The sequence below is a fragment of the Pleurodeles waltl genome, chromosome 8 (genome assembly GCF_031143425.1).
Source record: "Pleurodeles waltl isolate 20211129_DDA chromosome 8, aPleWal1.hap1.20221129, whole genome shotgun sequence".
Classification (NCBI taxonomy): domain Eukaryota; kingdom Metazoa; phylum Chordata; class Amphibia; order Caudata; family Salamandridae; genus Pleurodeles; species Pleurodeles waltl.
Window position 1 is genome coordinate 42,001,405 of NC_090447.1, and position 144,179 is coordinate 42,145,583.

Consider the following 144,179-nt stretch of genomic DNA (forward strand, 5'->3'; position numbering starts at 1 on the left):
ACTGGGACACAGAGAATCAGGGGCTGCTGGGAGGCTGACCTGGGGGTGGCGCTCACGGATGGGGAATGGAATAGGGCCTGTTCGTTGGTACAAGATGCGACTAGCAATGCTCGTTTTAAATTGACACACTTCTATTCTTTACATAGAGCATACCTGACGGCCCAACGCCTGCATAGAATATCCCCCTCAAGGCCTGACAGCTGTGGCTGTTGCGGGATGCCGTCGGCTTCATTTGGTCTTATGGCATGGGTCTGTAGCTCTGTCCAGCCCTTTTGGCGTTGAGTAGTGGTGGGAGGTCACGGCTGTGCGAGTGCAGGTAGCAATGAAACACTGTTTACTGGGCCTGCTCCCTGCCCCTAAGAAAGCTTGTAAGATGGCATACAGATTTGTGCAATTGGGGCTTATCTTGGCGAAAAGACGTATTGCGATGCGATGGGCTAGCCCGCACTCACGCTGCATGCTGATTGGCTCCGTGACTTCGCTGAATGGGCCACCGCAGAGGAGTGTCGCCTGTGAAGGGTGCGAGTGGATGAACATGCTGCCCGCGACATAGAGCTCTGGCACAACATGATTATTGAGTTACCTGGTGTGCGGGAGACTGAGGGGGAGGACCCCTTAATGGACGCTTCCAACTGCTGAGCTCTGGATACAGTTTGTCTATTCGCGGAATGGGGTTAGCGGCTATAGAAGCATGGCTACGAATTTATGAGATATCATGGTGGGTGTGACTCCAGGGTCGGCTGTTGAGGTGGGGGTCGTCACAAGTGGCACTCCTCCACATCCTGGTCCTTGATTTATATATGGACTGTTTTGCAGTTGCCCCCCTTCCCGGGCGTTTCACCCCCCTCCCCTCCCTGGCTGCGTGAGCGTGGTACCTTCGATGTCATATGGGCGTTGTTGCACATTCTGGCGGTCATTCTGACCTTGGCGGACGGCGGAGGCCGTCCGCCAAGGTACCGCCATCAGAACACCGCACCGCGGTCAAAAGACCGCGGTGGTGATTCTGAGATTTGCCCGGGGCTGGCGGGCGGCCGCCAAAAGACCGCCCGCCAGCCCAGGGCAAATCAACCTTCCCACTAGGATGCCGGCTCAGAATTGAGCCGGCGGAGTGGGAAGGTGCGACGGGTGCAGTTGCACCCGTCGCGTATTTCAGTGTCTGCTGAGCAGACACTGAAATACGTTGTGGGGCTCCCAGGGGCCCCGCAGCACCCCCTACCGCCATCCTGTTCCTGGCGGGAGAACCGCCAGGAACAGGATGGCGGTAGGGGGTGTCAGAATCCCCATGGCGGCGGAGCGCGCTCCGCCGCCATGGAGGATTCTGACGGGCAGCGGAAAGTCGGCGGTACACCGCCGGCTTTCCGCTTCTGGCCGCGGCTGTACCGCCGCGGTCAGAATGCCCGGCGGAGCACCGCCGGCTTGTTGGCGGTGCTACCGCCAACCTCCGCCATGGCGGTAATTACCGCCGGGGTCAGAATGACCCCCTCTATCTGTTCTGTCAGTGCTCATCATAATCATAGTGTTCTTTCTGTTTGATTGTTGTGGGACTGAAATGCACTGCACTAGCTGTATGGTGGCTGGTGCCACTGCTTGATGTGCCCATTACGCTTATGATGTTTGGCCCGACCTTATTCTATAAATGTTTATTTCCTTATGATTACTAGGTCAATGCACAATACGTGAACCTAGGTGGGGACCTCGAATGGGTAAGTTGTTCGATGGTCGACTGACTGTATTTTTCCTTCAATGTAATATGCTATAATATAGTGCATAGTTATATGAGTTCCTTTCTATGCATAAATAAACAAGTAAAAAAATAATATTTTCAGATTGCTGACTGTGAGCCATTTTAAAGTCTTCCTCAGCATCTTCAGGGTATAGAAGTGTGAGGCAGTGATTGCATTGACTTGGGTGGTCATGATGAGTTTACTGTTGATGATGATTCCGAGGTTCTTGGTGTGGGTGATCCGGCTGGGTGTAGCTTCGAGCTCTGTTGGCCACCAGGAGGAGTCACACAATAATATGCTCTTCCCAAAGATCACAGTTTCGGTCTTGTTGTTGTTTAGCTTTAGACAGTTGGTCTTCATCCAGTGGTGATTTCAGTCATGCAGGAATTTAATTTGATCTGGACACTGGGTGTTTTGTCTGTGAGGGAGATTCAGATTAAAGGGGCTGAATGAGTGAAATAGAAATGGCAGAAATCCTGGTAACCATAATGAGCAGTATGAAACAGGAGAAAGTTGAAGGACTAAAAAGGGTATCAGACTGCTGTGACAGGCAGGCAGTATAGCAAGGCTACTGGGGTTAAATATAATGAGAGACAGCTTTCTACATATCATGGCCCTTTTACCACACCTGTAGGAGTAGGCAACTAAGAGCATTCTCTGAGCACAGCAAGCATATATGATGGAACAGAGTGCACTACTACATAAAATGTAATAATGTAGGCGTCTGTATATACATCCATGATGAGTCTTTAAGTGTGTGGGTGTGTGTAGGAGGCTGAACTGGCTTGTAGTGAGTACCAAGGGGTACTTACACCTTGCACCAGGCCCAGGTATCCCTTATTAGTGTATAGGGTGTCTAGCAGCTTAGGCTGATAGATAATGGTAGCTTAGCAGAGCAGCTTAGGCTGAACTAGGAGACGAGTGAAGCTCCTACAGTACCACTAGTGTCATATGCACAATATCATAAGAAAACACAATACACAGATATACTAAAAATAAAGGTACTTTATTTTTATGACAATATGCCAAAGTATCTCAATGAGTACCCTCAGTATGAGGATAGCAAATATACACAAGATATATGTACCCAATACCAAAAATATGCAGTATAGTATTAGAAAACAGTGCAAACAATGTATAGTTACAATAGGATGCAATGGGGACACATAGGGATAGGGGAAAAACAAACTATATACTCCAAAAGAGGAATGCGAACCACGAATGGACCCCAAACCTATGTGACCTTGTAGAGGGTCGCTGGGACTGTAAGAAAACAGTGAGGGTTAGAAAAATACCCACCCCAAGACCCTGAAAAGTGAGTGCAAAGTGCACTAAAGTTCCCAAAGAGCACAGAAGTTGTGATAGGGGAATTCTGCAGGAAAGACCAAAACCAGCAATGCAACAACAATGGATTTCCAGACGAGGGTACCTGTGGAACAAGGGGACCAAGTCCAAAAGTCACGATCAAGTCGAGAGTGGGCAGATGCCCAGGAAATGCCAGCTGTGGGTGTAAAGAATCTGCTACTGGACAGTATAAGCTGAGGATTCTGCAAGAACGACAAGGGCTAGAAACTTTTTCTTTGGAGGATGAATGTCTTACGCCGTGGAGAGTCGTGCAGAAGTGTTTTCCTGAAGAAAGACCACAAACAAGCCTTGTTAGCTGCAAGTCGTGTGATTATAGTTTTTGGATGCTGCTGTGGTCCAGGAGGGACCAGGATGTCGCCAATTGCGTCAGGGGACAGAGGGGGCGTCCAGCAAGACAAGGAGCCCTCTCAGAAGCAGGCAGCACCCGCAGAAGTGCTGGAACAGGCACTACAAAGTGGAGTGAAACGGTGCTCACCCGAAGTTGCACAAAGGAGTCCCACGCCGCCGGAGGACAACTCAGGAGGTCGTGCAATGCAGGTTAGAGTGCTGTGGACCCAGGCTTGGCTGTGCACAAAGGATTCCCTCGGAAAGTGCACAGGAGCCGGAGTAGCTGCAAAACATGCGGTTCCCTGCAATGCAGTCTGGCGTGGGGAGGCAAGGACTTACCTCCACCAAACTTGGACTGAAGAGTCACTGGACTGTGGGAGTCACTTGGACAGAGTTGCTGAGTTCAAGGGACCTCGCTCGTCGTGCTGAGAGGAGACCCAGAGGACCGGTGATGCAGTTCTTTGGTCCCTGCGGTTGCAGGGGGAAGATTCCGTCGACCCACAGGAGATTTCTTCGGAGCTTCTAGTGCAGAGAGGAGGCAGACTACCCCCACAGCATGCACCACCAGGAAAACAGTAGAGAAGGCGGCTGGATCAGCATTACAGTGTCGCAGTAGTCGTCGTTGCTACTTTGTTGCAGTTTTGCAGGCTTCCAGCGCGGTCAGCAGTCGATTCCTTGGCAGAAGGAGAAGAGAGAGATGCAGAGGAACTCTGATGAGCTCTTGCATTTGTTATCTAAGGAAATCCCCAAAGCAGAGACCCTAAATAGCCAGAAAAGAGGGTTTGGCTACTTAGGAGAGAAGATAGGCTAGCAACACCTGAAGGAGCCTATCAGAAGGAGTATCTGATGTCACCTGCTGGCCCTGGCCACTCAGAGCAGTCCAGTGTGCCAGCAGCACCTCTGTTTCCAAGATGGCAGAGGTCTGGAGCACACTGGAGGAGCTCTGGGCACCTCCCAGGGGAGGTGCAGGTCAGGGGAGTGGTCACTCCCCTTTCCTTTGTCCAGTTTCACGCCAGAGCAGGGCTGAGGGGTCCCTGAACTGGTGTAGACTGGCTTATGCAGAAATGGGCAACATGTGTGCCCATGAAAGCATTTCCAGAGGCTGGGGGAGGCTACTCCTCCCCTGCCTTAACACCATTTTCCAAAGGGAGAGGGTGTAACACCCTCTCTCTGAGGAGAGGAAGTCCTTTGTTCTGCCTTCCTGGGCCAGGCCTGGCTGGACCCCAGGAGGGCAGAAATCTGTCTGAGGGGTTGGCAGCAGCAGCGGCTGCAGTGAAACCCCGGTAAAGGCAGTTTGGCAGTACCCAGGTCTGTGCTAGAGACCCGTGGGATCATGGGATTGTGCCAACAATGCCAGGATGGCATAGAGGGGGCAATTCCATGATCATAGACATGTTACATGGCCATATTCGGAGTTACCATTGTGTAGCTACACATAGGTAGTGACCTATGTGTAGTGCACGCGTGTAATGGTGTCCCGCACTCACAAAGTCCGGGGATTTGGCCCTGAACCATGTGGGGGCACGTTGGCTAGTGCTAGGGTGCCCACACACTAAGTAACTTAGCACCCAACCTTTAGCAGGTAAAGGTTAGACATATAGGTGACTTATAAGTTACTTAAGTGCAGTGTAAAATGGCTGTGAAATAACATGGACGTTATTTCACTCAGGCTGCTGTGGCAGGCCTGTGTAAGAATTGTCAGAGCTCCCTATGGGTGGCAAAAGAAATGCTGCAGCCCATAGGGATCTCCTGGAACCCCAATACCCTGGGTACCTTAGTACCATATACTAGGGAATTATAAGGGTGTTCCAGTATGCCAATGTAAATTGGTAAAATTGGTCACTAGCCTGTTAGTGACAATTTGAAAGAAATGAGAGAGCATAACCACTGAGGTTCTGAATAGCAGAGCCTCAGTGAGACAGTTAGTCATAACACAGGTAACACATACAGGGGACACTTATGAGCACTGGGGCCCTGGCTGGGAGGGTCCCAGTGACACATACAACTAAAACAACATATATACAGTGAAATATGGGGGTAACATGCCAGGCAAGATGGTACTTTCCTACACAACCCCCCTAAACGAAGGACAATAAGACTAGCCATGACCTGATGAGTCTTCATTGTCTAAGTGGAAATATCTGGAGAGTCCATCTGCATTGGAGTGGGTACTCCCAGCTCTATGTTCCACTGTATAGTCCATTCCCTGTAGGGATATAGACCACCTCAACAATTTAGGATTTTCACCTTTCATTTGTTTTAGCCAAAGTAGAGGTTTGTGGTCTGTCTGAACAATGAAGTGAGTGCCAAACAGGTATGGCCTCAACTTCTTCAGTGCCCAGAGCACAGCAAAGGCCTCCCTCTCTATGGCAGACCAACGCTTTTCTCTAGGGGTCAACCTCCTGCTGATAAAAGCAACAGGTTTTACCTGGCCCTCAGAATTAAGTTGTGAAAGGACTGCCCCTACCCCTAATTCAGATGCATCAGTTTGGACAATTAATTTTTTGGAGTAACAGGGGCTTTTCAGGACAGGTGCAGAGCACATGGCCTGCTTCAGCTCCTCAAAAGCTTTCTGACAGCTAGCTTTCCACAATACCTTTTTAGGCATTTTCTTGGAGGTGAGGTCATTAAGAGGGGATGCAATGGAGCCATAGTTCTTTATGAACCTCCTGTAATACCCAGTGATGCCTAAGAAGGCTCTCACCTGGGTCTGAGTTGTAGGGGGAACCCAATCTATAATAGTTTGGATTTTCCCCTGAAGTGGTGCAATCTGTTCTCCACCTACCAGGTGTCCCAGATAAACCACCTTCCCCTGCCCTATCTGGCACTTTGAAGCCTTGATAGTGAGGCCTGCCTTTTGCAGGGCCTCCAAAACTTTCCATAGGTAGACCAGGTGATCATCCCAGCTGGAGCTAAAGACAGCTATATCATCTAGATATGCTGCACTAAAAGCTTCCAGCCCTTGCAGGACTGTATTCACCAACCTCTGAAAAGTGGCAGGTGCATTTTTCAATCCAAAAGGCATTACTGTGAATTGGTAATGGCCTCCAATGGTTGAAAATGCAGTTTTTGCTTTTGCATCTTCTGATAACTTGATCTGCCAATACCCTGCAGTCAAATCAAAAGTGCTTAGATACTTGGCAGATGCCAGTGAATCTATTAGCTCATCTGCCCTGGGTATAGGGTGAGCATCAGTTTTGCTTACTTGGTTGAGACCTCTATAGTCTGCACAAAACCGCATTTCCTTCTTTCCATCTTTGGAATGAGGTTTTGGTACAAGTACCACAGGAGAGGCCCATGGACTTTGAGAGTGCTCAACCACTCCTAGTTCAAGCATTTTCTGCACTTCTTGTTTTATGCAGTCTCTGACATGGTCAGGCTGCCTATAGATCTTACTTTTGACAGGCAAGCTGTCTCCAGTATCTATAGTGTGCTCACACCAAGAAGTGGTGCCTGGCACAGTAGAGAAGAGTTCAGAAAACTGACCTAGGAGATTTATGCAGTGGTCTTTCTGCTCAGCAGTAAGACAATCTGCCAGTACTACACCTTCCACCAGAGCATCTTGTTCTGTGGAAGAGAAGAGATCAGGGAGAGGGTCACTCTCTTCTTCCTGTCCCTCATCTGTTGCCATGAGCAGGGTGAGATCAGCCCTGTCATAGTAGGGTTTCAGGCGATTGACATGGAGCACCCTAAGGGGACTCCTGGCAGTGCCTAAGTCAACTAAGTAGGTGACTTCACCCTTTTTCTCAACAATTGTGTGGGGTACACTCCATTTATCTTGGAGTGCTCTTGGGGCCACAGGCTCCAAGACCCACACTTTCTGCCCTGGTTGGTACTGAACCAAAACAGCCTTCTGGTCATGCCATTGCTTTTTGAGCTCTTGGCTGGCCTGAAGGTTTTTACTGGCCTTGTTCATGTACTCAGCCATCCTAGATCTGAGGCCAAGTACATAGTTCACTCTGTCTTGCTTTGGAGCTTTTAAAGGTTGTTCCCAACCCTCCTTAACAAGTGTTAGAGGACCTCTCACAGGGTGTCCAAATAGGAGTTCAAAGGGGCTGAAGCCCACTCCTTTTTGGGGTACCTCCCTGTAAGCAAAAAGGAGGCAAGGTAACAGGATATCCCATCTCCTGCAGAGTTTTTCAGGGAGTCCCATAATCATGCTTTTGAGAGTTTTGTTAAATCTCTCCACCAGTCCATTTGTTTGTGGATGATAGGGTGTGGTGAACTTGTATGTAACACCACACTCCTTCCACATGGCCTTTAAGTAAGCAGACATGAAATTGCTTCCCCTGTCTGATGCCATCTCTTTTGGGAAGCCCACCCTGGAAAAGATTCCCAGGAGGGCTTTTGCCACTGCAGGAGCTGTAGTGGTCCTTAGAGGAATTGCTTTAGGATATCTGGTGGCATGGTCCACTACCACCAAGATAAACCTATTGCCTGAAGCAGTAGGAGGGTCAAGGGGGCCAACTATGTCAACCCCTACCCTTTCAAAGGGAACCCCAACCACAGGCAGTGGAATAAGGGGTGCCTTTGGAGTGCCACCTGTCTTGCCACTGGCTTGACAGGTTTCACAGGACTTACAAAATTCCTTTGTGTCCTCTGACATTCTAGGCCAATGAAACAATGGGACAAGCCTGTCCCAAGTTTTCATTTGCCCTAAATGTCCAGCTAAGGGAATGTCGTGGGCTAGAGTTAGGAGGAACTTTCTGTAGTCCTGAGGAATCACCAATCTCCTGGCAGCTCCAGGTTTTGGATCCCTTGCTTCAGTGTACAAGAGGTTGTCCTCCCAGTAAACTCTGTGAGAGTCACTGACATCCCTATTTGCTTGTTTGACAGCTTGCTGCCTTAGACCCTCTTGTGTGGGACAGGTCTGCTGTGCCACACTCAGCTCCTCCCTGGCAGGCCCCCCTTCACCCAAAAGCTCAGCATTGTCTGCTTCCAGCTCCTCTGGTGTAGGTTCTGCACAGGGTGGAAATTCTTCTTCCTCAGAAGAAGAATCCACTGTAGAGGGAGGGATAGTAGGTAGTGCTTTACTTCTACTAGCCCTAGCTTTAGGGAGCACTTGGTCCATTCTTCCAGGATCCAAGTCGCCCTGTCCTTTTTGCTTTTTGGCCTGAGCCCTGGTTAAAGCAAAAATATGCCCTGGAATGCCCAGCATTGCTGCATGGGCCTCCAACTCCACATCTGACCAAGCTGATGTCTCTAAATCATTTCCAAGTAGACAGTCTACAGGTAAATCTGAGGCAACCACAAATTTCTTTGGACCAGTAACCCCCCCCCCCCAGTTGAGATTTACAACAGCCATGGGGTGGCTAAGTGTGTTGTTGTGAGCAACGGTTACTTGGTACTGGTGACCAAGTAGGTGTTGTTCAGGGTGTACCAGTTTCTCTATTACCATTGTAACACTGGCACCTGTGTCCCTGTAGGCCTGAACCTCAACACCATTTATTAGGGGTAGTTGCTTGTACTTATCCATGTTAAGGGGACAAGCAACTAAGGTGGCTAAATCAATAGCCCCCTCAGAGACTAACACAGCCTCTGTGGTCTCCCTAACAAGACCAACCCCAACTAAGTTACCAAAAGTGAGCCCAGCTACTCCCTTGGATTGGCCATTAGTAGGTTTGCTCCCACCACCACTGCTATTACTAGGGGCACTAGGTGTAGCAGCAGGGGTTGTAGTGGTAGGAGGCTTGGTGCTTTTCTTTGGACAACTGGGATCTGTTGTCCAATGGCCTTTTATTTTACATAAATAGCACCATGGTTTCTTTTCTTTGTTTTGATTTGAAGAGGATTTGGACCCACCACCCCCACCAGAGTGTTTTTGTGGGCCTGATGAAGACTCATTTTTAGATTTGTCCCCACCCTTGTCAGAAGACGTACCATCCTTCTTCTTGCCATCTTTGTCACCCCCTGTATGAACTTTTCTGTTCACCCTTGTTCTCACCCATTTGTCTGCCTTCTTTCCCAATTCTTGGGGAGAGGTCAGATCCGAGTCTACCAGGTACTGGTGCAACAAATCAGACACACAATTATTAAGAATATGCTCTCTCAGGATTAAGTTATACAGGCTTTCATAATCAGTAACTTTACTGCCATGTAACCACCCCTCCAAGGCCTTCACTGAATGGTCAACAAAGTCTATCCAGTCTTGTGAAGACTCCTTTTTGGTTTCTCTGAACTTCATCCTGTACTGTACAGTGGTTAAGCCATAACCATCTAGGAGTGCATTCTTAAGAACTGCAAAATTATTGGCATCACTTTCTTTCACAGTAAGGAGCCTATCCCTACCTTTTCCACTAAATGATAGCCATAGGATAGCAGCCCACTGCCTTTGAGGGACATCCTGTAAAACACAGGCCCTCTCAAGTGCAGCAAATCACTTGTTAATGTCACCCCCCTCCTTATAAGGGGGAACTATCTTGTGCAGATTCCTAGAATCATGCTCTTTTGCAGGATGACTATGGGGAATACTGCTGCTGCCACCATGGGTTTCTAAACCCAATTTCTGTCTTTCTCTTTCCACTTCTAAGGACTGCCTATCTAAATCCAGCTGTTGCTTCTTGAGCTTCAGCCTGGTTTGTTCCACTCTCATACTATTGAGCTCCCTTTCTAACACTCTGTCATCAGGGTGGGTGGGTGGGGCATTCCTTGAAACTGAAGTATGGTGAGAATGAACAGAAGGAGACCTGTCCCTAACAGATGGCACCCTAACAGCTTGGCTAACAGAAACAGCACTTCTACTATGATGAGAAGGGATACTCTTACTGTGATGTGAGACAACACTATCAGTGTGATGCGACTCTACATCAGTACCAGCTATGCTAGGTTGTCTGCTAATGGGCAGGCTAGGAAGTTTCCTTTCTAAATCTTTTGCTAGGGGTGCCCCAGGGTCAGATTGGGAACCATCAGCTAATTTTTCACCAGAAGTGCCACCTCTGGCTTTATCTTGTTCAACAAGCATGTTAACCAACAGTTCTCTAGAGGGATTCTTCCTTACACTTAAACCTCTTTCTATGCAGAGACTCCTTGCTCCTTTCCAGCTAAGGTGATCATAAGCAAGTTTGGACAGATCAACAGATTGGCCTTTGCCAGACATTTTAGAAAGTGTTTAAGGGATATAAAAAGTGAAAAAAACGTTTTTCAGAACTTTTGGAAAGACAGAAAAAAACTTTTAAAACTTTTTAAGAACTTTTTAGAAAGTTTAGAGGTACTTTTCAGCACTTAGAAAAGAAGTGAGAAAAGAAAAGCAAAATTTTTTGGTTAGGTGTACATACACTGAACTTGTTTTGTATATTTTTCTCTTATCAAAAGTACAATGACAAAAGTGGTAAGTAGTTGCAAAGTACTTATCCCACCGCTGCACAACCAATGTAGGAGGCTGGACTGGCTTGTAGTGAGTACCAAGGGGTAATTACACCTTGCACCAGGCCCAGGTATCCCTTATTAGTGTATAGGGTGTCTAGCAGCTTAGGCTGATAGATAATGGTAGCTTAGCAGAGCAGCTTAGGCTGAACTAGGAGACGAGTGAAGCTCCTACAGTACCACTAGTGTCATATGCACAATATCATAAGAAAACACAATACACAGATATACTAAAAATAAAGGTACTTTATTTTTATGACAATATGCCAAAGTATCTCAGTGAGTACCCTCAGTATGAGGATAGCAAATATACACAAGATATATGTACACAATACCAAAAATATGCAGTATAGTATTAGAAAACAGTGCAAACAATGTATAGTTACAATAGGATGCAATGGGGACACATAGGGATAGGGGCAACACAAACCATATACTCCAAAAGTGGAATGTGAACCACGAATGGACCCCAAACCTATGTGACCTTGTAGAGGGTCGCTGGGACTGTAAGAAAACAGTGAGGGTTAGAAAAATAGCCCACCCCAAGACCCTGAAAAGTGAGTGCAAAGTGCACTAAAGTTCCCCAAAGAGCACAGAAGTCGTGATAGGGGAATTCTCCAGGAAAGACCAAAACCAGCAATGCAACAACAATGGATTTCCAGACAAGGGTACCTGTGGAACAAGGGGACCAAGTCCAAAAGTCACGATCAAGTCGAGAGTGGGCAGATGCCCAGGAAATGCCAGCTGTGGGTGCAAAGAAGCTGCTACTGGACAGTAGAAGCTGAGGATTCTGCAAGAACGACAAAGGCTAGAAACTTCCCCTTTGGAGGATGGATGTCCCATGCTATGGAGAGTTGTGCAGAAGTGCTTTCCTGAAGAAATACCACAAACAAGCCTTGCTAGCTGCAAGTCATGCGGTTAGGGTTTTTGGATGCTGCTGTGGCCCAGGAGGGATCAGGATGTCGCCAATTGCGTTAGGGGACAGAGGGGGCGTCCAGCAAGACAAGGAGCCCTCTCAGAAGCAGACAGCACCTGCAGAAGTGCCGGAACAGGCACTATAAATTGGAGTGAAACGGTGCTCACCTGAAGTTGCACAAAGGAGTCCCATGCCGCCGGAGGACAACTCAGGAGGTCGTGCAATGCTGGTTAGAGTGCCGTGGACCCAGGCTTGGCTGTACACAAAGGATTCCCTCAGAAAGTGCACAGGAGCCGGAGTAGCTGCAAAACACGCGGTTCCCAGCAATGCAGTCTGGCGTGGGGAGGCAAGGACTTACCTCCACCAAACTTGGACTGAAGAGTCACTGGACTGTGGGAGTCACTTGGACAGAGTTGCTGAGTTCAAGGGACCTCGCTCGTTGTGCTGAGAGGAGACCCAGAGGACCGGTGATGCAGTTCTTTGGTGCCTGCGGTTGCAGGGGGAAGATTCCGTCGACCCACAGGAGATTTCTTCGGAGCTTCTAGTGCAGAGAGGAGGCAGACTACCCCCACAGCATGCACCACCAGGAAAACAGTCAAGAAGGCGGCTGGATCAGCGTTACAGTGTTGCAGTAGTCGTCGTTGCTACTTTGTTGCAGTTTTGCAGGCTTCCAGCGCGGTCAGCAGTCGATTCCTTGGCAGAAGGTGAAGAGAGAGATGCAGAGGAACTCTGATGAGCTCTTGCATTCGTTATCTAAGGAAATCCCCAAAGCAGAGACCCTAAATAGCCAGAAAAGAGGGTTTGGCTACTTAGGAGAGAAGATAGGCTAGCAACACCTGAAGGAGCCTATCAGAAGGAGTCTCTGACGTCACCTGCTGGCCCTGGCCACTCAGAGCAGTCCAGTGTGCCAGCAGCACCTCTGTTTCCAAGATGGCAGAGGTCTGGAGCACACTGGAGGAGCTCTGGGCACCTCCCAGGGGAGGTGCAGGTCAGGGGAGTGGTCACTCCCCTTTCCTTTGTCCAGTTTCGCGCCAGAGCAGGGCTGAGGGGTCCCTGAACCGGTGTAGACTGGCTTATGCAGAAATGAGCACCATGTGTGCCCATGAAAGCATTTCCAGAGGCTGGGGGAGGCTACTCCTCCCCTGCCTTAACACCATTTTCCAAAGGGAGAGGGTGTAACACCCTCTCTCTGAGGAAGTCCTTTGTTCTGCCTTCCTGGGCCAGGCCTGGCTGGACCCCAAGAGGGGAGAAATCTGTCTGAGGGGTTGGCAGCAGCAGCAGCTGCAGTGAAACCCCGGGAAAGGCAGTTTGGCAGTACCCAGGTCTGTGCTAGAGACCCGTGGGATCATGGGATTGTGCCATCAATGCCAGGATGGCATAGAGGGGGCAATTCCATGATCATAGATATGTTACATGGCCATATTCGGAGTTACCATTGTGAAGCTACACATAGGTAGTGACCTATGTGTAGTGCACGCGTGTAATGGTGTCCCCGCACTCACAAAGTCCGGGGATTTGGCCCTGAACCATGTGGGGGCACGTTGGCTAGTGCTAGGGTGCCCACACACTAAGTAACTTAGCACCCAACCTTTACCAGGTAAAGGTTAGACTTATAGGTGACTTATAAGTTACTTAAGTGCAGTGTAAAATGGCTGTGAAATAACGTGGACGTTATTTCACTCAGGCTGCAGTGGCAGGCCTGTGTAAGAATTGTCAGAGCTCCCTATGGGTGGCAAAAGAAATGCTGCAGCCCATAGGGATCTCCTGGAACCCCAATACCCTGGGTACCTTAGTACCATATACTAGGGAATTATAAGGGTGTTCCAGTATGCCAATGTAAATTGGTAAAATTGGTCACTAGCCTGTTAGTGACAATTTGAAAGAAATGAGAGAGCATAACCACTGAGGTTCTGAATAGCAGAGCCTCAGTGAGACAGTTAGTCATAACACAGGTAACACATACAGGGCACACTTATGAGCACTGGGGCCCTGGCTGGCAGGGTCCCAGTGACACATACAACTAAAACAACATATATACAGTGAAATATGGGGGTAACATGCCAGGCAAGATGGTACTTTCCTACAGTGTGCATGTTTGCCATTGCCTTCTAACCACAGTAAAAGTGATTGCATAGGAGTGAGGTGCTATGTTACCATTCTCATGGGCTCCTACTTGTGATGGGAAACTCTTGACACAGATTAAAAAGAGAATGCCACTGAACATGAATGATAGAAAATTAATTAGTGAAATAGGGGCAAAGATTTAATTGGACACAGAAAGCATAAAAAACAAGACTGGATAAGATGCTCATCTGTTACATGGAGAACATTGAGAACTCTGGACTCAGACTGCTGTCTGTACACAGACATTGGAATGCTACTTGTGTACCACCTCACAGTGTTAATATGCAGGCTTCACGATACTATTTGGGCAAAAGCATCACATTGTTAATCAGCAGCCTTTGTTGATGCAAAAGCCTCACTGTGCTGATAAGGTAAAAGTGCACACCATTAGAGGCTGTTAATATCCAGGCCTCTTAGTTATTTTCAAACATATGCTATTCATGGCATTAATAAAGACAAAGGGGGTGATTCTGACCTCGGCGGTAAAATGCCCTTACCGCCGGTCAGAAGACCGCCATAACACCGCCGCGGCCGCGGTCAACCGCCACGGTCATTCTGACCCCAACGGCCAAACCTCCAAAAATCCGTCCTCCACTGCAGCCCGCCACATCGGCGGGCAGCGATAAACTGGAGATGACCAAACCTCCACCGTCACGCCAACAGAAATACGCCCATGCCATTACGACCCACGAATCCACACGGCGGTCATTCAAACGCGGTATTCCATTGGCGCTACACACCGCCGCGGTCAGAATACACACACATCACCAAAACACAGCCACATTGGACAATTTGAAAAACACACACCTGATACACATACACACACCACTCCCACACAATCAACCAACTATAAAACACACACCCACATCACCCACAAACCCCTGCGACCCCAATTACTGAGAGAAGGAGAGAGAGACACAGCAGACAATCCAAAGCAAGACACACTGAGGCACACTACACCATCACACACACCACATAGTAGCACAAAGCACCACTCACCAACACACTCCTCATCACATACACCACCCCACACCTCACCCACACCACCCCATGGCACCCCAAAGGCATCCACGATTTTCGGACCAAGAACTCCGGGTCATGGTGGAGGAAATCCTAAGAGTGGAACCCCAGCTCTTCGGCTCGCAGGTGCAGCACACCAGTATAGCCAGGAAGGTGGAGCTATGGCAGCGGATCGTGGACAGGGTCAACGCGGTGGGACAGCATCCCAGGAATAGGGAGGACATCCGCAAAAGATGGAACGACCTACGGGGGAAGGTCCGGTCGATGGTCTCCAGGCACAACATCGCGGTCCAGAAGACTGGCGGCGGACCCCCACCCACCCCTCCCGAATTTACATCGTGGGAGCAAGAGGTCTTGACCATCCTGCATCCTCAGGGCCTCGCAGGAGTAGCCGGAGGAATGGACTCTGGTAAGTCCCATCTCAACTACTATATCCCCCACACCCCACCAGCATGCCAACCCACACCCCCACCCTCACCCCCAACCCCCCAGCACACATCCTTCCTGACAATGTCTCACCAGCACAACCCACCCATCCCAACACCAACTCCTGCATGCCAACACAAACCATGGGCACCCATCACCTAAGCATGACCACTGCACTAACCCCTCCCCCCCACTAAATACCCTCACAACACCTCCCTCCAGGGAATGCCTGCACTGGGGGACAAGGGCACCCACAACACGCATGCTATTGCACACACAGAAACAATAACCAAACTCTCTTACCCCATGCAGGACCCGAACGACAACACACCAGCCAGGAGGGTCCAGAAGTGTCCATCCCACCACCGGAACAGGCCCACACTGAGGATAGCAGCTCTGTCGACAGTGAACCTGATGACCAGCCCGGACCATCGGGGACCTCTGGGCAGTCGGTTCCCCTCACCCAGACACAGGCCACACCAGACCCGACCCCCTCTGCCGACACCAGCACAGCTCCCACCCAGCGGGCCCATGCCTCTGTCTCTAGGACAGCTCAATCAGCGGTGTGTCTGCCACTACAGGGCACCCAGGCTAACCCGACACCCCAACAACAACAGGGACCTGGGGGCAGTGGGAGCGGGCACACCGGCCAGGGGACAGAGGCCGGGGGAAACCGGGCAGCTCGGAGGGCTGCTGTGCGACAGGGGGGGGAGGAGAGGCCCAGGGAACCCACTCTCCAAGAGGCCCTCACCACCCTCATGGGGGCCTACCACCACTCCCAAGAAACGATGGCGACGGTACTGGCCAGGTTCACTGAGATCCAGGCACAGCAGGAGGAACGCTACATGGGGTTCAGGGAGGAGCTGAGAATCATCGGGACCGCAATGGGGACCATCGTCCTGGCCCTCCACAGGATAGAGGACGCGTTGCGGGACCATGGTGCACCACACAGGGCCCCTGTCACTAGGCCGGACCAGGAACAGCCTACCACCTCCGCCGGCGCTAGTGGACAGGAGGTCCCAACACCTCGACAGCCCCCCAGAACCCCACCTCCTGCTGAAGAACAACCACCCTGTAAGAGGAGCCTGAGACCAAAGAAAAAGACAGAGTAGGATGTCAAGACCCCCGCCAGCAGGACATACCCCCTCAAGTCTTCCCACTGTCCCACATTGCCACCCTGTCCAACCATGAACTGCCTATGCTCCATCCTTCCACAGGCAAAAGAACAATGCACCTGTGAGACTGAGAACTGGACTCTGCCATGGATATTCCTCCACCCCCACCCATCACCCTTAGAATCACATGTACCGGTATCTAGCACTGTAAATAAATCACATTTTGCACACAAACCTGTTTTGAGTCATGCTGTATTATTAACAAAGGGATAACATATTACTGTTCAATTTCTGTTCTGTCAATTAGTCATGACAACATACCAATGTCAATACGCTGTATTTCATGGGCGAACCAAGCAGAAGTCAGGTACTGAGTCAGACAGCACTGAGAAGGGAAGGGAAAGGCATAAATTAATAAAAAACATCTGTGGGGAACTACAGAAAGTACAGATGCAGGAGGCTAGAAGCAATTGTGAAATGGCGTGGGTGATTCTTACCTGGGTGTTACTGGAAATACTGTTGTATCACTCTGTCCCTATTGTCTGTGTCGTCCTCAGAGTCTTCCTCCTCTTCACTCTCCACAGGCTCCACGGCTTCTACAACACCACCATCTGGACCATCCTCCTGCAGGAAAGGCACCTGGCGTCGCAAAGCCAGGTTGTGAAGCATACAGCACGCCACGATGATATGGCACACCTTCTTTGGTGAGTACATTAGGGATCCACCAGTCATATGCAGGCACCTAAACCTGGCCTTCAGGAGGCCAAAGGTTCGCTCAATCACCCTCCTTGTACGCCCATGGGCCTCATTGTAGCGTTCCTCTGCCCTTGTCCGGGGATTCCTTACTGGGGTCAGTAGCCACGGCAGGTTGGGGTAACCAGAGTCACCTATTAGCCACACATGTTGTCTCTGTAGCTGCTCCATCACATAGGAGATGCTGCTATTTCGCATCACATACGCGTCATGCACTGACCCTGGGAACTTGGCATTTACATGGGAGATGTACTGGTCAGCCAAACAGACCACTTGGACATTCATCGAATGATAATTCTTTCTGTTTCGGTACACCTGCTCATCGTCTTTTGGGGGTACCAAAGCCACATGGGTCCCATCAATGGCACCAATGATGTTGGGGATATGTCCAAGGGCATAGAAATCAGCCTTCACTGTGGGCAAGTCACCCTCCTCGGGGAAAATGATGTAGCTCCGCATGAGTTTCATCAGGGCAGACAACACTCTGCTCAAAATCTTTGAAAACATAGGCTGAGACATTCCAGATGACATGGCCACTGTGGTCTGGAATGACCCACTGGCCAAAAAATGGAGGACTGACAAAACCTGCACCAGAGGGGGAATCCCTGTGGGTTGGCGGATGGGGGACATCAGGGCTGGCTCCAGCTGGGCACACAGTTCATGGATAGTGGCACGGTCAAGTCGGTATCGAAGGATTATATGGCGTTCTTCCATTGTCGACAGGTCCACCAGCGGTCGGTACACGCAAGGATTCCTCCTTCTCATCCCAAGTCCCAGCGGACGGTGCCTAGGAAGGACAACATGGAGCACAGAGTCAGCCAAAGCACAGGTACGTACAGACAGCTTGCACAGTTAAAGAATGGCAATGGGTTGAAAGGCGTGTATGTGTGGCAATGCAAGGCCTAGGCCTGTGTGTCGCAGTCAAAATTAAGCCATGTGGGCCCTTGAAATGGCGGCTGCCTGACCTGTGAAGTGTGACAATGGGATGTGAGGTCACTGCGCTGGCGGGGCACACCGTGGCGGTAGGCGGTCGAAGACCGCGGCGCAAAGCCGCATTGGTTAACATTGAAGCCTATGGGTTTCAGGAGCCAATAACGAAGTGCGCCGGCGGTCGCGGTACGCACCGCCGCGGTACGCACCGCCGCGGACGTGACCGCCATTTTCTATCTGCTTAATCACTCGAGACCTGATCATCCACAGGAGAGGACCTATACTGCAAGTGCTGCTGTGACCTCGGTCTGGAAGATACAATGGCTGCTGTGACTGGGGAAAGGGCCCCTGCCTTCACGTCTGAAGAATTGGACAAGCTCGTGGATGGGGTCCTCCCCCAGTATGCGCTACTCTACGGTCCTCCAGACCAAAAAGTGAGTACCCCGGGTGCTAATGGAATGGGCTATGCCTGTGTGGATTGGGGTGGATGTAAGTTGGTGGGGTGGGGGGCGAATGAGGAGTGCAACGCCCGACAGATGAGAGCATGTGCCATATGGCAAAGTGGGTGGGGGGGGGGGCAATTACATCTAACATGCAGGCCATTGATGATTTCCTCCTTTCCACCCTGTACATGTCTAATAGGTCAGCGCCCATCAGAAGATCGAGATTTGGCGTGCCATCGCCAAGGAGGTCCGGACCTTGGGGGTCCACAACAGACGGGGCACCCACTGCCGCAAGAGGTGGGAGGACATCCGCCGCGGAACAAGGAAGACCGCAGAAACACTGCTGGGGATGGCCTCCCAACCTAGGAGGGGTGCCAGTCGCACCATGACCCCCCTGATGTCCCGGATCCTGGCGGTGGCCTACCCTGAATTGGATGGGCGCTTTAAGACATCACAGCAGACACAAGGGGGTGAGTATCAGCACATTCTCCTATCTTTCTGCGCAGTGGAGGCGTCTGGGTGGGGGAGGAGGGCTGTGGGTGACATTAGGCCAGGGCGCTTTCTGTAGTGTAGTCCTCTCCCTTAGGCATGGCCCTGTCCCCCCGGCCCCCACCTCTGTAGGGTGACAAGTACAGCCATTGAAGGTCCAGCATCTCCCATGTGCGCGTTTGACGTCTTTTGGCCTGTTGTCTTAGTCAGTAGTACTGAGTAGTGTACCCCGAATGCGCGGATTAGTGCATTAGGCACCTGTGTCTGTCCTCTCCGCCAACGGTGTTGACATTGCATGCACTCAACCTGGTCTTCTTTTTTCTCCCCCCACCCTTTCTCTTCATCTTCTTGTGCATGTGTGCATTAGCATCATCAGGCGGAGGAGATATGGCATCGGAGCACGAGGGAGCTGCAGGACACAAGGCCCCGGTGGGCCCAGGAACAGACACCGAGGGCACCAGTGATCCGGAGGGCGAGGGGAGCACCACGACGGGGACCGCTGGTGAGAGCAGCGAAAGCGACACGTCCTCGGATGGGAGCTCCCTAGGGGTGGCGGCAACATCCGTGCCCCCCGCCTCTACAGGTACAGCCGCCACCCAGCGCACCAGCCCCGCCCTCCCAGCAGCCCCTCAGTCTTCGCTCCGTGCCGGTTCGCCCAGGAAGGCGCGCGTCTCCTTCGCCCCAGGCACCTCAGCCCCTGCCCCTGTTGCCCCTGCTGCCCTCAGTGCGGAGCTCATTGACCTGGTAAGGAACTTTAATTGTTGGGCAGACAACCCTTCTGAATGCCATCCAGGGTGTGCAAAGGGAGGTGCAACAGAGCAATGCGTACCTGGAGGGCATTCATTCGGGTCAGGCTGCCCATCAACGAGCGTTCACTGCTCTGGCCTCAGCACTGACGGCAGCCATTGTCCCTGTTTCCAGCCTCCCTCTTCTGACTGCCTCCAGCCTGTCTCTGTCTCCTGTTCCTCAGCCTATCCCATCCACACCATAAGACCAGCCTGCACACACCTCAACACCCAAGAGCACCACAGATCCCGCAAAACACTCACCCGAGCAACACCCAGATGCAGACATGCCAACAGCCACTGCCACCCCTGTGTCCCCCTCCTCCTCGTCTCCCTCCTCCCTCCCTGTGACGTCTACACTCACACCTGCATGCACCCCAACATCAGCCAGTGCTTCCATCACCACCTCACCCTCCAGTACAGTCCACACTCGTGCAGTCACCACCCCCACTGCCATGTACACGTCCCCTGTGTCCTCTCCCACTGTGTCTGTCACCCCCTCTTCCAAGACACACAAACGCAGGCAGCCACCCACCCAACAGCCATCCACCTCACGACAGCCTACAGCACCAGCACCTTCACCCAATGACAGCACACCTGACTCTCCTACAACCACCTCCTCTACCTCCACTTCCATCTCCACTTCTCCTACCCTTTACCTTGGCCCTAAAAAACTTTTCCTGGCTAACCTTAACCTCTTTCCCCCCGATGACCTCCCCCATCCATCTTCAAAGAGTCCCAAGAGCACCGCAGCCACCACCAGCCCAGCTTCGGGTGTCACTGTTGTGCCTGGGTTCTGGAGCCCACCCTTTGCCAGCAGTGACACATCGATCAGCAGCAAGGACACGTCCAGCCCCCCCCCCGGCAAGAGGACCCGCAAAACCAAGGACCGCCATGCGAGGACCGACAGGGCTGCCCCCAAGGAGCAATGTGCGGCCACTTCACCACCCACACCATCTGGGGGAGGCAAGGGCCCGAGAGCCCCATCAAAGGAGCGGAAGGGCAGCAGGAGCGCGGAGAAGGTGGACCCCACATGCCACATCCCAGCTGGGAAGGAGGACACTAAGGAGGCCAGGAGTCCGTCCCCGAAGGGTCCAGAAACGTCACGGTCCGAGGGCGACTGAACAGGGAGTCCAGGCCAGGTCTGGCTCCCTTGACCTGCTGGATGGGCACCGCTGAACAGGGCCCGCGGTGCAGAAGGGCACCGCTGAACAGGGCCCCGCCGTGGAGATAGGCACCGCTGAACAGGGCCCGCGGTGCAGAAGAGCACCGCTGAACAGGGCCCCGCCGTGGAGATAGGCACCGCTGAACAGGGCCCGCGGTGCAGAAGAGCACCGCTGAACAGGGCCCCGCCGTGGAGATAGGCACCGCTGAACAGGGCCCGCGGTGCAGAAGAGCACCGCTGAACAGGGCCCCGCCGTGGAGATAGGCACCGCTGAACAGGGCCCGCGGTGCAGAAGAGCACCGCTGAACAGGGCCCCGCCGTGGAGATAGGCACCGCTGAACAGGGCCCGCGGTGCAGAAGAGTACCGCTGAACAGGGCCCCGCCGTCTCAAGCACCGCTCCGCTGGGCCCTTCCTGTCAAGCACCGCTCCGCTGGGCCCTTCCTCTCAAGCACCGCTCCGCTGGGCCCCGCCGTCTCAAGCACCGCTCCGCTGGGCCCTTCCTGTCAAGCACCGCTCCGCTGGGCCCCGCCGTCTCAAGCACCGCTCCGCTGGGCCCTTCCTGTCAAGCACCGCTCCGCTGGGCCCCGCCGTCTCAAGCACCGCTCCGCTGGGCCCTTCATTTCAAGCACCGCTCCGCTGGACCCTTCCTCTCAAGCACCGCTTCGCTGGGCCCTTCCTGTCAAGCACCGCTCCGCTGGGCCCCGCCGTCTCAAGCACTGCTCCGCTGGGCCCTTCATTTCAAGCACCGCTCCGCTGGGCCATTCCTCTCAAGCACTGCTCCGCTGGGCCCTTCATTTCAAGCACCGCTCCGCTGGGCCCTTCCTGTCAAGCACCGCTCCGCTGGGCCCCGCCGTCTCAAGCACCGCTCCGCTGGGCCCTTCATTTCAAGCACCGCTCCGCTGGACCCTTCCTCTCAAGCACCGCTCCGCTGGGCACCGCCGTCTCAAGCACCGCTCCGCTGGGCCCCGCCGTCTCAAGCACCGCTCCGCTGGGCCCTTCCTCTCAAGCACCGCTCCGCTGGGCCCTTCCTCTCAAGCACCGCTCCGCTGGGCCCTTCCTGTCAAGCACCGCTCCGCTGGGCCCTTCCTCTCAAGCACCGCTCCGCTGGGCCCTTCCTGTCAAGCTCCGCTCCGCTGGGCCCTTCCTCTCAAGCACCGCTCCGCTGGGCCCCGCCGTCTCAAGCACCGCTCCGCTGGGCCCTTCCTGTCAAGCACCGCTCCACTGGGCCCCGCCGTCTCAAGCACCGCTCCGCTGGGCCCCGCCGTCTCAAGCACCGCTCCGCTGGGCCCTTCCTGTCAAGCACCGCTCCGCTGGGCCCCGCCGTCTCAAGCACCGCTCCGCTGGGCCCTTCCTGTCAAGCACCGCTCCGCTGGGCCCCGCCGTCTCAAGCACCGCTCCGCTGGGCCCTTCCTGTCAAGCACCGCTCCGCTGGGCCCTTCCTCTCAAGCACCGCTCCGCTGGGCCCCGCCGTCTCAAGCACCGCTGAACAGGGCACCGCCGTCTCAAGCACCGTTGATGGTTCATTGTGCCCACCATGCCTCCTCCTTGACCAGTGGAGACTGTCATCCACCTGATGGACTGTGGCTTTGCACTCCCCAGGATGGTCCAGTGGGCAATCCACCCACTGCAGAGACTTGAGAGACTGTGGCTTTGCACTCCCCAGGATGGCCCAGTGGGCAGCCCACCCACTGTAGAGACATTGAGAGACTGTGGCTTTGCACTCCCCAGGATGGTCCAGTGGGCAATCCACCCACTGCAGAGACTTGAGAGACTGTGGCTTTGCACTCCCCAGGATGGTCCCGTGGGCATGGTGGCTCCTCGTGGATCTGGCGTCGTGGACTCATGTGGCTGTGGTGCCCCCCCCTTCCCTTCCCCCTGAGGTGCCTGTAGTTTTTACATCTGATGCCCCTGCAGTGTTCTCTCCAAAGGACTCAGGTCTCCTGTGTGGGCTTTGCCCTTGTTTCTCAAGACTTTGGCCCACGGACATGCTGAATTCGTAGGATGTGCAGGACTTGGTACTTCAGTTATACACTGATGTGTATGTCATTTGTTTTGTTGTGGATATCGTTCATGGTTGAACGCTAATTTTCTGGAGCTTTTTGGTACATAAATATTTATTCCAAATATGATTATGTCCTAGCATTTTTCAGGGGTGTTTGGGTGGTGTCACTGTGACTTGGTGCTCTGCATTGGTGAGTACATGATTGGGGGTGGGGGGGTCGCATATGTGTGTGCCCGTAACCTTTCGTCCTCCCCTTCCCGTGTGTCGTAGGTGCAGTACTCACCGTTGTCGTCTGCGCCGGACTTCGTACTCGTGGTAGATGAGAAGGTAGACGAGAGCAGGTAGGATGTTTAATTCGGGTTCCATGCTGTCCTCCGTACTCGTGGAGTGTGTTTTGGTGAGCGTTTTCCCGTTCGTAGTCTGTTTCCGCCGTGTTTTTATCGGCGGTGCCCCCCCCCGAAAAGGTGGCGGATTGGTGAGTTATGATAGTGTGGGCGGTACATTGTCTGCCGCCTGCCTGTTGGCGGTGACCGCCGCGCTGTTTGTCTGTACCGCCGCGGCGGTCGGAGTGTTAAGTTGGCGGGCTGTGTTGGCGGTTCCCGCCAGGGTCAGAATTCCATTTTTTGGACCGCCAGCCTGTTGGCGGGTTGGCCGCCACTTTAACACCGACCGCCAGGGTTAGAATCACCCCCAAAGTTTTCAGTGGTTTTTGTTTGTTACCTGGCCTTATATTCCTGTGTATGTGCAGACTGCTGGTGAGGCTTGGCACTATTTTAATATTTGTTTTGTAGAGCACTCTATAGCACTATACGAGCAGTGAAATATTTAATTACCCACTGTAATGATACCCAACTTACTTACCTCTATAGGATGAAAGGCTGACTGGGTCCTGCCTGAATTTGAAGTTGAGGCATGCAAATCACCTCATAGTGAGAGCTTAAGTCACTGAGACATCTTAACTGCTAATTTATATGTAGACTGGCTTCAAAGCGCCGGTTACGTACAAGCCCATCAGTGCTCTTTAAGGGAAACCTCACATTGCTGCTTTCACACAAATCTCAAAATCATGTTTATGGGATAGTTCACAATGGAGTTTATGTACAGCCTTCAGAATGCTCTGAATACAGTCTTGCACTTCATGGCATGTTGGTGTTCACACTTTTGCTTTTAACACTTAATAGAGATAACTACAGCGGTCAGACACAAATAAAAAAATAGGATATAACAGGATGTATATTTCCGCAGAGGGTAAATCCTTCACCATCGTGATGAAGTAATTCATCTGCTAAGATCTAATCAGGCCCATAGCTTTGATAAAGTATTTACTTTTCAGTGGAAAACTATGTTTGGCGCTAGAAAGTGTGCCCTTAAAATAGCATGTAACACTAATTTGCGTTGCTTTGAGTGGAGGGAATGTTCCATGAGTGGTAATTTGCCATTCCAATGCTACATCTATGGAATTTGATGCAAAAGCAGATCCATAATGATTGTCAGATCCTTTTTTGTATTAAAAATAACATCTCTTTGAGCCACACATTGAGTAGCAGAAATGCATTTATTCCTCTAAATATTTCACTCATTGCATGTGTTCTGCACTGTACAACACATATCCAATGACAAATTGATACTGCTTACACAAAACTGGGTGATTCCTTAATGCATCAATTGTATATATTTTATTGGGTGTATTTGTACAACATGGGAATTGAAAAATATTGGGGCATAATAAAAGCAACAAAATATCTTGAAGGTAACTACATATTGGTCAGTAAAGATTTACCATTCTCAAATCCACATGTATGTATATTAAAGATACATATGCTAAATATATTTCTTCTGGTTGTGTATATGTGGATTTAAATATAGTAAAGCTATACTTACCTTCAAGATTTTCTGGTAGTTGAAATTTTTTACATGCCTATAGTTTAAATTTGATATTCTAGTATAAATTCTTCTGGGGCACCCAGGCACTTTTGCTCAGGAATGTGAAGAGGGTGGGAGGTCAAGAGGTGGCAGCGCTGAAGCGCAGATCCATCCCCCAATTACCACATTCCCACACTGTTATCTACAGCCTTGACATTGAGACATTCTAAGTGACCCTAGTTGATAGTACGGTCATCAGAATGACTGAAGCTCTACCTGAACTATAAGGTGAAGCATATTTGTGCACGTGTGAATATACATCTATCACATTTTTTTTTCCAAAACCAAGTCTTCTTTGAGCATATTGATCCGGAATCACAAAGGTAACTTGGCTCCATTTAGACTTTGGAGTAAGATTATTACTTTTGGTATTCACAAACTCTGGGCTGGATTTCAAACTGTACTTTGTAGTAGATATTGTATCACCACAAAACATACTACAAGATCAAATTCACATACTATGTGCACAGTTTTAGAACTCTGCACTCCCTTTTCATATGTGTGTGGAGTTCTCCACCTAGATTGCAGAGTCTAAAGGTGCGGAAAATCTCACACACATAAATGTAGGGAAGTCAGAGTCATAAAACTCTGTACACAGTTAGTGAATACCTACAAGTAGTAAGCTCACACAAAAATGTCAGTTTACCTTTGTGAAACAGGCCCCTCAAGTGTAAACATACTACAAAGTGTAAATTGCATGCCTCTGCTCCCAGAGTAATGAAATTGTCTCACTCTTCTGTGGGTAGGTGATGTTCCTACTTAAACCCCTTCCTGTCCCTCTATTAACCCATCCTACTCCTCCTCAATCCCATCCTCTTTTCTAGTAATTCTGCCCCTTTTCCCACCCACTGTCTCCAGTCCCAACCATATTTTCTACTAAAATATGTAAATACGTGTGCAGAGACTCCACAGTCGGGGTGGAGAAGTCTGTGGAAATAAGTATATGTATCGGGGTGGCAGAGAACTCTACATATACTTTGTGAATTCCAATCTGTAATACGTTTTATGAATTAGGCTCATAGTCACGTGTATTACATTTTCTCACTCCTCTAATTTCTAAAACCATGTATGTTACAGGAACGTGCTAATATGCTGTGTTTTGTGAAGCTCTCAAATGCTAATGTACTTTACACAGAATTCTACATTCACCCTCTGATTTGCTAACTGACCAGGCTAGTGAAACAATTATCAGCTACAATACTATAACTCCACCATTAATTCTCATCCTATGAGATAGTTACCCTTAAAAATCCTCCATTTGTACGTTAAACTTTTTCTGAAGATCAGTTACTCTGTTTTTATATATAACAATATCTGAACTTCATTTATTCCTAGTTCTACATGATTCAGATGATCGTCACTACCCTCCTTTTAGGTGATTTTAAAACGAGCAATTAAATGGAAATATTAAGCATGCAAGAATACCTACTCTATAGGACTGAGGTGATCCCCATTAATGATAGTTTGTTATGGTAGACAATAGTAGAAGACTCAACTATTTATACTGAATATACTCCCCGATTAAAAAAGTGTAAAATTCTACCATCTCTAGCAGTAGTAGAACAGTTTGAGGAAACTGCAGGGTTATGTTAAAAGCGCATTACGAATCCTTGAAATGGTAGTTACTCTTTTGTGGGTCTCGTCAATGTTTAAATTCTTTAGTCATTATCAGAATACTTGATGGAAAGATCCTCAAAGAACAGGCCCAGTTGGAACAATTGAACAATTTTATCGTCAGGTATAAATTTGATCACTTGAACCAGAATCTCATCTTCAGCCATTACAATGGCTAATTTCACTATTTTAGAGAAGCCAAATATCTTAGTAACCTCTGCCCCTAATTTATTATTTGTATACCCTACCTGTTTTAAATAATCTGTAGAAAGTGCTTTCAGAGATGGACAATTGGACAAAACCAGGCGTAACTAGGAATGAGTTCATGATTTTGTTTTTTCTATTTCTTTTTCCATAACAAACAGTGTTAACATAGACCCATAAAGTCTCTTGGTAGAATTTTTTGACAGGGATGTTAGAAGAATTTATAATATTTATCTTCCTACTATTTAGGCCATCATAGCCTACAGGGTCATACCTGATTGACTGCAGTGACCTTGGTTCCCTATCATCTTTTTTTATTTGTGACGGAAACCTTTTCAAGGTACTTAGGTCAGGCCTTGAAACTGATGTATTCTGGGAGTATGCCCAACTAGAAGGCTTATTAAAAATTGTATTTGAATTTTTGGCCTGAACTTGGTTTATTATTGTTCTTGAAGCATTACTATTTACAGTTTATAGTTTTTAGGGCTTTATCTTGATTTATACTCCCCTTAAAATATTTCTGTTGCTTTTTTCCTATTCCCCATCATTGAGAATGTCTTAGTTAATGGAATATGTCTTTCACAAATCAGTGAAATCCTCCCTCTTTTTAATCAACATTGGCCTTATTTAAATATATGCAAAAAGGTACATGTTACCTTGGGGTGATGTTATCTCTACCTCCTCTTGTGATCAACCCTCTTTGTTCTTTTAAATCTGTGTCATTAAGGAAAGCAGTGAAATATGTTATCTGCTTTAACTCTGATGCTATTGTAACTAAGTGAACTGTTGGAGGTTTCAGTACATCATTATTAAGTATTGTTGCTTAAAATATTTGTGCAAGGTTTTCAACATTAATAGCATGACATTCAATATAGAAAAAGAGTGGCATGTTGAGGTCTCCAGATTCATCCTTGATTGAAAATTATCTATTCCTGAAATCTCTTTGTCTGAGGTGTCATCTCGTCATTATTAAGTTACCAGCTTATTGTTGACATCTATATTTCTACTGGTATAACCTGTACTACATAAAGCCACCTCAGATCAGCCTCTGATTAGGGGACCATGTATTGGGGTAAAGATGAAAGTCTAGGTTGTAGAAAATTCTCTATTTTATCCAAAAAAGACTTAGCAATAATGAAATTAGGTGCTGAAGCATTACAATTCTCATAATGTAAGTAATTCATAAGAATTGTGCAGCTTCGGCACCAGTCCAACCTATATTTGAATGATTGATTGAACAGCCAACAACTCCAAACCAGAAACACAGGCTCATCCATCCATCTATGACCTCTCAAAACCTATCTCCCCAGGGACAGCGGGAGCTCAATAGCAAGAGAGGTGAGATCACTGCCCTTCAGGGTAGTCATAATGCATAAAATACCTGCAAAATTGGCAGCCTTCGCCTGTCTTTTGCTGCCTTTATTTCAGGAGTCTGATCAGTTTCTGTAGATTGCTGGAAGTGTGCTGACCACAGTGCACGCGAAAAAGGCACAGGGGCTTATTTATCAAATGGTTATGTCACTTTGGCACCATTAAATGGGTGCGAAAGTGACACAACCCTTGGCTTTAAGTTTGATTTATCAAGCCACACAAGGCCACCTTGCATGGCCATGATTCTCTTGATGAATCGAGAGTAACCCAATGCAGCACAAATCCCTGTGTTGCATTACTCTGCCACAGGGAGGCCTTCGATGGGTAGTGCATGCACTGCCCATGGGTTTTCATGCTCTCCCAGATTTATCTTAAACGGTAGACATGGAAATATGCCAAAACTTCTACGCCGCCCCCTTGTGAGGCATAACAAGAAGAAATATGTTTATTTCTCTTTGTTTCTTCCCCTCTCTATGTAAGCTGCATTCTGGCTAATCTTCCCTTGACAAACCCGGACTGTGACTGATGGATTAATTTTGGACTCAAAGATTCTAGGTGTTTTGCTAGAATAAATTTTCACAAAAATCTTTGCCTCCATGTTCAGGAGGGAAATAGGTCAAGATGGTTAGCACAACTATTGTGGTTTCTGCTGACGTACCCGAAACAGCCCCATAAGTAACAAAATGATTCACTAAGGATTCCAGAGTTGGAAAAATTGTATCAGAGATGGACTCAAAATTAAATTGCCATTTTTTTCCTCTATTTATGTGTGTTGCATTCTGTGTCACATAGAGAATGAATATAAAGCCTCCCAGGGTTGTTTTTGTGGAGGAAAGTGCCCCTTCCTGCACAAAAACAATCCTGCCAACAGTGCAGATACTTTGCACAATGGCACAAAGGGTCGGGCATTAGCGCTAGGCAGCCAAAATGGGTCCAGCGTAGTTTGAATGAACTGGAATGCACAGTATCGCATGGCTAAGGTTCATTCCTGCCCTTCCCTTTCATGCAGGGCAGGACAGCACCATGATTTGCTGTGTGTCTGTGCCAAATTCTCATAAATTTTGTCCAAAGTTATTTCTCCTCATTATGCCTCATCTCAGGAGGGGTAAGGGTTTGGCGCATCCCTAGATTTATATGGTTTTGTAAATCTTGGGAAGCGCCCAAATCTGTGGGTGTTACATGGGAACACCCACTGCAATACCCATTGAATGCCTCCCAAGCGCAGAGTAAGGCAACATAGCTGTTTGCAAGGCCTTGCCTTACTCCATATCTATGAGGTCATTCAAGACCACACAAAATGGCTTTTTATTGCCTCATAGATATAATTTTGTAGTATGCACCCTGCTCTGACTGCACAAAGGGCTCATAAATATGCCTCGTAAATCAAAGTCAATTTCTCCTACAGGATTTTAAGCAATATAGCAAGGATATTTTTTACCATAGTATGAAATTTGTGTATGTAACCTGGGGAAAGGAACAGTTTTAAATTCAGCTCTAAAGGGATTTGACTTTTAACAGTCTTTCTGGAGATACTTTTAAAGATGTGTCAAATACTTTTCTTATTGCAAAAACAAGCCCACTGATTATAAAGGACCCCTTACAACTCACCATCAAGCAAATATAATCCTAGTACCTGTAATTACAATTGGAGTAGGTGATAAACTTGGCTCCGCCAGCGAGGATGGTGGAGTTTTGGCTACTCTACGTTATGCATGTAATGCAGAGTTAATGCCAAATTCCTGTGACTGTGGAGTGACAGTGTTTTTTCTTGTGTGTGGCTCCCCAATGGTAAGTTGGCAAGAATGATTGAGAATTGGCACCCTGTAGCGCAAGGGGAACACCTGTGCGATTATCTCAATGTGGACAGTCACAGGTGGCTGCGATTGTTCACATTGTGGATGCTGCCACTAGAGTAGAAAACCTGCAGCAAAATAAATTCAAGTGACAGTGCCCTCTAGCATTCAATGTGGTGCCATTCGTGCTGATTCCTCAGTGCAGAATAATCACTTGGTGCTAAAAATCAGTGTGAGCACTGCAACATGCTGATTTCCTGCAGATTGCGGAATTCCATGAAGTGAAATCTTAAAAATTACAATATGACAACTCCACCACTGCCCCACTGAAAGCAATATAAGCAATACTTTCAAATCCTTATTGTATACCTACTACAGCAGGGTATTCAGTACTAGTAAGTATTGCTATAGCTTGTGCAAATTAATTTACACATTATGTAAAATACTCATATAATATAAAACATACGTTTTAAAGTATGTATATTATGTAAAGCATGTGGATCTGATTCACAAAGGTAAACGCACACTTTTAAACTGTTTTTTGTATTCATAAAGGCATTTAAGAGTAGTATTTTTATGACTGCAGAGTCTCTACACTTGAGGAAGAGTCTCTGCCCTTGAGGTAGAGGGTCCACACTTTGGATAGAGTGCTACACAAAGAAAAAGGTAGGAAAGACATAGTTGTATGATTCTGCACATAGACCCCGAATCAGTTACCATAACACGTAGAGCATTTTGTAGTGAAAATATGAACGGCACACGTCAAAACCTAGTAAGCAGTGATAATCCGTGTTACATTAAATGCTCAAAAGTCCATAATTAAAACAGGCTCCAAAAATTTACTCATAATCTTCTTTATTCTTCTCGAAAATTCTTTTATCCAAAATTGCTCCCGTTCCAGTCCCAGTCAACACGTGTTTCGTCTGGGGAATTCCCCTTGACTTCTTCAGGACTTTCTACAACAGACAGTTTCCAATATATACATTGATTTGAGAAATATACTCTGTAAACATAATTATGATGTATATATTATAAACTGTTTGTTGTAGAAAGTCCTGAAGAAGTCAAGGGGTATTCCCCAGATGAAAGGCATGTTGACTGGGACTGGAATGGGAGCAATTTTGGATAAAATAATTTTTGAGAAGAATAAAGAAGATTATGAGTCAGTTTTTGGAGCCTGTTTTGATTATGGACTTTTGAGCATTTAATGTAACACGGATTATCACTGCTTACTAGGTTTTGACGTGTGCCGTTCATATTTGCAATATTTTGGTAACATGTGTTGTTATTAATACTGGTTTTGTTGGGGGGTATCCCAGTGAATGGCACCGTTTGAATAACTTTTGATACCACATCGATTGAATTGAGGGAGAGCGCCGATTACCTCTTAAAAAATCACCCCTTGGTAGTTATAGAACATTTTGTAGTACAAAAACGAGTAGTACAAAATGCTAATCATGAATATTTTGCAGAATCTGAAGCCTCCATCTGTCCTCTATATGTATGTGTGCAGTTCATGTAGGAGTGTGGCCATATGTAACTATACATTGGATTACTCAGTGACTGAGGGACAAATATAATATGGGTGACAAAAGACAACTGTGGATTTAATGTGAGTGGAACAGGAATGAGTAAGGAGTTCTATTGGTAGTGTATTGAAGGTGTTTTTAAGATGTCCCACAAGCACCTCAAAACAGAGTTGAAAGATTAAGACAAATAAATTTTAAGTATTGTAATCATGGGATCATACATGTGGCAACACTATCATTAAGTGTGATTTTATACGAACATCACAATGACTTACCTACTCTGTATTTTCTCATACCTTCTATGAAAATGTGATTGTTAATCATAAGTGAAAAAATCATTTCAAAACTCACATATCTAACATATCTAACAGTTTTTCAAATACTCCCCACATACCTAGTGAATACATTGTGTTTACCATCCGCCCCCTTCTTCTCCAGAATGTTAGCTCAAGAGTTGGTCACATCCAGGCTAAATACTAAAAGAAGAGCAAGCAGACAACAAATTCTTCCAGAGCTATTAGCATTTCACTGAAAGCATTTCTGAGTTTGCCCATTATCTTCAGGTTGAATAATCTGAGGATGAGAAGGAGGAGATATTTAGCAAAAGATTAACATCTTTGTAAGTAATTTACAGATTCTTCTTCCCACCTGATGTCATCTTGGAGATGGTTTCTGGGTGGAAGCATGAACTTGATTCCGATATATGCTGCTCCCAGGCTATCCAAGCCTAGGTGAAGATATTGGTAGCTTTACGTTTTTTGCCACTTATCTTTTCATTTGTTATCTATTACATTGTTTGCGTCTCACCCCAATCCAACCCCTATGCTTTTATTGGATCCTAAGGTGCATGAAAGGACGAGTGCATCTCTACATTGGTATTCACAAACTAGACTCCAGAGTTGTGACAGAGAATTCTATGTATATAAAGATGGACCTGTAATACCTTTTGATGTACAGAGGTCTCTGCCTCAACTATAGAAGCCCAGAGTTGTAAACTTTATATTAACTTGTATTTTTTGCTTAACAAAAGAAAACAAAACGTTCCCAAAGTGTAAGTTAAGTTTGTAAATTAGTTCCAAAATGACAAATTATTGATTTTATGAATTAGTGATTTATATTTCACAGCTAATATCCTTTCCTGCACAGTATAGCCATTAGTTAGGTCTAGGTACTGAAATGTCAGCAATTGGTACTCTGTTGTTTACCTTGTGCCTAATTTGCTAAACACATATATTTGTTTAGTTACACTTTTCAGTGGACCAGGAAGACCAAGAAACTTCACATCAGGACCAGGGGCAGAGCAGAAGATCCTCAACTCGTAGGTGGGGCCTGTTCACTAAACACCACCATGAACGAGGAGGAAGGACAATCCACCAGCATGGTTAGTGTTCCTACCCAGATACTCACTAGAATCTCTGCAAAATGACTCCAGGCAGAGGCTGAAGAGGCAAAAAGGGATAAATGGAAAGGGACACCACCAGCCCGAGTGAAGAAGTTGGGTCTTATCCTGGCCCAGAACAAGATCTATCAGAAATTCCCAAGCAGGTCTCACCACCATAGGGCCTGCCCAAAGCCCCTCGCTTATTCCTGCGGTCCTGATTTCATCAGTACCTCCAGCTGTACCCATTGCCACTACTCCTCCTAGCAGTACCTGCCAGGAAGACCATGAGCCAAAGGAGGCATCTACCCTTAACAACCCACACCCCTCTTATGATTCTTAATCCCTCATCTGTGTCTGTTGCTATGGCTGCACTCCATGGGAATATGATGGCAAATGAGGATGTGAGAACAGTGATCACTCTGGAAATTTGGTACTTGAAGGAAGGGATCCAGCTTCACAATACATGCTGTCTGACTAGCTAGAATCCTCAACTGTCGCTATCACCAACGTGACTTGACTGCAGCTATCTTGTCTCTGTTGACTTCCGGCCCCACTGTTGTCCAGTCTTCCACTTTGTCTGCTCTCATTGTTTCCCCTGCTATCACTTGTGTTGTCTCTTACTGTCCGGCCCTGGTCCTGCACCAGTCAGCCAAAGTGCGGCCACGTCCGAGGAAGATTTTCACATCATAGTGGAAGACAAGCATGAGAATGGTCAATTACTTTGTCCTCCAAGCCGGGACCCTAGTTACAAAACTACATGTGCCCTGGAGGAGCACTTTGTTATCTTAGTTGACTCTGGACTCTTTTGGTTTGGACTACTTTTTCACTTTGACTATTTAGTTTGACACTTTGTAAATAGACTAGTTCTCATAATACTTCCTGGTGTCATGCTTATGTTGCCCAACCACCACCAAATTCCCAGCAAGGGAAGGCTTTATTTGAGCTTGTTCCTCCCATTTCATCTGACAATGTTTTTAAACTTATGCTGATATTGACTGTAATTTTTCTAAATTCCAATATTTCTATATATTTTAGTTTCATGAAATCTCTCTGTTATTTATTCTGCATAATGTTTGTTGCATTCAATGTGTTTACATGTACATGTGTTAGTATTTGGCATATGATTTCCTTATGATGTCTTGAGACACAGATATCCCTAATGTCTATGTGTATAATTGTCCTACAACCAGAGAATTTGTATTTTTTTTTAAAAACCCAAGTGAACCTAGATTACAGCTGGTGAATAGTGCACTTATTTTTATTTCTATACAGATGTGAGGATAAAAATAAATTTGCAGTAGTTATGGGGGATGTCTCTTACAACTTCACAATTATGGAGATGAATTTTGTTTTGAGTATGTGTGCTTTCTGGTGGTTGGTTTTATGTGTGTGGATGTTTGACAGCTGCCTGTGCTTCTGGATCAGTTGGCTGTGCTGGTGGGGCCTGTTGCTGTACAAGTTGCAGTACTGGGAGCTGTACAGTTTGAGATGTTAGTGACTGTAGTGGTTGAAGTGATGGTAGCTACACAGGTTGGGTGCCGGTGGCTGTACAGGTTTGGATGTTAGGGATGAACCGGGCGGAGTGCTGTTGACTGTACAGGTTGGGATAAGTGGTAATGTAGATTCTTCTCCATGTTTTGGCTGTGAAGGTAGATTTTGGAACATTTTTGTCATTTCTTCCATCATCTCCATGTCCAAGCGATGGTGTCTTTCACTTTCCTCCATATAAAATTTGATTTGATCATGGAGCATCCTTGTCATGTCTTGGCATTGCACAACACTATCCAAGGCAAGGGTCTGCCTATCAAGCATCTGAGGGAGTCCTTGTAGCGAGTCTAAAATGTCAGCCAGAGTAGCATTTAGTGCATAAATATTCTGAGGCACTACTGCATCAGTCTGCTGTTGAAAAAAATCTTTCTACCAGTGGCCAACATGATTGTCTGCCATCCACCTCTGCATGGGATACTCTCTGAAATCAACCAGCAGGTCAACCAGCACAGAAAGGGATGGCAAGTGGGAGGTTGTTGGGAGGAGATTAATGCATAGGGGATACCCGTCCTAGAGGTGGGTGAATAAGTCTGCTGCTCTGGGGGAGTTTGTGGAGTTTTGCCCACTCCACATTCCATTTGGAGCACGTAGTTCCAGCAAAACTCTGCCAACTCCATTGTGGCAGAGGTTCCTCGCACAGGGCTCGCCAACGTTATGTTGGTAAGAGCAAGCAAGAATTTGCATCCCCTAGTGCAATTTTCAGGCACTAGAATGCATCTCAGCGAGATTTCTCAATGCAGGTGGCGGACAGGTAACAGCCGTTTACTATGAGAAAGCTGCCCCTGAAGTACAAAATATTCTCGAGCAACAAAAAGAGGCAGTGCCTTTTGTCGTGCCACATAGCACTGTTTAAGCTAATTTTACAGTGTGAAACAAGCGCCCCAGTGTGAAAACTCAGCACAAGCAGCCTGCATTTCACCCTCTTGTGGTGTTTTTATGTAACTCAGGTGAATTCCAAGGATTGAAACTCCGTGAGTTCAACCCACCCATACCGTGCACCTCACCAGTGCATTTTCTCCTTTGGATGTTTGTGTTGAAGGACTGCATCTTTCCTGACACAGATAATAACACAAATTCCAAATACCATGGAGGAATATCTATGACAGCACCTTGGCACAGGAAGCCAAATCAAACAATGCAGAGGAAGGGTGACAATATGCCTTGCAAGCCACCCTAGGTAGACTCCGAGCCAACACTGGAAATATTACAAAAAGATTAAAGCAACCAACAACTAAGAATGGAGCAATCTGTACTCTAAATTGCACCTAAATTTAGCAAACAAACCAAAGAAATGCACAACATGCTACAATGTAAATTCAAAATCTCCATAAACACCAAAGGAGTAGATTACTTAGAAATAATAGCCGAAAACATTTTATAAAATAAATAACAACCAACAAAAGTCCCAAAGAACTGTCACAAAATCTAAACCAACATGACAAATCATTTTAAAGTAAATAATGAACACAATATTTTATTACATCAGTCTAAACATTATCTAAAACTCCAATGTTAAATAAGACTGATAGAATAAAATAATATTTGAATTATTTACATAACAAATGTACACTTCACAAACCTAAAAGTTCAAAGTACAAACTCGATCCATCAAATAAAAAAAATACAACACACATACTCCACATTTCCATACAACAATTACATAATATATATAGAAACAATAAAATGTAACATTTTCTACTGTTCAAAAAGAAAATAAATGACTTACTGGTCTGTAGCTACAGATCTTTCTCAGTATCCAACATAGTCAAAATAATAATGCACCACAAAGTTTACAAATGTTTTTCAAAAAACAGTTTTAAAAAAGTCTCCCAAAAATACAAAAATAAAACAAGTCCAGAAGACATCTATTGAAGCAATCCAAAATTTCTAGTGTCCATACAAAACCCAAAAGAGTGTTTAAAAACTAAATGCTCCTAGAAAAAAAACATTGACATATTAGAAACTGAGAGATATTTCTTTAAAAATGGTAACCCAATTCCCATAGGACATGTTCATTGACAAGAACCTGTAAAGCAAGCAAGAAATTGCACCTGCAAAACACATTGCAATCCCAAAAATACATATGCTTTACACGACCTAAAAGAAGTTACGTAACACAATGTAACATCACATATTGTCACATTAGTAAAACAGTGCATGAAAACCCCACATTACACAGTGAAAAACACTACTATTAATACAACTAAATTTTAAAACCCCACAAACAACACTATGACTAACTTCTAGATATCCCCCTAAGCAAGCTTTCCCTCAAAACCCCAGAAAACGTCAAACAGACTTACCTGTGCTGATGAATAGGAGCACCTTACTGTGACCTAGATCCCTTGAAATAGACTGAAATTGATACAAATAGACTACAAAATAGATGGTTGTGATAAAGATAAGGCAACTAAATAAAACAAAACAAAAAATACAGACAGTGCACATTCCAAGAGTGCTGGCATGCAGTCACCTGCACTGCCCACAACATGGTCATGGGCAGTGTAAGGGCCTCCCAGTGGCCCCCAGCACTGGCTTTCCACCAGGCTTTCCATGGCAGTGAAACTGCCATGTAAAGACTGGCGGAAAGTGAAGTTGTGATCAGCATGATGGTGCTGCCATGGGCACTGCTATCACTAACCAAGACTTCGACCACCGCCACTCTGTCAGGATCCGTGATCCCAGCGGTGATGGCAGTCTCCAGGGTCATGATTTGGTGGCTGAACCACCAGGAGTGCAGTGGACTGACCGCCACCATGAGTTTGACGGTCTTAAAACTGCCAAACTCATAATGAGGCCCTAAAATCTTTATATACACAGTCATTACTCCATGCTTACATATGTTTTTTATCTAAAAAAGAAGCTAAAATGTAAATAAGCATGATACTATCAAAACATTACAAACCTATATGCTCAAGTTCAAACATTAACATATTTAAAGTACATTTTAGCACTATTAATAATAAATACACATTTGCAATAGGTACTACCATTCCTAAACTTTGAACCATCATAATCCAAAATTAATGACAGTCAAATAAAAAAAATATGTTAAACTAATTTTTACATTGAAATTTAAAATAGATATGTTTCCAATGACATAATATTCTACATTAAAAATGCTAAATACCTTAATTATGAAAAATTATTATTTCACAAAATGTATACAATTTAAAATGTTCAATCAATCTATCAAAATTTGCAAAGCACTGCAAATCACCTGACCCAAGAAGTCAGGTAAGTTAGGCAATAGTGCAAAAGTTTCACCATCTCAGAGGTATTTTTTAGAATCAAGTCAAGGGACAGTCTTCACACCCCTATTACCTGTCAACTAAAGAGAGGACCTCACCAGAGGAGACAGACAATGTTAAGAGAAGGTAGCAAGAGTGGAGAGAGAATATAGATCGCTTGAACATTCAGGGAGCTTGTGTTAAACTGGAAGGGAAAATGGAGTGGCAAGCAACAACACACAGGAGAACTAGAGAAAGTTATATAGGATCTTAGGGCCAGATGTAGGTAGGTTTCCTTTTGCGAGTTCAAATTGCGAGTCCCAGCGACTCGCAATTTGAAACTCGCAAAAGGAAATGCAGAAAGGTGTCTCAGACACCTTCTGCGACTCGCTATGAGGTCGCAAAGACCCACCTCATGAATATTTATGAGGTGGGTCGCAGTTTGCGACCCCATAGCGAGTCTAGGCACTCACGGGGATGGTGGCCTGCTGGGGACAGCAGACCACCATGTCCGTGACTGCTTTCTTAATAAAGCAGTTTTTTTTTCTTCTTGCAGCCCGTTTTCCTTAAAGGAAAACGAGCTGCAAAGAGAAAAAATACTGAAACCATTTGTTTCGTTTTTTTCAGAGTAGGCAGTGGTCCATAGGACCACTGCCTACTCTGAAAACATATTTGCATTCACAAAGGGGAAAGGGTCCCATGGGGACCCCTTCCCGTTTGCGAATGAGTTACCATCCACTTCAAGTGGATGGTAACTGCTAGTTGATTTGCGACCACTTTCGCGGTCACAAATCAACTCTACATTGCGATGCGGTCGCAAATAGGAAGGGAACACCCCTTCCTATTTTCGAGTCGGAATCACATGTTGCGAGTCGCTACCGACTTGCAAAATGTGATTCTGCATTGCGTAAGGGCTTTTGCGCCTCGCAAACGGCGTTTTTCGACGTTTGCGAGGCGCAAAAGCCTTCCTACATCTGGCCCTTAGCGTGAAAACTAAGGTGACCGCAAAAGAGATTCAAGACTTGAGGCACAGTGGGAAAGATTTAGAAGAGAAACTGGAGAGATGGGTGAATAATGCTAGAAGCAATAATATTAGGATCCTGAATGTCCCTGAAGGAGCTGAAGGGAAGGACCAGAAATCCTTTGTGGTGAAGATGTTTAGAGATGCACTCCTGCAGGCCAATGATGCTGTTGATTTAGATTCTGAAATACAGAGGATTCACAAAGATTTATTCTAGTTAAGTTCTGATACCATATAAATCTTAGTCAACTTTCAATCCTACAGTGTCAAGTAAAGAATTCTAGCAGCTGCAATAAGGGAGAAGTACCTTATGGTCTAATATACTCTATTTTCTATTAGGTCAGCTCCCTCCCGTCCTACATTAAACAGGCAATGGGAACTGGGCAGGCAGATGGAGGAACTTAAGAAAGTTAGTATTCAGCTTAAGTTACTTGAGCTGTTGAGGGTCATGAGTAATATTAAAATGTACAATGTTATCAACCCCAGGATGTTGTTGAATTTTTACAAAACCTAAATTCGGACAAGGGAGGAATGGAATTAATAAGTGTGATATGATGACCGTTGGTGGGAATGGACCTTAAACAGGCTTTTGCCTATGTCTTTTAGAAGGGAGGGTTCCCATGGTTGGGTGAGGTTACACTAGGTGGGGATGTTGGGCTATCGTTATGATCGGCATCCACAAGGAGCAGTTCACAATAGCTAGTTTCTATGGGTCTAGTATAGATGAGAAATCACCCTTGTGGCAATTGTTTGCTTCTCTCCTGGATTTTCAATCTCCCTTAATTCAATGAAGAGACTTCAATATTGTTTTGGAAGATGTATTATATAGGTCACCAGTGAGTTCTCAGATTCACACCCCAAAAACATGTGCCTTTCTCCTCTTTATGATGTAGGACCTGAATCTGTGTGCTGCATGGTGAAGAAAGGAAGCACATGGAGTAAAAAGTACAGCCATTATTTGTGGTTGGATTTTTTTCTTAGTAGAAAGGGGTATTATGAGTAAATTGTGGAAGCTGGAACATCTGCCTCTCTACGCTCTCACCACTCTGCCATAACTATGCATGTTACTTTATCTTGAAAATGGAAGGTTATGATATGGACACTTAACAGGAAGGTTTCACTGCATATGGATTTGGTACTTGAGCTTTTGTGGAAGGCAGATGATTTTTTTCTCCTTTGATGAAAGGACAGCAAAGTTAGAGGTATTGTGAGATGCATACAAAGCTTACTCGAGGGGGATGTTACAGAAAGTGGAGGTTACTGGAATTAGAAGAAGAGCTCCTTAGGCTGGAAGAAACGTTGAAGATTGAAGGGTTGGAAGCAGACGAGGGGGGAAGAATAGAAAAAGATCTGTACTAACGCCAGACAGAATTTAGGGTAAGAATTGAGAAAAAAGAGAGGGAGTCGTGGGAAATCAGTAAGGAGAGAAAATTTGAATCTAGAGTGTATTGTGGAAAAGTGCTTGCATGGATATCCAAAAAAGACAGAAACAGGAACTTCATTTCAGGGATACAAAAGAAAGAATTTAAGGTTTTGCTAGAGTATAATGAGGGGATGGAAGAAGTTTATGTGAGTTTCTTCTAGAAACTGTATTTAAAACTGAACAATCTTAATCAAGATCAGGTAAGGGAATGATTGAACCCAACATTACTCTAAAAGCTCCAGAGTATTTAAACTAAGAGATTAATGGGTCAGAGATACTGACAGCCATTAAAAATCTAAGAAGAGGAAAGGCTGCAGGCCCGTACAGGATTCCAAATGAGGCATGCATCACTCTTGCAGAGAAGATAGTCCCTTTCTGGGCAAAATTGTTTAACTAGATTTTGTTGGCAGGTTCCCCCATCTCTTTGTCATGAAATGAGGAACCAGTATCATTGATCTTGAAACTGTGTAAGAACCCAAAAGAAAGTCAATTGTATTGTCTCATATCCTTGTTGTTAGAAATGCGGTTTCTGGTTGGCTAGGGTATGCACCTAAGCCAAGCAGAAACCACCACTCTAGTCAGGACAAGTAAGTTATACATCAAAGATAACCTTTGCTTACACCTGGTAGCTTGGCATATAGCAGTCAGGTTTTTCGTGAGGTCAAGCATTTGTACCCACACCAGTGACACAATAAATACACCACAAAAGAGACATCACACAGGATTATATAAAGTGTACTTTCTATATTGTATATGTCACCAAAAACACACAACAACATGAATCATAAGTACCTGGTGCATCATAAATGATTTATAGGTATGTTATAGGCCTTTCAGCAATATGCATCTTTCTGTATCATAATTATTATCATGGTCACTAACACAATTAGAAGGTAATATTCCCATAAGTGGGTCATGAGATGTCTATTTCCAGATAGGGCTCATGATCCTGGAAAATGCAAGGCCCAAATACAACATAATTTGGTAACTACCCTGAGTATGCAAGTAGTCAGAGAAACCCACATCCTCCAGCTTTGCAGTGCGAGGAGTCCCTGTACTGTGCCACTATTTAGGATATAAGAGGGGCCATGCACACAGTAGGGGAGGGTGAAAGACCCTTCCTTGGGGCTCCCCTGTGTGAATTCTTCACAGGGGCCTCTGCCCACTAAAAAGCAGTGCAGAAGCCTGCACCGACAGCTCTTCTCCCTAATTTGGGCCACCCGAGAGGGAGTGCAGAGTGTTTGTGTTATCTTGAAAGTAAGGCAGCACTTAGTGGGGCTGGGATTTAGTAGGAGGGTTTCCCAGGGAACCACTGGGAAGATAGACAGCATCTTTCTCCCTTGAAGAGTTTAGCGCCGGGGGGGCATAAAGTACTGGAGGCACACGCTGTACGACAGGCATCTACAGCCACAATGAAGCACTTGACACATACTGAGGAGGGATTAATAAGCTCCCACCATACATTCCTGGTACTCTTAGATTGTGGAGAAAAAGTGGAGTCTACCAACTGGGCTAAGACTGCAGGAACAAAGGAGCAGGACATAATACTCCCCTCATACTGGACTCCGTGGGAGGCACTTGAGGGGAACCAAGGGGGAGGCAGGCCAGCACTGCTAAAGAAGTGTTGGTTCCTCCTGATAGTTGTTGTGGTGCCTGGGTCATTCAAGGTCAGAAAGCACCTTACAGCAGGGCACTAGGCACAAAAGCAATCCAGTGAGTTCTGTATGCTAACCCAGCAGCAGGTAGCAGGACAAAAGCAGAATAATAATCCAGATGAGTCCTGTGTGCAGTCCCGCAGTCCTTCTGACAGAGGATCAGGCCCAGTTCTCTAAAAATCATGGAGTTAGAGCCTCTGTACGTATACTCCAAAAATGTGTTTTCTGAGTGGGTAACCTCAAAGGGACCCTTTCAAGTGAAGCACAAAAAACCCTTTCAAACCAGCCCTATCTCTAGGCATCAGTAGGGGGTAATCAGTCCATGGTATGAGGGTAGGACATAGCCTAAAGAAATACAATGTGTGATTGATCGTCCCTCTACTCAGCTCAAGAAGGCTATTAATATGCTGATGCCTCTTCTGGCACGCCCAGCCCCTACTACATAATGGCTGTCTGGAAAGTTTGCATAAAAGGTAGCTGTCACTCTGTCCCAAACGTAGATTGGAGTCAGGCTGCAAACCACTAGAGTTATAAGCACAGAGAAATTCCCACTTTCTAAAAGTAGCATTTCTAAAATAGCACTGTAAAATCAACTTGCACCAGTAAGCAGGATTTCTCAATGCCATTCCAAACATACTGAACATGCCCATGCTACTTTTCACAGATAATAAATTACCACTTAGACACATATAAGGGAATTCCCAATGCCAACCTATGAGAGAAGAAGCACTTATAGTAGGGAAAAATGAAATAGGCTGTTACTACTAGGACATGTAAAGCAAAAAAGTATATGTCCTACCTTTCACATACACAGCACCCTGCCCATAGGTCTATCTAGGGTCTACCTTAGGGGTGACTTAGGTGTAGGGAAATGGGAATTTCGGCCTTGACAAGTCGCTTGACTTGCCAAGTCATTGTGGCAGTAAACTGTTCACCCAGGAACTGCAGTGGCAGGCCTGAGACAAGTTTGAAAGGCCACTCATGTGAGTGTTGCAATCTGCCCTGCTGGGCCACTAGTAGCATTTAATTTGCAGGCCAAATGTATATGGTAACCACTTTAGAAGGGACTTACAGGTAAATTAAGTATGCCAAACAAGTGTAGGTCAAATATACTAAGTCTTAGGGGAGAGAGAACATGCACTTTAGCACTGATTAGCACTGGTAAAGTGCCTAAAGCCAACAAAAAGAGGGTCAGAAAAATAGGAGAAAGACAAAAAGTTAGTTTGGGGATAACCCTGCAGAAGGGGTCATTTCCAACACTTGTTAAACTGTGACTACTATCTTGGCTAAGCAATTGAGTAAAGTTGTAGGCAGTGTAATTCATCAAGACCAAAAAGGTTTCATGCCAGGGAAACAATTGAAGGAATTAGCACATTGTTTGATTGACACCTTTTACATTGCCACTGAGCATCCATTACCTTTGGCTATTCTCACTTTTGATGCGGAAAAGGCTTTTGACCAAGTAAACTTGGAGTACTTGATGCTGGCACTTCGGTAATTAGTGTCTGGAGGTGTTATGGGTGACGTGAAATGGAGAATTTATAACTCCCCAGAGAAGGAATACTGGTTAATGTCTCCCTATCTGTCCCCTTTGATATTTGGCAAGAAGGTAGGTAATGGTGTTCCCTCGCCTAACTTTTATTTGCACTATAAATAGAATCGCTGGCACAAAGTTTAAGGTTAAATTCTGAGATACATCCTTTCAGGTATAGGGTAATAACTGAAAAGGTTACATAAAATTCAGATAACCTGATGTTGTAAACTTCGGACATTACCCAGCCACTACCTCACATAGAACAGGAGTCGGCCTTTTTTGAGAGCTTCTCAGTTTATCAAGCTAATGAAGCTAAGCCAGAGATAATATCTTGAAATATGACTGTGAGCAAAGGAACACCAAGGAAGCTATTAAATATCTGAGATTACGTGTAGTGCATGGTCTTCATGTCTTCTTGACAGGAACCTGGAGAGGTTGAGAAAGAGGTGGCTAAGCTGATGGCCAAGTGGCAGTCTTTACCCCTTGTAGCCTATGGATGGGTTAATCTTGTGACAATCCTGCCTAAGCTCACTTTTTTATTTGATAACATCCCACTAATTTTTAGGAGTGATATTCTCAATAAGATGCAGTGGAGAATATTATCCTTTGTCTGAGCTTCAAAAGGGATCCATTTATCCTGTAAGAAGCTGAGAAGGAAATTAGGTGTTAGTGGTCTTGCACTTCCTGATATTCAGTTGCATTGTTGGGCATTTACAGCTAAAAAATGTAAGGATACTTTTTACTTCCCCGAATGAGTCTTGCTTGAGGGTTCTCTAAAAGGCCATGTTAGGAGGGGGTAGGAACTTTACGAAAGTAAGACTGAAGTGTTTGCGGTCTGTGGCGAGGTTTTGGGCTAAAGTGAGTGTACTGTTAGCCATCCCATAGTATTATAAACTGTCACCAATCCGGGACTCCCTGGGGACCCTGGACAGTTTGAAGGATTTTTCAGCAGCTATTCCGTGGAAGGCAGGGATCATAAGCTGGTGACAGGTAATTATGGGAGATAAGATAATGCCTTGGAATGAGTGGTCAAGACTGGTAAAAATGGATATGTCCAGATTTAAGTACTATCATTTAGCTAACTGGTTTAGGGCAGGGTTCTGCAAAGTCGGTCCTGGAGAGCCGTGTCCATGCCAGATTTTTAGTATATCCACGTTTAGAAAAATGTAGATTTCTGAAACATCTTGTTTCTAAATGTGGATATGCTAAAAATCTGGCATGGACCTGGCTCTCCAGGACCGACTTTGCAGAACCCTGGTTTAGGGCAAAGGACTGGTCAAATTGTGAGCTCCTGGATATCACTGATTTGGAGTTGCATGACAATAAGGCCCTGAAGAAAGAAATAGCTAGGTTGTATTCTCACTTGATAAAAGCAGCGCAGAAGAGTATTAAATTGGCCTACAGCGGATGGGAAGATTTCATGCCGCAAGAAGAACTACAGGATCATTAGCAAGTATCTCTCACTTTGCTCTATTCCACTGTTAAATCTGCTCCTCTCAAGAAAAATCATTTGTGCATTCTTTACCAGATTCATTGATCATGTAAGAAATTGGCAAAGATCACTGATAATAGGCACTCTAAGTGCAGAAGATGTGGAAGTCTGGACGTTGATGGCCTTCATATGTTTGCTACCTGTTCCGCCCTGTCTTACTTCTGGCTCCTAGTGGGTAAAAAGGTTACACATATGTTTGGCTGGGAGATGGAGGTAAGCCTAGAGTTGATTTTATTGGACATAGTGAGTGATACTGCAGAGTGGGGACTAGGATTTGCAAATCTTAGGAAATTATGTTTCGTTCTGCTCCTCCTGACAAGGATGCAGATTTATAAGGGGTGGACTCATTCAGAACCTCCTAGCTGGTCAGAGTGGTGATGCATAGTGGTCCATGTTTATGAGACCATAAATACATTATTAGAAAGGGAACTCTCTTGTAGTCAGTTTATATGGGGCCCTATTCATGAACACTTTTATTCCAGCTATGTCCTGTGATTATACCCCTTTGCCTGAAGTGATATGAGGGCTTTGGGGACCGCTTCAAGACTTCTGGCCTTGGATTGTATCCTGAGGAACATTGGAGATGGTTGTGTGTTTTCTCATCTGAGGTTGCAGGAAGAATTTAAAGGAAAAAAAAGAAAAGGAAGGGAAGATCACTCCAAGCTTTGGCCACCAGGTGAGAGATGAAGTGTTCTCCACTGTTTGATCAGTGGCTCTTGGGGGTGCCTGCACGGAAGAGAGAGGCAGATTGCAGGTGTCTGGTTGGTTGGTAAAAGGTCATTAATTTGTTGATGTATGCTGGTCCTTTGTTGTGCAGGGCTTTGTATGTGTGGGTTAGCATCTTGAAGTGCATCTCTTCTGAAGTTGAAGCCAGTGGGGCTTCTTGAAGTGGGAGGTGATGTGAGTCCATCTAGGGAGTTCAAGGATGACTCTTGGAGCTGAGGTTTGTATTGTTTGCAGTCTGTTCAGGAGGCATGCAGTGATTCTTACGTAAAGAATGTTACCTTAGCCCAACCTGCTGGTGATAAGGGCTTGAATGTTGGTTCTTCAGGTGTTGGTTGGGAGCCACCTGAAAATCTTTTGGATCATGCATGAGGCATGGAAGCGGGTGGATGAGACTGTGTTTACCTGTTTCTGCATAGATAACTTGCTATCCAAGATGATGCCGAGGTTGTAGGTGTGTTCTGTCAGGCTGAGTTTAGCAGGCCACCAAGTGTCATTCCATGGTGAGGTGTTATTTTCAAAGATGAGGACTTTCATCTTGTCCATGTTTAGATTGAGACAGTTGTTCATCATCCAGTTGGCAACATTTATTATACATCTGTGGAAGCTTGCTCTAGTGGTGGAGAGATCTTCCAACAGTGAGAGGATTAGCTGGGTGTCGGAGGCATAGGAGATAATGTTTAGGCTGTGTGATCTGACAATGTTGGCCATTTGAGGGCGTCTCCCTGGATTCCAATTTGGCGGAGTCTTTTGATCAAGATGTGGTTGGAGATGGTGTTGAAGGTGGCTGAAAGGTCTAGGAGGATGATGGCTGCTGTTTTGCTATGATCTAGGAGGGTCCTGATGTAATCAGTGGCTGTGATCAAGTCTGTCTCAGTGCTGTGGTTGGCTTGGAATCTGGATTGAGAGGGCTCCGGGAGGTTATAGTCTTCCAGGTGTTAGATAAGATGCTGGTTCATTTTCTTTTCAAAAACCTTTGCTGTAAAGGTGAGAAGGGAAGTGGGTTGGTGGTTCTTCAGATCTGTTGGATCAGTGGATGGCTCCCTTCTGCATGTTTCCAGTCCTCAGGGAAGGAGGCTGTGGTGATAGAGGTGTTTAGGACCTTATTGAGCTTATTGCCAGTCATCTTGCTCTGAGGTTGAAAATGTGGTAGGTACATAGATATGTGGGTGCTCCAGAGTGTACAGAGTTCATCATGGAGATTGTGGCTTGAGTTGTGAGAGGGTCACAATGGGTGAGCAGGTGTTTGGGGTTTGTGTTCGTGGGTGTGAGTAGACTGATGCTTTGGCGGTGTGGGGTTGGGGTTTGAAGTTCTCTCGGAAATGGCTGAGATGTCATGTAAGAATTCCACCAAGGTCTCATACAGTTCTCAGGAATTTAAGTGCTGCAACACTACAGACTAATGAAGTACATCTTCTGATGTGTTTAAGTTGAATGTGATATTGGGTGTGAAAAACAACACAGAGCTCAGAGTTAAGCAGTGATGTTTAAATAAACATGTGAAATGTAAACTCTAACTCACCACCTCCACCTGCAGATCTGTGTGGTTTAAATACTCCAGTCCAGTGAGGTCAGCTGCTGAACCTAGCTCCTTGAGTTTTTGAATGGATGAAGATTTCCTCAATCCAGCAGCTTCAAAAACAAGCTTAATCTTAATTAAGATTTATTAACACATCAACATGAAAATCAAAGCATAGACACTATAGAAGATATTAGCAGAAATCACGCACCACCATAACATGATTGTAAAATGTTGCATAGACAGTCAAATGCATTTCTACAAGAGTTATTTTAAATAGAAAATTGGATTATACAATCACATTGAATAACATGCAAGAAATACCTCAAATCTTTTCAACCACAATCATGCATATTAAGCTTGGTTACAAAGCACCTGCTGCTAAAATGTCACTAATTAAATCAGAACATTTGTCATTTGTGACGTAATATGAAAGTGAGCCTACAGTAGTCTACCATCCGCCTGCTGGTGGGTCCCAGACCAGTTGTGATATCAGTGAGAGGAACAGATGTCACTCGTGTCTGAGATGGGGCTGGCCAACATCATAGAGCCTATAAGAATATGAGAGCATTTCTAATTAAATACATCATTTAATGTGTGAACACAACACATATAGACTTGTAACTGTTATGTTAAAAACTAAGTAATGGAAATGACAAAACATATCTAATGAATAAATATATGTATTTAGCAGCTCTTACTGGCTGTTGGGGTTGAACTGGTCCTTGATGTTGACCTTATGCAGGTGCCCAACTACCTGTAAAAACTGGTAAGTAAATATGCTTTCAAGACGTGTTCTGCCCCAGTGAAAGGATTCACTCTGGCTGTATTGTTATGCGGTTCCTACTAAGGTAATATGACTTCATGTTAGGACAACAGAACGCCCGAGTGCAGGGTTGAGTCCATCTACACCATTGGAAACTGTTGGCCCATTTCCTGGCTAGCTCACAGTGCCTCACCTGAAGTCCTAACCTTCCTGGGCTAGAAGGTGCTTTTGGCAAACTGAACATGACACTGCCTGGGAAGCCATAAAAACAGATCTCACCCTTTGGCATGTCCATGTTTTCAATGCAGTTATTGAAACAATCCTAATCTTGCATAGAGACAATGAGCTGTAATATTTAGGCAGATTAAAACAAAGCAAAGTTACCAGCATTATAAATATAGTGAAGCTAATGAATAATTTGAGCAGGATAAATGAATTCTAGAAATACTAAAAGTTCCTAAATAACACTAAGACTATACTGAGAGTATGGAGGGTGTATCCTTCTGCCTCTGCTCATTCTAAGGGAGCAGTCTTAGCCCCATACCTGGAAACTTGATCAGGAGTCAGCCTGTAGTGTAGATGGCAATCCTTTCAGAAATCTAGAAGACTAACAGCAGCAGAGATACATGTCAAACATAGCATCTGCTCTAGGATGATCATGGACAGAGTGCCCCTCAGGCCGTTTTGGGTGAGTACACAATTTTGATACTAAGTACACAGTGTGTTAGAAGCACAGCTCAGATGGAATGCTATGTCTAGGTGTTGAGAGCTGTCTCCTGAAAAGGCAATGCAAGCACTATCATATTATGTACTGTTCCTCGCCTTAGCCAGAATGCTCTGATTATATTCTGGGAAAGGCTAACTAAAAACAAGGAGCATGTATAGTATATTCCCACAATAATGTCATGCAAAAAAACTGTGTAAAATGTCACAACCCAAAAAAAGGAAGCAGCTAAAACGTGTAATATATAAAATATAGAACTAAACTAAAATTAAACTAAGAATGGGAACCAACCAAAGTTCAAGAGGGTCTCACTACAGTACATAGAATATGAATATAGAATAAGACTAACAGATTTAGCAATTTATTTTTTATTTCAGAAATGAACGTGTCTATGTAGTAAACTTAACAATTTGGGTGTGCTGGTAACACAATCAAGGTAAATTTAATGAACCATTATTAACTGATATATCAGTTCACAGGTAAAAGATTGACCAATTTTACACAAGATGAGCAAGGACCTTTGTTTTTTGCTTTGCAGTGAACTTTGGAAAACATAAGAGTATAATTCACAATAAAGTAAAGAACAGGCATAGAGTTTCTTCCCTAGTCACAAATGTTACAAAAGAAACACTCATTCATATCTACAGTGGATGTTGATGTTTAATGTATTACTTGGCACTACACTATGGTCATCTGTAACAGGTAGCCTATATAGCAGATGGATAATGGAGAGGATGTTCTTCTCATGTAGGGGGGTGACACAGAGATGGCCTCCAGTTTGTCCTCCAGGAAGACCTCTAGCCACCTCTATCCTAGTGAACTTCTCCTTCACCTGTCTACTCTCATCCTATCACTTTTATTTAAGTAGCACTTGGTCCAATATCCTCCCCCAGTACAATGACTTAATTACCTACTGCTGCCATAAGGCTGTGTTAAATTCACATTAGTACTATATAGGGGCAGTCAATGTCATTTTTTGAAGTTTGCCACTATATATCTGACAATTTTTTCTGTTTCCTCCTCCATGACATTTCTCTTCTTCTTCAAGACTGCTATCATATTGGGAAGGAAATGGCAAGAGAACAAGTGGGTAGCAAAAGGAACAAGAAGTTAGCAGAGGGAGCAGCTAGGTAATAAAAGGAGTAGCCAGGTAGCAAAAGGAGGAGCCAGACAGCAAAATTAGGTTTGAAGAAACAGAGTTTTGGTTTTTTGTTACTTTATGTGTCTGGAATCTAATGTTTTTGAGGTGTCATTCACTGAATTCTGGTGTGTGATGTATTAATTTGCCATGCATAGTTCCCAAGCTCTCTGCCATATGAAGCTTCCACCGGGAATGCAGAGCCGAGACCCTGACTGAGGAGACTCTGCCCCAAGTTCGAGGACTCTGCAGTCATAAAGATACTGCTCTTAAATCCCTTTGTGAATCAGGCCCTGTATGTATACAGAACTGGATGTGAGGGAATTGCAGTCATACAGGATATTGCCTTTTAATTCAATTGTATGTATAGTAGGTAGATTTTAAGTGTTTCTCTTTTTTCTTTGTAGGGTGTTTAAAACTGCACTGGTGAGAATGATGACAGTGATCACCAACTCCTCCTTCACACACGTCACTATATTTGTCTTTGCCGCTCTCCCATGGATGAAGGCTTGGCAGAATTTACTTTCTATTCTTTTGGCTTTTCTATTTATTTTAGCTATAGTAGCCAATATCTTTCTCACTTTAATAATATACAGGGAACAAACGCTTCATGAGCCCATGTACTATTTCTTCTCCATGCTGTCTGTAGTTGACCTAGTTCTCTCTCTGGTCACCACACCCAAAATCCTTGCCATCCTTTGGTTTGATGCAAAGACCATTACTCTACCAGGATGCTTCATACAAATGTTCCTTATTCACTGTTTGGCTATAATAGAATCAGGCATATTTGTGGTTATGGCTTTTGACCGCTATGTTGCCATCTGCACTCCACTAAGGTATGCTTCAGTTCTCACTGATAGGTTTGTGGTAAGCACCATGGTAGTGATTTCCCTTCGGTCACTTCTCATTACTATACCTGTGCCAATCCTCTCTGCCCAATTGATCTATTGCTCTGATTATGTTATTGAGCACATTATGTGTTCTGTTTTAACTGTAGCCAAACTCGCATGCAATGACATCGGACTCACTGCGACATACCAACTTGGCATTGCTAGCACAATCATAGGGTCAGACTTAACGTTGATCTTCCTGTCCTACTGCCTGATCCTCAGGGCAGCATTGAAGCTCCATGAAAGAGGAGCCACAGGAAAGGCTCTCAGCACTTGCATATCCCATTTTATAATTATATTATTTTTCTATTCAATGGTATTTGTGCTAGCAATCAATAATGCTTCTGGCAATGCCACTTCTGAAAGTACAGTTCTGCTCAATACACTACATTTTTGTGTGCCACCAACCTTAAATCCTTTAGTTTATGGATTCAGGTCTAAAAATATTATCCAAGGTTTCAGAAACATTTTTAGCAACCCATCCTGTTCCCCTAATTAGGTTAGATGTTTGTGCATGAAAGAACTGATGTGCAAAAGCTTCTTCAAATGTAAATAATTTTCAAACAAGGAATCCACATAAAGATTCATACACATCTTCTGTTAAGCAAATTAAAGGGTAGGAGAGGGATGAGGATATTCTGCAAAAGGGTAGGTCCAGCACAATGCAAAAGCACCTTTAAATACACCATTCCGTAAGCACTAACAAATGCTTTGCAGGTAGTTTTCCATCATAGAAACATTTGTAAATATTATTTCATGAAAGACAGATAGATAATTGCCTTGTGTACTATTCCTGTTTCCAAATCAAAAATGTGCACAATGTGGATCAATGTCGTAAGAAACTGGGTTATTAGTTGAGGAAGATGAATACCCACCTTATGAAAGAATGACAATTCTTGTCAGGGTAAACTTCTAAAGTCACTAAATAAACCTGAGCTTAACGTCTTGGCAAATATGGAACAGAGCAGACAGGCTTAACTTGAAAGTAATCTGTAAAATATTGATGCAGTGCTAAGACAGTAACAAAGCTAAAATGCAAAACAATGAAAATCCCAAAACAAATTTGAAAAATAGTGCAATTTTTAATAAAACAAACCCCAAACAACCCCACAAGAACAAAACCCCACAGGGAACAAAAAAGAACAAAATGTCCTTGACACACAATGGTAGTGGTAGAACATGCCCAAGGTGCCATTTGACTCTGACCTCACCCAGATACATTAACCGGGTTCGTCATGGTCAAAGATTTTATCTTTTGACTTTACTTCTTCAAGTCCCAATCTACCACATGTGTACACGTCTAAAGCCCCATAGCCTTAGGACAGGCATTTAAATACTCACGGTATTATTGGACAGCTAGGAAGTTGCAGCAAAAAGGCCTCTAGTAGCTAGATTGTGTCCTTGCATCTTAACAGGAGCTCAGCCTTATGACACAAGAAGTCCACGTATGTGTCCTGGGTACAAGAGAGAGAGTAGGCCTAGTCCTCAAGGCTCTTCTCAGGTTGCAAACAGCAAGTTCAGTCCTCTTCTGATCTTCCTCAGGTCTAGAAGAGATCTCATGTGAGTGTCTGAAGATGTAGCATGTATGCGGGTCATGGGCTACTGGGTGCAAATGACTCCTGAGGATTCTCTAACCAAAGGGGGTAAAAGTTCTAGGGTTTCACCCTACCCACTTTGGGTATTGTCATGATAACCAAAGTCCCTGACCACAATCAAATTGGGCTCTCAGTAGGGTTAAGTATGAGGAGTGAATTATGGAGTTTCTTGTGTTTACCCACATTTAACACTAAAATTCAATTTTAGGCAGTCTCCCTTCAAATGCAGAGAGGCACGTCTGATAAAAACAAAGCTGAGATTCACCAACACGAGAGGGGACACTCACAAAGTGATTATGTCAATTTAATCATGTTGAACGGAAGAGCACAACTACTTCACCAATGGTTTGCAGGAGTGAAATGCACAGAGTTCTATAGCCATCAAAAAGTCAAGAAAATCACTGTGATTCTGCAAAAAGGGAACAATCCCAATATGTTTTCACAAATGGGGTGTAATTTGCAAAGCAACCTATATAGTAATACTTCATACCAAAAAGCTGTTTTTCACTTGGGGTCACAAAACGATCTGCTTAACAAACAACAATTAGACCCAACATATATTGTGACCAACTACAAATGGTTATGGTTGAACATGTCATGGTCCTAAAGGAAAGCAGACCATTATCCTTGTATTTACTTTTCCAAATTGGAACTACTTTATTTGTAAGTGGCCCATGTTCATTAAAGAGACAGGTGCGATTTTGTAACAGGAGCACATCCAGGATCACCACTGCCCTCTCCCCTCATGTCCATTTGATTTTCTTCGCAAAGTTGAAGCAGGCTCATTTGGACACCCTTACTATTGTGAATCATATCTCATCCCATTTCAGATGATGGGATCTGATAAATGGTTTGCAACTTCCATTTTCACTCCCACAGTGGAAGAAATACCCCTTTTGTTGTGTATATGTAAAGTATTTTGAAATAAAACACAGAGGACAACATACCTTTTCACAACCCTCCTTATCAGAATGTAATTTGTGTGTCCTAGGTTCACAGAAGTTATAAAAATAGCCTATGCTCTGAGACCTATGGTCATTTTTTTGTTGTTTATTCATTATTGTTACATGATCCTTAGATGGCCATACAAACCTAAGTAACAATCATAATATCTATCAAACATCTGCAAAAGCCAATTGGTCTAACTGTGGCTGTACAGTGTGACGTACCCACACCACTGAACACCTCTTGGATGGACATTGACCTTCCTCAGAAAAATCATAGTTGACGAGCCACCAACAATCGCCTGATCAGACCATTTCCTAGTAAGGTTCAGCATTTAAATCCCACCAAAGAATTACCACCACCAGACCAGCCAATCACAGGTTGAAGAACATCTGAGAAGAAGACTGTACTTCCCCTCTCTCCACGCAAAGCACAGCTGGCCAAACCACAGTCATCTGGCAGCCATCAAAAACTTTGCAGGTGGATCATGGCATGCACCAACAGTCTAGACTCATTTAAGAAGAACAAAGTAGCAAGAACCCAGCCACAAGCCTTTTGGTACACAGAAGAACTCATGATGATGAAATGCTACTGCCAACAACTAGAAAGTACATGGAAAATGTGCTTAGACACTACAGACAAAGCTATCTTCAATTCCAACCTGAGATGCTGCCACAAACTGATATGGACAACCAAGCACACAGCACTTGCAGACCACAATAAAGGTTCACATTGCTGCTGGGACTAACAGCAACAAGGAGATCTTTGCCATTGTTAAATATGTCACACTGTTTTCAGTCACCTCCTTCAACAAGAGCTCTGCAACAACCTCTCAGATTTGTTCTGCAACGAGATTGCATGGATATGCCGCAAATTCAACCCTAAACCAGACCTCATCCTTGCAACTCACCCCGAGTCTTGACTGGAGAAATTACCCTGACATCATGACCCTGCTTTACCATGATTGAAACCACTGCTACTATAAGGTCCATCCACATAACATAGAGCATGGTCATTAGTTTATTAATGTAATCAAGGTTGTTGGTGAATAATTATTTGTAGTATTTTTGTGAAATGGAGATTTCAGCCAAATATTATGGCCTGCCCAATATAATGAGTATTGTTAACCCAAAATTGTATTGAAAATATATCTCCACTGAGAACCCTTTTAGTTGCACAACATTATACGCCTAGGTACGATTAGGGCTACCTGGGATACTCCTTTTTTGACCTAGGGGGAAGTGCTCTCATCATGAAATGTAGTGAGCTTGAACATATTGCATCTATCAGACAACTTGATGGTGAGCAGTTCGTTGGGACGCAACATGTGCCCAAGGATTATTGATTATTGGAGATATTTACAATCAAGTTCCTGTGGGAAACCTTTGCAGTTCAACAGTGTCACAGTGACAGCTTCTTACATCTCATTGAACTGTTCTACTCTTGTATAGATGTTGTCCACATAAGGTTTATAACCTTTCTGAAGGAGTGGCGGGGCAAAATTACATACATTCGATTCCATGACTCCTAGCATTGGAGTGCAAACAAAAGGGTTTAGAGTGGAGTCCTTTCCTCTATACACTCTCAAGCTATATAAATAGCCAGGACCTCTCTCACAGCATGTACAACTTGAAGCCATAGTGATCTCTTTTGCTTGCAATGTACTGCCTAAATAGCAGCCACCCTTTGTACAGGACCAAGTACTCATCAATGACTATATTCTGTCCAGGAGTATAAATCTCTAGATACCTAGCAGACAAATGTTCCTCTATAGGCTGAATTTTTAACAACCTGTCATGGTGTGGGTGGTCCCGGGGCAATGCAGCAGAATTACTTTGAAAAGCAGTTGCAGTAGCAAAAACAGATCTCTGCTCATGTGTGGTGCGAAGATGAGTGTTACCCAACCCTGCGAGTAGACAAGTAGGACTGCAAACTTGGTTTGTGCAGGATCCCCATTTTAAGAAAAAGGACCCAAAATGTCAGCTGTGCCCTAGAATGAGGCCCTAGAGTGCTACCATGCTCCCTCAGAAATTGTTCTGCATGCAAATTTGTTTGCCGGACAATTTCATCAATGAAGTTAAAAAAAGGACCCAAAATGTCAGATGTGCCCTAGAATGAGGCCCTAGAGTGCTACCATGCTCCCTCAGAAATTTTTCAGCATGCAAATTTGTTTGCTGGACAATTTCATCAATGAAGTTCAAAATTGCTGTATTGATTTCACATCCAGGGTCGCCAGAGACTTGGGAATGTGGGGCTGGACTAAATTGGGGGCTGCCAAGGAATCACTAAAGCTGTGCTTGCTGCCACATGTGCCTGCTTTCTGGGTTGGTCTGTCATGCTATGGTTGCTCCACTGCACAGACTGTGCTTGTGAAGGGATATCACAACAGCCATCAAAATGTTCCTCAGAATACCTGAAAGACAACTTGTCAGAAGGAATTCTGCCAATTAAAAATTTACTTCCAGATTCTGTTCTATTTTTCTTTCCCTCAAATGCCATCTCAGTACCTGATCCTGCCGCTGATGTGTCCTCCATAATTCAAGTTAGGGCCTGGGCAACAGTCATCCACTGAGATGTCACCTCTGCTCATTGTCTGTAACCTGCCTAAAACCTTCCTTGAAAAATACTTTTTCCTACATAGTAGGGAGAAGTATGGTTCTAAATCAGTCTGTGGGTTTGTGCAACAGTGAGATGTGTATGACAAAGTTCAAAAGCACTTATCAATGGGTGGATGTGTGTGACTTTGAGATGTGCGTGACAATAAAACCAAAGCAAAACACACTATTCTGACTGATGCAGCTTCTCTAAAGTCTCAAAAAAGCACAATCTATTACTTCAACTTGTCACACATCAACATACTTCAAAGAAAATGGGGTAGGCACAATCTATCCAACACTGTCTTGCAGCACCTTTGCAGCACCTTTGCATCAGAAATATCTGTGCTGGTTTGTGGTATTTCCTTGCACCATGATTGTGCCACTGTTTTGGGTCGGCCTACCATGGCGCAAGGACTGAAAATGGCTCAGAAATTCTAATGCAACTGTGTATAGAATTGCAACTACTACCTCAGTGGAACAAAATTAAGTTGCCTGTTGTAAAGCCCCTTTCTGTGCCACAAATCAGCACTGAGTCACGCAGGAATGCCTTTCATGACAGCAACCGTACAAAAAGCAACACAATTCACAAACATTGTCAGATATACCCATCTGACAACATGATATAATTGTGCAGCCTTGTAACAACAGCCAAGCCAAGGATAAAGCTCTGAACCAAGGTACCCACTTCTGCATTTTCGTTCACACCTGCCAGTGCAAACCTTTCAGACAACTTGTTAACTGGTCTAGTAGCAGGTGAAACAATGGGGTAGTCTGGCCCATCCTATTCTCCTTCTTGCTAACTTCCCCTGGGAAAACCTCAAAAGGGAGTAGCATCTGTGATAGGCATTTGACTAAGCCCAATTTGCCTGCATCCATGATCATAATTTTTCCAATTGCATCCCTTCTTCTTTGAATGACAGTTATCAATCTGGCTGGACTGCTCAAACAGACATTGCAATATGTAATAGGTTGAGTTCCAATATGATTGCACCTCCTGTATGAGGGTTTTAACTGATACTCTGTTAGCATGCAGAATAATCTTCAGCTGCTCCTGGGCTTTAAAAGAATGGCTGAAATGAATGCAGATTCTTTCTGCAGCTGGTTAGTATGTTGCTGCCTATGTCTTATTTTTTTGAGAAAGTCCTGCACAACCAGGTTGCTTCATTGTGTCAAAAACAGGACCCTAAACTAGCCACAATCTGCCATTGCCTTGATTATATTACTGCCATTGTCCATGGAAACAAATCCAATTCTGAGACATCTTGGTCGCAGCCATTCAAACACCTAGCTGTTATAGCCTTTCTATAGTTTTATAGGCAAGACTTTTGCACCTGTATGGGATTCCTCCATGGCGAACATGGCTACTGTTGCAAGCCACAAACACCCTTAAAAGTACCTTCAGTGTTGAGATTTGTTAATAGCTGTTGCTTAAACCCCACAAAAGAGATCCAGTGTGCAGCGATACATGTGCAATCATGCGATCAGTTGCTTGAAAGCTGGTCCACACGTCTGTTGTCAGGTAGATATGGTGAACAGCACTTTGCTGCAAAGCTTGTCCAGCCAAGATGCAGCACGTCATAAAGGAGCACTGGAAGAGCAACTCTGGCAAAATAGGTTCGACCTGGAACCCTACATTTCAGGAAAATGACCACCACAAATTCAAAAAATCCCACTCCTTACACAAAAGAAAAAGGGAGGTGGTCCAGCACTAACACTTTAGCCAGCTTCTCATTGTACAAACATGCTGTTGTGAGGTTGTGGTTGTAGGAGCCTTCCTTCTTAAACAATCCTGTAGTAGTAGCCTGGATGTTCTTTTTTTTCTGGGGCCACTGATGAAGGCAAGGGGGTAGACTCAATATGCATCTTGGGCAGTCAGTGTATGCTGTGGTGTCTCTATCTGACTCACGTGCCATTTTGGGGTCACTGAGGTGGTTGATGTTGGCGCACTGCTTGGAAAAGGACTGCTTTGTGTAAAGATGCCATCCTCTTCTTCCCCATCACCTCTCATTGTGATTGGAGATGATAATTCCTAGCTCTATTCACCTTCACCAACATCACAGACAGTAATTGTTTTTAATGTGATCCTCCTACTGGAAAGTGATGTTTTTTCATATAGGTAGTACTGCATGAACCAGGCTTCCCACGATGAATACTCAAGTGGCAAATGAACCATGTTGTAATGCTGCTTGATAATCGAAAAAAGTACGAAACTGGGAAGGAGAACCTTCTTAGTGTGCCAGTGCCAATGCCTGAAGAAGAACAGGAGGTAGGTGGGTGTGTCATCAATTGCCTCTCTGCAGTACATACTTCTAATGAGTTAGGGGTTAGTGCAGATTTCAGAGGGGCTGGGAAGTGGTGCTGGCAGAGGTGCCAGTGCCACATCCCTCAGAGTAGGTTGAATAGGAGGGTTAATGTCAGTCTCCTCTGTACCACCTTCTATAACAATGGCTGGCTCATTGTTATCTTCCTCATCCCCTTCCATAATTCTAAGGCTTTCAGGAGTATTTCATTTCCCTTGCCTCTCTTTGCATCTCCCAGGCTTTGCCAGGGACCTGTCCATGTACAGATCATCATCATCAGAAGAGCTGCAAGGAGAGGATAGTGGAGTACCCCTCGTTTTTCTTAATGGAGGTATGAGAGCCAATGACTCTAAAGGGGATAGTTCTTGTTCAGCAGGAAGCTCAACCTCCTGTTCTGCTCCTACTTCTGGAATATCTACTATTGCTAGCTGTAGCTGTAGCTGCTGTTCACTTTGCTCTGTTTCCTGAAACAATTGGGTACTGCTTTACATGGACTTTAGCTTAGGTTGGGGTGGTGCCGATGATGCAGGAGTGTTGCTCTCAGCTTACTCCCCAGAGGCTGGTGCAGCAGGCACAAGACTATGGTAAATGTCACAAAGCCAGTGGTGCACAGCTGCTTCTTCGTGTTAGCCACTTTCTTGGCAGCACCTTTCTTTGGGGCTAGTTTAGAGCTGTCATTTAGCATTGTCACTGAGCTGCACAAGCAGAAAAGATTGGAGGACTGATGTCACAAGTTTTTGTTCAGGCCTTCTGTCTGGCAGTACTGCGGGTGATGTCTCTTCTCTTTTGTACCTAAAAGCAAACAAGCAACAAACATATTTAGAGAAAGGTGGCATTGTTGCAGTTTGAAATAGTGCAGACAAAGACAATTATAATTTAATGTGGTTGAATACTTAAGTTATTATCCTAAATAATTAACAATATATCCAACCATTTTAAAGTTATACCACACCACTTTAACACATAAATTAATGTCTAATCAGGATAACCAAATACAACATAACTAATCTTTGCTACATGTGCACCTATTCTAAGAGAGACACCTGTGGCAGTCAGGGAGGTGCATGGTAAATTGGAATAATCCTTCATAGATGATGGCTGGTGTGCACTTATGGCAGTCAGGGGGAGCCAGTGGAAAATGGAATAATCTATAACAAATGAATGATGCTGGTGTGTGTACAGTGTACCTGCTATGGCAGGCAGAGGGTCCTGAGGTAAATGGAATAATACCTAAAACAATGAATGTTGTTGTGCAGCTGTGTGCCTATGGCAGTCAAGGGGTGGATGGATCATGGATGGAGGCAAAATGCAAAGAAAGTGAAAAAATTAAAAGATATTAAAACAATTATGACCATTAAAATAAAAAATAAATAAAATAAAAATATGATTTTAACAAAAAAATAAAATTAAAATAAAAAACAAAAAATAATTGTTGATGTTTGTACTACTCGAGTATGAGAAATGTATAGACTGGCAAGGAGGTGCAGGTGAAAAATGAAAGAAAATACATGTAATATAAATCACTGTTCATTTCAATCATATTTGTAATAATACACATATTCTACAATGACAAATCACATGCAAGCCTATGGCAAAAGCACACTGATTGGCTGTACAAAAGGGACACCAGATACATGGTCAAACAAAAACAGAGGTCAAGGAGGCACGGATAACAAAGAACACATGCTAGCCTATGGCAAAACACACTGGCTTGCTACACAAAATGGCTATGAGCCACATGGCCAAACAACCAGCAAGATGGCATGGAGAATATAACACATGTGCAAGCCTATGGCAAAAACACACTGGTTGGCTACACATAATGGCCTCTGGCTATATGGTCAAACCAACAACAGCAAGCAAGGAGGCATGGAGAACAAAGAACACATGCAAGTTTATGCAAAAGCACACTGACTAGCTGCCGAAAATGGCCACTGATCACATAACCAAACAAACACAGCGAGAAAAGCTGCATGGGGAAAAAAGAATACATGAAGGCTTTTGGCAAAAGCACAGTGGCTGGCTACACAAAATGGTGTCCTGCCACATGGTCAAACCAACAACTGAAAGCAAGGAGGCATGGAAAACAAAGAGCACATGCAAAGCTTTGGAAAATGCACACTGGCTGGGTGTACACAATGGCGGCTGGCCACATGGTCAACCAACAACAGCGAGCAAGGAAGCATGGAGACCAAAGAACGCATGCAAGCCTAGGGCAAAGGCACACTGGATAGCTGCACCAAATGGCCTCCGGCCACATTGTCAAACCAACAAAAGCAAGCAAGGAGGTATGGAAAACAAAGAACACTGGCAAGCTGATGGCAAAAGCACACTGGCTGGCTGCACAAAATGGCCACTGGCCACAGGGTGAACCAACAAACAAGGAGTCATGGAAAACAAATAACTCATTCAGGCCTATGGACACAGTCTACACAAAATGGCCCCTCACCACATGGCATGGAGAACAGATAGATACAAATGGTGGCCTATGGCAAACACACTCATACATTGGGCAGCATTACCATAAAGAAGGAATGGCAACACTGAACAAAACACTACCATTAATTCAGCAATGCAAACAATAAAAATTAAGTGAGCTACAAACATTTAACAGCAACACACATCCTCCTAAGGCATCAAATATTACTCCACAAATAAACTTTTTGCAGAAAAAAGTGAAATAAAAATAATAGTCTACATTTTTATTTCATTCAAATGCTACCCCTGCCCTAAATTATGTTTTAATTAAGACAACATATACTACAGAAACTATTCTTTCATGCACAGATGACTAGTTCTGGGCCTACTTGCTGGATGCTGGATGGCCAATTGGCAGGCTAGGCAACATGGTTAAATAAATGAATATTGTAAATGTAACAAACATGGAGGAAAGATACTGAACTGTAGAAGACCCTTTAGAAAAGGTGACAAATTGAATGCAAAAACCTAAAAAAATAACTAGGCCTTTACTGAAACTCCAGGACAACCACTACAATTAAATCAAATAAAAGTACAAAGAAATACTGGTGCATGCCCTATCAAATAAACAACACTCATATACAATAGTTTATGAACTTACTTGTGTGATATCACAAAAACAAAGTCCTTAAATCCAAAGGTATATATTCAGTAGACAAAGAGAGTGACCCTTCCAACTTGAACTCCAAGTAAAAAGTGACCAGGAGATGGTCAAAGCACTGTAAGGGGCCTGCTGGCCAGAAACAGGAAGTTGGAGTCTCTAGGGCACTTCATCCTTGTTGAAAAGAAAGACTTCTTGCACTTAAAAAAAACATGAAATGTTTGTTGGGGTACAAAATCCACTCAAAAATGTCTTTTTGATTAGATTTAGCTGCTTCTCAAATAGAGAATTTGTTTTAGGTACACCGGTGGTTGCTTGCAATTGTAAGCAGCAATATAATGGCACGATTATGGCTGGAATTAATTCTTGCACATGCTCCCAAGCAAACTGAAAGTATTGTGGCATATGTGAGCGTGAGCCAACAACGCTTCTCGTGTGTGCTAGTGGAAATAATTCCTGCCACGCTCCGGATGGTGAAATTTGCCTCAATTCCGCAAACTGCACAAGCAAAGTGAGTTTTCTCCCAGGCCAAATTTATAAAAATGATTGTCCAGTACAGAGGAGGTAGTAGTACTAAATGCTGTTCAACAGACTTAAAGCCCAGCTCAAGCCTCAGTGTTTCTATTGAAGTCCCTGAGCCATAGAAGAAGAAGAAGCTGGTGTAAAAACATTCTGGCCCTCATTACAACCCTGGCGGTCAAAGACCACCAGGGCTGTTTCGTTGGATTGCACCACCAACAGGCTGGCGGTGCAATCCTGTGTATTACGACTGCAGCAGAATTGCCGCGGTCTCACCGCAGGGTCAGGCGGTTTACTGCCACGTTGGTCCCGGCGTTTGTAATCCTCCAGGCCAGCACTGCTTGCAGCGCTGCCCAGGGGATTACAAGTCCCTTCCCACCAGCCTTTTCATGGAAAGGGGAGTCGCAGGGCCCCTGGGGGCCCATGGAGCTTTTCACTGTCTGCATAGCAGACAGTGAAAAGCGCGACGGGTGCAACTGCACCCGTCGCTCCGCCGCAACACTGCCGGCTCCCATGTTGCGGCCGACATCCACGCTGGGCCGGCGGGCAGAAACTCGGGCCCAGCGGGGATGTTGTGATGGCCACCACAGAAGTGCGGCCACATTGGCGGCAGCGCAGCGGTTACAACTTGGTGGGCGGCGGTTACCGTCCGCCAAAGTTGTAATGAGGGCCTCTATGTTTTTGCCAACCCTATGGCCTTCTTATAGCCCCACATCTCTGCTCCAGACGACCCTGCCATGCTAGCTTGTATTCGATATACCTCAAGGGCAGGGCCTATAAATGTAGCAAAACTAAGAACTCTTTTGGCATACTGTCTCAGCCTGTCCTAGCTTTTTAGCAAGTGGACCGACCAAGACAACTTTGAGTTGAAGCTCCTCCCAAGGTAGTCATAATCATCCAGAAGAATTCCATACATTTTGAAAGTACTCCTAAGTTTAATAATATTCTGTAGGATTGTATTTTTTGTTTTGAAAAACGTTGATCCAGATGACATTCTTCCTATGACAGTAACCCTCAAATGCCTTAAAGAGTTTATACATAGACATCTCAGTTCATGACAAAAGCACATTATTGTCTAGAAATAGCAAAATTGTAATATTTTGATTCACATAGACTGGCACATCAAGGTTTTGGCCATTCAAATAGTTATCAACAGAAGCTTAAACATGGCTGAGTTGAAGACGCAGCTCTACCTGATATTGAGATTGATGTCAAAGCTGGCAGTTACTTCTCCTTTTGAGCCATTTGTGACTAAAGGCATGTTGATTTATAGAGTAGTTTGATTATCGATACTAGTTTTTTCAGGGCAACCCAATAGTGACAGCGTCTGCCGGAGCAATTCATGATTAAAGGCCATTTTAAGGTAGGTGAATGTCATGTACAACCTTGACTTTTTGATGCAAGTGTATTTCAGACCAATGTTGTATAGCGGCATGGCTTGATCTATAGTGCCTTGATCTTTTCTAAAACCTGTTTGTGAAAGAATTATGATCCCATTGTAACTCATTCAATTATCCAAGCTGGTATGTAGACATTTTACATTTATTTTCCCAATTGCATCTAGCAAGGAGATTGGTCTATAATTGGATGTATAGTACTTTTGTGCTGCAATCTTAACGTAGGTTCCAAAACTGCAAGGGTGAGTCACAATATACCAGCTGGTACTCCATCTGGGCTAGATGCCTTTTGCCTCCAACTGAGAAACATTGCCCAGACCTTCGCTTGTAGTAATGAACGTTCCATAGCTCCTGGTTCTGCACAGTGATGAAAGTATTTGAACCAACAGTCAGGCGAGATGGCAGGCTCCAGAGCTTGTGCCTTCCCTTCTGATCTCTGTCCTACTAATTCCTAGAAGCTCTTGGTGTTCTTGCTTCTTAATGCTTCCATAAATGCCTACCATGTTTTTATATGAAGGTGACATTGTTAAAATTTGATGAGATACTTGCACTCCTGCTTTAGAGTTTTTAGACATATTTCACCATCTGATGTGCTGTGCCCTTTATAGGGTGATGTATAGAACTTGTTTTAACTTACTGCACTCCATATCATACCAATTAATATGGGTGTAAATGGTGCTGTACCTAAACCTGTAAGGTGGAGGAGATTGTGGGGGCACTTGGCTTGGCCATTAGTAGCATGGGATTGCTACTTATAAGTCTTTGCAGGTCACCTGGGTGCTAGTCGTTCATAGTTGCTATTAAAGGTTACATATTAATTTTCTGACTGCATAAAGCTGCATAAGTCGTTCTTGAAGTTACAGTCAGAGATACCTCAGGATGATACAAGGATGGAGGACTTGTAGTGCACTGCATGCTGTTTACGTAAATGTGGGACATGCTCAGTTCTGAAAAATGAAGGCTATGTTTCAGGTGGACCTCACATACCAATATACCCAATTAGCAAGAGTAGTGCTCAGAATTAAGTCCACTGTAGGCTTATTTGCCCACCCTTTATGGTGGATTCAACTTTATCCCTAGGCGTTGTCAAAATAAACCTGACCTCAAGTAAGTCACAGGAGGACACACCTTTCAATCCTGGCAAATAATTTAGGAATTTCAATGAATTACATCTATTTAAGATGTCATAGTGCCTCTGGCACATATAAGGTGGTCAGTATAGAATGTTGACGGGTGGTGGATTTCCGGGCCAATCAACAGTCGGTCTAGAGCATGATTCAGTTGCAGTTTTGACATCTTATCCTGGGGTGCAGTCCATGTACTTGTAGTGTCAACACTTGTTCCCTGTAGCTGTGAGCTATGTGATTTGCTTGAAATATGCTGTTCTAAACATGGTGACATGAAGGACTTTGGCACTGTGGAGTGTCTCCACAGTCGGTGGTGCATTGAACAAATTGATTGGAAAACAATGCACTTGGAAAGGATAAGCGCCAAGTTAACGGCCTTTGATAGCAATATTCCTAGGTTTCAGGCAGACTAGGCCATTGTAAGAAATGTTGGCCATGGATCCTGTGCAGACCATATGAGAGTCATGGGCATTAGGATTAGAGAGGACAGGCAGGATCTCAGACAGCTGATTACAATTAGACTTGCTACTTCTTCATTACTGCGCCTTGCATTCTCTTCTAAGATTTGTGTTCATGTGAACACTGGGAGAGGGGTAAGGCCTTATTGATCATCTTGGTTGCCAACCTTATGCCAGTAGAAAATCTTTCTATGGGTGTATGCTCTTGGCAAGAAGCCTAAAACTTAAAACTTGGGTTCCTGGTGGTAATATTTCCATATTTAAGCTTTTCTCAGTTGATTCCAGGCCTTTTTTATCTTCTACCTTTTGGTGTAGCAGGCCCTCCCGACTTTCCTTTGCAAGTGGCTGATTCCCTACATTTAGAATTGTAAGTAATTTTAATTTGATGTTTCTATGATTTTTTTGAGGTTTTGTTTCAAGGATCTTATACACACATTGTTTGTAGTGTTGCTTCCTTTTCAAATGTATTAAAGAACAACCTGAAGTTTCAGTTGAATTATAATTTGTGGATGTATCTTTGGATGGTTCATCCTTGTTAACATCAGGTGCTGCCATTGATATCTTAACATCAGATGCAGGTGATAGTTTAGGGGGATGTTTAGTTTTGAAATATATAGTACATGCGCTAGTTTGTTTATTGATTTTTTACAGTCATCTAGTGTGGAGCAGGTGACTTCCCCCATCTTGGCGAGCTTTGTAACAATTCCTGAAGAATTGCTTATCTTGTTTTTTTATGATCATCCAGCTTTAGACTTTGCACTGCTAGATTGTTTGAAATGAGATCCAACGTACTGCACTTGATTTCAAGGAACATTTGTGCCAGGGGAGAGTCCGCTGGGAGGTGTCTTATATCTTTGTTGTCTTTATGCCAAGGTGATGGACTTAATGTAGTCCCTGAATTCTGGGTCCTATTTAGCAATGTAAAATACGACCCACATGGCCCATGGTAGGTGCCCACCAGGCTGAACACTTCTTCATCAAACTCAAAAGAAATATCGGACACCCTTCAAAGCACTGGCAGCCAGTCTGTGGTTGCATTGGTGCCAGTGTGCAAACATTGGCTATTCCTTTCGATTATGTCAAAGTTGCTAGATAGCAAAGAGCTGCTGGCAGAAAGCTTCACTTTTACATTTCCTAATGATCCTTCTGCAAAACTGTTATTTCATTTTTAGCCAGTGCACTTTCCACCTCAATTGAATACTCTCCACCCTCACAGCTGTAAATGTCTATACAGATAGTTGACTTATACTTTAGAGACATATAGATATTGTTGTGGAACATTGCTGGGGGGTTCTAACTGGCCCTACTATCAAATCTGGGCTATGCTTGCCCTTTATGTACACTGATGGCAGAGCTTGAGGGGAAGCACAATGTGTCCCCGGAAGCTTTACCTGTGAGAAAAACACAGGAAGCAGTTTACATGCTCTATCTTACTGTTGGTCGACAACTGTTATATTTACAAAGTAATTGGTGACTCTGCTCACTAGGGGTTGCCATGATACAGAGTGAGTTAGTGCTTGTTCGTGCACTAGACAGATGGCTCAGGTTGCCACTACTCACAGTCTCTTTCTGCTTCCATTCCTTGGACACAGCATACCCTGGGTCTGACTATTTCACTTGTAACACAGGCTCCACTGTGAGGCAAGTGAGGGTATAAGTTGATGGGAAAATAGTTACCTTTTCTGGCACCAGACACCATTAGGAACCTTTTTGCAAAATGACCATATGGCTCCCCCTGTTTCAACCATTGACAGCCTAGGTGGTTATCTCATGCCTCCCTACTGCCATACTAACCTCAAGGACATCCTTGGTAGGCGGACTGAAATCAAGTGAGCCTTGTCTAAAAACCTGTGGTTTACCATTTTGCCTTGTGTTCCTGGTTGTCCTTGTCATAGTCCCAAGAGCCATAGGTGACTAGGTGTATCACGACCACCTACACCCATCTTTCTGTACATTTCTGGTCTTATCACCCAGTAATGCAAGCACAGCCAGACATTGATATGCCCTGCCAGGCCCCTTACTAGGCCTCCAAATTGCAGATACCAACTAATTGAAGAAGGGCTCCTGAGCATGAGAACACACACCCACTTCAACTTTAGTTTCTGCTAAATACCTAGGGAAAGGTTCACCTGTTGCTCTTATTACTAATATTTACTCTAGTTGCTTTGCTGCTGCTCCTTCCCTTTAAGTTGTTTTCCCCGTATGCTTATGACTATGGCTTTAGACCTTGTCCCGCCACTGTGCTCCAGGATGATAGAAGTACAGGACTGGTGAGTAAAGGGGCAACATGTCAGTATATGGCCACAACAGTAGCAGTATCAGTAATCTCTTGAGTTCTTCTTTTAAAGTAGGAGGAGTGGGAGTGAGATTGAGAGGGGTTACAGAGCGGTAAATACCATCAGTCCCTAGGCTGGCTGCTTCCACATGCTTTCCAGGCTCAGTCCTAATGCTGCTAGTGCCTGATGCACCTAAAAGTGGTAGTCGCCTGTGACTTACACATACCCTCCACACCAGAGACTGGCATCCTGTAGCCGGGTATGTCCATAGTTCAGCCCAAGAATCAATGTTCCCCTGTGGCTCGGTTTACATCGGGTTACTCTGTCATACTGCTTCCTTGCCTCAGGGGCTTCAGGAGTCGTAGAGCACAAGTGGGCCATGAGACATCCGTGCATCCTACTAAATAGCTATCTAATTGCCCAGGGCTGCTGCACAAGGAAACAGAAGCAAGGGCGTTGAGAGCTACATGAAGCCACCTCAGAGAAGGGAGCAACATTGTCATCTAGTTTATCTCAGTGGTTCCAGTCTTAAGGAATCATTGCTGCATAGGAATCTACTTTATCTGAGTATTCAGAAGTACTAGAGTGTAGTGCTAAGTACATTAAATAGACAATCTTGAGAATGATTATGGCTTCAATGGAGAACTACAAGAGAAGGAGTTATGTTGTCAAAGTGCTTCATTTCAGTTATAAAACTTGTTGCAGCATTGATAGTTGCCCTAATTGGAGGGAGTTGTGTTTAATTAGTCTAGTTGCATAGCACTTCCATAATTTAGTTTGCAGACTACCAAGCCTTACACTGCATTCTTCAGATCTTGAGATGGGATGAATGGCTTCATCTTCTTTAGGAGGCTAGGTTGGCACAGAGCACTGTGGGAGGAGGCACTGGTGTGTGCTTGCATGTTCATGTTAAATAATCCACAAAGCTTTAATTGATTGGATGATTATTGGTTCGCAATTGAGAGCATCAAGGATTTCCAGCCATTAATGCACCAGTAGGGTTATGTTCAGTGGTGAGAATTGGAGGCATTTTTGGACTTTTTTGATAGTGTTGTTGAACCAGATAAAGTCGCCAGCAAAGTATATTTTAAGGATAAATGGGTGTTGTTTTTGTACATGTGGTATGCGCTATTCAATTGATGGAAGCTCACCGTCAGTGGTTCCATATAGAGATTTAAAATTATAGGGGAACCAGTTGGACCCAAGGATATTAGAAACCTGATCAATGATGGGTTGGATCTCTTATCTTTGAGTCGATTAGTTGTGAGTGGTTAATTAGATAGGATGCAAACCAGTTGAGGATATATTCTGTGAGCCTCATCCTATGCTCTAGCCTCTCAGGCAAAAACATGACATAAAATGGCATGGTTAACCATGTCAGATGTCCATGGGAGGTCAAGGAGAATGAGAAAGCACAAGTTGTTTTGGTCTGTAATACAGAGAGCCTGATCCATGATGTTTACCATTGCAGCTTAGTTAGTGCATCCTGGGCTGAGGTCTGATTGGAGTTGGTCGAGCAGTTTGAATCACATGTTCATATCTTCTCTGCAATAGCAAAACTGTTTCAACAGACTCTCAATCAGAAGGTATCTACTTATTGCAGGTATATCTGCTTAATGCCAGATACAGCTGCGGTCTCACCCTGCTGTAGGATTTCAATCTCTAACAAAGAGGTTGAGTCTAAAGGTAAAGATCTTGACGCAGCAAAGGCATCAGCAATATCAATCGGGCAAGAAGATTTCCCTGGGAGTGAAATTTGAATTTCTCCCATCAAACCCAGTGGCTTCATGGTACTTCATCCAATGCTTATTACATTTTTTAAGATTTCCTCAGATAAAGCCTGCTACAGTGCTCCAGTGATGGATTTTGATTTCTAGAAAAAAATTCTAAGTCCTAAAGTAAAAACTCCAACCGGTCAAAATCTGATTGGTGTAAGGCTCCATGTCAGTTTTCCCAATGGACAAACTCCTTTTTCTATATTACTAGCAAAACAGTAGGTGATCAATTCCTGTGCTTACCCTGGTAAGGCAGATACACCAGTTTGTGTTTAAATATTCCATTGTTTCTAGGGTGAGCAGAAAAAAGAGAGGGACTGGTGAATGTTTACAAAATTACTTCTTAGTAGTCATTACACTTGCTAGGAATACATTTCTGAATTCCTTACAGGCAAAAAGGAGGTAAATTAAACTGCAAATCTATGTTTACATCCACATTTATCTTAATGAATTTGGCTGTAAAAATCTCCCAAACTGACTGTGAAAACATTCTTAGATATAACGCCTAATCAATACACCTTAGCACCAAAAAAGTTAAAAATAGCTCAGAAGGGCATACAAATGGTCAATTCAAATGTGGTGAAGTCACTATCCTTTAGTGAGAGTATTGTGCAAGACATAGAACATTACCTGAAACATAGAAAAAACTAATAAATACTCCAAGACAATTAAGTGAATGATGAAAAGATCAAAGGTGACTAGCAGACATACAATGGCCTCAATGTATTGTTCAAAGTATTGAATAGACCTGTTTATGGAAGTGGCTAGATTTCAATGTGAATCCTAAATGAACTGTAGAAAAAAGAGTACATTTGCCAGTAATCAGATGAAAAATCTCCCTCCCTCCCACATTACAAATTCCAAGGGATGCATGATAAAATTACTAACGTTGCCTCAGACTAAATTAAGCAGAGAAATAACAGCTATCAGGGTTCCAAAAACACACATATTGGTTGGAATTGAAATGGAAGGAACAAAATAAGTTTATCTCCCCCCTCTTTCTTCTGTTGGGAACCCTGACCACCTTTGTGGGAGTCCCCCCCAGGTACCTTTTTGGACACTCTGGTGCTAACCCAGAGGTCCGCCTCCTCAGCAAGCTTCCTGGGATCAGTCAGCTTACTATCCACTAGGTGCTGGCGCAAATCGGTATAAGTAACATTAAGCATATGCTCTCTCAGGATCAAGTCATATAAACCTTTATAATCTGCTACTTTGTTGCCCCGCACCCATCCATTCAGTGCCTTACTAGAGAAATCAAAGAAATCTACCCATGTTTGTGTGGTTTGTTTGGTGCTGTCCCTGAACCTCTGACGGTATCCCTCAGGGGTCAGCCCAAACTTGGCAAGTAAAGTGGCTTTCTGGAGTGGGTATGTGTTTTGATCCGGTGGATCCAATGTGAGAAGTGTGTCCCTCCCCAATGGCGGCACATAACCCCACATAGCTACCCCCCATTGCCCTTCAGGAACCTCATGAGCCCTTAGTGCAACTTCATAAGCAGCTAACCATTTATCTATGTCATCTCCCACCACAAAACTGGGCACCACATTTTTGGGTATACGAACCTTCTTTTCTCCAGCAGGTCCTGTCTGTATGCTGCCACCATTATTGCTGGATTCAGACTGTCTTGCCTTGATCTCCAGCTCCTTGAGACTCAGTTCATGAGCCAACAATAGTTTCTTTTCAGCCAACGCTCTTTCAGCTTCCACTTGTTTGGCTGCTCTTTCAGCTTCTGCTTGTTTGGCTGCCCTTTCAGCTTCTGCTTGAATCTGTTTGGCTGTTCTTTCAGCTTCAATCTGTTTGGCTGCTCTTTCAGCCTCAGCTTGTTTGGCTTCTCTTTCTGCCCTCCTCTCCTCCTGTTGTGCCTCAATTTTCAGTTTTGCCATTTGCAATTGGAACTCCCTTTCCTCTCTCCTTTCCTCTGCGGTCAGGCTTTGCATGGAGACACTGCTCCCTGGTCTGGAAGGGTGCACAATTGCAGTGGTAACACCATCCATAGATAGTGAAAATCCTTCTGAGGGGCCATTTTCTGGCTCCTCTTCCTCATCATCCTCTAAATGGGCTTCTGCCCAGGCCCTCAGCGCCACTTGAAAGTCCTCCTTTCTGGAGGCCCCTTGGGTGGGTACCCTTAATGCCCTGCAGAATCCTCTTAGTTGTTTGACCGTGTATGTATCCAACTGGACTAGGTCAAAGTCCCCTGTCTGAGACCCAGTCAGAGACATGTTGAGTGAGGATTTAGTTTTTGAAAATTGTCAGGAAAAAACGGATTTTCAAAAAGAGATAAAAACCAAGTTGACCTTCAACTGTGGGTATGTAGTGAAATACTTAGCTACTGTATGTCACTGCACAAATACAAGTCCTATCCCACCGCTGCCACCAATGTTAGAAATGGGGTTTTTGGTTGGCAGTCAGGTTACCTCCTGTCCAAGCAAAAGCCCTCACTCTAGTCAGGGTAAGTCACACACTATCCAAGATTATCCTGTGCCCACCCTCTGGTAGCTTGGCACGAGCAGTCAGGCTTAACTTAGAAGGCAATGTGTAAAGTATTTGTGCAATAAATCATACAATACCACCATATAGCACCACAAAAATACACCACACAGTGTTTAGAAAAATATATAATATTTATCAGGATAATTGTAGGTCAAAAAGAATAAAGTTGCAATGGAAAATTGTAGAAATATCACAGGGAAGTGATATAAAGTGTCTTAAGTCTTTAGAATGCAATACAGTGTCTTTCAAGCACAAAGTACCTGGTTTCTGGTGGAAAATCTCCTCCGAGGGCCACAGGAGAAGAGATGCGTGGAAAAAGGGGTGTGTGCGTCGATTTCTCCTCAGCACACACAGACTTGCGTCGGTCTTTTCCACGCGGGGAAGTCGGGCGTCGTTTTCCGGCGCGCAGACAGTCTCTTTTTGTGGATTGCGGGGATTACCAGATGTCCCGGGTCTGTGCGTGGATTCTCCTGCTTGTTTTCCGGCTGCGCGTCGTTCTGCGGGGCTGCGCGTCGAAGTTTCGATCTCACGGTAGGCGTCGCGTCGATTTCTCCTTGGAAGTCGGGCGGCGTTGTCCTTGCGAGGCCGTGCGTCGAAAGTTTGGTCTCACGGCAGGCGTCGCGTCGATTTCTCCTTGGAAGTCGGGCGGCGTTGTCCTTGCGAGGCCGTGCGTCAAAGTTTCGCACTCACGGTGGGCGTCGCGTCGATTTCTCCTGGAAAGTCGAGCGGCTTTGTCCTTGCGAGGTTGTGCGTCGAAGTCTCGATCGTCCCGAGGGCGTCGCGTCGATCAGCGTCGGTGTGCGGCGTTTTTCTCGCCGCGAAACAAGCTGTGCGTCGAAATTTTCGGCGCACGGAGCGTCCAAGTGAAAGGAAGAAGTCTTTTTGGTCCTGAGACTTCAAGGAACAGGAGGCAAGCTCTATCCAAGCCCTTGGAGAGCACTTTCACAGCCAGACAAGAGTTCAGCAAGGCAGCAGGGCAACAGCAAGACAGCAGTCCTTTGTAGAAAGCAGACAGGTGAGTCCTTTGAGCAGCCAGGCAGTTCTTCTTGGCAGGATGTAGTTTCTGGTTCCGGTTTCTTCTCCAGCAAGTGTCTGATGAGGTAGGGCAGAGGCCCTGTTTTATACCCAAATGTGCCTTTGAAGTGGGGGAGACTTCAAAGAGTGGCTAAGAAGTGCACCAGGTCCCCTTTCAGTTCAATCCTGTCTGCCAGGGTCCCAGTAGGGGGTGTGGCAGTCCTTTGTGTGAGGGCAGGCCCTCCACCCTCCCAGCCCAGGAAGACCCATTCAAAATGCAGATGTATGCAAGTGAGGCTGAGTGCCCTGTGTTTGGGGTGTGTCTGAGTGAATGCACAAGGGGCTGTCAACTAAACCTAGCCAGACGTGGATTGTAAGGCACAGAAGGATTTAAGTGCAAAGAAATGCTCACTTTCTAAAAGTGGCATTTCTAGAATAGTGATATTAAATCCGACTTCACCAGTCAGTAGGATTTTGTATTACCATTCTGGCCATACTAAATATGACCTCCCTGCTCCTTTCAGATCAGCAGCTGCCACTTCAACAGTGTATGAGGGCAGCCCCAATGTTAGCCTATGAAGGGAGCAGGTCTCCCAGTAGTGCAAAAACGAATTTAGGAGTTTTACACTACCAGGACATATAACTACACAGGTACATGTCCTGTCTTTTACCTACACAGCACCTTGCTCTAGGGGATACCCAGGGCACACATTAAGGGTGACTTATATGCAGAAAAAGGGGAGTTCTAGGCTTGGCAAGTACTTTTAAATGCCAAGTCGAGGTGGCAGTGAAACTGCACACACAGGCCTAGCAATGGTAGGCCTGAGACAAGGAAAAGGGGCTACTTAAGTGGGTGGCACAATCCGTGCTGCAGGTCCACTAGTAGCATTTAATCTATATGCCCTAGGCACCTGGAGTGCACCTGACTGGGGACTTATAAGTAGATTAAATAGTTCAATCAGGTATGATCCAAAGTTACCATGTTTACAGAGAGAGAGCATATACACTTTATCACTGGTTAGCAGTGGTAAAGTGCGCAGAGTCTAAAAACCAGCAAAAACAGTATCCAAAACGAGGGGGGAGGCAGGCAAAAAGTTAGGGGTGACTACCCTAAGGCTGTCAGGTCTAACATTCCACAACAACTGAGTAACTATAAACAATAAGATATTTTGTGCTATTCATGCAAAAGCATTAAATAACTTCAGATCCAGGATTTTTTTAAGCTATTAAGGTAAATATAACACATGGAGGGATTTATGATTACAACTGAAGACAAAATGACAAAAAGAAAATGAGCTATTTCTTTGCAATGTGATCTCAATATAGGTGTAGACAATGCTGAACATGAAGATGAGAGAATACACAGATATTTAAAACAAGTGAACATGGACAAATTTCGCAAAAAATAAAATGATAAAGTGAAGAATAACTGTCAACACATGACATTTGGAAAGCCATTCAAAATGTAAAGGAGTTGAAAAACTATGGAAAAACTAGCCATTCGAAATGTAAAGGAGCTGAAAAACTATGGATGAAAATTGTATGCACAGAAAGTGATCAAGCATTTATGAAGATTTAGCCCCTGTGTGAAAGTCGGCTCTGAGCAGTAAACCGTTGCCAGATTTGTTTATGTTGGACCTCAGGTATTTGAATCTCTGCTGTGCATGAGTCTCACTGAGTCTAAGTCACTGGAAGTTTTGGTTAAAATGATTTTGGGTGACAACAGCCAGTGGCAATCTTTTAAAATAAGACCTGCTGTTGCGGTAAGAAGCCCTACCCTGGTTACACACATGCCTCTGTCCACACATAGCAGTGTTGCTCCAAATATATTGTTTATTACCAGTGCAGGCGTTAAACTACTACGTCTGCATGGGCTCCATTGAGGCCATTTGGTAATACCTGTATTTAGCCTGGTATAGAAAAAAGGTGAAGGAGAACATTTCAAAAGATGATAAACTGCCATACATTGACAAGCATGCTCTTTTGACAGAGACAAAGGGGAACTGGTAGACCTCTGGCACTAGGCACATAAAGATTCCTCTTTGATGTTTTGGATGGAAAGATAAAGTTTTAAATTGTCATTTACAGGTGGAGCTAAGACACAGAGAGAGCTCCTGTGGGCCACAGCTTCATTTTGCCCCTTTGAAAAACAAACACTAAAGCCCATATTTATGGGATTCTGACACAGGTCACCTTGCTGCACTGCTTAGCATCAAAGGGAAAGGGTAGGAATGCAATACAGTGCATTCCTGTCCTTAAGCTGTTTTGGCTGCCTAGCATCAAAGCAGGCACCCTTGCACCATGCTACAAGGGAGTTTTGTAGGCATGATTGTTTTGTGCAGGAAGGGGCACCTTCCTGCACAAAAACAATTGTGGGAGGCTTTTTCCTTATTCTATGTGTGCTGCAGAATGAATGCAGAGGACAGAACATGGAGGCATAAAGACACTTCTCCTCGTTGTGAGTCCCCTGGGAAGGCATAAGGGTTTGGTGCAGCCCAGATGTACAAGCTCGTATAAATCTGAGTATACATCAACATTCATGGGTTTTGCATGGGAACACTCATTGAAAAGCCCATCAACTGCCTCCCTTACACAGAGTAAGGCAACACCACGATTTGCGCTGCATTGCCTTACTCCATATCTATGTGGCCATCCAAAACCCCGCAAAGTGGCTTTGTGGGGCCTCATAGCTATGAGTCCAAGTTTTGCACTGCTGTTGCATCACAAAACATGACAGAACAGCAGTGCAATCGGCTCATAAATATGCCCCTAAAGGTACTGTTCACTGGGTTAGGCCCACCTATGTGCTTTTTCTAGGATCTGATTGGAGAGGAGTAGAGAGGTGTAATGGGATCTTTCATTTGACAGTGATATTCACCTTCTAGCTCTCGCTTCCTCTACTTTAAACCGTTGCATGATGGAAGGCACCAAGAGAAGAGGGAGCTACAGAAGAGAAAAGAAGGATACATCATGGAGAAAAACCATTCTTAGAGGTCTTATCTTTTAAGGATTCTCTTGAACACTGTTTCCAGGGCCTCTAGCAGTGACCTCCATAGCATCCAGTGGAATAATAATGGGTAGATTTGCTAGAGATTCTGAAGCAGAAGGTTTTCATGGACTTCTGTAGACCCTTCTGGAGACCAGGGAATGGACAGCCCAAACTCCTGCTAGGCACTCATGTGCATTTCAGTGTTGTCAGAGGGGCATAGGGGGTGAAGACAGGCAATTTAACCTGTGCTGAGGGTCCGGGGTGCTGCTGTTGAGAAACGCCGGGTCAGAAGGGTAAAAGAAACGAACAGGCAGAGAAGGTCTAAGAGGCTCTTGTTCAATTGAGGAACATAAGTCTGAACAAAGCTACAGACAATTATTGTAACTTAAGCAGCTGTGAGGCCCTTAGTAAGCTCTTCTGGAGGCTGGATGAAGTAAAGTAGATTTAGATGAAAGCAGGTCCACGCAAGTGTAATTATCTTCTATAATTTATTCCCAGTAATCTTCATAAGTTAACAGGAACTCCAACCTCATCCAAGGCATCCAGCACTTCCAACTGTCCAGCTCAGAATGTTAATCTCAGCTGACGAAGAATCTAAATGCCACAGGTAGAGATGGAAGATACCATACAGTACAAACGTACGCTACATGGTGCAAACACAAACATAGAATGTAAAATACCACCCAATACTAATACAACACTACCCAATACTACATACAATATTACCCAATACTAAATACAATACTACACCACCCCCCCACAAACTATAAAACATCAATTCTATTCAAATTCCAGATAAGTCCATCATCAAGTTTAACGGCCCCTTTAAACACTTTGACAATCTCATGTATTGAACTAATTTGTGATGTGTCAGACCTGCGCCTTTCTAGCAATTTAACTTTAACTCTATCACCTACACACACGGTACACTCTTTCACCGATTTGCGAACATCATAGACTTCTTTTCTTCTACGTTGGAGATACCAATCGTTCTCTTTTGCATTCCTTTTGATAATTTCCTCATCCAAACTAAAAGAAAGATGTTTTTTAAGCCAAGGAGGATTGATCTTGGTATGTGGTGCACGCTTTCTAAACAACACAAAAGGAGTCTAGTCCGTGCTGGAATGTGGAGTAAACCTGTACTCTTCAATCTTGGCCTCTACCAAATTCTCCCAATGAACCCCATTAAATTTTGCAAATTGTATTGATTCTTTCAATGTTCTGTTAAAGCGTTCTACCATACCATTTGTTTCCGGATGATAAAGTGCACATTTTTTGTGCACAATTCCCCTGGAGGAAAGAAAGTCACACATATATTTCGAGGTGAATTGAACTCTGTTGTCAGTCAAAATAGTTCCACTCTCCTTTCCAACGCAATGTCCATACCAGGCCACCAATACGTGGCTCTCATTCTTTCTTTAGTTTTGCTTATACCTCGATGACCAGAATGTGAAAGATCAAGAAGACGTTCGTGCAGGGAAGAAGGAGGTATGAGCTTGTTACCTCCCAACAACAAACCCTCATGTAACCACAACTCATCCCACACTTTCTTGAAAGGTGAAATAGAAACATCTTTGTCATTACTCAACTCCCCTGACCCCAGCAAACGTATCACTTTAGTGAGATCTTGGTCCTTACCCAACTCTTCTCGCCACTCACGTTCTGAAACACACCCATCAGCAATGGCACAAACTTTCACTTCCTCATCTGTCCACCACGATGTACAATTGAAATCATCAGAGACATCGTTAGAAGTCAACCTAGACAAACAGTCTGGCGTTTTGTTGTCGCACCCAGGAACATTTTACACTGTAAACTGATAATCTTGAAGCCCTACTACCCACTTGCAGATGCAGGAAGATACATTATCCAGACCTTTCTTTCCAAAGATCTCCTGCAGTGGTTTATGATCGGACCGTACCTCAAAACAAATGCCCCAAAGAAATTGTCTGAATTTTTTAATTGCCCAATAGATTGTTAATGCCTCTTTCTTGATTGTGGAGTAATTGAATTCTGCACCAAGTAGAGTGCGTGATGCAAAGGCAATAGTAATTTCAGTGCCATCCCTTAGTTGTTTCAACACACATCCTAAACCTTTGTCAGAAGAATCTGTTATAATATAGCACAGTAGACATGGTTGGAAACTGCTAGGGGATTGCGCAGAATTAGAGCCTTCTTGAGATCTTGGAATTCCAGCTTGCAATTCTCAGACCAGTTAAACTCAATACCTTTTCTGAGCAGTGATCTAATGGAGCTTGACCTTTTAGCAAAACTAGGAATGTACCTGGCATAGAACTCTGCCATACTCAAGAATAACTGAACATCTTTCTTGCATAGTGGTGTGGATAATTCTATAATAGTGCGTATCAAATCATTTTGCGGCTTAACTCCAGTACTTGAAAAGACATGTCCTAAATACATTATCTCAGACTGAAGAAATTTACACTTTTCCTTCTTCAACGTTATGCCTTTAGATCTGAAAATTAAAAGTACATCTTTCAGCTTCCTAATATGCTCTTCTTGGGTATTTGTGAAGATAAGCACATCATCTTGGAAAAAACAAACACCATCCAACCCCCCTAAAATGTCTTGCATTAATCTTTGAAACACCACAGCGGCTGAACATGATCCAAATGGCATTCGGTTTAATTTAAAGATGCCAAAGGGAGTGATGAATGAAGTAAGAAGTTTAGAGTCTTCAGTCAATTGCACCTGATGATACGCCGAAGTCAGGTCGAGTGTTGAAAAGAACTTTGCAACTCCTAAAGAGCTGATCATTTTTTTTATATTTGCTAGGGGAAATCTATTTTCAACAACTTGTTTGTTCAGGTAACGAAGGTCAACGCAAAGTCTAACGTCACCAGAACGTTTAGCGGCCACAACAATGGGAGCAATCCATTGTGCTGCTTCCACCTCTTGAATAATTCCACTATCTTTGAGTCTTCGAAGTTCCTGCTTTACTTTCTCTTTTAAACTCATAGGAACGTTCCTCAACTTGCAAGCCTTAGGTTGAGCATCCTTTTTCAAAACTATATGATGTTTGTAGTCTTTAACGCACACCACGTTGGAATTGAATACATCAGGGAATTCACTCCACAAATGACGTTCTAGGTCAGAAACCTTTTGCACAAGAACTTGTGGTACATCATTGGGGTTCAAAATGATTCCCAATTCCTTTTGATGGGGCCAATTCAAAATAGTATCTCCTACGACTGGAACATAAATCTTCCCACAAATTTCATTCCCTTTGGAATTTATGCTTGCATTGAAGTATCTTTTCAAATCTATAGGTTTGCCACCGTAGGAATAAGGCAATACATCCGGTGACTGTAGGTCAACTTTTCCTTCAAAATATGCCTCATAATCTTTGACTGATACAAGAGACAGTTTCACACCTGAGTCCATCATCATAATGACAGAAGTCCCATTTATCGTGACCAGATCTTTTGGATACTCACAATGGACGGTGGAAATACAGTTAACATCATTAACTATTTGTAGAATAAACTTTTGGTCTTCGTTGTCGTTGGTCACTTCATTTATTCTTATTTTACTTTTGTTAGTAGATCTACAGCATTTAGCAAAGTGACCCTTCTTGTTACACTTATTGCACACAATATAAATAGCTGGACACTCTTTAAAGTTCGCTAAATGCGAAGATGAACCACATCTGAGACACATTGTTTTAGTTTTGTTCTTGACGTTGATAGTGGTCTTAGGTTTTGAATCGACTTTGTGTACCGTAGCAGAAGCTTTAGATTTCTTTAAGGTCTCTATGCAGGATTCAGAGTGTTCAATTTGTTTTGCAACTTTCAATACTTCATCCAGTGACGGATTACTCTTGGGCCATAAGGCTTCTCTAATTTTATCACTTTTGCACTCTAACATAAATTGGTCCCAAATGCGTTCTTCAATGTTTGCTCCAAAATTGCTGTGTGCAGCAAGTTTACGAAGGTTCGTGATATAATCTTCTATAGATTCTTCATCCATCTGTTTGCACTTTCCAAAATAAAATCTTTGTAAAAGAATCAATATTTTAGGCAAGAAATGTCTGTCAAGACGAAGTAGGATTTCCTCAAAGTCATTCAAAGGAGCATCTCCAACAGCTCCATCTAAATTTGACACAGATGGTAATGTCTCTAGAATTTCTTGTCCTTCAGCTCCTAAACAATGTTGAAGAACCGATGTTTTTCTTTCAATAGATAAATTGCTTCTGCAAACTTTTAAGTAAGTTAAAAAAACGTTTTTCCATTTTGGCCAAGGGATTGCAGGTTCACCAGGAGCAGACAATAAGAAAGGAGGAGGAGAGATGTTCTGCATCCTAACGTTTCTAAAAATATATGAAGAAAATGTTAGAAGAAACAAAAAAAATGATAAAGAAAAGAAAGATACTGAGGGATAGTATAGGGGAGATGCTAGAATGAAAGGAATGAGACGAGAGAGGAAGTGTTAATAAATAATAGAAAAGGATACTGTCAACTTACAGATTTTGCAGGGATAAAATGTAAGCGTTAAAGTTTGTAAGACAGAAACCAAAAAAAAAACAGAATATAAATGCAGGTAGAGGGCACGGATAACGGGAGTATAAAAACTGAAACAGAGAAGCAACAGAAGCAGAAACAATAATTGCGGAGACTGCAGCTTACAAAGGAAAACAATTCTGTATAGTTCACAAAAACAAATTGTTGGAAGTAATATAGAATTGGAAAATAGTAAGCAAGTGCAGGAAGAATATGGAGATCAGTATAACGTGTAAGTTTATTACTGCAGGACAGAAAAGGAAACGAAACGGGCACAGGAGTGCGCAGTTCCAGTTTTCAGAGTTACTGCACGTGTAAACAGGACACGCGCTGAAGCTCGTCGTTCCTGGTAGCCTGGAAACAGGTCAGGCACAGGAGCGCGTTGTTCCTGCACGTGTAAACAGGACACACACAGGAGGGCGTCGTCCCTGGTAGCCTGGAAACAGGTCAGGCACAGGAGCTCCTGACCGCAGAGGTATAAACAGGACGCGCGCAGGAGAGCGTTGTTCCTGGTTGCTTGGATACCGCATGTGCGGCAGGCCAAGCAACGGGACATCGCGCACAAGGCACTTAATTGAAGATAAACAAAGCTTGCGATGTATTCCCGATAAAAGGGAATGAATAAATAAAAGGAAAACAAATGGGAAAAGAGTAACAGGGAATTAAAGGCAATAAAAACATAGAGGTAGAGTGGGGAAGATATGTTACAAACAAAGGGAAGTAAAAAAAACAAAAAAAAAGAGAATAATGGGCCAGAACAAAGAGAAAAATGTTAAGTAAGGAAAGACAAGGTAGTAAAGACATACAGTACCTTGGGGAAGAGAAAACAAGATGAAAGGTGAAAAAACAATCCCAAAGGCCAAGAGGAGGCTGGAGTTCCTTAGCCAGCGCAGCACATCATGGATATTTCGCATCCCATCCTCGTACCCAAAGTGAAGTCAAGTAGATTTAGATGAAAGCAGGTCCACGCAAGTGTAATTATCTTCTATAATTTATTCCCAGTAATCTTCATAAGTTAACAGGAACTCCAACCTCATCCAATGCATCCAGCACTTCCAACTGTCCAGCTCAGAATGTTAATCTCAGCTGAGGAAGAATCTAAATGCCACAGGTAGCGTGCAAACACAAACATAGAATGTAAAATATAACCCAATACTAATACAACACTACCCAATACTACATACAATATTACCCAATACTAAATACAATACCCCACTGGAGCATACCACCAATAGTCTACAACAGAGAATTATATTTGAAAACGCTCAGAAAACACACCATTTATTGGGCTGACACATGGAAGGACTGTCCAATTTATCCCTAAGGCTGTTGGGCCGAGAACATATTACCACATCCTCAGGTCAATTTAATTATTCCGCCAGGAAAGGCTGATTCCCCAGGGCCAAGCCACTGATTTGCAAGATATTGCACATAGAATAGAGCACTCGGATAGGGCCAGTGCCCTAGCAAGACCAGCACCAAAAGAATGTTGTCACGCTAGCTAATGCAACCCCATTGGGAAAAGGGATCACCATCTATGACTAGCCTGGGGAGCCCGTAGGTGGGGCTCTGCTAAGACTCCAGCATGAGGACATGCTGCCTCCTGCCTTTCTTCCTTCCTCTGCAGCTCAGTAGATCAGTGTCTGAAGGGAGGCAACAGGTAAGACAAGCAGCCAGCTTCCCCACCGGCCCCACTGGAAGAGTGTGCCAGTTTGACAGGCATTTGACTTCCTGACCACACGTACTTTGTAGCTCCTCTGCAGTTCCTGCTTGCAACGCTCACATGGGTGCCTTATGAGGGCAGATGTACTTAGCCCAGTATCTGGAACCTTGGTAGGGTCTTTAAAAAAATAAAAATACATATGAACAGAAAAAAGAAAGACAGCACAAGTGGCTCAAGACATACCCTAAAAGGCACAAGCACAGTCCTACTTCGCATATTGTTGACATGGACTGCCCAAGAACAGGTAAACATATGAGGGGAGTAAGAACTGCATTACTGTTATTTGCCGTGGGCAACTGCCCACCTCAAGGAATCATCACAACTCTTGTCAGCGTGAAACATCAGGGTCTCTATATCAACCTGAGGTCAACCCCCTGGTAGCTATGGCACAGAACAGGCAGACTGAACAACGTACAATGTATAAAGTCTTTCTGAAGTATTAAAAGAGTAATAAAGTCAAAACACCAAGCAATAAAAGCCCCAACCAAATTCGAAAACTAGAGTAAAAAAATGAAATAGATAAAAATACACCAAAAAAGACCACAATTCACCACATGGAAACAAAGAACACATTGTTAATGGTTTAGATAAAATATCATAAAAAAGCACAAAATGCCAATGATAGTCAATGGTGGTGTTAGACTGGACCTAGGCTCAATTTAAAGTACTAGGTTTTTCTAACACATCTCTCTCTGCCATTGAAATCTCCTCACTGCCAGCTTCTGTGCCACAGTGCTTAGGGTCACTGTATGCCATGTTTGTTTTACTTAGGACTGTCTTTCTGACATACGTTTCCTTTTCAGGACCCTGAAGAAAAATGTTCAGCATGTCAAGGTCCTTGATTATTTGTTTTCAATAATAAAGTCCCACTTAGGGAATTTGTTTGTAAAAAGCAGAGCACATTGCCTGGTGGGTGCGTGAAATATAGTGATCACTTGGAAAAGCAATATCCTTTTCTAGAGATATCACAATGGTAGCTCCACTGAAGACACAGGGCTCTCTGCAAGATAAGTGGGGATTTTTAAATCTGATAGGTGGCATTTCAGCGGAGAAGCTGAACCACCTTCAGCTGACTGGCAATGAAATCATGTAGAAAGCACTTAAAAAAGGAACTTTATATAGCCAAACAGTGGCACAATAACAAGTATTTATAAATGGATTGATCTGTTTAAACCTCCTCACTACTGTATAAGTGCTTTGTTGACTTCAAGGCAGCTTTTGACCGGGTCCTTAGGAAGTTTATTTTGGGAAAAGTTGTGAGCATGGGGAATCCTGGCCAAGCTACTAAGAGCTATAGACCTCCAGTATACAGATAGTGGACAATAATACATTTGGGGGATGTTTGGGCTTTCTCCAGGATAATTAGAACTAGTAGCACCTCTATTCTTTAACTTATACTTCTCAGACCTCACCCTGGTATTGGACTTCATTAACGCACATTCTCCAACATTAGGGGGAGACAATTATCCAATCCAATATATGCAGATGATGTGGTGATGCTGAATAAAACAAGAATGGGTCCCCTGAGGCTGATCACCAAACTGGACAAATACATAATGTCTGACAGATTTTAAAAAAACCTAGCAAAAGTAAAAAATTATATTTTTAAAGAAAAGGGTTACCATACCTGTAAATGGCAGATGGACAGTGATCAAATTAAAAAAGGTTTCAGAATACAAATACCTAGCTGTCTGGATTGATTCCAGAGGTAGCTATATGTTGCAAAAAGAAGCAACCAAAACTAAAGCCTATGCATTACAAGCTGCTTTCATTGCCTCATCTAAAAATCCAATGGTGTCTCAGTCTGGATGATGTTCTTCACATAATGCGGGCACAACTAATCCCAGCAATCACACATGGAAGCAAAAAAAATGTTGGGTGCAGATTCCAAGCTGTTGGATGCTTTGGTCATGAGAATCTTTAAATCCATATTTTGCCTTATAAAAGTGGCCTCTCCTGTGTTGGTTCAGATCATATTTGCTTTGTTAAATCGATCCATGGCCAGGCAGCTCAAGTTCCCACACTCTGTCACAAATTGAGAGCATCAAAGCTTGACATGTTAGATAACCTCACATGGCGAGATCTAAGGAGCCAATGCAGCAATTCAGTTCATCACTGCTATTCAGAAAATAATCATGGAACCTGCACATCAATCACACAGAATTAAAAAAAAAAACTGAATATTAGTGCTCAAAAGCTGAGGAGATTTCAGTACGAAAATACAATGGCACCTGCACCCACGCCTGGATGGTAATAAACACAATGAGACAGGACAATAATTATGTTTGGGAAGTAACTCTTCAAAGTACCGGGGGAGGCTGGTGTTAATAGATGAAAGGGCCCTTCCCTGCCACCTTGGGGGCAGGCCGAAGAGGATGAAAAGAAGACTGGCCAGTGACAACAAGTTTGTGGGCGTGGTGGATTTTACCTTCAAGGTTTAGGCTTTAACATGGGTGTTTTTTACAATGGCCCAGGATGGGATTGCAACACTATTCTATTGAACTAAATGGGCAAGGCCGGAGCTGGCTCATGGGGACACTGAAGGAGTAGGTGTGCCTCTAACCCCATTCACTGCCACCCAGCAACCGCTGTTCTTCCTTCCCATCTTAAATGCTATAGGAGGGCTGAGGCAGGGAGGAGCCCATTGTAGCAAGCATTGAGGCTCTGGGTCAGTGCAGAGAGGTGTTTTACTTTTTAGGTTTTGCCTGTACAGCACTTGCGCTGTGCTTGTGAACTCTGCTGTATTTAATATAAATCTTAAAAGGGGCTTACATCTCTCCCCCTTGGTTTCCTTGCTTTTTATTGGTTCCTGTGCTTGCCATTACTTTTCCTCTGTTTCGATTGTCTGTCACACTATTTTCTTACATCTACCAATGCTTGTTCTAAGTGTGTTTGCTGTCATCAGTATCCCAAGGCCCAGGTACTGTGTCCATCTGCTTTGTTTCCAGCCAAACCTCCTACAAGAGACAGCCGTGCAGCCGTATTTGTCTTTTAGAGGTATATAATGGTAATTGAAAGTGTCTGCACAGTGTGCATAATGAAGGCAAGAGTCTGGGATAGTCATTGGATCTTGTGCCTAACACTCGATTACGTCGCAACGGCACTCACCTGTCTCCCCAGGGCAACGTACACTCACTAGTCGCCCCAGGACTGAAGCTGGCACACACTCTAGTGCTCCCTTTTGTTGCGTGGCTGGCACTTGTTTTACGTTTGCAAAAAATAACAATCAGATCTGAATTTTGCATGAACTCAGCTGCCAAAAGCCTGTTTCTGATCAAAGTGCTCCACGAAGACTGCTGTGTTGAGAAGTCACGTTCACACCTGTACTGCCCCCTTCATTTTATCTTCACAAGGTGCTTTTTTATTTGCTTTGTTCTGGGTTGCATGAAGGAAAGCTGGAAACATGAGCACAGCATGTGTGAGCACTGTATACTGTGCACAAGAGAGTATGGAGGCGACTGAATCATGCAAGAAAGTGACATTATGTGAGGACTATCGCTCCACCCTCAGACACACACACACACACACACACTCTTTCTCTCTCTCGCTCTCTCTCCCTCTCTCTCTCTCTCTCTCTCATGACACACACACCCTCTCTCTCTCATGACACACACTCTCTTTTTCTCTCTCTCTCTCTCTCTCTCTCATGACAGACACACTCTCTCTCTCTCTCATGATACACACACACACTCTCTTTCTCTCTCTCTCTCTCTCGCTCTCTCTCTCGTGACACACACTCTCTCTCTCTCGTGGCACACACACACTCTCTTTCTCTCTCTCTCTCATGACAGACCCACTCTCTCTCTCTCATGACACACACACACTCTCTTTCTATTTCTCTCTCTCTCTCAACACACACTCTCTCTATCTCTCGTGACACACACTCTTTCTCTCTCTCTCTCTCTCTCTCTCTCTCTCTCTCTCATGACACACACACACACACTTTTTCTCTCTCTCTGTCTCTCTCATGACAGACACACTCTCTCTCTCATGACACACACACACTCTCTCGCTCATGACACACACACACTCTTTCTCTCTCTCTCTCTCTCTCGTGACACACACTCTCTCTCTCGTGACACACACACACACTCTCTTTCTCTCATGACAGACACACACTCTCTCTCTCTCATGACACACACACACTCTCTTTCTCTTTCTCTCTCTCTCTCCACAGACATTCTCTCTATCTCTTGTGACACACCCACACACACTCTCTTTCTCTCTCTCTCATGACAGACACACTCCCTCTCTCTCATAACACACACTCTCTCTCCCGTTACACACACTTTCTCTCTCTCTCATGACAGACACACGCTCTCTCTCTCTCTCTCATGACACACACTCTCTCTTTCTCGTGACACACACACTCTCTGTCACCTGATGTCAGAAGTGGGGTGACAGGCTGGTAGAAAGGAAGCGAGCTAAAGGAAGAGGTCCGAAAATGAAAAGGATGAATATTTTAAAGAAAGCAAACAAATTGCACAGATGCTTCAGCTTCTCTGAAATGCAACACTCTTGGGTTTTCCAGGCCCAAGAAAGTGCTGGTTTTCAAGCCTAGAGTTTACATGGAGATTTCTTAATGATTTAAATAGAACTGAAAGCTCCAACATAGAAAGAAAGAAAACAAAGAAAATTGGACTGAGAGAGCTATTCAGGCCTGGACCTGGGAAGCCTGACAGCTCTGAAATTCGTAGACAAAGCAGCATTACTTTCTGATTTGAAATTGACTATCTCTAATAAATCTCTAAAATAATATTTCTTTTTAATCTGGATCATCCTCTCATTTACCCTCGTCGGTTGCTATTTCCTTATATCCCTGCCTTTTCAGAGAAATTGCAAGCACATTTTACTCAGCACACAAAAAAGAACACAACAAAGTTCAAACCTCTCTGCATCTAGTGCCTTTGCAAGAGTTTTGTGATTAAGGTTACCATGGGACTACACGTCACTGAAACCGCAATGCTCCCTTGAAACCCTTGGAAGTGAACCAGGACCACAAGTCCCAGAATACACCCGGGAAGTAAGTGGGAACTCTAGACTAGCTCATTCTGTCAATGTGACGTGCACTCAGGCACAAATCATATTTATTATGGATTCATTGTTGAATACTTCAGGCTGCTGTTACTGTTCATGACCTCTGCTCAAGTGTTAGGATAAGAAAAGGTGGAGGGGGCAGTGCAACTGCTTCTAGGCGCCTAAAATGCGTGCTTTCACTCACAGGCCACTGTCTGCACATAGAGGGCAATGCTTTGGCAGAGCTCTTAAGATTCCCAGGCGCACCTGTGAGAATATCTTCTAGTGCAGATATTTACTTTACTTTTTTGGTTGTTTCCTTCGTGATACCCCTCTCCACCCAAAAGCTCTCAGTGAGGCAATCGATCGCCGCTGACGCCCGCGCATCACATACAGGTCTACAAGGTCCAGTGACCCGGAATTAATGCGCTGACAAACCAAACACCTTTTTAATAGGGAAATATCACCACGTGTTCCTGCAGCGCACAGAAAATACAGCATTAAGGTAGAAAGCGCTATAAAACACAAAATATTAATTATCTGCCCCTCACTAAGTTTATTAGGTACTCCACTGTGCCTAGGGCTGCAGGTGCAGCGTCATAGTAGAGCTCATGGAAAAGGCGCCTGGGAACCACAGCTGAAAAGCATCCCTGGATCACAAATCTAAAGCAGAATAGTTTCCGACTGCTCTGGCCTCCCATGAGAAAAACATGAACATGTTGTGTCAGCCAAGCGTCCAACTAAATGACTGTTCATTCACAAAGTAATCAAACAGACTAATTGAAACTCTATTTGTGTATGAACAGTATCTGGTATTTTTGACTTGCTTTGCAATTTTCATTCACAAAAACCATGTAATTTCCCAGCATGAGAAAACATCACCGGTCCTAAGGTTAAGGCTTTAGCAGGGTTGCCATATAATGCAAACCTCAGCAGTTTAGAAGTAAACATTTCTGGATTCTGGAGGAGTGTGCACATACACATAAGGGAACTTTCAGAATGAGTCCCTGTTGCCTTTTGCCTCTTCTTCTGAAATAGAGGGTGTGAATATTTTATAGGCTATATTCTCACATCTGTGCATTGAATACAAACACATTGTTTCCCATATTTTGCTGCTTTATTAGGTACTAGGCCAAGGGGAACTTTACACTAAACAGAATTAGCAAAGCACACATTTTTTATTAATTCGGAGGTGTGTTGTAAACAAATACTTTATTATGATCAAAATAAATCAATACACTAGGTGATGCCATTTCCACACATTGTCATGTGGGAGCTGCATAGTTTTATTAGTGTTAACGCGTCCCTTTATGCTAATTTATTACACATCAGGGCTCGTTTTAGGCCAATTAATCTTTTGACCCAGTTGAGAGACACTTTAGGATGAGATAGCTGATCAATATGTCAATCAATACATCAATAATGTCATCAATAGTTATCACGACAATGCATTTCACCTTAGTCAAAGTCATAAATCAATTCAAAGACACTATCATGACCTTTCAGCCATGAATAACCACACCTTGTTTAGTAGAATTTTATGAGTTTTATTCCCTATTGTTTACAATTCTAATATCAGATACGTCAATCTCAAAAGCAAGAAACATAATAGCATAGTCACGATATGACAACTTTGGTAAGATTTCATGAAAGCGAGAATCACAAACATCAGAACATAACATGGAGTGAACATAAATCAGGATTAGCAGAGTGTCAATAACGCGTCAGTTCAACAAAGCATAGTCTTGGTCGTTTGTCTATTTGAGTCAGTTTTGGTGAACACCTGTCCTAACCACTGATTAGCATTAGCATGTTGGGCTTCATGCAAAACAATTTAGAACACTAATTTGGAAAACATCTATCTAAAGTCTCTGTCAAAAGTAAGCAGTTGGTACCTAGAAAGGAAAAGCAAACAGACAAATCACAAATGCATTGTCATAATTACCCTCCAAAGTTTAGGTCAGCGCACAGGTTCAGTCTTCGTCCTCAGGACATCAGTCAATTCGCCATTAGTCAAAACTCAGCTCCGGGGCAAAAAAGGCCACTTCCTCATAAGGAGGTAAAGTGTGACATGGACAAATCTAAGGGAGAGGATGGTTTTAATTAAAACCACCAAGTCACCAAACAGAGTGACAAAGTTTCTGGATAAAATCAATAGCATTCCCTACCTAATTCCCGAAGGTTCCTTGTGACATAGGTTTTTATCCCTTTTCCGTTGTACATTCCCCCAAAATTTCATTGGACACTTGTTATACCCCACTATCTTTAGCCTATTAGAAAATACATTAGGTAATCTAACTTTTCACCCCATATTGTTTTACAAGTCTTTGATTGGTCTTTGTAATTGACGTCTTCAGAGGTGGCACGTCCGGTATGATTTCATCTTTCTGTAATTCTTTGCACATCTTTTGGTCAGCAGTTCCATTGTCTTCACCGGTTAATCTACACTGTTTCAATTTACTTTTAACATTTACTCTGCGAGCGAGAGAAAGCTGTGAGAATGGATCTAACATGGTTACATTTGTTTTTCTAATTTGAAGAAAAAGAATACGCAGGGTCATGTCCCTTTATGAGTCAGCACACTGTAAAAGTAGAAAAATTCATTTAATATAAGAGCCAGAGCAGCTAAGCTTCGGCTCATGCTAATTTCAGGCCTATGAGGATTTCAGTACAGATTAAATAACGCAGTCATTAGTATAAACTTATTTAAACACAATATAAACATTTTGCTCATTATTATTAGTCTACGTATACATTGGTGGCCACTCTCCATGGTCACAATTCAAGTGCACGACTAAGTAAAATTACTATCATTATAGTTTCTATGCAGCATCATCACACACTGATATATAAACATTTCATGTTAATGTAGATTATATAAGCTACGCTCTCTCATTAGTAAAGCTGTTCTGCAAATGCAAAGGTCATTTCAATTGAAAATGTGATGTCTGTAATGGTAGGGTCCTACCACACCATGCATACGTCAGACTACGCCACTCCCCACTAATCTGCACCACTCCACACCAGTGCACTCTACTCTGCAGCACTCCAATTTACACCCTGCCTCTGCACTCTATGCCACTGCACTCTTCACTCTGCACTTCTCCACTCTACGCCGCTTCACCATATGACACTTCACTCTGCGCCTCTCTACTGTGCACCACTCTACTTTATGCCAATGCTCTCTACTCTTCACCCTCCAGCCTAGGCCACTCCACACTTCCGTGCCCAGCTCCACTGTATGCCACTCTGCAACACTGCATTCTATGCCACTGCACTCCATGCCAACACTCTCTACGCCTATGCACTCTATTCTATACACTCCACTCTACGCACTGGCGTTCTAAGCCAATTCTCTAATCTACACTGCACCAGTGTACTTTATGCCAAGACACCCTACCTGACTTTACACCATTACTCTATGCCTTGATACTCTATCCTGCACCCTCCCACTCAATGCCAATTCTATCTACTCAGAAACAGAAAAGAAGACTGAGCAGCCGGAAGCAAATTGAACTTGCTGCTCGGTCTCAAATCAGTTGGAGTCTTTGTTCTGTTGTAGGGAGGAGGAGGGGTTGTTGAATGCCCTGAGGCTGCTTTCTGTGCATGTCATAGCTGGTCAAAAGTTTCCTCACCTTGAAGGCATTAGGCTTGCCAGAAGGCCATGAGAATGTTAAAATAGGCACTGGCTCTATCTGAATTTGGTGCAGAAAGTTAATACGAGATTTAGGTTGTCTAGGTATTGGGCTTAAAATGTGATGACATATGATAGCACACAAGCTGGGCCTGGCCATGGGGGGCAGGGAGATTGCCGGTACTGTGCCAAGTTCTGCCCATTGCTTGAATTATGTTGTGGCCATGAGATTGCGTCTCCCTTAAGAGAGCGAATGCAAACACACTGGCACACTCAGCTCTTTACCTAGAAACGCTGTTCTGCATGGATCAAGCTGAGGTCTCTGGCTGGGGGAGAAGTAGCTTAACATATTTTGGCTAGCCATAATGCATATACTGTATGAATTGCATTTTGCCTTAGTAGGCATTAGACATCAAATGTGTGTGATATGTGTTGACAGCTTATGTGGCTAGATCTACTAGCAAGTGTAGAGAAGATGCCATTGGACCAGGGCGAAATCACCCAAATACTAATTGGTGACTGTGTTCTACGGAAAGGTTTGATACCAAATTCATATCACATAATCGACTTTTGTCTGAGAAGCACTGTTCCAATTATGCTACATTACAATAGACTGAAAATTGTAACTGTGTGATAGTTTTCTATATGTTATCGAAACTTCACACAATTTAAGAGGGGGGCCTCTACTATACTTATTCCCAGTCCTTGCAGTGCAGGGGGAGCACAGCCACATCAAAAGTGACATTGCACTGCATTGGTTATGACTGTCCACGTAGTGTGGTTAGGCAGTCATGCCTTAGCTTAAATGGGGTGGTCTGAAAAGGCAGGCTAGGTAAAATGCAACTCAAATATTACTGTTGCAATAAAAATGGAAATGTCTAACCTGAGTTGTTATTTTGAACAAATAAGCAGATCTATCATAATACCTAAAGCATTTTTACTCAATGTAAATGAATTTGTATAGCACTTACTATCACTAGTGAGGCACTGAAGTGCTTTACGTTGAGAAGCAAGAGAGTCTGGATCCTACGGTAAATTCTCTGATCCAGGAGTTCTTGGTTATTGTTGGTTCTTATGATCATTTTTCATTGTCAAGGAACACATGCTATGTACCTTCTCCAGCTTCTTCATAGTAGATAAAATTATTATGAATTATTTGTGGGTGTTTTGTGAGTGCATATAAGTGGTGGTAGGATGAATACACAGTCTAGGGGAGATTAGGTATTGTTAGGCTGCAGGGATATGGTGATATATGAAATGAACTTTGGGCGATTTTTAGGCATACAGTAATGGAGTTTAGGGCAGACAGGCATGCAATTTACAGTGTGCTATGTTCAGAGAGAGGCATACAGAAGATGGGATGTAAAGAGAGGATCACTTGGAAGGGAGAGGAGAAAACAATTGAAAGTTTTCATTCAAGGTCACTTTGTTGCCTGTAGGGATTTAGGCAATTAGCAGGAAGGTGTAAAACTGTAGAAGGAAACAATATTATTTGCATTTGAAATAGTGATGAAAGGCCTACATTAAGTAATTTTGATAATCACTACAACCAAGGATGCAATAAGAAATGTAAAGCTCAGGTAGATATTGCTTGAACTTGGTGAGAAATCAATCTATCATATTTAAGTGGGAAAAACCCTGTAGGGTGAATCCAAGGCTGTGAGTGAATTTAGAACGTGTCAGCAAGTCCCTTGTAATTAAGTATGTAGGGCAAACACCAGAGAACCAAAACATAACTTTTAGGATTCATCGATTGACTCATTTATTTTACCAAAGACCACTACTCCCAGAATGCTCCATATTTTTTGTTTCAATGGATGGACACATGCATAAATGGGGGGAAATTATTCAACGCTTTGCACCAGGTTTTCCAAAAAAAAAATTATACAAATCCAGGGCAAAATTTTGTGTTGGGACTTCCTCGTTTCTGAGTTGGCACATAAGAGCCAAAGGTTTACCTCCACTGGAGGAGAGAGAAAAAAAACACTGTATTGATTTGGTACTGTTTTTGTAATTCTTGTTGATGCAACACAGTTCAACAACTTTTGTTACTGCTCTACATCATGCCACAAATTAGCAAACCTCCCCTACAGTGCTCAGCAAATATTGTTTATTATTTAAAACCTAACAACACTTCAATCCATTGACTTCAATTGCCTTAGTGAATACACCTCTTTGTGAATTCAGGCTCCAGAAGGCTAGCTATGCCCCAGGGAGCATGTTTGCAGAGCAGACAATTGTCACTACAGAGGCAGAGTCAACAAATGAAGCACAACAACCACTACACCCACCAACAAACACGCACCCCAAGACAAACTTTAATGCATGCGCCTCAACACCCTATCAGTTAGCAAACACACCACAGAACTCTGGGACATCCTGGACACCAACACCATAAACCTCTTCTTCCTTACTGAAGCCTGGCTAACTTTTGAGTTGGCACCAGACTTTGAGTTTTTATAACCATCCCAAAAGGATACAAGATGCACAGCGGGACCACCAACACAGACCAGGGGGAGAAATTGCAATGATATTCAAAGAGTCCTTCAACTACACTACAAAAACTGAGAATGCTACCCCCTACATGGAGCACCTACACTTCAATCTATGAATCACAACACCTGCACCCTGAGCGGAACCCTTGTCTACCGACTACCGGGACTACAAGACACTTTCACTGTGAACATTGCTGATTTTGCACCCCACCCACCATCAACTCCAACAACTACATTCTATTCTGAGATTTTAACTTTCACCTGGACGATAGGAATTAGAAAAACACCATAGTTCTCCTTGAAATCCTAGAGAACCTGTTATTGCCAAACCAAGTAATCAAACCTACATACTCTGCTGGACACACTCTCGACCCTGCCTTTACCACTTTTAAGTACATTGAAATCACCCCCTCCAAGCCTCTCAACTGCACCAAACATGCCATCATAGACCTCCAAAGCAGCATCCCTCTCCAAACAAAACGGGCCACACACAAGCCTGGCCAGATGCAGCTAGAACAGCATCTCAGAAACCAACAGTCTTGACGCCCTCAATCGGAACCAGGCAAAACTTACTGACAGCCTCAACAGTGACATTAAACATCTCAACAAATGGCTCAATACATGCACTGACACCCTTCACCTCGTAACCACAACACACAGAAGAGGACACAAAATCCAGACCAGCTGGTATACTGAAGAACTCCACATAAAAAAACAACACTGCAAACAATTTGAAAAAGAAAATGGAGACCAAACTACCATAAACACATGAAAGATACATCTAGAACAGTCCTGAAATAGAACTACCAGCAAGTTAAAGAAACTAAGAGGAAGGACCTAGTGAAATGCGTAAACAGCTCCAATAACTGCACCCCCTCTCAGCTAGACTCTCACTAGCACTCGTACCCCACATCCACAAAGAGACAGCCAGAGGCCACACTTTCTCCTACACCACTCCCACTGCATGGCGCTACCTCCCACAGCACATCAAGATCTCCTTTTCATGTTCTCTTCTGAAAGAAGCTGAAGACCTGGCTTTTCGAATAATCACTCCAAGGAGGCATCTGCCATTTTTACCTGCTAAGCACCTGAAAACCATCATGGGTGATTAGCATACCATACAACTACATACAACATAACATAATTAGTTTAGCTTGAAGCATTTTCATACAATGTGTCATAGAGATATGGCTGCAACAGAATTAATAAAATTGTAAGTGACTGAGTTTACGAAGAGGCTGAATCCTGAGATTTTTAAAAAACAAAGGAAGAGTAAAGTATATGCAGTAAGTGTTCCTAATGACTTGGCCTCTGTTAGAAATATTTGAGAGTGTTCATATGACACTGAGAGGTTTGCACTATTAAAAGATGTACTTCATAGTTGATGTGTGTTGTTTGTTATAATTTCTAGATATTAAAGTTAGACATTTGAAGGAGGCAAGAAAAATAGTTTTCATATCTTTAATATCTTCACCATGTAATTGTAGCTCAACTTTTTAATTTACATTTATATTTAACTTTTAAAATGCCCCTTTATTGTTACTGTTCCTTATCCAATCTTTTACTAGACATACTATTTTGGTAATAGATTTTGTTTCATTATTATTTTTATATTTGTATATAATTCTGTACAATATTTTGTAACAAAAATAATTATGTGAACTACTATTTATTTAACTTTTGAAATGTCCCTTTATTGTTACTGTTCATTACCCAATCTTTTACTAGACATACTATTTTAGTAATAGTTTTTGTTTCATTATTATTATATTTGTATATAATTCTGTACACTATTTTTTAAGAAAAGAATTATGTGAACTATTAGTTTGTTGCCAGAAACATGTTAAGCAGGAGAGTTGTAACAGCCTTAGTGGTAGTGTAATGTGTTTCAGTGAGTCTAGTCAAGAAAGCATTACCACATGTAATTCTAGAGATAGCTTGCATGGCCACTTGTAAATCAGACATGGTGTTGAGAGAAGACTCAATAGGAAGCTTGAAGTTGAGTGTGACACCATAGCATTTTTGCAAAAGTAACAATTTGGGGATCAGAGGATGTGTCTAGCCAATTATTTACAGTCTGCAATTTTGTTTAGGGTCGGGATCAAAATTCAATCTTTATTGGTTTGGTCTTGACTTCCTTCTGCCCCACCTAAATGTGTATTTCAGTTATGCAGGTACACAAGACATCTGCTGTAAAGCAAATGATCTTCAGATAAAGCTGAGAAGTATCACTGTACTGGTTGATCCTGAGTCTTCTACTAAATCTCGTTTTAAGTGTGAACAGTGTTTAGTCGTTAACTGACTATGACCATCATAAAATATGAAACATCAAAGTTCACAATACAAATAGTTTACACCACTGAGTGACAAATCAGGATCTTTTTATAGAATAATCAACTGTTTTAGTTCACTTTTGGTTGTATGAATCCTATTATGCAAGTAAACCTGGTAGTGGATGTCTGTAACATAAGGCAAGAGAGGAGACTCACATTTCTATTTGCATTCAGGCATATTATGCTGATGATAGGACTGTGACTCACTATGCCGGTTGCATTTTAGTAATCAAGGGGAATGCAGGAGTCCCATACATATCAGCAAAATCTGTAAATCTATAAATCTGTATATGGCAGTAGCTTAGGGAGGGACTATGCTCACCTGGTCACCTGGGCCCTATGCAACATAGTGCCCTGTAGTGTTGAAGGGGTGAAAAAGTGTTTTGATCTATTATTTCACCACTGTTGCCCTATGGAATTACCAAAGGGGAAACAGAGGTTTGCTTGGTCCTTTATCTAATATAGATCATGCTGGCACAAAATCTGTGTCCTTGCAAGGTGCCAAAAAACTTTGCACCATCCTCTGCTAATATATGCAAGGGTGGCTTCTGGGGTGGGTCAATGCAAAAACCTTAGATTTTGGTGCAAAGACATACTCACTGAAATAGCGTGACCTGGCTTTGGCCCAAGCTCAGAGAAAGAAGAAAACGCAAGAGGTCATGTAGTTTATTGTTTAATACCCATGCCAACAAAAGAGATAGATAGTCCTAGATATGGGTCAATAACAATTATGAGGGGAATGCTCCTATGTCTACTCCAACCAGCATATTTCTATGTGGCATGCTGCATTCTCGAGTCCTCATCAGGTGTGATAGTGTGTCAAGGGAGCTCTGTGGTCTGTGTTAAAGGTGCAGGGCTTGGAAATGACCTGCCTTGGAGGCTTTTTAGCAAAGCATCAGACATAGGGGGTCATTCTGACCCTGGCGGTCGGTGATAAAGCGGCGGCCAACCCGCCAACAGGCTGGCGGTCCAAAAAATGGAATTCTGACCCTGGCGGGAACCGCCAAAACAGCCCGCCACTTTAACACTCCGACCGCCACGGCGGGACAGACAAACAGCGCGGAGGTCACCGCCAACAGGCAGGCGGCAGACAATGTACCGCCCACAGTATCACAACTCACCAATCCGCCACCTTTTCCGGGGCGGGAGCCCGCCGATAAAAACACGGCGGAAACAGACTACGAACGGGAAAACGCTCACCTCTATACACTCCACGAGGACGGAGGACAGCATGGAACCCGAATTAAACATCCTACCAGCTCTTGTCTACCTGCTCATCTACCACGAGTACGAACTCCGGCGCAGAAGACGACGGTGAGTACTGCACCTACGACACAGGGGATGGGGGAGGACGAAAGGTTACGGGCACACACATACGCCCCCCCCCCCCCAACTATCAACATACCAATGCAGAGCAACAACTGAGTGACTCCCCCCAGCCCCCCCTAAAAAAGGCAAAGACATAATAACATTTTAAATTAAATTTATGTAAAATTAGGTTCATTGAAGTCATGGAAAATTATCGTAATGAAATATCAAAGCAAAAATCATGAACAGTGCGAAAGCTATGTACAAAGTCAATAAGTCCTGCTCAGTGTGTCCAATTTCCACAGTCCGTGGGCCAATGTGTACCAAACACATGGGCAAAGCCCACACAGGAGACCTGAGTCTGTTGGAGAGAACACTGCTGGGGCATCAGATGACAAAACTACAGGCACCTCAGGGGGAAGGGAAGGGGGGGCACCTCAGCCACAGGGGTCCACGACGCCAGAACCACGAAGGGGCCACCATGCCCACTGTCACATCCTGGGGAGTGCAAAGCCACAGTCCATCAGGTGGATTACAGACTCCACTGGTCATGGAGGAGGCAGGGTGCCCCGAGTGCAGCGTGAACACTAGCTCAACACAGAACCGGCACTGTCAATGGGCCAGCGGTGCATGACAGGAAGGGCCCAGCGGAGCGGTGCTTGAGACGACGGGGCCCAGCGGAGCGGTGCTTGACAGGAAGGGCCCAGCGGAGTGGTGCTTGAGACGGCGGGGCCCAGCGGAGCGGTGCTTGACAGGAAGGGCCCAGCGGAGCGGTGCTTGACAGGAAGGGCCCAGCGGAGCGGTACTTGACAGGAAGGGCCCAGCGGAGCGGTACTTGACAGGAAGGGCCCAGCGGACCGCTGCTTCAGACGGCGGGGCCCAGCGGAGCGGTACTTGAGAGGAAGGGCCCAGCGTAGCGGTGCTTGACAGGAAGGGCCCAGCGGAGTGGTGCTTGATACGGCGGGGCCCAGCGGAGCGGTGCTTGACAGGAAGGGCCCAGCGGAGCGGTGCTTGACAGGAAGGGCCCAGCGGAGCGGTACTTGACAGGAAGGGCCCAGCGGAGCGGTACTTGACAGGAAGGGCCCAGCGGAGCGGTGCTTGAGACAGCGGGGCCCTGTTCAGCGGTGCCTGTCTTCACGGCGGGGCCCTCTTCAGCGGTGCCTTTCTTCACGGCGGGGCCCTGTTCAGCAGTGCCTGTCTTCACGGTGGGGCCCTCTTCAGCGGTGCCTTTCTTCACGGCGGGGCCCTCTTCAGCGGGGCCTTTCTGCACGGCGGGGCCCTCTTCAGCGGTGCCTGTCTTCACGGCGGGGCCCTCTTCAGCGGTGCCTTTCTTCACGGCGGGGCCCTGTTCAGGGGTGCCTGTCTTCACGGCGGGGCCCTCTTCAGCGGTGCCTTTCTTCACGGCGGGGCCCTCTTCAGCGGTGCCTGTCTTCACGGCGGGGCCCTGTTCAGCGGTGCCTGTCTTCACGGCGGGGACCTCTTCAGCGGTGCCTTTCTTCACGGCGGGGCCCTCTTCAGCGGTGGCTTTCTGCACGGCGGGGCCCTCTTCAGCGGTGCCTGTCTTCACGGCGGGGCCCTGTTCAGCGGTGCCTGTCTTCACGACGGGGCCCTCTTCAGCGGTGCCTTTCTTCACGGCGGGGCCCTCTTCAGCGGTGCCTTTCTGCACGGCGGGGCCCTCTTCAGCGGTGCCTGTCTTCACGGCGGGGCCCTCTTCAGCGGTGCCTTTCTGCACGGCGGGACCCTCTTCAGCGGTGCTTGTCCAGTCATTCAAGGGAGCCAGACCTGGCCAGGACTCCCTGCTTAGTCGCCCTCCGACTGTGCATTTGCTGGACCCTTCGCTGACGGAGTCCTGGGCCCGTGGGTGTCCTCCCTCACACCCGGGATGGGGCTTGTGGGGCCCTCCTTGTCCGCGCCCCTGCTGGCTGACTTCTCCGCCCTGCTGCCCTTGTCCTCCTTCGATGAGGCTCTCTGGCCCTTGCCTCCCCTGGATGTTGTGGCAGGTGACGGCCCAGGACTTTGCTCCTTGGGGGCAGCCGTGTCAGTCTTCTCGCGGCGGCCCTTGATTTTACGGGTCCTCTTTCCAGGGGGGGGCTGGCTGTCCCCTTGCTGCTGGCCGATGTGTCAGTGCTGGGAAAGGGTGGACTCCAAAACCTGTGCACAATGGTGACACTTGAAGCAGGGCTGGTGGTGGCTGAGGTGCTCTTGGGACTCTTAGCAGATGGAGGGGGTGGGTCAGGTGGGGCAAAGAGGGTAAGTTTGGAGAGGTAAAGTTTTTTAGGACCAATGTAAAGGGTAGGTGTAGTGGGTATGGGAGTGGAGGAAGAGGATGTGGTTGTAGGAGAGTCAGGTGTGCTGTCTTTGGGTGCAGGTGCTTGTGACGTAGGCTGTCGTGAGGTGGTTGGCTGTTGGGTGGGTGGCTGCCTGCGTTTGTGTGTCTTGGAAGAGGGGGTGACAGACACAATGGGAGAGGACACAGGGGACGTGTAAATGGCAGTGGGGGTGGTGACTGCACGTGTGCGGACTGTACTGGAGGGTGTGCTGGTGATGGAAGTACTGGCTGATGGTGGTGTGCATGCAGGTGTGAGTGAAGACGTCACAGGGAGGGAGGAGGGAGACGAGGAGGAGGGGGACACAGAGGTGGTAGTGACTGTTGCCATGTCTGCATCTGGGTGTTGCTTGTGTGAATGCTTGTGTGATCTGTGGTGCTTATGTCTGGATGAGCTGCCCTTGGGTGTTGAGGTGTGGCAGGCTGGTCTGATGGTGTGGATGGGATAGGCTGAGGAACAGGAGACAGAGACAGGGTGGAGGCAGTTAGAAGAGGGAGGCTGGAAACAGGGACAATGGCTGCCGTCAGTGCTGAGGCCAGAGCATTGAACGATTGTTGATGGGCAGCCTGACCCGAATGAATGCCCTCCAGGTATGCATTGCTCCGATGCACCTCCCTCTCTACCCCCTGGATGGCATTCAGAAGGGTAGACTGCCCAACAATGATGGTCTGTAGGAGGTCAATGACCTCCTCACTGAGGGCAGCAGGGGTAACAGGGGCAGGGCCTGAGGTGCCTGGGGCGAAGGAGATGCCCGCCTTCTTGGGCGAGCAGGCACGGAGCGAAGGCTGAGGGGCTGCTGGGAGGGCGGAGCTGGTGCGCTGGGTGGCGGCTGTACCTGTAGAGGCGGGGGGCCCGGATGTTGCCGCCACCGCTAGGGAGCTCCCTTCCGAGGACGTGTCGGTGTCGCTGGTGTCACCACGGGTCCCCGTTGTGGTGCTCCCCTCGCCCTCCGTATCACTGGTGACCTCGGTGTCTGTAGCATGGCCCACCGGGGCCTTGTGAGTTGCAGCTCCCTCGTGCTCCGATGCCAATTCTCCTCCGCCTGATGATGCTAATGCACACATGCACAAGAAGATAAAGAAAAAGGGTGGGGGGAGAAATAAAAACAGGTTGAGTGCATACTTGTGACTAGGCCAACAGGTCTATGGACAACAAATGCGCACATGGGTGATGCTGGACCATGGATTGCTGTACTTGGCACCCTACAGAGGTGGGGGGCGGGGGCACAGGGCCATGCCTAAAGGAGGGGACTACACTACAGAAAGCGCCCTGGCCTAATGTCACCCACAGCCCTCCTCCCCCACCCAGACGCCTCCACTGCGTGTAAAGATGGCAGAATGTGCTGGTACTCACCCCCTTGTGTCTGCTGTGAGGTCCTCACGCGCCCATCCAAATCGGGGTAGGCCACCGCCAGGATCCGGGACATCAGGGGGGTCAAGGTACGACTTGCACCCCTCCTACGTTGGGAGGCCATCCCCAGCAGTGACTCGGCGGTCTTCCTGGTCCCGCGGCGGATGTCCTCCCACCTCTTTCGGCAGTGGGTGCCCCGTCTGTTGTGGACCCCCAGGGCCCGGACTTCCTTGGCGATGGCACGCCAAATGTCGACTTTCTGATGGGCGCTGACCTATTTGACATGTACAGGGTGGGAAAGGAATTTTCATCATTTTTCTGCATGTTAGATGTGATTGCCCCCCCCTCCCCAACCCTGCCATGTGGCACATGCTCTCATCTGTCGTGCCTTGCACTCCTCATTCGCTCCCCACCCCACCATCTTACATCCACCATACACAACCCAGGCATAGCCCATTCAAAGTGCACCCAGTGTACTTACCTGTTGGTCTGGAGGACCGTAGAGTAGCGCATACTGGGGCAGGACCCCATCCACAAGTTTCTCCAACTCTTCTGAAGTGAAGGCAGGGGCGCTTTCCCCAGTCGCATCAGCCATTGTCTCTTCCAGACCGAGGTCACAGCAGCACTTGCAGTATAGATCCTCTCCTGTGGATGGTCAGGTCTCGAGTGGTTAAGCAGATAGAAAAGGGCGGCCACGCCCGCGGCGGTGCGTACCGCCGCGGTGCGTACCGCGACCGCCGGCGCACCTCGTCATTGGCTCCTGAGACCCATAGGGTTCAATGTTAACCAATGCACCTTCGCACTGCGGTCTTCGACCGCCTACCGCCACGGTGTGCCACGCCAGCGCGTTGACCTCATATCCCACTGTCACACTTCTCAGGTCAGGCAGCCGCCATTACAAGGGCCCACATGGCTTAATTGCTACTGCGTCACACAGGCCTAGGCCTTGCATTGCCACTCATACAAGCCTTTCAATGCATAGAGATTCGTGTACTGTGCAAGCTGGGTGAACGTACCTGTGGGTTGCTTGACTCTGTGCTCCATGTTGTCCTTCCTAGGCACCGTCCGCTGGGACTTGCGAGGAGAAGGATGAATCCTCCCGTGTACCGACCTCTGGTGGACCTGTCGACAATGGAAGAACGACATATTATACTTCGATACCGACTTGACCGAGCCACTATACATGAACTGTGTGCCCAGCTGGAGCCTGACCTGATGTCCCCCATCCACCAACCCACAGGGATTCCCCCTCTGGTGCAGGTTCTGTCAGTACTCCATTTTTTGGCAAGTGGGTCTTTTCAGGCAACAGTGGCCATGTCATCATTGATGCCTCAGCCTATGTTTTCTAAGGTTTTGTCCAGAGTGTTGTCTGCCCTGATGAAATACATGCGGAGATACATTGTTTTCCCTGAGGAGGGTGATTTGGCCACTGTGAAGGGTGATTTCTATGCCCTTGGACATATCCCCAACATCATTGGTGCCATTGATGGGACCCATGTGGCTTTAGTACCCCCAAAAGACGATGAGCAGGTGTACAGAAATAGAAAAAATTACCATTCGATGAATGTCCAGGTGGTCTGTTTGGCTGACCAGTACATCTCCCATCTAAATGCCAAGTTCCCTGGATCAGTGCATGACGCGTATGTCATGCGAAATAGCAGCATCCCTTATATGATAGAACAGCTACAGAGACACCGTGTGTGGCTAATAGGTGACTCTGGTTACCCCAACCTGCCTTGGCTATTGACCCCAGTGAGGAATCCCCGGACCAGGGCAGAGGAACGCTACAATGAGGCACATGGGCGAACTAGGAGGATTATAGAACAGACCTTCGGGGTCCTGAAGGCCAGGTTTAGGTGCCTGCATATGACAGGTGGATCCCTAATGTACTCACCAAAGAAGCTGTGTCATATCATCGTGGCCTGCTGTATGCTTCACAATCTTGCATTGCGACGCCAGGTGCCTTTCCTGCAGGAGGATGGTCCAGATGGTGGTGTTGTAGCAGCTGTGGAGCCTGTGGAGAGTGAAGAGGAGGAAGACGACGGGGACGACACGGACAACAGGGACACAGTTATACAACAGTACTTTCAGTAGCACACAGGTAAGTATCACCCACGCCTTTTTACATTTACTTCTGCCCTCCTGCATCTCTACTTTCTGTGTTTCCCCCCAGTTCCTTTTAACTGATTTTTGACTTTCCCTTCCCTTTTCAGAGCTGTATGACCCACAGCGTGACTGCTGCTTTGTTTGACCATGGACTAATGCTTATAGACATTGGTATGTTGTCATCACAATGTGACTGAACATTATTGCACAATTATGTGTAATACATTTGTAAAGAATACAAGCAGACTCCTGATTTTTGAAGTGCAATTGTGATTTATTTTAAGTGCTGCATATGGGTCCATGATAGTAAAACGGTGATGGGTGGGGGTGGAGTAATGTCCATGGCAGAGTCCAGTTCTCAGTCGCACAGGTGCATTGTCCATATGCCTGTGGAAGGATGGAGCAGGGGCAGTTCAAGGTTGGACAGGGTGACAATGTGGGACAGTGGGATGACATCAGGGGGTATCTTATGCTGGCGGGGGTCTTGGCATCCTACTCTGTCTTCTTGTGTGATCTCAGGTTCCGCTTGCGGGGTGGTTGATCTTCAGCAGGAGGTGGGGTTCTCGTGGCCTGTCGTTGTGTGGGGGCCTCCTGTCCACTAGCGCCGGCGGAGGTGGTAGGCTGTTCGTGGTCTGGGCTAGTGACAGGGGCCCTTTGGGGTGCCACATGGTCCCGCAATGTGGTGACTATCTGTGTGAGGGCCAGGACGATGGTCCCCATTGCGGAACCGATGTTCCTGAGTTCGTCTCGGAACCCCATGTACCGTTCCTCCTGCTGTGCCTGGATCTCCTGGAACCTGGCCAGTACCGTCGCCATCGTCTCCTGGGAGTGGTGGTATGCTCCCATGATGGTGGTGAGGGCCTCTTGGAGAGTGGGTTCCCTGGGCCGGTCCACCCCCTCTCGCACAGCAGCCCTCCCAGTTCCCCTGTTTCCCCGGGCCTCTGTCCCCTGGACGGTGTGCCCACTACCACTGCCCCCAGGTCCCTGTTGTTGTTGGGGTGGTGGGTCAGCCTGGGTGCCCTGTAGTGGCGGACACACTGCTGATTGACTCGTCCTGGAGACAGAGGCATGGGCCCGCTGGGTGGGAGCTGTTCTGGTATTCCCAGAGGGGGTTGGGTCTGCTGTGGCCTGTGTCTGTGTGTGGGGAACCGACTGTTCAGAGGTCCCCGATGGTCCGGGCTGGTCATCAGGTTCTAGGTCGACAGAGCTGCTGTCATCACTGGGGGCCTGTTCTGGGGGCGGGATGGACAAATCTGGACCCTCCTGGCCGGTGTGTTGGCGTTCGGGCCCTGCAGGGGTAAAAGAGTATGGTTATTGCTTCTGTGTGTGCCATGGCGTGCGATTTGTGGGTGCCCTTGTCCCCCAGTGCTGGCATTCCCTTGTGGGAGGAGTTGTGAGGGTGGTTTGTCGGGGGGATGGGTATGTGCAGTGGTCATGCTTAGGTGATGGGTGGCCATGGTTTGTGTTGGCATTCAGGGATTGGTGTTGTGTTGGGTGGGTTGTGCTGGTGAGACATTGGCAGGGAGGATGTGTGCTGGGGGGTTGGGGGTGAGGGTGGGGGTGTGGGTTGGCATGCTGGTGGTTGGGGGGTAAGGTAGTTGAGATTAGACTTACCAGAGTCCATTCCCCCGCCTACTCCAGCGAGGCCCTCAGGATGCAGGATGTTCAAGACCTCTTGCTCCCATGCTGTGAATTCGGGTGGAGTGGGTGGGGGTCCGCCGCCAGTCTTCTGCACAGCGATGTTGTGTCTTGACACCATCGACCGCACCTTCCCCCATAGGTCGTTCCAGCGCTTTCGGATGTCTTCCCGGTTTCTGGGATGCTGTCCCACAGCGTTGACCCTGTCGACGATCCTTTGCCATAGCTCCGCCTTCCTGGCAATGGTGGTGTGCTGCACCTGTGTGCCGAATAGCTGGGGCTCTACCCTAATTATTTCCTCCACCATGACCCTGAGTTCTTGGTCCGAGAACCTGGGGTGTCTTTGGGGTGCCATGGGGTGGTGTGGGGTGGTGTTTGTGGTGATGAGTGTGGTGTGTGTGGTGGTGTGTGGTGTTTTGTGCGTGGATGTAGTGTGGGTGATGATGTTGTGTTCCTGTGTGTGTTGGGGTTTTCGATAGCTGTGCTCTCTCTCTCTCTCTCTCTCGCCTTCTCTCCGAATTTCTAGTAGTGGGGGTTTGTGGGTGATGTGGGTGTGTGTTTTATAGTTGATTGGATGTGTGAGAGTGGTGTGTGTATGTGTATCAGGTGTGTGTATTTCAAATTGTCCAATGTGGCTGTGTTTTGGAGCTGGGTGTGTATTTTGACCGTGGCGGTGTGTACCGCCAATGGAATACCGCGGTTGAAAGCCGCGTGGATTCGTGGGTCGTAATGGCATGGGCGTGTTTGTGTTGGCGTGACGGTGGAGGTTTGGTCATCTCCAGTTTATCGCTGACCGCTGATGAGGCGGCCTTCCGTGGATGTCGGGTTTTTGGCGGTTTGGCTGTTGTGGGTCAGAATGACCGTGGCGGTTTGCCGCGGCGGTAGAATGGCGGTCTTCTGACCGGCGGTAAGAGCCTTTTACCGCCGAGGTCAGAATGACCCCCATAGTGTTAGCCTTGATGAAACTTCACAGTGTGGCCCATGCAGGTGTGACATAATATAGATATTCCATCAGGTGCTAGCATATATTTCCAGTTCTCAGGAATTGGACAGCAGCCAATTTCCAAACTTCCAGTCAGTGATAGTGCATTGTCACAGTCTGAATTTCCAAATCCATCAGGTTTCTGCAGGGTTTATTCTTTTGGGAAGGGCAAGACATGTCTTACTGTTCAATGTACTGTGGGGTTTGGTGCTTACATTACACCAGGTATGTATAATATAAAGAGCCCTTTTCTGTATGCAAACCACCCTAATTTGAGACTTTCAGTTCTGTAATTGCAGTTGTTGTGAAAAACCTATAAATTCAGCAACTGCTCTGACATGTGTAGTGGTCCAATTGAAGGGTCTAGTGAAGTCTTACCATCTCAGTGGTCAGACTTTCTAGAGGTGTTCAATAAGGAGCAGGCCAGCACTTAGTCAACTTTCACAAGCTTTGATGGTTAATTAGATCTTCAAACGGGAGTGATGTTACAGTGTAGATATGTTTATGCTCTAACTGAACATGAAAATAAATATCTAAAAACCTATTTAAATGAGCTGTTGACTTCTGGTTTTAAATGATATTCAACATCTCCACTGTCTTTCCCACTATATTTGTGCCTGAATCGAGCTGTAAATATAGCTTCTATTAAGTATTGGTACTTGTTACCCCTGGTTCTGCAATTGTTCGACCAACCATGTCATGCTACATATATGGCCACAAACAAAGGTAAGTGTTTGGAATGACCAAATAGCGAATATTTGCGATTCACTATTAGGTAATCACAAAGACCCATACATAAATGTGTTTTTTACAAATTTAGTAAGTCCCTGTGGACCACAAATAGACGTATCTCATGAATAGTAATGAGGTAGGTGTCAGTTTGGGACCAATTGGGAATCTGAAAAAACACAAGGATGGTGGCCTGCTGGGACAGCAGACCACCATATCTGTTATTGCTTTTCAATTAATCAATCTTTTTTTAATGTAGCCCATTTCAGAAAGAAAAATGTTTACTTTTCCTTTTTTTAGAGTAGACAGCAGTCCATGGGAAACCAGGGGGGCACCATCTTCAGTTACAGTTAGTTTCCTTCACCAGACTCCAGCAATCACAGGTTTTCTCCCAGCATGTGAAATAACAGCACAGACTTGAAAATACAGGGCCCTTTCAAGGTTCTGTTTATATCTTTCTGGCTGGAAACATATTGACATTTTCCACCTGCTTTGAGAATTTATAAGGTCTCACTAGGCGAGCTGGTGGAGGACAGGAGCGCAGGGTGAGTGAGCATGGCTCTAGTGCAGGTTTGCCCCTATTCCAGAGTAGCATTGGCTATACTCTGCAGGCTACTGAAAGGGTTAAACAGAGGTCTGATGCAAGTTATGAGTATAGAGATTGTAGACCTGATAATTCCAGGTCAGGTGTCACTTGTAATTGTGGGTAGCACAATTTCACCTGGAGTCAATTCTCCAGTTCAAATTAAATTGCACCACTTGTAATAAGGACCTAAATGGGAAGAATAGATTAGGGAGGAAAAACCCAAGGATATGTACATGAGATTGCAGGAATATATCACAATATTTGTTAACTATATATATCATAGAGAGTTAGGGATTAATATGATTACTACTGAAGGGGAGGCAAACTGAGGTGGGATCCCTTTCACGGAGCTGCCAATTTGTCGATGGTTACTGAAAAGAGGTGTTCCTGGCCATAAATGAGTTGGTTAGAGTCCAAACACCAGTGACCACAGTATCAGGATTCTGAGATCAAGAGGACTGCAGACATGGATGAAAAATTATGGAAACAATGACTATGAAAAGACTGACTAAGTATTTATATATATGGAGAAGGATAACAAGGATCTCACAAGTCCATCCAGACTGAGATCCCTATACCTCTTTGATTGACTGCAGGCCTCTTAGCTAATACAACATACAGAGCACTAGGTTCCTTTGATTCACTCAGTCATAGGAAAAATAGCCCCAACTTTAGCAACTGATGGAGGGCACAATTAGGGTGGGGTAAGGGTTGTGAATTAGTTCATCATCTTACAACACAAGTCTTAATTAAAACAACTGTCATAACCTGATGTGCACAGAAAGATTTATAATCACATTATGTGTACTTTTATAAATGAAAATATTGGATGAGTCTGCATTATATTGTAGAAGACTTTAGAAAGTTACACACGCCTAAAAGTTGGCTAAGTGGCTAGGGCCTCTGTTAACATGATGCAGTAATGCATACACTCATACATACACTCACAGAGTCAATTATACTGTGGTGGGTGGCCTATCAGCCCTCCAGCTCAGAGGAGGCTATGAACTCTATCCTCTGATGGAAGACCACTCACTATAGGTGCAAATGTTGGTCTGCCTACAAGGTACCTTTAAGCCTTCAGAGCAACCACTACTGCAAGGAGTGTTTTGAAGACTTAAGATGATCAAGAGTGTGCTGTACAGAAATTATATTTCTTATGGCCATGCTAAGTTTTTTTATTTTCAGGAATAAACTCTCAAATTAGCAGTATGTTACTGGAAAAATATAAGTGGTCTTGATGCACAGGTAGGTTTCTACCTGTACACAAGGGCCCTTGAGAAATATTCCTACCCTAAATAGGGAGGAGCAAGTGTCACCATGAAATGGGGGTCCAATGTCGAACAGAATTCCAGGTCAGGGTTTTCACTACTGTTCCCCATCTCTGAATGGAGGTGGGAGGGTACAGTGGGTTTGGAGAAGCAGTTAAATCACAAGCTTATGACAATTTAACCATTCCACCAAAATCTAAATCACCCCTCAGTCTTTTGGGCTTTTCTTATAGATATGTTGCCATCATCATCAGTGTGCTCAAAAGCCATGGAATTAATGGAGTAAATGCTAACCCTATGTAAATAAATGATGAAAAACAAACAGTTTTGATTTTTAAAAAGAAAAAATCATTATCTATATGACACCATTATTGCTATTCATACGGTAGATTGCTCATTTTTGGGCCATGTATGTTTCCTACTTATCAGTACCCAGGGAAGGGATCTGTGTAGCCTGTTTTTTTACATAAATACTGCTACTAGTTGCAACAATACTATCTCTTTTAACAATATTTACTAGCTGACTCAGTAACATCTGACAACCACTAAATGTCTTGCCAAAATTTGCCATTCTCTGTGAACTGTAATCAAATACAAACACAGTCTAGAACTTTACAATGGATTGCCATTTTTGTGCATTGGATTTCTCGAAGAGCAATGCCATGGGTGACAACCCACTTCCATCATTTTGGGTAAAGAATGAATACTATTTTTATTCAAGTTCATAATGCCTTTGGACTGGATGAATTTGCCAGAGAATTGTTAAAGCATTAACAATTGTATGTGACAGAGGAACGTCCCAGTTGTTAATCTTATTTGGATATCTTTTTTACACCTTTGTAAATTACAGCCAAGTTTTTTTTTAAGTCCTTGATCCTTTGGCTAAGGTAAAATTGAACATGTTGTGACAGGGAATCGGGTGGATTGTATCCCTCAGACTACCTATGTATTACACGAGGGTGATGCATTCTGGGTAATAATCCGTCCTGTGTGAGATTACATGATTAGTTATTGTTTTATGATTTCCAAAACTCCTTTCATCTTGGTTAGGCACACTTGAGAAATCCACCCTATTTGTTTTAGAGACTATTTAAAAAGTGATGTCCTAGTGCAACACAGAATATGTATATAGACATAACTAGAAAAACAAACACAATAGTGGCAATGAAAGCAATTAGTAAGTACCACATTAAAGAGAAAAGCCACTTTCTGATGGTATTTCAGTGGTTCATCATACCAAATTATACTCCTCTTCAATATACAGTCCTTCCTTCTAACCCCTAGCTAACCTGTTTTAGCATCAAAGGTGCCTTTCTGAGTTTCTTTAAGTGGGCTCCCACATTTTACCTCAACTGAACAAGAGGCTTGTTTGTTTTAGTTAGCGTCTATGCTCAGAGAATGTTGCTCTCTGTCTCAATTATGGTGTCACTGAATTGATAAAGCCCTGCTGGGTCTGAGGAGATATTGGACTGTGCAACAGATGCATTCTTCTCAGCTTGCATGATTTTTTTGTATCCCAGGAAGCTAAATATTTTTCTATGTCCATTCCAGACTTAAATACACTTTTCTTATTATTTTGAAAAAAGTAAATTATGAATTATGTTACATTCTAGGTCACATGCTAGAATTTGCCTATGAATTCTGTTGCACCTTCTCTATAGGGCTATCACACATTCAATATATATATATATATATATATATATATATATATATATATATATATATATATGACTAATTGATGAACTACCAAACTATGATAAAGCAAACATTATATGTTGAACAAGTGCAATCAATACCAAACATAGTGTGCATTTATAAATGAAAAACTATGCACCGAGATACAGGAATATTTAACTGTATGAAATGCAATGGGGGTAAATAAACAGAAAACATGAAGTTCACCACAGTATTACATTTTATTTAAATGTCCATTTCTGATTTTCTACAGGTGTACATCAATTTCAGATCTTTGCTTCTCGACTGCAAGAACATTGTCTTGGCCGTGGAAGAGGGAATCTCTTATTTTTCAGGAACTTATGTAATGCTGCATCCAGCTTAAGGGCTTTGTCTACATCAAACAAGCAAATAATCCAAGTACTTCCTCTTTGTTTTACCTAATTGTTTTGGCCACTCTAAGTTCTTGGTCCATATATTTGTTCAAAAGCGTGCATGGTCCTTTGTCTTGCTGCTGTTCTTGGCAGCTCTATGCTACAGTGTTTAGGGTACACATTTTGGATGCCTCAGTAATGCTCCTTAATGTCTATAGTTGAATGTCTTGTTGTGCTCCCTACCTATGTTTATGGTAGGTTTACATCAGTACAGAAATGGTGAGTAGAAATGAAATGAGGTTGTCATGTTTTGCTGTTTTAAAGCATTGTACCTAAAATGCAGTACCACCTTTAGTCCTAATTTTCAAATTGAAAAATTCAAACTGAATTGTATCTATAGTAACATTTTTGTTCTTTCCTTTTAGCCATTACTGATTTTGATGGGTATAAGTTATTTTGGGCTTCTTTTATAAGAGCTCCACAAACTCTGGGCCATATTTACAAGAAATGACGCATCAGTGCATTGTGGCAGAGATGTATCAAAATTAGTTATGGTGCAAAGGAATCCATTCTGACACCATGGGTGCACCATATTTACAATATGGGGCAACGTGGCACAAGGACCCAAAGTGTGTGACAAATTCTGACACATCAGTGGGAACTTTGCTATAATGATTCAGCCCCAAAAGTGGTACATCGCTGAAATTAGCCTCAGAACTGATGCAACTTCAGCAATGCGTTAAATTATAGAGGTGTTGTATCAGTTTTAATTGGCACAAGTAGCTTAATATTTTTTAACTAATGTAAAAGACAGTAAAATAGTGGAATATCATCTTCTACCCTTTTACACTGGTCCTGGATATCGGAGGTTATGTATGCAGTATGTCTATGAGTCACATTTCAGTAGGTATACACTACTTATGTGTATGTCGAGACCTGACTATGTGTGACATAGTGAGTTGTAGTGTAAATTAAGTGAATACCATTATATGTTGGAATGTGAAATGGCGTTACATGCTTTACCTACCTTATGTGTGTACTTACCTGTTGGCCTTTGCAGTATGCAGGCATGGACTAGGGGACTCCCCTTCTTCCATGGAGAAGTGACAATTCTGGCCTGTTCCTTATAAAATTTACACAACGTCACATAGCCTTGCTGCAGGGGATGAGGAAATCATAGGTGCTATGGTCCCAGCTTGGTCAAGGGGTACTGCAACATGATTGTCACATGTGTAGACCCACTATTAGTTGAGGGGAAGTGAAACAAAGACATATTGCAATGTGTAAAGTGACTTCAGCGGGTCATATTTCCATTGAAAAGCCACTGCTTCACTTTTATGCCTGGCTTAAGGAGGAATAGGAATTGTGATGCGTTTTGAACTCTACTCGTCATTTACCAATGATGCCTTACATTCATAAAACCTTGTAAATATGGATGTGTCAGTTCTCCATGGGGTTTTAAGAAGGAACACCTACTTTGCATATGATTAATGCAACTTGATGCAGCCGGTTATAGTGGAGGTAAAAATGATGCAGGACAGAGAAAAGTGACTCTAATGCATCACCTTGTAAATAGGGAGCACTGAACGCACCGCTGCTGCATCAAAAAAATGATGCACCAGTGGCAGAAGCTCCTTGTAGATATGCCCCTCTGTTTGGACCCAAAGACGACTTTGTGCCTGATTTGGAATTCTGAATTTTGCAGTTATTGTGACACCATTGGGCTTTTGCCTTCATGTTTTTTACCATTAAAATCTGGCAGAATGTGGGTAGATGGACACATTCAGACTTTGTCCCTTGAAACAGGCAAACATATGGCATTAATACGTTATCCCCAATATAATGCTGTAAACCAGGCCCCGGAATACTTCACTGAATGAGACGGTTTCTTTCAAGAGCCTCCGTGCAGATAAGTTCAGCTCTACTTCTCCCAGATTTGACAATACGGGAACATTTTCGACAATAGAAGCTGAAGAATGAATTCCACTGTAATGCCATGGTATTTATATGACTTAGAGAAATGATGTGACGATCTGATAAAAATGCAGGACTCATTGTATGATAGCCTTCAGAGCGTGCATAATGTTTCAGTTAGTAATCAGTTATTTTGTTACTTTATTGTCTTGAAATATTTTCTTTAGCTTTGACAACAAGCATTTACAATGCAATGGGTCTCGTGTTTGCTCAAGTTAAGTCTATTAGCACTGTAAATTCCTAACCGGACTTTCCTTGCCACATAAACTGAAAATGAAAAGTAAAACAGTTTCACATAACTAACCAGACCTTTCGTGCAACATAAACTGAAAATGAAAAGTAAAACAGTTTCACATAAGTGAGCCAACGGCCGCCATGAGTGCTCGCAGTGAAATGTATCGGCAAAAGTGCAATTACCCATGTAACCGGCAAAAGTGCAAATATCTATGTAACAGGGTCGATGTCATGCAAAGCGCTCAACTACTACAGCCTCAAGAGCACTGGACAACTACTGAAAACATAGAGCCTCATATGTTTTCAGTAGTTGTCCAGTGCTCTTGAGGCTGGCTAAAAAACGTAAAAGGCATGACGTATGCATGCCTTTCACTAATTAAATCAAGCAAATTTTAAAAGGCAAGACCACAACCCAACCAAACTGATGGGTGTGACATGGGCGTGGGAAACGACATGATGACAATGCACAACCTGGCTCAAGAGATGTGCATATTCAAGGATACCCAAGTGCTGGCAATGTTAGGTCTTTGGAGCTAAATGGATATTGCTAGAGAAGGTTGTTTGAAAAAACAATACAGTGCTTCTGTAAAAAAAAAAAAGCAAATCTTTGTGGCAAGCCCAGGTGTGCTTGATTAGTAGAACAATTGAAGTATGATTACCACAGAAACAGAAAATAGAGATGTGTGATCCCCTGTAATATTTGGCATTGCAGCATGAACTATAAGATTGCTGAGAAGGGAAGGGCATCTTTCACATGGAGTAAATTGCATGCTTGATAATATTCTCAAAGCAATAGATTGGGTACAGCATATAGTGAAACCCTTCATGGTAGGAAAGAGAGTATGTAACGGGTTGGCAAAAAAGATGGCTAATCATTTCATATTTGAAATAGGCAACCAGATTATTATCTATCAATTACGCAACTCATTAGGCTTCTCCACCAAGGATCTTGTTTTTAGAGTGGGTGCCAGTCCTTTTATGTCTACCTAAAAACTGATGTACTTGAATCTGGTTTGAATATGAGAACTTACACAGGAATGCACTTGTGGCTTCATCCAGATACCTTTAGAATGGAAGACACCAGAAGACTCCCATGATATCACAAAATAGCTGATCTTTTCAGTAGTACTGTCATTATCTTTTTATATACAGTCACACACTTGTCTTAATTTTTCTACCAGCTTTTTCATTGCCTGACGGATATCTTGGGTTCTTATGCCATACACAAGTGGGTTTAAAGCTGGAAAGATGATGTAGCGCAGCATGGCAAGAAGAATTTGGACTGAACGCTGAATTATCTTAATCCTGCTTGCTATAGATGCAATGACAACAAGACAATACACAATACCTGTTACAATGATGTGAGAGCTGCAAGTGCTGAAGGCCTTGTGTGCTGACTGAGATGAGCCCAGCCTCAACACTGCACAAATTATCATGGTATAAGAGAAAGTCAATATTATTGTGAGAATGCCCAAAGCTAGACAGGCCACAACCAAAGCATACATGTAGTTTACGCTTGTATTTCCACATGCAATCTCTGCCAAGGCTAGACTCTCACAGAAGCAGTGTGACACAGTGTTCCCAGCACAGAAATGAAGCCTCTTAACTAGGAAAGGAAATGGCAGGTAGATAATCACAGTTCCTACAAGCAGCAAGGTGATTGCTTGCACCGTCCATTTGTTGGTGATGATGGAGGAGTATCGTAAAGGGTTGCAAATTGCAATGTAGCGATCATATGCCAGAAACATCAAGATTGATGATTCCAACCCTTGGCAAAAGTATGCCAGGAAAGTTTGACTATAGCAGCTAATTGAACTAATGGTAATATGCCTAAACCATAGGATGATCAGAGTTTTAGGTGAAATTGAGAAGGAGAGAATCAGATCCACCTTGGCAAGGAAACAAAGGAAGAAGTACATTGGGTGATGGAGGCTTGATGATAAGTAGATAGTTGCAATGAGAGTGATGTTAGCCAAGAGAGTTAAAAGGAATAGAAGAGCCAGTGGGATGGAAAACCAATGTTGCCAACTCTGGATGCCTGGAAAGCAGATCAGCTCAAATTCAGAGACACCTGTGGAGTTGAAGTTTGTTTTTTCCATGAAGGAGAATTATGAATCTTCATCCTAAAAGAGCATAAGAAGAAATTATTCATCAACATGTTGGAGACAAAACTACAGACCCTTTTGACACACAGTTTGATGACACTGGGACATCGCTGGATGAGACAACAATGATCGACGGAGTGAAAGCAAAGCAGAATTCCCATGACTTTCACAAATATTGACCTTACAAAAATGGGTGTGACAAAGGGATGGAAGGACCTGGAAATGTAGAAGGTCCATATTCAACAACGTACTTTAAAGAGAGGTGGAAGCTTGAGTGGTCCATGAACAGAGCCACTTGCATGCATAAAACTCAGTTCTAAAGTGGCCTATCTTGACGGCACTAGTGTCTTCTATACACAGACCATTTTGGGGCATTTAAAAATGACAAAGACTCATAGTTGTTTTAGAGGCACACAATATACACAAGAGACAAGACAGAGTGGCTGACCACTTTGTGTATTGTTTTCTACATTTGCAACAGTTCATGCAGCTGCATTTGCAAACTGCAAAAAACTTGTTGTAAGTAAATCATTTCAATGTAACTTTTGCGGATCAATATACCATACAGTGTATATCATGGCCTTGGATTTAAAATACACACAGAACTGCTCAATAAATCGTCTGTCACTTCAACAGTAGTGTATTCATTATCCTGCCGCTATGTCTTGGCAGTGGATGACTTTGATATGCCTCCTGAGACAGTCCTGTGACAATGAAATACTGTGCAAGGCTATGTCATATTAGCATGCATGTGTTTCACTTTTCTTGGGCAAATTTAATAACTAAGACCAGGCATGCGGACGGTTGATGACACTTTTAGTTCAGGGAGCTGAACTTGTGACCAACCATGTGGAATGTTGTTGCTGATGCTAAAATTAAAGGATTATAGTGTTAATACACCAGATCAAGGCTGTCTGAGACTTCATAAGACCTAGGTGGTCATTACAACCCTGGCGGATGGCGGAGAACCGGCGGTAAGACCGCCAACAGGCTGGCGGTCTTACCTTGGTGAATTATGATCATTGCGGTTACCGCCATGGTCATCCGCCGGTTCTCTGTCCCGCCCGCCAGGGCGAAGACGACCGCCGGGCTGGAGACCTTGGTCTCTAGCCCGGCGGCCGGCAGCATACCGCCGGTGGTATTTGGACCTGGCTTACCGCTGGATTTCCAGCGGAATGGCAGTAAGCACTATCAGTGCCAGGGAATTCCTTCCCTGGCACTAATAGGGGTCTCCCCCACCCCGACTCCCTCCCCTACACCCCCCACCACCCCTGCCACCCCCCAAAGGTGGCAGGGCCCCCCTCCCCACCCCAACCCCCAACATAACATTACTCACACACACCCGACACGCATGCAGGCACCACCAACACACACATGCACACACCCCGACATACATGCCTACATCCACACACACAGTCAGACACGCACACCCACATTCAAACATACACGCACACATCCATACAGACATACCCACAGCCATACACACACTCATTCCCATACACACAACACCCCCGCAAGCATACACGCACCCACACATCCCCTCTACATACACACACGCACACCCCCATGCACGCACACAACACACAACACCCCCCTCCCCTAACGGACGACCGACTTACCTGGTCCGTTGATCCTGCGAGAGGGGACGGGAGCCATGGGGGCAGCTCCGTTGACACCACACCGCCAACAGAACACCGCCACTGCGAATCACAGGACGTGATTCGCTGGGCGGTGTTCTCTTGGCGTGGCGGTGGAGGTGGAGCAACCTCCACTTCCCCGCCACCCGCAGGTATGGCTGTTGGTGGCTCTCCGTCGGAATAACGAAGGAGAGCAGCCAACAGTCATAATACGCCGAGCGGTTTTCCGCACGGCGGTCCCTCGGCGGTCTTGCAAAAAGACCGCCGAGGTCGTAATGACCCCCCTAGTCTTCATAAGACTAAACCTGAGGACCAAATAATAAAACGAAGAAAGACAAGAACTTTCTGGCCACAGCTTTCTTGTGAGGAAGCCACATTATTGCATTTGTATTTTACAAGCAGACACTGTGAAGAGAGCTTCTATTTTAATTATTTGGCTAACATGAAAAGCACACAAAGACATGCTCATGGAAAGTCTTTTTCACTGTAAAATAAAAATTCACATTTTTCTGAATGGATGGTACCGCAAGTTGGCTGTGGCCTTGTCTTCGAATGGAGGCATAGTCATGATAACTTAAACACATCTGAATTGAACACTAACTTTTAATTATTATAAATATTTCCAGAAAAGAGATATCTGGAGATCATCCTCTTGACAATGAGTCAATTGAAAATATTGCATACATTGTTTTCACCACAGACATCAATCTTAGTTTATACTACAAATGTCTGTGTGGTATGAAAACATCTTACAAGACCCAAAGGCTGATTTAGAGTTTGGTTGACTGATGCTCTGTCAAAACTGTGATGGATTTTATGACCAAATTATATCTTAGTGCACTTGTAAAAAGGTGGACAGGATATCCGTCACATTCAAGATTGAGTACCAGTCTGCCAAGTATCTAAATCAAGCCCACAGTTAACAGTCCGACAGCCTTGACCAATTAAGCTGTGCCATTTCCATCGACTAACAATTAATTGGCATATTTCTGACTTTGTGGCAGAGCGCAGCACGGCAAGTCACCTTGCTGCGCTGAGCTGACATCAAAGTAAAGGATCAGGAATGTAGAGTATCTAAAGGAATTTGGTGCTTTGCTGCCTCTGTCCCTGTGCTGGCATCTTTTTGCCAGCTTAGTGCCAATGCAGGCACCCTTGCACCAAGGTGCAAGGATACCTTAATTGTAAGAAGGATTGTTTTTGTACAGGAAGTTATACGTTCATGCCCAAATAAAATATCATAAGGCATTTTCCTCTTTCTATATGTGCTGCAGAAATCAGCACACATAGAAAGAGGAATAAATGAGGAGAAATAAAGATATTTTTTCTGGTTATCCTCACCTGATGAGGAGTCATTTTTTTGACACTTTCCTAGGTCTACAAGTCCTGGTAAATCTGGGAATGTATCAAAATCCATGGGTTTTGCCTGGGAACACCCATGCAACATCCATGAACATCCATGAAATGCCTCTCTGGGGCAGAGTAACACAATGCAGCTATTTGCGCTGGGTTGCATTACTCCAGATTAATGAAGATGCTGATGGCCACATAAGGTGGCCTTGGGTGGTTTCAATATTCACATTTTGGACTTGCGTTGCGCTTGCACCACGTTGAGTGTTGCAACACGCTGCACCTCCCTTCATAAACATGCTGCTAAGTCTTGATGATTTTTAAGTGTAGACAGTGTGTTATGGTACTGCTTATAGGTACCAAATGCCAGTTACACATGTTTAGTTGACATACCTTTTTAAGTACATGGAACCACACAGAGCTCTAGCAATCAATATCAGCCTTGCCCTCACCACTTTCAACTGCTGCAGACTAATACTAGGCTCACATACATCTCTGTCATGTTTACCTTTAATCTGAGCCTTGCAACTTCGGTACGTGGCCCTAGACATACATCTGTCCATTTGTGGTTACTCTAATTCATACTTGGGTAGGAGATCTCTGTGCTTAGACTTGATCTATACAATACTGAATCAGACTTCCTTCACCCTTGCAACTTTACCTGAACTCAGAGGTATGGACAAAAAAGAACAAGACCAGGTCAATCTGATTTAGTTGGCATTGATACATCTCACAAAACAATGATATGGATACTATTGGACAGAGGACTTAGGGCCAGATGTATGAAGCTTATTTCTGTTCACAAACTGCCCAATTCCCAGAATCGGGCCCTTTGCGACCAGAAAAAAGCATTTTTTAATGTACAAAATCCTAATTTGTGGTTCAGTAATCCATTTCCGAATCGCAAAATGGTTAGCAATTCGGTATTAAGAATGGGCATGACAAGGGTATCCTAATATGAAAGGAATGTTTTGCGACTGGGAATGCGGTCACCACCAACTTCAAGTTGGTGTTAAGGCCTTCCCCTTTGTGGATAGGAGTTCAAACATTTTTTAAGAACAGCTAGTGGTCCCGCAGACATCTGCCTTCTGTTGAAAACAAGAAAATAAAACTTTTCATTTTTTATTTTTGTAAGGCATCCTTTTAGGAAAACAGGCTGCGTTACAAAAAAAAAAGCTTTATTGGAAAAGCAATCACAGACATGTTGGTCTGCTGACCCCAGCAGGCCACCATCCCTGTGATTGTAGCCTTTCACAATGTGTCACAATTTGCGACCTGCCTCATGAACATTGATGAGGTAGGACCATTTGCGACCCACTGCGAGTCACTAGAAGTGTTAAGCACATTGTTGTACATCGCAGTTTGCGATTTCCTAATAGCGAATCTCTAAAATGTGCTATTAGGAAATCACAAACACGCAATTTCGTACATCTAGTCCTTAAGTACTAAAGCCTCAATTATGTTATTAGCAAGTATTGTTTTACACTTGTGGAGAAGACTTCTATGCAATCAAAATGTGAGTTCTATCTCAAACACAGGTTGTGATGGGTCATTTTGATTCTCTATATTTAACCTTATGTTATTAGCTCTACCTTCCCTGCGTGTCAGCAAAGTCCTATTATTTATGGAATAATAGGTCAGTCTGGGCATTCTATTTATTAGATTTGATTTGATTACTGCAGTAACTTAAGTCTAACCCTCAAAACTATGACCCGCTTGAAAAGAAAACCTCAAATGTTCAACCAAACTACTAGGAGAGAGGCAAAAGTAGAGAAAGGTTGAATTTGTCTATTTATACACACTCAGTGGTACACTGGTTCCTGGACCAAGGATACTGTTCAATAAATTATGGCACTCATTACGACTTCGGCGATCTTTCTGAAAGACCGCCGAAGCCGCGGGCGCAACTATACCGCTAGTGCTGGCGGTATATGTGACTCCCTATTTTGTAAAACCAGCAAAAAAAACCTGGAAGGGCATGCGGTATGGCCGTGGCTAATGCGCCATGGTCATAATACGCTAGCAGTACACCACCAGCCTGTTGGTGGTGTTACTACCAGCTTACCGCCAGGGTCGTAATGAGGCCCTATGACTCCTAAATGACTTGGAGGAAGGTTCTCAGGCTAATCAATTCAATTTTGTGCTTTGTAATAAATTGGGATTTTTATTGAGAGGGGGGAATGCTAACCAGTGCTAAAGTGCATATGCTCTCTCCCTTAAAGATGGTAACATTGGTGCATTCCCAAATGGCATATTTGATTTACTTGTAAGTCCCTAGTAAAGTGCACTACATGTGCCTAGGGCCTGTAAATTGAGTGCTACTAGTGGGCCTGCAGCACTGATTGGGCCACCCACATAAGTAGCCCCTTAACCATGTCTCAGGCCTGCCACTGCAAGGCCTGTGTGTGCAGTTTCACTGCCACTTTGACTTTGGCATTTAAATGTACTTGCCAAGCTTTAAACTTCCCTTTTTCTACATATAGGTCACTGCTGAGGTGGGCCCTAGGTAACCCATAGGGAAGGGTGCTAGGAAGGTAAAAGGCAGGACATGATGATGTTTCTTATTTGTCCTGGTAGTGGAAAACTCCTAAATTCGTTTTCCACTACTGTGAGGCCTGTTCCTTTCATAGGACAGCATTAGGGCTACCCCCATATACTGTTTGATTGGTAGATTCTGATCAGAAAGGGGTGACCAGGACATATTTAGTATGGCCAGAATGGTAAAAATAAATCTTGCTTATTGGTGAGGTTGGATTTTATATTACTATTTTAGAAATGCCACTTTTAGAAAGTGAGCATTTCTCTGCACTTAAAATCCATCTGTGCCTTGCAGCCTGTCTCCAATCAACGTCTGGGCTGGGCTGGTTGACAGCTTTCTTGTGCATTTCACCCAGACAACCACAAACACAGGATACTCAGTCCCACCTGCACTCATCTGCATACTGAATGGGTCTTCCTGAGCTGGAAGGGTTGCGGGCCTGACACTTACATTTCAAAGGCTAGTGGCGTGCCCTCGCACAATGGACTGCAAAACCCTCTACTGGGACCCTGGCAGACAGACCTGTACTGAAAGGGGAACTTGTGCACTTCAAAACCACTCTTTGAAGTCTCCCCCACTTCAAAGGCATTTTTGGCTATATAAACTGGGTCTCTGACCCCACCAAATCAGACACTTCAGAGGCTGATCCTGCAACCTGTCAAGAGGAACTGCCTGGCTGCCCAAAGGACTCATCTGGACTGATTTGCTGAGAAGCACTGCTGCCTTGCTGTTGCCCTGCTGCCCTACTGCCCTCTGACTTTGCTGAGAAGTGCTCTCCAAGGGCTTGGATTGAGCTTTCCTCCTGTTTTCTGAACTCTCAGTGCCAAAAACACGTCACCTCATACAGCTGTTTTGCGACCAAGAAATCGCTGCACAGCCGAACTGGAATGACGCAGCCTGACTTCCTGAGTCAAGATTTGATGGAGCGCCTGCCTTGCAACAGACAATTCACCGCATAAACGTACCAGATTGATGTACAGCTGAACCAGAACGACGCAGCTGATTCCCTATGTGGAAAACCGATGCAGTGCTTGCTCTGCGTCAGAAAACTCAACGCATAGCCCTACCGGATCGATGAAATGCCTGTGACTTCTTCCAGCAAGTCCAGGATTTCCCTGCATCGTCCCTGAGCATTAAAAAGATCTCCGAGTTGTAGTGAGGAACTGTAGGAAAGCACCATCTTGCCTGGCATGTTACCCCTATTTTTACTTGTGTATCAGTATGTTTCTCCCTGTCTCACTGGGATCCTGCTAGCCAGGACCCCAGTGCTCATACTTGTCGCCTTAATGTGTTCCCTGTGTGGTGCCTAACTGTGTCACTGAGGCTCTGCTAACCAGAACCTCAGTGCTTATGCTCTCTCTGTCTTTAAAATTGTCACTGCAGGCTAGTGACCATTTTACCAATTATAGTTTTCACACTGGAACACCCTTATGATTCCCTAGTCTATGGTACCTAGGTACCCAGAATATTGGGGTTCCAGGAGATCCCTATGGGCTGCAGCATTGCTTTTGCCACCCATAGGGAGCTCAGACAATTCTTACACAGGACTGCCACTGCAGTCTGGGTGAAATAACGTCCATGTTATTTCACAGCCATTTTACACTGCACTTAAGTAACTTATAAGTCACCTATATGTCTAACCCTCACCTAGTGAAGGCTAGGTGCAAAGTTACTAAGTGTGAGGACACCCTGACACTAGCCAATGTGCCCCACATAGTTCAGGGCAATTTCCCCAGACTTTGTGAGTGCGAGAACACCATTACACGCGTGCACTACATATAGGTCAATACCGATATGTAGCTTCACAATGGTAACTCCGAATATGGCCATGTAACATGTCTGAGATCATAGAATTGTCCCCCCATGCCAAATCTGGTATTGGCGTGCCAATCCCATCCATCCCCCGGGGCTCCAGCTTGGACCCCGTGTACTGCCAATCCAGCTCTCTGGGATTTTCACTTCAGCTACCTGTGCTGCCAACCCACAGACAGGCTTCTGCCTTCCTGGGGTCTGGACAGCCCAGTCCCAGGAAGGCAGAACAAAGAATTTCCTCTGAGAGAAGGTGTTACACCCTCTCCCTTTGGAAATAGGTGTTAAGGGCTGGGGAGGAGTAGCCTTTCCCAGCCTCTGGAAATGCTTTGAAGGGCACAGATGGAGCCCTCCTTGCATAATTCAGTCTTCACTGGTTCAGGGATCCCCCAGCCCCTGCTCTGGCAGGAAACTGGACAAAGGAAAGGGGAGTGACCACTCCCCTGTCCATCACCACCCTAGGGGTGGTGCCCAGAGCTCCTCCCATGTGTCCCAGACCTCTGCCATCTTAAATGCAGAGGTGTGAGGGCACAATGGAGGCCTCTGAGTGGCCAGTGCCAGCAGGTGATGTCAATGCCCCCTCCAGATAGGTCCTTACCTGACTAGGTGGCGAATCCTGCTCTGAGGGCTATTTAGGGTCTCTCCTGTGGGCTTCTCTTTAGAAAACGAATGCAAGAGCTCTCCAGAGTTCCTCTGCATCTCCTTCTTTGACTTCTGTCAAGGATCGACCACTGACTGCTCCAGGATGCCTGCAAAACTGAAACAAAGTAGCTAGAAGACTACCAGTAACATTGTGGCGCCTAATCCTGCTGGCTTTCTCGACTATTTCCTGGTTGTGCATGCACTGGGGGCTGTCTGCCTTCACCCTGCACTGGAAGCCAAGAATAAATCTCCTGTGGGTCGACGGAATCTTCCCCCTGCTAACGCAGGCACCAAACGTCTGCTTCACTGGTCCTCTGGGTCCCCTTTCATCGTGACGAGCATGGTCCCTGGAACACAGGAGCTGGATCGAAGTGACCCCGACAGTCCAGTGGTCCATCTGTCCAAATTTGGTGGAGGTAAGTCCTTGCCTCCGCACGCCAGACAGTAATCCTGTCTACTGTGTGAACTGCAGCTGCTAGGGCTTCTGTGCACTTTTGCAAGGGATTCCTTTGTGCACAGCCCAGGTCCCCAGCACTCAGTCCTGCATTTCTCAACTTGCTGAGTTGAACACCTGCTTCATGAGCCCTCCTTTGTAGTGTTGAGATGACCGCCATGCTCAGTATTCTTGAACCCATATTCAAGTACTTCGGCGGGTGCTGACTGCTTCTGTGTGGACTCTCTCTATTGCTGAGCGCCCCTTCCGTCTCCTCCTCTAAGAGGCTACCTCCTGGTCCTTCCTTGGCCTGGAGAGCACCCATTTTCTTTAACCACGACCTTTGCAACTAGCAAGGCTTGTTTGCGGTCTTTCTGCGTGAAAACAACTCTGCATTCTCCAGCACACCGTGGGACATCTTCTGTGCAAAGGAGAAGCTCATGGCATCTTCTGTTGTTGCTGAATCCTCAGCTTCTTCCACCCAAAGGCAGCCATTTTGCACCTTCATCCTGGGTTTAAAGGGCTCCTGCCCCTCCTGGACACTTTCGTGACTCTTGGACTTGGTCCCCTTCCTTTGCAGGTCCTCAGGTCCAGGAATCCATCTTCAGTGCTTTGCAGTCAGTTGTGGTCTTTGCAGAATCTCCTATCACGACTTTAGTGTGTTTCTGGGGAAGTAGGGTAACTTTACTCCTACTTTTCAGGGTCTTGGGGTTGGGTATCTTGGACACACTTAGTGTTTTTTTACACTCCCAGCGACCCTCTACACACTACACTAGGCCTGGGGTCCCTAAGTGATTCGCATTCCACTTTCTTAGGATATGGTTTGTGTTGCTCCTAGGCCTGTTGCATCATATTGTATTCTATAGTGTTTGAACTACTTTTCTAACTGTTTACTTACCTGATTTTGATTTGTGTGTATATTTTCTGTATTGTACTTACCTCATAAGGGAGTATATCCTCTGAGATATTTCTGACACATTGTCACTAAAATAAAGTACCTTTATTTTTTAGTAACTCTGAGTATTGTGATTCTTATGATATGGTGCTATATGATATAGGTGGTATAGTAGGAGCATTGCATGTCTCCAAGTTCAGCCTAAGCTGCTCTGCTACAGCTACCTCTATCAGCCTAAGCTGCTAAAACACTACTAATCTACTAATAAGGGATAACTGGACCTGGCACAAGGTGTAAGTACCATCAGGTACCCACTACAAGCCAGGCCAGCCTCCTACAGGAACCAAGACTGCGTGCTGAGAAAGAACGCAAAGCCCCTTGCAGCGTGGAAAGAAATGACGCAACGTCTGTGTTGTGCGGGAAAATCTGACGCACACCTTATTTTGCCACACATCGCCTCCTCTGCGGTCTCCGTGCATGTATTTTTTTTATGCAAACAAGATACTTTGTATAAACAAGAGACAACAGTTGATTTCGGAGATTTAAGACTCCCTTTTAATCTTGGAAAAGTCATATCTTAACTCGTGCTTATTGAATCTTTATTGTTTGACCCTAATTTAACCAGATAAATATAATGTATTTTTTCTAAACCTGTGCAGTGTATTTTTATGGTGTTTTCAATGTGTTACTGTGTGATTTATTGCACACCTTACCCATTGCCTTCTAAGTTAAGCCTGACTGCTCAGTGCCAAGCTACCAGAGGGTGGGCACAGGATCATTTAAATTGAGTGTGACTTACCCTGACTAGGATTGTGGTCCCTATTTGGACAAAGGTGTATACCTCTGCCATCTAGAACCCCCATTTCTAACATGGAGTTTTAAATTTTTAAGGTTTTTTGCTAAATTTAGCATCAAAAGATCATAGCACCAATCGCAGTTATCTGGTTGTGAGAGACTGGGGCAAAGTCAAAAATTAAGGCTGAGCACGATGGATTATGGTTCTGATACAGGAGGCATATTGGACTCAGTCTTGGCTTACCTTTGGACTGAGAAAAAAAATTGGAGAAAAGTTCAGGAAAAGGTAGAATTCAGACAGCAGGCAGGAGTCATTATCACATGAGAATATTTGACGAGGTATCGGCGAATCCATCAACAATGGTGGAAAAAAGCTCAGAGCAGGAGAAAGTGGATTTCCAGGCTGAGGAGCTCACCATTGTCTAAGTCATGTTGCCATCAAGCTTGGTGAAGATTTTCTTTGGATCCTTTGGATCTAGAAAGGTTTTTAGCACATAAATACATCCAATGGGACGAAACTGCAAGCCCTAGCAGAGAAAATCTTAATGAGGGTGAATACAATTGCTGCGAGGTCCCACTGAACAGGGTTTGTTGCCCTGTAGAAAAAAGGAAGCATGAGGTACAGAGAAAACAGGACACCCAACATAGCGCATGGGTGGAATGGCTAGAAAGTAGGTCTTAGTCTCCTGTTGGTTCCTCTGGTGTATTTTGGTGAAAATATTTCTAAGTTCCAGCTTTTAGAGTTAGGCAGGAGCAGTACTTCTAACACCACTTGCAAGGGTCCAGTTCTTAGAGGGAACACTTGTGGAGTTAGGACTCACTGCAGTAAAGATCAGGTGCAGAGTTCAAGGTCCCTGGAGCTTGTTATATCCCTGTTGCTCACACAGGAGGCCATACAACAAGCCCTTGGACTCACTCTGTTAGTCATGGGTTCAAGGAAATGGCCCTCTCTCCTTCAAGCAGCAATGCAGGCCTCAAGAAGCCAGGCAGTCCTCTGAAATCAGCTGGGCAGCCCTGTGGAGAACAAGGCAGATCTCAAGCATCAGGCCAGTCCTCAGGAGTACAAGGTAGTCTTCCCCAGGTCTAGGAGTATACTGTAGAGGTGGTTCAGGAGGTCCAATGTTTATCCCTGGTGCCAGTCCTTGAAGTGGGGGTGGAATCCTGGCTACAACCATATCTTTGTTCTTAAAAGTTCTTCCTTCCCCCTGCCAAGGCTCCAAGTAGTCTGGGGTGACAAAAGAACGGTGTCAGTTTCCTGTGTGTGTGCTGTCAAATGCACATCTAAATGCAAGATCTCCCCCATTCATGTTGACATGATAGCCCACCCTGCCAACATATAGTACCCCTTTGTCTCACTGTCCAGGAGGAATACACAAATGCCAACTGCCAAAATTCAGTTGCAATTGATCGGTCATTCACAGATGCTACAATATTTGTTATTCCCAGCACTGATAAATATCCCTTACATGTATCAAAGTACATACACTTCTTTCTTCTTTACCATTCCTATAAAATATAGGTGAATATGTTAGCAAGTATTTATACCACACATTTTTACCATGCAATCTATATTGTACTTCTAATATGATAACTAATTCTTGTATATTGTGTGCAGCAATTCACTAAAATATTTAGGCATTCAATTCTTTAAAACCCTCAAGGTTGCAGTAAATGCACATTGTGGTTATTAACACCAAGGCTCCTTCGTAAAATGGCGACCCTATCACCTAAGAGTAATCAATATAGGACTTAAGTTGCAACAATACATGGAAAGTAAAGGAGGACTTTGTTGCACACCAACATGAAAGCAATTGTAACGGGGTGGCCATCTTGCAATGATTTTGGTCCTAGCCCTAATCCCACTGAAGGGTCCAGCTAGCCCTAACAGTCAGCCTTTTTCTCACAAGCACCTAATTCTGCCTTATTTGAAGATTTATCTGGAGCCAATCTTCACTTTCTTTTGAATGAGTTTCCATATTAGGTGAGTTTTAAAGGTCTGAGCTACATTTTACTCTCCTATAATATACCTCCCATGATAGCACTCTTGCACTTGTTACGCATTCATTAGCAGCCAGATATGCTCACAGTAGTGCAATTTGTGTACAATTAGGTCAATGTATGCCATTAATCCAGCGCACCAATAACCACCATGGAGGTAAATAACATACATACTAGTGAAAGCTTGCTCTCACAGGTGAGTCGCAATGTGTTCAAGATCAAATATCCCTGTCACCTATCTAAAAATGCAACCAAGAACTACAAACACAAATTACTCAAATGATACCCAGAAATGCTGGCTTCTAATGCTTACTTCTGTGCAAAAAAAGGAGTTGTGGGTATTGATTTAATCTTCTTCACCAGCAGAAAAGCCCAATGGAGGAGGTCTATAGCCTCTATGCTCCGAATGAACACATTTAAGAAAACTCCACATGGTTTATGAATGCCCATAACACGTTCACCGGCCCTCAAGGCTGAAGCAACCATCTCCCATTACAACAACGGGAATGTTCTCATCCACTCATCTGACTGGAATCTAGGGAGGCTGGATGAAATCTTCATAAATATTGAAAATATTGTATTGAACATTGCCCTCACTGACTCTACAAGTCAATGTTTCTCCTCCCAGACTGAAACACAAGCATCATCCAATCCCAACTCTACACTATCACCTATGATAACTGGAACCGTCACTTTTAGCCCCAGTTCACCTATTCTGAAGATATTTGCCCTTCCCCAACAAACCTCTTACTGGACCTTCTCATTCTCTTAGACCAAAGTAGGGTGGGAACTAATGCCCACTTTTCAAAAACTGTGATCAGCCCCATATCAGAGATTTTTAGGGATACTAATCGCCCTTCATTGATCAAGGGCTCCCCCTTGCCTGCCACATCTGGGGCTCAATGGATGACCCATTCAACCTCTTCGACCCCCAACCTGCTTGCATCTACTTCCCGACAATACATGAGGCCCATCGCTGGCACCCCTATGAGACTTCCTCCTAGCGCTTTTCCAGTTATCACTTTCAGTATATCATAGACTAGACGTCATCCTACAATCACTTCACCTACTCCACCTCTCACCTCATACGACCCTTCCGGTGTACAGATCACTCCCCCTTTCCTGGAGAGACCACATTCAAACCTCTCCCCTATGCCACAACACACTCCCATCTATATTGTTGAGCCTCCTTCCATTGAGCACAGACTAGCTGATAGCAATCAAGACCTTCAGTTAGTTAAAGCAAATCTCCAGAACCTTTTACACTTCACCTCGAAGTTGAAGATGCTTTGGAATACCAACCTGACTGCTAGGATTAACAGAACCCCACACTCTAAACTAGATAATCCACCCACAAGGAGAAGGCCGAACTACACCTGGCATTGGACATCGATCATTAACAACTTGTCAATCCTGCTTTGGAGATCTAGACCTCTTCCCAATCCCTCCTTCAGACCATGGAGGGTTACAGACCATTTTGTTTCTGATGCTGACATTCACTCCCTTTTGGTTTCATATACCACTACACATAAGGACTTGTCACCCTTGCCACTCAATTTCTAAACTATTACCTATAACCTGCTCATAGAACCCACTCTCATATACAGAACTTTGAACAAACACAATCTATTGCATGCCCCCAAAACAAACCAAGGCTGGATGTACCAGCATTAGATTTTGAAACTTGCAAACTGCGATTTTTAGTGATTTATAAATTGCAAGTTGCTAAATCTGATGTGCAACAGTGTCTGAGGCCCTGTTTGCGATTCTCAAATGGGTTGCAAGGGACCTGCCTCATTAATATTCATGAGGCAGTCCGCAAGTTGCTACCTATGAGGAATGGGTAGCACTCACAGAGCTGGTGGCCTGCTGGGGTCAGCAGACCACCGTATCTGTGACTGCTTTTTAAATAAAGCAGTTTTTTAAAAAACAGGAATTACAGCCCATTTTCTTTAAAGGAAAATGGGATGCACTTAGAACAAAAAAATGAAAAGTTTTGTTTTAATTTTTTAAGAGTACGCAGTGGTCCATGGGACCTCTGCCTGTTCTGACAAAATGTCGGTGTCCCCATTCCCAAAGGATGGCCCCCATTCCCAAACTTCCGGATGAAGCTGAGATACTAAAACAATGTTTTCAATAAACACCTTCACCCATTTAATTGATTCTCTGCCTGCCAAGCTCATCAAAGAGCTAAGATCATCCATACTCCCTCTTTGAACTAAGTTTGTAAATGCATCTCTCTCTCAGAGCATGATTCCAGATTGCTTAAAAATAGGCCAAGTCACTCCATCCTAAAAAAAAACTAATGCCGTCCTACCCGACCTCAACAATTTCCATGCAGTTATCAACATTCTGACACTAGAAAATGTACTTGAGAAATGCATATACATCCAACTCTGCCACTACATTGAGCAGTTTCAGCTCCTTCACTTGTCAATCTGGCTTCACAACAGGGCATAGCACTGAAACAGCCTCAACAAACGTGGTAGATGATGCATGATTGAACTTCTGAAGCGCAGAATGGGGCTATCTGGCCCTGTTTTAAATTGGTTTGCCTCGTTCCTACATAACAGACTCAAAGAATCAAAGTCAACTAAACCATTTTTCTGATATTACTTTGGTCTGGATTGGAGTGCCCCAAGGACCCACGCTCTCATCCACTTTATTCAACTTGTTCATGGAACCAAAATTCTGAAGCAATCAAGCATTCTCTACCACATGTATGCTGATGACACACAATTGAACTTTAAAATTTCCTCACCCGAAGGTATCACAACTCTCAACTGTACCCTAATGAAAACCTAGCAATGGTTAACTGGCAATCACCTTATGCTCAACACACTCAAAACGGAATTACTTTTGATCGTCCCTCTAAGTCACTCTGCCCCTATAGAAGAATGGTTCAAACAACTTGTAGCTCTCAACTGTGTCCCCCACGTTATAGGCTCTTGTAGATCACTAGGTAGTCATCTCCCATTTAAATTACAGGAGTGTGGCACTAGTAGGCTTACCCAAAGTAAAACTGGTGCCACTAAGGGCTACACTGATCTCAGCTGCTAGGCTCATCTCTAGAGCCAGAAGATTCGACCACATCACAACAAACCTAGTGCATCTAAAATGGCTCCCGTTTGAAGCAAGGATCGGGCTAAAGATAGCCTGCATCACACACACAGCACTTCACTGTAACACCCCTGTCTTCCCAGCCAATAAACTCAAACTACCTGGTGGTAGTTGTGCCTTAAGAAGCGGAACCGCCATACTGTTTGAAACACAGAAGTTCAACAAAAACAAAAAAATCAACTGATCCTTCTCTGGTCTAGCCCCAAGAACTTGGAATACACTGCCTCCTGAAATCAGGCCAAACCCCTTGACTTCCACCTACAAAATAGACATTAAAATGTTCATGCTGAACAGACTCTTCCTATAGAAGCCCTGAAGCCCCTCAGCTTGACTATTTTACGGTGGGCTCCTCCGGATCTTGAATCTGCCGGCCGCCTGTTATACTGTAACTGTATTGCTGCTTGCTATTCCTTATTGCATCTCTCTCTCTCTGTATGTACAACATGCCTGCTATTTGTACAGCACTCTGATACTCTGACGGGTCTTGTTCATGCTATATAACACTCCTCAAATAAATAAAATAAATAAATACATAAATTATTGTGTCCTAAAAAAGAATAAAGATAAAATTAAAAAATGGTCCCCTTTATATCTCTCTTGGTTGGTATAATTAAAACAGTGAAAATGGTCTAATGCCTCAAATATTATATTTTATATCTAGGTTGCCTTTACAAGTTCCTGCTAGTCTCTTTCCAGCAATGGCTAAGCTTCTCTCGAAGTTTATTTGGAATACTAAAAAAAAATAGAATATGCTATCAGCTATTTTCACATGCAGCAGGAATAACAGAAAGATACAGTGGTTGCTGAAAGGACAGTTAAGAAAGCTATCCACACATCAGAAAATTAAAGGATGTAGCAACAATCTAAAAAAACATTGTTTAAGTTAAACAATAGGCCAGTAGGGCAGCAGACACCAGTTATTCGATTGACAGGACAGGGCAATGAGCCTACACCCACAATGATCATATAGAATAAAGACCCCCAGCCATACCTCCAATACAGGCCACACTTGGCAGCATAGGATTAGATGTATTTGCCCTGTAGGAAAGAGAGATTGAGATTCCCTTGGGAATAGGAGTGAAATTGCTCGTGGAAATATATGACAGGATTGTCCCACAATCAAGCCTTATCAATATTAGAAGGAGTTATCAATCCAGATTACAGAGGGGAGATCAAAGTTATAATATGGACTGAGGGAGAAACTGCTGTTTTATATCCAATACAGGATTGAATTGCATGAAGAAGCACAAATCCCACAAATAGAGAAAAGATCTGGACCTCCAGACACTAACCAAAGAGGGGAGAAGTGATTTGAGAGCATAGGAAAGAAATTGTCAGTACAGCATCCAGGAAAAAAAGCAGTAGCTAGAGAAATATTAAATCAGGGCGTATGAAGTAGATATGTTGTGGTTATGAGAAATTCTAATGTGAAAGCTTGCAGAGAGGCTCGCCCAGTGGACTTCAATTTGGGATTCCTGACAAAGATGTTCTACCAGTTCTCCCTGGTGATTGCGTATATAGGAGCCATGTGGGTTCAGATGAATGTGTATGAGAATGTCACCTATGATGTCCATGTCATTTGTACACTACAAGCAATCAACATCACTGAAAACAAAGCAGTGGTTTCTCTCTGCAATGTGCCTGTGCCTGGATGCAAATGGATAACCACCAAAGTGATGACCTGGAAAGTGACTGGACAACTAATTAATTATACCAAAGGGCTGAGTGAGCTACATGGAACATCAAGGACAGAAATCTACCATGAACATGATATGCGAGTAGTGAAGTGATATTGTACCCTTTGCACGATCTTCAATGTATCAATGTAAACAGTATGAGTGCTTTCAGGAGCAAGCAGTTCTACCAGGTCATATGGTCATGGTCACTAAGCGATATGGAACAATGGGGGCCCAAAGTTCCAAACCTCCAGCATATTTGGTATCCAACTTTTAGTATATAAAAAGGAGGGGTGAGGGACACTCAGGGGGAACCTCACAGATGGACTTAAGCACATCTGCTGTTTGCTAACAGCTTCGGTCCCTCTGTGCCCTCCCCAGAATGTATTTGAAGTTGGCTTCCCTGTGCTGACTACAAAAACAAAGTCAACGAGGGGCGTCTGGCCTTTTCCCTAACTTTATCTTGATTTAGTAGGATTGTTATGCTTTTGATTTACTGTATTGATTCTGTTGTGTGCCTGTAGCGCTAATACAGGGGACAGTCCTGGTGTTGGTTTAATTAAAGTTATATTGCATCAGCTGCATATGTTGCTCCTTAGAGGGCGTCCCTGTTTCTTTGCATTTGATAAATATATCTTGGGGTGGTTGCAGGTAGCCAGTCAAGCACAGGATTACATTTTCCAAAAGATTTCACTTTGGTATACACCTCAATTTAACTTTCACAAAATATATCTGTTTCAAATACATGAATTGAAGCACATACTGTTTATGTGATATCAGACCAGATAATATTTTTGTTCTAGTAAAGATTTGCACAGAATGTTATAAATGACCTTTTCATGGCTTCTAAAAATATGTAAGGCTATGTAATACTCTATGTTAGAAATGGGGTCTTTGGTTGGCAGTCAGGTTATCCCCTGTAAAAGCAAGGACCCTCACTTTAGTCAGCGCAAAGGAGAAACTCACCAGGATAAACCCCGCTCAACCCCTTGGTAACGTGGCATTTGCAGACAGGCTTAATGCAGATGCAATGTGTAATGTATTTGTACCAACACACATAGGGGGTCATTCTGACCTCGGCGGTAAAAGGTGCTTACCGCCGGTCAGAAGACCGCCAAAACACAGCCGCGGCCGCGGTAAACCGCCACGGTCATTCTGACCCGCAACTGGCAAACCGCCAAAAACGCGACATCCACAAAAGTCCGCCACACCAAAGGGCAGCGAAAAAATGGCGATGACCAAACCTCCACCGCCACGCCAACAGAAATACGCCCATGCCATTACGACCCACGAATCCACGCGGCGGTCTTTCCACCGCGGTATTCCATTGGCGGTACACACCGCCGTGCTCAAAATACACACACCCTTACAAAACACAACCACATTGGACAATTTGAAATACACACACCTGAGACACATATACACACCACTCCCACACACCCAATACAATATAAAACACACACCCACATCACCCACAAACCCTTACTACCACAATTGCGAATCAAGGACAGAGAGAGACAGCACTGCTTAGAGTAGACCATCACACAGAGGCAAATCACAACATCACCCACACAATTACCACGCACAAAACACCATACACCACCACACACATCACACTCCACAACACATACAACATCCCTCACCTCATCCACACCACCCCATGGCACCCCAAAGACACCCCAGGTTCTCTGACGCAGAACTCAGGGTCATGGTAGAGGAAATAGTCTGTGTAGAGCCCCAGCTATTCGAGGCACAGGTGTAGCACACCACAATTGCCAGGAAGATGGAGCTATGGCAAAGGATAGTCAACAGGGTCAACGCGGTGGGACAGCATCCACGCAATCGGGAGGACATCAGGAAGAGATGGAACGACCTACGGGGGAAGGTGCGTTCCATGGTATCAAGGCACAACATTGCGGTGCAGAAGACTGGCGGCGGACCCCCACCTACTCCCACAGAATTCACAGCATGGGAGGAGGAAGTCTTGCACATCCTGCATCCTGAGGGCCTCGCAGGAGTACGCAGAGGAATGGACTCTGGTAAGGCAAATCTTAACTACTACTTCCCACCCTCACCCCATCTGCATGCCAGCACATACCCCCACCCTCACCCCCACCCCCATCACACCAACTCCTTCCAAATGTACCACCATCACAACCCACCCATCCCAACACCTAGACCTGCATGTGACCACAAAGCATGGACACCCATCACCAAAGCATGCCCACTGCACACACACATCACCCCCACAAGCCACCCTCACAAAAGCCCCCACACGGGAATGCCTGCACTTGGGTACACGGACACCCATCCATCACACAAAATGCCACACACAGAACCAATAACCATACCCTTATACCCCTGCAGGACCCGAACGCCACCACACCGCCACGGAGGGTACAGAGATGTCCATCCCACCCCCAGAAGAGGCCCCAGCGATGACAGCAGCTCTGTCGACCTGGACCCAGATGACCAGCCCGGACCATCGGGGACCTCTGGACAGTCGGTTCCCCACACACAGCCACAGGCTACACCAGACCTAACCCCCTCTGGGAACACCAGCACAGCTCCCACCCAGCGGGCCCATGCCTCTGTCTCCAGGACACGTCAATCAGCGGTGTGTCCGCCACTACAGGGCACCCAGGTTGACCCACCACCCCAACAACAACATGGACCTGGGGGCAGTGGTAGTGGGCACACCGTCCAGGGGACAGAGGCCCAGGGAAACAGGGGAACTGGGAGGGCTGCTGTGCGACAGGGGGGGGACCGGCCCAGGGAACTCACTCTCCAAGAGGCCCTCACCACCATCATGGGAGCATACCACCACTCCCAGGAGACGATGGCGACGGTACTGGCCAGGTTCCAGGAGATCCAGGCACAGCAGGAGGAACGGTACATGGGGTTCAGAGAGGAACTGAGGAACATCGGTTCCACAATGGGGACCATCGTCCTGGCCCTCAACCAGATAGTCACCACATTGCGGGACCATGTGGCACCCCAAAGGGCCCCTGTCACTAGCCTGGACCACGAACAGCCTACCACCTCCGCCGGCGCTAGTGGACAGGAGGCCCCCACACAACGACAGGCCACCAGAACCCCACCTCCTGCTGAAGAACAACCACCCCGCAAGCGGAACCTGAGATCACACAAGAAGACAGAGTAGGATTGCAAGACCCCCGCCAGCATAAGATACCCCCTGATGTCATCCCACTGTCCCACATTGTCACCCTGTCCAACCTTGAACTGCCCCTGCTCCATCCTTCCACAGGCATATGGACAATGCACCTGTGAAAATGAGAACTGGACTCTGCCATGGACATTACTCCACCCCCACCCATCACCGTTTTACTATCATGTACCTATATGTAGCACTTAAAATAAATCACTTATTGCACTTACAATAACAGGAGTCTGCTTGTATTTTACTATTATGTATCACACATAACGGTGCAATTATGTTCTGTTACATTGTGATGACAACATACCAATGACAACAAGCTGTAGTCCATGGGCAAACAAAGCAGAAGTCACGCAGTTGGTCAAACAGCTCTGAAAAGTGAAGGGAAAGTCACAATTCAGTTAAAAGGAAATGGGGGGAAACACAGAAAGTTGAGACGCCGGAGGCCTGAAGTAAATGTAAAATGGCGTGGGTGAATCTTACCTGTGTGCTACTGAAAATACTGTTGTATAACTGTATCCCTGTTGTCCGTGTCGTCCCCGTCGTCTTCCTCCTCTTCACTCTCCACAGGCTCCACAGCTGCTGCAACACCACCATCTGGACCATCCTCCTGCAGAAAAGGCACCTGGCGTCGCAATGCAAGATTGTGAAGCATACAGCAGGCCACGATGATATGGCACACCTTCTTTGGTGAGTAGATTAGGGATCCACCTGTCATATGCAGGCACCTAAACCTGGCCTTCAGGACCCCGAAGGTCCTTTCTATTATCCTCCTAGTTTGCCCATGGGCCTCATTGTACCGTTCCTCTGCCCTGGTCCGGGGATTCCTCAATGGGGTCAATAGCCAGGAGAGGTTGGGGTAACCAGAGTCACCTAATAACCACACACGGTGTCTCTGTAGCTGTTCCATCACATAGGGGATGCTGCTATTTCGCATAACATACGCGTCAAGCACTGACCCAGGGAACTTGGCATTTACATGGGAGATGTACTGGTCTGCCAAACAGACCACCTGGACATTCATCGAATGATAACTTTTTCTGTTTCTGTACACCTGCTCACTGCCTTTGGGGGGTACCAAAGCCACATGGGTCCCATCAATGGCACCAATGATGTTTGGGATATGTCCAAGGGCATAGAAATCACCCTTCACTGTAGCCAAATCATCCTCCTCAGGGAAAACAATGTAGCTCTGCATGTATTTCATCAGGGCAGACAACACTCTGGACAAAACCTTAGAAAACATAGGCTGAGACATCCCTGATGACATTGCCACTGTTGTCTGAAAAGACCCACTTGCCAAAAAATGGAGTACTGACAGAACCTGCACCAGAGGGGGAATCCCTGTGGGTTGGCGGATGGGGGACATCAGGTCTGGCTCCAGCTGGGCACACAGTTCATGAATAGTGGCTCTGTCAAGTCTGTATCGAAGTATAATATGTCGTTCTTCCATTGTCGACAGGTCCACCAGCGGTCGGTACACGGGAGGATTCATCCTTCTCCTCGCAAGTCCCAGTGGACGGTGCCTAGGAAGGACAACATGGAGCACAGAGTCAAGCAACCCACAGGTACGTTCACACAGCTTGCACAGTAAATGAATCGCAATACAGTGAAAGGCGTGTATGAGTGGCAATGCACGGCCTAGGCCTGTGTGACGCAGTAGAAATTAAGCCATGTGGGCCTTTGAAATGGCGGCTGCCTGACCTGTGAAGTGTGACAATGGGATGGGAGGTCAATGCGCTGGCGTGGCACACCATGGCGGTAGGCGGTCGAAGACCGCGGTGCGAAGCCGCATTGGTTAACATTGAACCCTATGGGTATCAGGAGCCAATGACGATGTGCGCCCGCGGTCGCGGTACGCACCGCCGCGGTACGCACCGCCGCGGGCGCGACCGCCATTTTCTAGCTGCTTAATCACTCGAGACCTGATCATCCACAGGAGAGGACCTATACTGCAAGTGCTGCTGTGACCTTGGTCTGGGAGATACTATGGCTGCTGCGACTGGGGAAAGGGCCCCTGCCTTCACTTCAGAAGAGTTGGAGAAACTTGTTGATGGGGTCCTCCCCCAGTATGCGCTACTCTACGGTCCTCCAGACCAACAGGTAAGTACTGGGTGCACGTTGAATGGGCTATGCCTGTGTTGAGTGGGGTGTATGTAAGATGGTGGGGAGGGGAGCGAATGAGGAGTGCAACGCACGACAGATGAGAGCATGTGCCACATGGCAAGGTTAGGGAGGGGGGGCCACTCACATCTACCATGCAGAAAAGTAATGATATTTCCTTTCCCACCCTGTACATGTCAAATAGGTCAGCGCCCATCAGAAGATCGAGATTTGGCGTGCCATCGCCAAGGACGTCCGGGCCCTGGGGGTCCACAACAGACGGGGCACCCACTGCCGAAAGAGGTGGGAGGACATCCGCCACGGGACCAGGAAGACCGCCGAGTCTCTGCTGGGGATGGCCTCCCAACATAGGAGGGGTGCCAGTCGTACCTTGACCCCCCTGATGTCCCGGATCCTGGCGGTGGCCTACCCCGATTTGGATGGGCGCGTGAGGACATCACAACAGACACAAGGGGGTGAGTATCAGCACATTCTGCTATCTTTGCGCGCAGTGGAGGTGTCTGGGTTGGGGAGGAGGGCTGTGGGTGACTTTAGGCCAGGGCGCTTTCTGTAGGCTAGTCCCCTCCTTTAGGCATGGCCCTGTGCCCCCGCCCCCCACCTCTGTAGGGTGCCAAGTACAGTTATCCATGGTCCTGCATCACCCATGTGTGCATTGGTTGTCCATAGACCTGTAGGCCTAGTCACAAGTCATGAGTAGTGTACCCCGATTGCGCGGCGTAGTGCAGGGGGCTTCTGTGTCTGTCCTCTCTGGACGACGCTACCTATACTCGGTTCTTAACAGATCGGACGCTCTATAGACTTACCATGGTCTTTTTCATTTGAATGCTATTATTTGTACACCTTGCTGTACAATTCTTGAAATTTTTGGAGTCCTATTCAAATTCAACTTCATAGTTCATACATAGTAAGCCATGAAAAAGTCAAGGATGACGAAACACGTGTCGGCTGTTGTTATAGAAACTTGAAGAAAGCACTGTGTTCTCATACCACGTATCTAGTGTGTTTAATCACACCAGAGGATTTCAGCCCTGATTTTTCACCAAGGAATAAAGCATTCTCATTTTGACCCTGTGATGTGCCGTGGTTTTCTTCTTTTGCCATCCAGGGTGTAGAAAGGGAGGTGCATCGGAGCAATGCATACCTGGAGGGCACTCCCATTCCCACTGCACCTACCCTTCCGATTGCTCCTAAAAAACTTTTCCTCTCAAAACTTGACCTCTTTCCATCACCTGACCCATTCCCTCCATCTGGTAAGAGTCCTAAGAGCACCTCAGCCACCACCAGCCCTGCATCAAGTGTGACCATTGTGCACGGGTATTGGAGTCCACCTTTTCCCAGTGCAGATACATCGGCCAGCAGCAAGGGGACAACCAGCCCACCCCCTGGGAAGAGAACCCGAAAAACAAAGGGCCGGCGCGAGAAGGCTGAGACGGCTGCCACCAAGGAGCGTAGTCGTGGCCCGTCACCTGCCACAACATCAAGGGGAGGCAAGGGCCAGAGAGCTTCTTCGAAGGAGGGCAAGGGCAGCAGGGTGGAGAAGTCAGCCAGCAGGCGCGCGGACCAGGAGGGCCCCACCAGCCCCATACCGGCTGTGACGGAGGACACCCACGGGCCCAGGACTCCATCACAGGAGGGGCCAGCAACCGCACGGTCGGAGGGTGACTAAGCGGGGAGTCCTGGCCAGGTCTGGCTCCCTTGAAAGACAGGACAAGCACAGCTGAACAGGGCCCCGCCGTGAAGAGGACCGCTGAACAGGGCCCCGCCATGAAGAGCACCGCTGAACAGGGCCCCGCCATGAAGAGGACCGCTGAACAGGGCCCGCCGTAAAGAGGACCGCTGAACAGGGCCCCGCCGTGAAGAGGACCGCTTAATAGGGCCCCGCCGTGAAGAGGACCGCTGAACAGGGCCCCGCCGTGAAGAGCACCGCTGAACAGGGCCCCGCCGTGAAGAGGACCGCTGAACAGGGCCCCGCCGTGAAGAGCACCGCTGAACAGGGTCCCACCGTCTCAAGCACCGCTCCGCTGGGCCCTTCCTGTCAAGCACCGCTCCGCTGGGCCCTTCCTGTCAAGCACCGCTCTGCTGGGCCCCGCCGTCTCAAGCACCGCTCCGCTGGGCCCTTCCTGTCAAGGACCGCTCCGCTGGGCCCTTCCTGTCAAGCACCGCTCCGCTGGGCCCCGCCGTCTCAAGCACCGCTGCGCTGGGCCCGCCGTCTCAAGCACCGCTCCGCTGGGCCCTTCCTGTCAAGCACCGCTCCGCTGGGCCCCTCCTGTCAAGCACCGCTCCGCTGGGCCCTTCCTGTCAAGCACCGCTCCGCTGGGCCCTGCCGTCTCAAGCACCGCTCCGCTGGGCCCTTCCTGTCAAGCAACGCTCCGCTGGGCCCCGCCGTCTCAAGCACCGCTCCGCTGGGCCCCGCCGTCTCAAGCACCGCTCTGCTGGGCCCCTCCTGTCAAGCACCGCTCCGCTGGGCCCCTCCTGTCAAGCACCACTCCGCTGGGCCCTTCCTGTCAAGCACCGCTCCGCTGGGCCCCGCCGTCTCAAGCACCGCTCCGCTGGGCCCCGCCGTCTCAAGCACCGCTCTGCTGGGCCCCTCCTGTCAAGCACCGCTCCGCTTGGCCCCTCCTGTCAAGCACCACTCCGCTGGGCCCTTCCTGTCAAGCACCGCTCCGCTGGGCCCCTCCTGTCAAGCACCGCTCTGCTGGGCCCTTCCTGTCAAGCAACGCTCCGCTGGGCCCCGCCGTCTCAAGCACCGCTCCGCTGGGCCCTTCCTGTCAAGTACCGCTCCGCTGGGCCCCGCCGTCTCAAGCACCGCTCCGCTGGGCCCCGCCGTCTCAAGCACCGCTCTGCTGGGCCCCTCCTGTCAAGCACCGCTCCGCTGGGCCCCTCCTGTCAAGCACCGCTCCGCTGGGCCCTTCCTGTCAAGCACCACTCTGCTGGGCCCCGCCGTCTCAAGCACTGCTCCGCTGGGCCCTTCCTGTCAAGCACTGCTCCGCTGGGCCCCGCCGTCTCAAGCAATGCTCCGCTGGGCCCCGCCGTCTCAAGCACCGCTCCGCTGGGCCCCTCCTGTCAAGCACCGCTCCACTGGGCCCCGCCGTCTCAAGCACCGCTCCGCTGGGCCCTTCCTGTCAAGCACCGCTCCGCTGGGCCCCGCCGTCTCAAGCACCGCTGGCCCATTGACAGTGCCGGTTCTGTGTCGAGCTGGTGTTCACGCTGCACTCTGGGCACCCTGCCTCCTCCAATACCAGTGGATTCGGTTATCCATCTGATGGACTGTGGCTTTGCACTCCCCAGGATGGCACAGTGGGCAACCCTCCCACTGTAGAGACTTGAGATACTGTGGCTTTGCACTCCCCAGGATGGCACAGTGGGCAACCCACCCACTGTATACACTTGAGAGACTGTGGCTTTGCACTCCCCAGGATGGTACAGTGGGCATGGAGGCCCCTCGTGGATCTGGTGGCGTGGACTCCTGTGGCTGAAGTGCCCCCCCTTCCCTTCCCCCTGAGGTGCCTGTAGTTTTTTCATCTGATGCCCCAGCAGTGTTCTCTCCAACGGTATCTGGTCTCCTGTGTGGGCTTTGCCCATGTGTTTGTGGACATTGGCCCACGGACTGTGGAACTTCAACAAAATGGCAGGAATTATTGCCTATGTATATAGATTTCGCACTGTTCATACTTTTTATTTTTTATATTTCATATAGACATTTTTCCATGACTTCAATGAACCTATTTTATACATAAATTTTAATTCTCATTTTAATTATGTCTTTGGATTTTTCCGGGGGGTTTGAGGGGTGTCACTCTGAGTTGTTGCTCTGCATTGGTGTGTAGATAGTTGGGGGGGCTGGGGGGGGTGGATGTGTCACGTATGTGTGTGCCCGTAAGCTTTCCTCCTCCCCCCTCCCCTGTGTCGTAGGTGCAGTACTCACCGTTGTCGTCTGCGCCGGCGTTCGTACTCGTGGTAGATGAGCAGGTAGACAAGAGCTGGTAGGATGTTTAATTCGGGTTCCATGCTGTCCTCCGTCCTCGTGGAGTGTGTAGAGGTAAGCGTTTTCCCGTTCGTAGTCTGTTTCCGCCGTGTTTTTATCGGCGGGGCTCCCGCCCCGGAAAAGGTGGCGGATTGGTGAGTTGTGATAGGGTGGGCGGTACATTGGCTGCCGCCTGCCTGTTGGTGGTGACCGCCGCGCTCTTTGTCTGTCCCGCCATGGCGGTCGGAGTGTTAAATTGGCGGGCTGTGTTGGCGGTTCCCGCCAGGGTCAGAATTCCATTTTTTTTACCGCCTGCCTGTTGGCGGGTTGGCCGCCGCTTTATCACCGACCGCCAGGGTTGGAATCACCCCCATAGTAATGCAGTGAAAACACTACAAAATGGACACCACACCAGCTTAGAAAAGTAGGTAGTATGTATCTTATTCAAACAAGACCGAAATGACAGAAATCCAACATAGACAAGTCAAGATATGAATTTTCTAAAGAATAAGAGTCTTAGGGGGTCATTCTGACTCCCGCCGGGCGCGGTCACCGCGCGCCCGGCGGGAGCCGCCAAAATACCGTACCGCGGTCGAAAGACCGCAGCGGGTATTTTGAGTTTTCCCCTGGGCTGGCGGGCGGCCTTCAAAAGGCCGCCCGCCAGCCCAGGGGAAAACGACCTTCCCACCATGAAGCCGGCTCGTAATCGAGCCGGCGGAGTGGGAAGGTGCGACGGGTGCTACTGCACCCGTCGCGTATTTCACTGTCTGCTATGCAGACAGTGAAATACAAGCGGGCCCTCTTACGGGGGCCCCTGCAGTGCCCATGCCATTGGCATGGGCACTGCAGGGGCCCCCAGGGGCCCCGCGACACCCCCTACCGCCATCCTGTTCCTGGCGGGCGAACCGCCAGGAACAGGATGGCGGTAGGGGGTGTCAGAATCCCCAAGGCGGCGCAGCATGCTGCGCCGCCTTGGAGGATTCTGACGGGCAGCGGAAAACCGGCGGGAGACCGCCGGTTTTCCTGCACTGACCGCGGCCAAAGCGCCGCGGTCAGAATGCCCTGCGGGGCACCGCCGGTCTGTCGGTGTTGCTCCCGCCGACCCTGGCCCCGGCAGTCTGAGACCGCCGGGGTCAGAATGACCCCCTTAATCCATAGAAAACAATGGAAAGTTTGATTTTGCACAAAATACCTGGTTAGCGTCTAAAATAAAGCCGCACAGGTAGGCGTGAATTGGAAAAATCAACGATGCGTTGATTCCTTACTCATATATGAGGCCGTGCGTCATTTCTTCTCTGGTCGGGTTGGCGATGCGCCGATTTCCGGACAGGGCACCTTGGATCTGCACAGGTTCACAATGACTTTGAGGCATAGCAATGATGCATGTGAAATCCGGTTGCACGGTGTTCGAAAAATGCACTGCACAGGGGTTTTTGTCATTATCAGCAGCCGCAAGCGGGTGTTGCATCGTTTCTCTAGCTGCAATGCATCAATCTCCCAGCCATGATGTAGGTGGAGCTTCGATCTTTGCCGCAAAGTGGGTGGCGTGTCATTTATCAGCCGAGTTGCAGATGGTGCGTCAAAAAATTCTCTGCGCGGTGTTCTGTGCGTGGATTTCAGTGCTTGTTCTGCTAACTTCTGCTTTCAAGGGCCCAGTGGCTGGATAGGGCACCACTTGGCACGTCAGGAGTCTCAGAAGAGAGTCCAGGTGCTGGCAGAGGAAGTCTTTGATGGCCCTGCGACTTCAAAACAAGCGACAAGCTCAGTTCAAGCCCTTGGAGATTCTTCACAAGCAAGAATGCACAACAAAGTCCAGCCTTTGTCCCCTTTCACAGGCAGAAGCAGCAACTGCAGGATAGCCCAACACAGCACAGTCACAGGTAGGGCCAGTACTTTTCCTCACCTCTTCTCCTTGGCAGAGGCTCCTCTTGGTTCCAGAGGTGATCTCAAAATCTGGGGTTTTGGGCCCACTACTTATACCCCTTCTTGCCTTTGAAGTAGGCAAACTTCAAAGGAAAGTCTCTGTTCACAAGATCCTGCCTTGTCCAGCCAGGGCCCAGACACACACTAGGGGGTTGGAGACTGAACTGTGTGAGGGCAGGCACAGCCCATTCAGGTGTAACACCCCAGATCCCTTTGTGTCACTCTCTAGAGGAGATTCACAAACAGCCCAACTGTCAGTCTGACCCGTCAGGGAATCCACAAACAGGCAGAGGCCTTCATTACAACCCTGGCGGTCGGTGATAAAGCGGCAGTAATACCGCCAACAGGCTGGCGGTAACCAAAATGGAATTATGACCACTGCGGAAAACTGCTCAGACAGAAAGCCACTTTAACACACCGACTGCCACGGCGGTATCAATCAGCGGCATGGCGGTAACAACCAACAGCCAGGTGGAAGACAATGTACCGCCCACACTATTACAACAGGCCTATCCGCCACCTTTTCCGGGGTGGTACCAACAACCTCAAAAGCATGGTGGAAACGGAACACAGAAGTCAAAGGACTCACCTGTGGAGTCTTAGGGAACAACCACAATGCCCTGGAGCCCGAGCTGCACATATTTCCGATGCTCGTCTACCTTTTTCTGCATTATGAACATCAACGCCGGCGAAGACGACCACAGTGAGTACTGCTGCCTAGCACACAAGGGAAGGGGGAGGAAAACAAGAGTGACACACACATGCAACACCCCCACCCCCAACACCATACACACAACCAGATGCACAAACATTACATATTCACTCTGTACCCCTCAGGATTAATGCAACGACAAAAGGAATTGATTAAAGTGAGTGTAATAGGATAAAATAGCATGAATAAGCATCAAAATACAAACATATATACATATTTACAAATGTAGGGACACTGTCCAGTCCTCAATGTCCTCTGGCCATAGGGCCACAACACATAGGCCAAGGCCCCACCTCACTCCTACAAAAACACAGAGAGAACACCTCAGGGGCATCAGGTCAAAAATACACAGGCACCTCAGTGGGATGGGGAAGAGGGGGGCACCTCAGCCGGAAGATGGTACAACACCACTGGTCCTAGAGGAGACAACATGCCCTGTGCGCTGTCCTTGGGAGTTTAAGGCCACAGCCTCTCAAGTGGGTGGTTTGCCCACTGCCTGGTCCTGGAGAGTACAAGGCCACAGTCTCTCTAGTGGGAGGTTTGCCCACTGCTTAGTCCTGGGGAGTGCAAGGCCACAGTCTCTCTAGTGGGTGGTTTGCCTACTGCTTGGTCCTGGGGAATGCAAGGCCATAGTCTCTCTAATGGATGGTTTGCCCACTGCTTGGTCCTGGGGAGTACACGGCCATAGTCTCTCAAGTGGGTGGTTTGCCCACTGCTTGGTCCTGGGGAATGCAAGGCCACAGTATCTCTAGTGGATGGCTTCTCCACTGGTTCTGGAGGGGGGCTTGTGCCCAGTGTGCTTCTTCCTGGGAAGGATGGGGTGAGTGGATTGCTTATTCCACTGGTACGGGGGGCATTTTGCTTTGAGATGCAGATCTTGGGAAGTGCAAGATCAGAGTCTCTTACCTGTGTGTCAAAACCACAGGATTTGCAGGGGCCAGGATGCACAACAGCTCATTGAGACAGAACTCCACACTGTCAGCCGGCAGTGACAGCTACTCAGTGTTGGCAGTGTTGGGGCTGGTGTCAGTGCTGGCAGTGGTGGGGGGAGGCTCCACCCCATCCCCTTCAGCCTCGGACGGCTGCCCACTGGGGCTTCTGCTGCTGACAGTGGTGCTGGTGGCGGTGCTGGCAGTGGTGGGGGGAGGCTCCAGCCCATCCCCTGCAGCCTCAGACGGCTGCCCACTGGGGCTGCTGCTGCTGGCAGTGGTGCTGGTGCTGGCAATGGTGAGGGGAGGCTCCAGTCCATCCCCTGCAGCCTCGGACAGCTGAACCACCATGGTTGGCGGTGGGGGCCCGAATGAGTCCCAGCACCAGGCCTCCTGTCTTTCCTACCTGCTGGTGCAGGCCCCTTGCCCTTCATGTCAGCAGCCAGAGATTGCCCCTTGCCCTTCCCTCCTGCAGGTGATGGTGCCTCCTTCCTAGACGCTGCTGGTGGTGCAATCCTTGCCCTTCCCTGTTGCAGCTGGTGGTGCCTCCTTGCCCTTCCTTGATGCACCTGGTGCAGGCACCCTTTCAGTGCTGCTGTCAGGGCCCAGGATCCTCTCCCACCTGCAGTAGCTGTCAACACTACTGTGGCCATGGACTGGGGACGTGAAGGATGGGCGGTGGGGGAGGAAAAGCTTCTTAGGGACATTGGGGCAGGAAGAGGGTGAAGGTCTGGGAGTGGAGGAAGAGGAAGTGGTTGTAAGAGGTGTCTGTCTGCTGTGTTTGGGTGCAGGTGCATGGGCAGGTGGATGGCTGTTGGGTGTCTGAGTGCTTGCATTTGTGTACTTTGGGAGCAAGGGGCACAGACACAGTGGAAGAGGACACAGGGGACGTGTGCATGGATGTGGGCGTAGTTACTGCCAGTGAGGGCCGTGTAGTAATAGGGGTGATGGTGGTAGTGGATGAGGATGTAGTGCATGCAGGTGTGAGTGTAGACTCTACTGGTAGGGCGGTGGACAAAAAGGAGGAGTGGGACACAGTGGAGGCAGTCAATGTTGGTGTGTCTGCATCTGGATGGTGTTCGTGTGAGTGCCT

General features: G+C 45.7%; 1 protein-coding gene across 1 annotated transcript; it reads left to right on the forward strand.

Annotated features, from left to right (window-relative positions):
- Positions 1–49,970: 49,970 nt before the first annotated feature.
- Positions 49,971–50,924, forward strand: LOC138249376 (olfactory receptor 56B34-like). Its single transcript, XM_069203337.1, has one exon. It carries the CDS (start codon positions 49,971–49,973, stop codon positions 50,922–50,924), a length of 954 nt encoding a protein of 317 aa, XP_069059438.1.
- The last annotated feature ends 93,255 nt before the right edge of the window (positions 50,925–144,179 follow it).

What these genes read in the sequence shown, in the direction of transcription:
- LOC138249376 (XM_069203337.1), top strand. Translation starts at nt 49,971, where the DNA reads ATGACAGTGATCACCAACTCCTCCTTCACACACGTCACTATATTTGTC.